The sequence below is a fragment of the Pinus tabuliformis genome, chromosome 2_2 (genome assembly GCF_031772625.1).
Source record: "Pinus tabuliformis cultivar Carrire ecotype Pingquan chromosome 2_2, CPIR1, whole genome shotgun sequence".
In the NCBI taxonomy this organism is placed as follows: Eukaryota; Viridiplantae; Streptophyta; class Pinopsida; order Pinales; family Pinaceae; genus Pinus; species Pinus tabuliformis.
Window position 1 is genome coordinate 906,818,993 of NC_142300.1, and position 144,179 is coordinate 906,963,171.

The window sequence follows — 144,179 nt, forward strand, 5'->3', positions numbered from 1 at the left end:
AAGCCTTTGCCTAGTTATGGTAACTTGTCAAATCCAAGGTTCAAATCCCTCTAATTATGTCCTGGTTTACGAAGAGGAGGATAGGTCGTAGACCCCCATAGGTTTACTAGTAGCTATGTGTCATGCGAGCTATTTAGTTCCTTTGGGATAGTAATAAAAGGAATTATGTAAACATTTTGACTCACGATTTTCATGAACCATGGATTTTTTCCATCATATTCTTCTCTGATGTATCATACATAAAGGCATAAAATCCTAATAAATTTTCCTTTGATAAAAATAACCAATGGTCAATTTTTTGTTCCAAAATTGATTCTTTTTGTGCGAGAGTTATATATCGACACAAAAAATTCACTGAGTGATTCACGAATACCACTTGTACTATCCCTCATAAAATTCCTTTTTTCTTTATAATAGACCATAAGGACATGTAACTTTTTTTAAATTGTTGCAAACAAGGAGTCTTATAAGGACATCCAATTTTGTCTCAAGGAAAACTAAGGAATGGAAAGCTCTTAATTTTTTGATATTTGCATTCAAAATAAATCACAAGGCCATAATTTTCCTTGCCATAAAATTTCCACCAGATGTCATATAGATCTATATATCTTATTTCAAAGTTCGACTTTTGTCATGACTATATATATATATATATATATCCTTCTTTTTGTTAATATAGATATATACCTTCTCAACAGATTCAATAACATAGATCTATTTTTTTGTATTTAAAAGATTGGCCTTATAAACCTCTTAAAAAATATATGTTACAAGGGAACTCACTTTTAACACTTCATACATTTCTCTTGTCGTTGGTTTAACATTGTCACTTCCTCATGATCTCCTCGTATTACCATGGTTGCACTCATAGTTTCATTGACCTATCATATGGTCTACCAGAAGGTATTAAGGGTTCACACAAAAAAATATATAAGGTTTGATATGATATATTATACATCACCCTAGTTTCATTGACACGTTGGCTTTCAGCCCATGTGAAGGCCACATAATTGAAGGGTTGGTCATCTGTCACTATACCTTATGACATGTCTTAGCATCAACAGTCCATGATTTTTAGGTTTTTGATCAATAGCAGAGGGGATTTGGGGTTAATTTGGATTCACTGCCTACACCCTCTTTGTCACTCCAATTCCATTTTCTCGCTCTTGTGTTCCAAACTGATTCTTTCAACCCCATTTCCTCTGGTATGCTCTTATATGATTCTATACCTTGATGAGAGTTGACTTTGTATTTTTTAGTACATTGGGATTCCATGGCTTTGTTAGGAAAATATGGTAGCGACCACATGATTTTGGACTTCTATAGGTTAGGCTATTTTCTTACTTTCTGCAACAACTTGCATGGTTTAATTCTTTATCAACTCATTGAAGTTATATGTCTATTTCAATTTCCCTTCATGTAAATACAATGATTTACACTCTTGTTTTAGATTTAATTTCTCGATTAATCTTTTGGGAATGGGTACAACAATAGGAGGTAGCTCCTGGCACTAGGTTTTCCCATGTTCAATTAACTCATGCAAGATTGTTTCCATTCCACATAACAAGTAAAAAATTCCTCTCGAATAAAACCTAGCTCAATTTTTATCTCTTTCCATTTAATTTGCAAGTTTTCCTTTTTTCTTTAATCAGAAATACATTGTGGCTTCAGGAGTAGGATGTCGCATATTGTACCCTTTGTGATAAGGTAATGTTCTCATTTGGACTCCTCTTACTCATTATATCTATTTTATGGGTTTCTCATTAAACCCCTTTTTTCACATTTCTTTTTTCTAAGGGTTCTAATAATATTCCTTTGCCTTTGCAGGTTTTTCCCGCCCACACAGAGAACCCTAGGTGTGGTTGTCTTTTTTATGGGTTTTTTTATGGCACATGCTCTACTTTTCAATATACCAAGTTCTTATCTAGACTTTATTCATGTCCAGGGTACTCGATCGTGATGGCCATGACCATTTTCTAGGCTTATTTAATACCTAGGTTTTATATCAACAATGAAGATTTATCCAACGATCTCTCCTTTTGGCCCAAACTCATACAAAATTTAGAGAAATATATGTACTTTTCAGTCTTTTTTTTTTAATGTATAAGTTCAATCAGCCCTGGTATCGACAATTTCTAAGTGAATATTTTTAAAAGAAGGCTTCAAAAATTTTCACTTAGTTTCCTTTCTATTGTGGTTACAATATTTCCATGTAACTTTTGTTAAATTGATACTTGGCCTTAAACACCAACCACAATTGTTATTTACATAAAAAATTTCTTGAGGACTAATATAAATGGGTCTTTCTTTTCAAAGATACTATTGTTAAGAAGTGTTGAAACTCTTTGATATGTATCTATATGTTTATATATAGATATAATTCATTATTCCTTATTTTCAATATGCATATAATTGATGTCATCGATAATAAAATAAATGGATACAATCTATAGTATTTCTACTAATGCTTACCTTGATGAATGTTTGTGTATTTCCCTTTTTGTTTGAATACTCATATTTCTCTCTGAAAAGGGTTTTGTCTATAAAGATAATAGAACTGTAGTTGAAATTTCTAGAAGTAATTGTATTGTTCACTATTCTCAAGTATGTATATGCATGCATTTATGTATGTATGTATATATGTGTGTGTGTGTGTATAAGGAAACCATTCTTCTTAGTGATTCTCACATAAGTATGAGACCCCTATGCTCAGATATGTTGTTATAACTTGTAGAATGCATATTTGTTACATATTTGACAAAATGCCTATAATTGCTAGTAGGGGTCATGTTAAGCATTTATTCAAGTATTTGCATTAGCATCATTGTTTTGATGTTAATTTTCATTGCAAAAGTCTCATGAAGTTCTGGGCAGTGGCTTGAGACTTAGCCCTTAAAAAGTGGCACAAAATCTGGGGTCGCAGGCTCAGAACTAGCTGAAAAGGTCCCCAGTCGCTGACATGCCCATGTTGTGGGAGCGACTGAAGAGTCCCAAATGCATGCATGCTCATGTCATCAGAGCAGTTGATGCTATAGGTCAGTAAAAATTCATGTTACCTCAGGGGTTAGTCACTAAGAAAGGTTGGTTGGCTCCTAAAGTCTCTGTAACATGTGCATAAGGTCAGATTGGTTGTGTTTTATTAATTCCACTTCCTTAACTGTACATGGGGAGTTGAATCAACTCATAGTAGCATCCTATCACATGTTTACCCTAATGGACCAGTTAACTTTGGTAAATATGGGAGGAAGGTGTTACATTATTAACTGAACACTTACAAAATAACAAATTAGTAAGAGAAATAAAAATATCGATCCCTTTGTAAGAATGTTTGAAGGTGCAAAAATGGGAAGTGAGAATAAAAATGATAGAAGCAAAATAGAAGAAGCCATAACAAGGAATTTTCCAAGGTTTGGGTTTCTTGTAGCATTCAAAAGTCGAGGCACAAAATGAGGCTTTTGACAAATGTGGTACATATGTATAAATTATACAGTATATTTTTTCAAAATTTGGAGATCTATATATATATATATATTTTATATGCAACATTTTTAATTATTTTGACATATGTGTATTTAGATTTATATGCACATCCTTGTATGTCATTTTGGTGGAGATACTTGATGCACCCACTTGCATTTATGAATTAGTATTCAAGAATCCCAAATTTACCAAAGCTAAGAATTTTTAACGCAATATAAAAGCTAACTTGAAAAAATATAAATATTTTTAAATTTTGAATCATTAATTAGAAATAATTTAAAATCATGTTATTATTTAAAATACATATGACTCAGTGAATTTCAATAATTTTAAATATATATTAATTTCATTGTTTTTTTAAATATAGATGAATTTTCATTTTTTAATATATTTTTCTATAATAATTATATAAATTATAAATAACTTAAAATTAAATTAGTATGTTAAATAATTTCTATAACTTAATTATATTTTAATATAAATCAAACATGATAAATAATATTATTTTGTTTCTTTAAAGAAAAGAACAAAATGTGAAACTAACTTTGACTTTATGAAAAATACATATTGAAAATCCAAAATTTGCTAAAATGATATTTTTAAATAAAAATGTAAAATTTGTATGGTCTTATCAGTTAATTTTTCTTAAAAACATATTAAAGATTGTATCTCTACTACCTTCCTTTTACTACATTTGTTGTATAATACATAGAATCACCTTCTATTTGCTAGGCTTATATACAAAGGTGAGAAAAACAAACTTATTCATTGCAGGTAATTTTGTGTGCTAAAAAGCCTTGCTCCAAAGTAGGTCAAAAGCTAATGATTTAAGAGGAATACATGGAAAATAATATTCAAACCCAAGATTAAGGTATAATTCAATACCATTACATGGCTCATCTATTTCATTTTGACTGTGTTAATCATCTTATATGTCCCATAAGATCTCCTTAGTCATATCTCATATATACAAATGCTATGGTTTCTCTTGGTCAAGGACATTTGATTTCAGAGTTATGGAAATTTTATTGTGAGTGTTCCACTCAATCCCAAATCAAGATTTAGGATTCAATCAAGTAACTTGTGTGTTATAGTAAATTTATTTTTATTTTCCTTGTGATAAATATGTGAAATTTTTTAACATACCCATGGTATTAAAAGGTAATGTTTTAATCAAACCTTTATTGCTGAAGGGTAAATTTATTATGAAAACATCACTTATTCAATCCCAAATTAAGATTTAGGATTCAATTAAGTAATTTGTGTGTTATAGTCATTTTATTTTTATTTTCCTTGTGATAAATATGTGAAAATGTTTAACATACCCATGGTATTAAAAGGTAAGGTTTTAATCAAGCCTTTATTGCCGAACGGTTAATTTATTATGAAACATCACTTTGGAAGGACAAAATGTTAAACATAAAGTTGATGGGAAGCATACAAACTTGAAATGCCAAAGTAAATTGTCTCATGGGTAAAGAAGAATCCAAATTCCAACCCTAGGCGCACTACCCACAAGCCTATTACCACCATCTCTATTTTGTTTTTCAATTATTTGTGGAATTTGTATAATTTGAGTGTTTTACATGTGCTTTATAGGTGTTTTAGGGTGCTAAAACTTTCTATATATTTTACCAAAAATTGTATATCACATTCTCAAAAATAGAAAAAAACTTCTGCATGCCCAGTGTAAATATTTTATATATTTATTTTACTTATACATATTTGTTTATTTATTAAATTTAGATAGACAATAAAAAAATTAAATTATTAAATATATATATATATATATATATATATATATATATATATATATATATATATATATATATATATATATATATTGTTAAGTTGTGTGAGTGACATGATGCTTAATCTTTCGCTGAGAAATCACAATAAATGATCAATAGCAGCCTAGATCAATCTTAACTCAAGATCTGTCAAGTGTCGAGAGGGATAAAATCTCTCAATGTACAAACCTCTTCTTTGAGTGCAAAACTTGAGGAAAGGTTTGCACCTCGAGAGATCTGATCCCTTTCGGCACTTGATAGCTCCAAAGTTAAGATGGAAGGGATCGACGCTTGATAGATCCGAAGTAAAGAAGGATCCACCCTGGTTTTAGTCGTGTGCAGCTAAAGAAAATCAAACAAACATATGATTAATTGTATAAATAATATGTAAATTCATCTCATTAATATAATCATTTTAAATATGCTAAATATGTTTGAGATTAATCTTGACATTTTAATTTTAAATTTTCTTAGTTACCTCAGTTTGTTAAGATGATAACTATTGATAATAACTTTAATGATGGAATAAAAAATTTGAATGTAAAGTGACAATGCAAGAGTGTTGAATGATAGAAAATTTGAACAGTAAGAATATAGTCAGTTACAAATAGCCTTCATTGTCACTAATCTCAAAATATTTTCTTCTACTATTCTTATTGTCACCCTTGTTACTTTTGTCATATTTTCATATTGATTATATGAAAAGGACAGGTTAAATCGTAAACCATTTAAATATTTAGCTCATTCTATTGTAGTAAACATCATACTTTATCTCTCTTTCTCTCCAATATTAATGGTTGAAATACTATAAAACAAAAGTCAATGTACATTGTCAATAATTTTTTGTGCTTACACTGAAATCAATGCACAATGTTAATCCCATCACTTTAAAATTAACATACCATCATACATCCACTTACATCAAATAATAAATCAACATCTACACTGAAATCAATGCATCTAACGCAAGCAATCAAATAAGATTAGAAAACAACATTTACACTAAAATCAATGCATCTAATGCAAGCAATCACATAGGATTAGTAATCAACATTTACATTCAAATCAGTGCATCTAGTGCAAGTAAGCAAATAGGATTATAAACCAACATCTATACTAAAATCAATGCATCTAAAGTAAGCAATCATATAGTATTAGAATTCACCATCTACACTGAAATCAATGCATTTAGTGCAAGCTATCAAATAGGCTTAGAAATCGTCTACATTGAAATCAATGGATCTAGTGCAAACAATCAAATATTATTAGAAATCAACATCTACATTGAAATCAATGCATCTAGTGCAAGCAATCAAATAGGATTAAAATCACCATCTACACTAAAATCAATGCATTTAATGCAAGCAATCAAATAGGATTAAAATTCATCTACATTGGAATCAATGCATCTAGTGCAAGAAATATTCTTCCTTCTCTCCCCCCTCTCTCTCTCTCGATCGATATATATATATATATATATATATATATATATATATATATATATATATATATATATATATATATATATATATATATATATATATATCTATATCTATATATATATATATATATATATATATATATATATATATATATATATATATATCCCTCCATCTCTCATTCCACTAGTACAAAATGACTAATTAGTTACTAAAAAACAACTAAAATTTGCATATAAATGACCATTTTTCAGTTGGTGTCCAATAGTAGATAATTTACAGTATTTTATAACATGACCAACTTTTAGTCATTAATTGGTTTCCCCAATTTTACCACGTAGTAGTATATTTACTCATAAATTTGGTCATTAATTTTTCATTGGTTTAGTCATTAATTGTCGCGATTAATGACCAAATATATAACAAAATATATTACTATATGAATCCTCGAGAAAACCAATTAATTACCAAAGAAACTTGACCAAAACGTTGGTCGTGTTGCAAGATACTGTAAATTAGCTACTAATAGTCATATATATGCAAATTTTAGCCATCGTTTAAAACCAATTAATGACCAAAGAAATATGACTAAATTTTAGTCGCGTTATAAGATGTTGTAAATTATCTACTAATAGTTGTATATGTGTACAATTTAGTCATCATTTAATAATATTTTTTTTATCATTTATAGCAGTCATTTATCTTTTTTTGGCATTTCCATATTCATTATATAAACAGCTGATTTAGTAGTTACTATTCAATTCATTTAATTTAATTCATAATCATTATAGACGACTAATTTAGTCATATATTCATTTTATTTGTGTTCGTCATTAATTAATGTAAACTACTAATTTAGAATTTTTAGATTGATTTTATGTGTTTATTTTTAATCACCATAAATTAAATTAGTATGATTTTGTGACTAAATTGTAAGAAAATGTCATACAATGTGCATGTTTACCTAATATGATAACTCAAGGTTACATATGTTAATTACAAGACTAAATAATATCAGGTGAAAATAAAAATAATTTCAACCATATAAATTTTATTATATAAAATATCAAGTATTACAATATGAGCTTCCAACTTAATATGGGTTGGGCTACAATTTACACATGAAATATTGTTTCATCATTTCAAAACATGATCACTGTATTGCCAAAGCATTGCAAGTGAATTCACCAACTCTAAAGGCTTGACCATCAGTATCTATGAATGTGTCTTATGAAAGATATTGGCTCTAAGGGTATCACTAGACACATTCTCTTCTCTCTCTCATTTTACATTTGTTGCTCTAGTGTTATTGTTCTCCTCTTCCTTCAATTGTTTCTTCTTACCATCAATATTGAGTTCCTCTCCTGAAAATGAAAGAAGATACAATGAAGAGTAGAAGACATGAAAGACAATGAATACTTGAATATAAAATAAAGTAGACTATAAAATATTTATATGACATATACCTCAACATTCAATACTGGCCACTATGTGTCTAGATGACCTGTATAAACAAAGAAAATAAAATGTCACCATAAAAAATGGAATTAGAGGGGGATTCATCATGCATGCTAGGATTTTTTGTGTGTGCACACATCATATTGCTTACTTCTAATTGTATCATAAACAAAGAGTATGCACAATGACATGTAGTGACATGTGGTTGTCTATTTGACTCAATGATATTCTTGATTTTTTTAACCCATTCCAATCCTACCATAAGTAAATTAAGAAAGACAAGGACACAAAAAGGACTATCAAAAGATGAAATTAGAGACTTTAGAATGCAACTCAATTGTACTTGAATGTAATGATAAGTATTTGCAGCTTGCTCGTCACCGATGAGCATCAAATCACATTTTGAAAAATTCCTTTCATTATGATAATTTGGTTGCACCTACACTAATCCTCTGTAGTAGTCCCTTAACTTGCCTATAGATATAATTCTAGAAACAATCCTACTCCTGCAATTCTTCCCTATATAGATCATCTTTGTCCCCCCCTATTGATAGTTATTTTTCAATGCAACAGAATAGAACTCTCTAATTGCATCATCGCCTTTCAAAACAATGCTTGAGTATTTCCATGTGATTGTTGAACTAGCCTCTACTCAGGTCCATGAAATCCTTGATTGCCTCGATCACACAAACCTCTTTTTGTAATAAAATTATAAATCCCACTTTTGCATTCCTCGTTGTTGACATACCAATTCTTTACAGTGGAATACTTTATCATTACTCCCTCGGTGCAATAGATATCCACTACCTGTGGCATGGAGATGATTGGTGTCATAATATGGTACAATTCATCCTTCAATAGATGTGATAGAACTCCTCTGACCTCACATAACTCCTCTCATCTACAAAAATAAGAGTCCTATCAAATTCCTGGTCTCCATGTCATTCATCCTGATATTTCCATGGGTGACAAAGTGTGCTTAGAGAATTAATAGAAGGAGATATGACTAAAAAAATAAAAATATGATGCAGCATAATAGTTATCAATGGGAACAACAACCCTGCCAAGCTACTTCCTAACTAGATAAAGATACTCCTGAATTACCTCTTATAATGAACAAAAGATAACATCAACTACCCATAGAGTCTACCTATGCATGGTAGCAATGAAAACACTGTCAAAAACAACATCTATAATAACATTGGTCAACATCTTCTTCTAGTCAAGGGCATGGCCAATTTTTGAAAAGTATCAAGCAGGTCAAGGTCCACCTCATCCAAGCTCCTCTTCTTCTTCTTCTACTCTTTATGTTAATTAGGTTCAGAATAATACCGAAGGTATTCAAAATAGATGGTTGGCTAAAAGTTATCAAACCATTGATTTCTTCCATTTGTAATCGTTGTTTGCAAGAATGAATCTAAATTGAAAAAATCATTCAGGATCCTTCTTTTTTGCTGAAATTAACCTAAGATTTGGAGAGTTGTAAGGTTTAATGGATCTAATTATATTCTAGTTAAGATATAGTAACATGGTTTAAAAATGTAGCCATTGAGATCATAATCTAAGGATGAAATAGAAAAGATTTTATGTTCATGATTACAAGACATTTTAATTTCATGTAACAAAGTTTGAGGAAGGTCCAAAATTTTTTCTTGCATCACTTGAGCACTTTTAATTGTGCATGATAGAGTCCATTACACAAAATATCAACCACTAAAGAAAGGTGAAAAGAAAACAAATATTCATGCATTCTAACCCTAAAAAAGTTAGGGAGGATCGAACTAATCTGTATAATAAGGACATGCAAAATGCTTACTTGTCCAATGTCTTTTGATGAATTGTTGGCCTCAATCAAGATCTACATTATAATAATCATTAAAACCTTTATACAATAAGGACTGAAAAAATCTTACTTTTGGACGATCTTTTGATGAATTGTTGGCCGCAATCAAGATCTGCATCATAAGCATTAAACTCTCAACTCTAGATAAAATTTATGATTTGATCACATAAACCCTCAAAATTATTTACCCATAAGAACAAAAATCCTCTTTAGTAAAAAGGAAGAATAGAGTCCAAATTCATACCCATGTACAAATCACCAAAATATCATAATCATTAAACTCTCAACTCTAGATAAAATTTATGCTTTGATCATATAAACCCTCGAAATTATTCACCCATAAGAACGAAATCCTCTTTAGTAAAAAGGAATAATAGATTCCAAATTCATACCAATGTACAAATTACCAAAATATCCACACCCAATGACCTTCCCCTTATCAAAATAATTAAACCCTCAACTCTAGATAAATTTATGCTTTGATCATATAAACCCTTGAAATTATTTACCCATACAAACAAAAAATCCTCTTTAGTAAAAGGGAATAATAGAGTCCAAATTCAAACCCATGTGCAAATTACCAAAATATCCATGCCCAATGACCTTGCCCTTATCAAAATAATTAAACCCTCAACTCTAGATAAAATTTATGCTTTGATCATATAAACCCTCTAAATTATTTACCCATGCAAACAAAAATCCTCTTTAGTAAAAAGGAAGAACATAGTCCAAATTCATACCCATGTACAAATTACCAAAATATCCATGCCCAATGACCTTTCCCTTATCAAAATCATTAAACCATCAACTCTAGATATAATTTATGATTTGATCATATAAACCTTTGAAATTATTTACCCATACAAACAAAAATCCTCTTTAGTAAAAAGGAAGAACAGAGTCCAAATTCATACCCATGTACAAATTATCAAAATATCATAATCATTAAACCCTCACTCTAGATAAAATTATGCTTTGATCATATGAACTCTCGAAATTATTTACCCATAAGAACAAAAATCCTCATTAGGAAAAAGGAAGAACAAAGTCCAAATTCATACCCATTTACAGATTACCAAAATATCCACACCCAATGACCTTGCCCTTATCAAAATCATTAAACCCTCTACTCTAGATAAAATTTATGCTTTGATTATATAAACCCTTGAAATTATTTACCCATACAAACAAAAATCCTCTTTAATAAAAAGGAAGAACACAGTCCAAATTCATACCCATGTACAAATTACCAAAATATCCACGCCTAGTGACCTTGCCCTTCCTCCATCTAATCGTTGATGCTCTCCTAAGGTGTTTCAGTCCAAATTCATACCCATGTACAAATTACCAAACTATCCATGCCTAGTGACCTTGCCCTTCCTCCATCTAGTCGTTGATGCTCTCCTAAGGTGTTTCCCATGCAAACTCCATCTGGGTTTCGAATCCCATGAAATCTATAGATCGCATTGATGGTCTTCCTTCTTCTCGAATTTCCATGCAGATATAGACAAGGTAGAGAAAAATACATTGCTACAACGTGATGTTGTAATCTATGAATATTTTATTTGAACCCGAAAAGAAAATATTTATAATAGAAAAAATAAAAATAAAAATACTTATAATATAAAATAAAATATATAAATTGCAATTGGGTTAAATGATTTATTTTTAATAAGAATTTGTTATTTTTGCCTAAGATTCCAATTTAAAAAGAAGAACAGGAAATTAAAAATGATATTGGGATGAGTGTAAACATTTAAATATGACCTAAATTAATAATAAAAAGTTAAATTAATAAAAATAATAAAATTTGATTTGTTATATTTTGATTTTGTTATTAACTTGTAAATAGGCTTTGTTACAATATCATGAGCCAATACCATGGCTTATCAATACTACAAGTCCAAAAGCATAACTTATTTCACAACCAAAATATTTTACAACAATATGACACGATTCTTAACCTTGGATATTCACCCCCACATTATGGTAGATATTATTAAGCTAAAAATAGCTTTTGTTACAATACCATGGGTCAATACCATGGATTATCAATACCACATGTCTAAGAAACATAAATTATTTCACAATCAAATGTTTTATAATAATATGACAAGATTGTTAACCATGATACTCACCTTCACTTTACCATGGATATTAACTTGTAAATCCGCTTTGTTACAATACCATGTGTCACGCCCCCAATTCTTTTTTCCTTAAATTGGTCGGGTGTGGCACCGCCTAAGTTAATAACTTGTTCTGTCGTTAATTAACTTTACGAACTACGCCTTAACAATTCATAATAAACATGAATTACATATTATTAATGGGCGGAATCCATTAACAATATAAGAATAATAATACAACTCGGAAATAATAATAATAATAAGCGATCTTTTATTATGTATGCGGAATTTTACATGACCGGGAGCCGCGGTCAACCGACGTTCAATAAACAGGAGGGTGCCTGCCCGTGCTAGAGCGCACGGCGGTCTGCCAAGACTCCACCAAGAAATACAATAATACAATGTTAAGTTTACACCGTTCGGCGTTGGGCGGGTGGGCGCACCCGTGCACGGCCCTTACCCGAACCACGACTCAAACCTGATGCTAACTCCGTGCGGTAGGCGCCCGTGCACACTACCCTACCGTGCCCAATACATTCGCCTGTCCCGGCGGGCTCATACCCGAGCTGCGGTAACGCCAACCTGCGCCTTCACTTAAGTGTGCACACCTTGTGCGATGAAGAGGGAAGATTGTTCGATGTCCCAATGAACCGCAATCCATCCTTGTTTATATGCAAGTGAGGCCGCTCGTCCATCCTTGGCTGACCTCCAAAATACTAACATGAACGCCCACTCATTTCTTGCCTCCAACGTTGGCTCGCCCAAGTGTGTGTGCATTCAGATATGCTGCCCACCCATCGTATATACTTCACAAACGTTCCAACACGTGCGCGCGCATACACGACGACGGACCTTCGCACGCATACTTAGTCGATTTTCTGCGATGGAGGGAGCGCGCGCCCGTGCCCAAGAACGCAGGGCGTTACATTCTCCCCCACTGGAAATCGTTGTCGTCCTCGACAACATACCATCTCGGTAGCCATCCACCAAGATCATCAATGCCCATGATGTCAACTCCTCCACATACTGCAATCATCATCGCAACATATGTAGAGCCACCGTCTCCACCATGTCTCGCCTTGGCAACCATCTGTCACCAAGATCACCATACCAATGTATGTCATATATCAGATGTCCATGATCATCGACCACCCTGTCACAATCTCCTCATGCTGCTCTCCACCACGGAAGGTTGATCCCTCCAACTCAAGCTACATGTCCACCGCAACAATGTGTCAAACTCCATCATGTCATCACCACCATGTGCAAAACTGCCCATGATATGTCAACAAGTGCTAACACACCTCAACCATGTGCCAACATCTCATCTCAACAATATGTCATATATCGGAAGTCATCTCAATCCATGATCATCAACCACCATGTCACAATCTCCACATGCTGCTCCATTGTGGAAGGTTGGTCCCTCCATCTCAAGTTACATGCCCACTGCAACATATCGTGTCGATCTCATCATGTGTCGTCCTCATGTGAACTGCTGCCATGATACTCCAACACAATGCTAACATATCTCTGCACATTGTTAACCCCCATGTTTGAACTAGTTGGGTAGCTAATCCAACCGTCACGCCCAAACCATGAGAATGCACATCCTCATGCCACCATCAGTCGTTCCTCAAAGCATCCTGTCACATCCTGAACTCGATCAAGAATCCATCCATATAAGTAAACCATGCTCAGGTCCATGAAGTAGTCCTCATCTCAACTGCAACATGTCATCCATGATGTTTGGTGTCAATGTGCTACATGAAGTCAGCCACATCTACTCCAACATCATCCATATGTGTGCCTCCTCCATATGAAGAGACCTTCTCATCAAACTCCAACTCTCGGTATGCCACATTCAAGTCCATGAAGCTACCTCCATCACATTTGCAATGTGTCAACCCTCAAGTCTCCATAGAAACAAGTATACACCTACCTCATCTATCCATGTGCTGCCCATGATCATAGATCAATCAGCTCCCATGTGTCAAAAGGTAGTTGAGTCTCGGCTCAACTCATGCCCCAAGTGTAGCCACCAAGGCATCATCATCATCGTAACTCCATCACTTCAAAGTGCCTCATATCGATCCTCCACATCAAGTCACTCTTTCAAGTCACACCCATGCATGTACTTGAAAGTATGCACCTGCATCAAAGTCCTTGACCTCAGCTCCTCAATGCATCAAATCCTCTAAGTCCACCATATATGAAGTCCCCAAAGGTCACAACAATCTCATGTCATCATGAGCTCCATAAGTCATCTCCAACCAACATCTCCATGTAGTAGGAATGCTCCATAATCTGCTCACAAATCCATCCAAGTCCATGGCCTTGTTGTACAAGAGTGTACAACCTCTCCATAGGCTCATAAGTAATAAGTCTCCATGTCACATCAGCAAATCCATCTGCACAACATCCCTACCTTGGCACTCCTCATTGGATGCCCATAAGTGACACCTCTACAAGTGCTCCACATAATGTCCCTGCATAAGACTGCCATGCTTCATGTCTCCAACTTGATGTCCATGACTAAGTTGCCCATGTAGTCCAACCAAGTAGACTCATCACAACCATCGGCCACCCTCATCCAAGTCTGTAATCTTCGGTCTAGTGAACTCGGTCACCTAAACATATCATCATCATAAGTCCCTTCCATCATAGCTCCCCCACTGAAGGTTCCACCAAGACTATCTCTTGGTCTCGGCCATAAGAAGTCCACCCAAGCATCATGAAATCTGTGCCCTCCTCAACCTGTCCATGAGTCATGCCGGGCACTTAGCCAAAGTGGCTAAAGCATGACCCAATCCTCCACAACGATCATCATGTTCCTCCCCAGTCACGGGTCTTTGTACCTTCTACCATAAGGTCACAAACAACCCCAACAAGTCCCGCAACAATCAACAATCCTTGCTTCTCCATACAAGGTCTCATCATAGACATCCATGGTAAGATGCTCCCTAGCATCGGCAAACTGGCTTTGCCCTTCCCTGCATATGGTCCATCTACCAAATGCCCAAATGAAACACAAGTATCAACACTTACTTCATCATCATGAGGCTCCTCCTCATTCATCCATGTCTGCAAACTGCACGATCCTGGTCCAACTTGATCAATCTCAAGTTCATCCTTCATCATGGTCATGTCTGCAACATCTTCAATCATCATCACTTCCTCTTCCTTGATAGCACAATCTGCAACTTCACCTTGCTCCATTGTCCAACCAAGTTGAAGAAGCTCTCCTTCAACATTCTTCTCCAAGACTTCAAGTTCTTTTCAGATCCGGGGCTTCTCTTCCTTCAACCTTTTCAACCTGTATAAGGTAAGCAAGAGCTTCCCTTCACCTTCTCCCAAACTTGCCATGCCTTGTACTTCGTCTTCCCCGGTTCGTACTTCGTTTGGTCCACAGACGCCCAAACCGTGTATACCTGCCCACACGCAGTCCCACTTGCCCACCTGACAAGTGCCCAAATCGTATGACCAGCACGTAATACTGCCTGCCCAACTCAACGATACCCGGTTACAACCTTTACCAGCTTCACCAAGTTCCCTGCAACCATGAACCGGCCCTTGTTCCACTTGTATGTGAAACTAGCTTGCTTCACCTGCAAGTACCTGCTTCCACTGTCACGAGCAACCTTGCTCAAATATCAACTGTTAAGTTTCCAAGTGTACCCACACCTGCACTTCGTCATGAGCAACCCTGCTCACCAGCTCGAAACCGAGCTCTGATACCAACTTCACTTCGGTGAAGTTGTGTAGCAGCTTCAATACCTGGATCAGCTGCTCTGAACCAACTGTCACGCCCCCAATTATTTTTTCCTTAAATTGACCGGGTGCGGCACTACCTAAGTTAATAACTTGTTCTGTTGTTAATTAACTTTACGAAATACGCCTTAACAATTCATAATAAACATGAATTACATATTATTAATGTGCGGAATCCATTAACAATATAAGAATAATAATACAACTCGGCAATAATAATAATAAACGATCTTTTATTATGTATGCGGAATTTTACATGACCGAGAGTCGCGCTCAACCGGCGTTCAATAAACAGGAGGGCGCCTGCCCGTGCTAGAGTGCACGGCGGTCTGCCAAGACTCCACCAAGAAATACAATAATACATTTGTTATGTTCACACTTTTCGGCGTTGGGCGGGTGGGCCCACCCATGCACAGCCCTTACCCGAACCACGACCCAAACCTGATGCTAACTCCGTGCGGTAGGAGCCTGTGCACACTACCCTACCGTGCCCAATACCTTCGCCCATCTCGGCGCGCTCATACTCGAGCTATGGTAACGCCAACCTGCCCCTTCACTTAAGTGCGCACACCTTGTGCGATGAAGAGTGAAGATTGTTCGATGTCCCAATGAACCGCAGTCCATCCTTGTTTATATGCAAGTGAGGCCGCTCGTCGATCCTTGGCCGACGTCCAAAATACTAACATGAACGCCCACTCATTTCTTGCCTCCAACGCCAGCTCGCCCAAGTGTGGGTGCATTCAGATATGCTGCCCGCCCATCGTATATACTTCGCAAACTTTCCAACACTTGCGCGCGCATACACGACGACGGACCTTCGCACCATACTTAGTTGATTTTCTGCGATGGAGGGAGCAAGCGCCCGTGCCCAAGAACGCAGGGTGTTACACCATGGGTCAATACCATGGCTTATCAATACCACATGTCAAAATACCATAACTTATTTCATAGTAAAAATAATTTATTTTAATTTAATTTTACATGATTTTTTAAATTGAATCTAAAAGGGAGAATGCTACAATTTGAGATATATCTAGATCCTCTAACCTCACTACTATTAAAAAGTATTCCCATAGAAATTAAATTAAGGTTTTAATAAAGTTAAGCTAAGATGTATCTATGCCGGTTATATATATATATATATATATATATATATATATATATATATAAAAAGAATCAACATAGATCCATCTTAAGTAAGGATCCAAGGTATCAGAGCAAGCAAATTGACTAATTATAATATATTAATTATTTTATTTTCTTTGACATGACTCATCCAAAATATACCAATAACATGGCATATCAATACTACAAGTCCAAAAGCCATAACTTATTTCACAACAAAAATATTTTACAACAATATGACAAGATTCTTAACCGTGGATATTCACCCCCACATTACGGTAGATATTATTAAATTGTAAAAAATAGCCTTTGTTACAATACTATGGGTCAATACCATGGATTATCAATACCACATCCCTGAAAAACATAAATTATTTCACAATCAAAATATTTTATAACAATACCACATGGCCAAAAAAATAAATTATTTCACAATCAAATAGTTTATAACAATATGACAAGATTGTCAACCATAGATATTCACCCTCACTTTACCATGGATATTAACTTATAAATCCACTTTGTTAGAATACCATGGGCCAATACCATGGCTTATCAATACCACATGCCAAAAAACCATAACTTATTTCATAGTAAAACTTATTCCATAATAAACTATTTTATTTTAATTTAATTTTACAACATTTATTTAATTGAATCTAAAAGGGAAGATGTTACAATTTGAGATATATCTAAACCCTCTATCCTCACGACTACTAAAAATATTCCCATAGAAATTAAAATAAGGTTTTAATAAAATTAAGCTAAGATGGATCTATGTTGGTTATTTATACCGACAATAAAGAACTGTCGATACATCATAGCTAAGGATCCAAGGGAGGAGAGCAAGAAAATTGAATAATTATGATAGATTAAATATAGTGCATGATTTTTTTAAAGTTTTTCATTATTTTATTTTCTTTTACATGATTGATCCAAAATATAGGTTTAATATTTTACAAGCAGTTAATTTTTTCTAATTTAGATAATTTCTTAAACACAATACAATGTGATCAAATTTAAGAGAGAGTTATATATATATATATATATATATATATATATATATATATATATATATATATATATATATATATATATATATATATATATATATATATATATATCTAAGGAACCGAGAATAAAGAACTGTCCATCCATCATAGCTAAGGATCCAAGGGACGAGAGCAAGCAAATTGAATAATTATAATAGATTAAATATAGTTCATGATTTTTTTAAAGTTTTTCATTATTTTATTTTCTTTTACGTGATTGATCCAAAATATAGGTTTAATATTTTACAAGCAGTTAATTTTTTCTAATTTAGATAATTTCTTAAACACAATACAATGTGATCAAATTTAAGTGAGAGTTGGGGAGGGGTGGAGAGAGGAGCGAGACGGTGAAAAAGTTGGAGGATAGAGAGAGAGAGAGAAAGAGAGAATGATGGGGGGACAAAGAGTGAGGTGGGAGAGAGGGAGCGAGAGGAAGGATGTGTGTGTGTGTGTGTGTGTGTGTGTGAGAGAGAGAGAGAGATGGAGTTGGAGTGGGAGAGAAAGGGAGGAAAGAATAAAGACATAGAGAGATAGAGGTGGAGAGAGAGAGGAGTGAGAAGGGAGAGATGGAGAGAGAGTGAGGGAGAGAAGAGAGGATGGAAGAGAAAGAAGAGGAGAGGATAGAGATAGGTTGAGAAGGGGAAGGGAGAGAGATGGAGACATAGAGATGGAGAAGAACAGGGAGGGGGGTAGATAGTGATAGAGTTATACGGAAGAGAGAGAGGGAGAGGGAGAGTGATTTGGGGTGGAGAGATAGAGGGAGGCAGGAGATAAGGGATAGAGAGGAAGGAAGATAGAGATGAGGAGAGAGAGATGGAATTGAAGGGGGTAGGAGAGGGAGGGGACAAGAAAAACATAGAGGGAGAAAGGTGGAGAGAGAGAGGGGGTGACAAGGGAGTCATGGAGTGAGAGTGAGAAAGAGAGGAGAGTGGGAGGGAATCAAGAGAAGGATATAGATAGAGAGGGTGAGAAGTGGAAGAGAGAGATAGAAAGAGAAGGGGAAGAGAGGGAGAGAGTGTGTGTGTATGTTTCAGGGGTGATATAGAGAGAGGGAATAACAAAGAGACACAAATAAAAATACAGATATTATATAGTATTACATGACAAACCTAGATCCATGTTAACCCTATAACTATCAAGTGCCTAGAGGGATCCAATCACTCGAGGTGAAAATATTTCCTCAAGTTTTGCACTAGAAAGAAAAAAGTTTGCACCTCGAGAGATTGGACCTCTCTTAACGCTCAATAGATCCCGGGTTAAGATGGATGTAGGTTGGTTAATATGAAATTAAAGTAGTTTTTGTTTGATATTATAGTCTTAAAAATTAAAATTTCCCTTTAAATTAATTTCAAATTAGAACTAAACCCAATTAGGTTAAATGAATAGATTTTTTAAAAATACATAAAATAATCTTTTTTATTAAAAAATATATTTTTAAAATTAAATTATTAGAGATATATAGTACAAATTTGGCTGACTTATACACCATGTGAGGAAGGATAACCTTTCAACCAATCTTTAACAACCTTTCAATCCCCTGTCACTTGTAAGTTTAGATTGCTTGAAACAATTAAGATGACTAACATAAAAAACTGATTCATATTATTGTAGTACTTGTTAGGTAGTTGTATTTTTGTTCTTAAGCTAAATTAGTCATTCATGTTAGTCATTTTTAGTTGTATTACTTATTAGCTAGTCACATATTTTGACCCGCAACTAAATTAGTGATTTATGTTAGTCATTTTTAGTTCAGTGACTTAATATTGCTCATTTTTGGTAGTATTTCACTTGAAAAAGCTGTGGTGACTAACGTTTTTAGTCACCTAGTCACTAATTTCTCATTTTCTACTAGTGTTCTATGTCTCTCTATCTCACCCCCCCAAACACACACACTCTCTCACTCTATATCTATCAATCTCTTTGTGCCTCCCTCCCTCTCTCCATCTCTCTCTTCTTCCCTCTCTTCACTTTCCATCTATATCTCTATCTCCCTTTGTCTCTTTATATCACCCCCAAAACATACACACTCTCTCTCTCTCTCATGCTTCTATCTCTCTTCCTTCCTGTTGTCCTCTCTCCCTCTCTCTCCATCTTCCTTATCACTCCCTCTCTCTCTCTCTCCACCTTTCTCTCTCTATTTCTTTCTTATTGCCTCCATCTCTCGCCCCCTCCAACTCCATCCATCTTTCCCTCCCTCTCTCCACTCCCACACATCCTCCCTCTCTCTCTCTCTCTCTCTCTCTCCCCTCCCAGCTTTGTTACTATATCCCTCCCTCTTTTTTCTCTCGTTCTCTCCATATCTCCTTCTTTATCTCTTTATCTCACCCCCAAACATACACTCTCTCTCTCCATCTCTCCCTTGTCACTCCCTCTCTCTCTCCACTTCTCACTCTCTATGTACTTCCTCTTCCCTCTCTCTCTCCCCCTACAAATCCATCTCCCTATCCCTCCCCCTCTCCTCCTCTGTCCCTCCCGATCTCCTCCTCTGTCCCTCCCTCTCTCCTCCTCTCTCTCAAGTTTTCTTTCTTATACTTCCTATGTCTCCCTTCCTCTCATACCTCCATCTCTCTTACCCCATCAAACACACACACACACTCTCTCTCTCTTTTCCCTCCAATCCTCTCTCTTCCCCCATTTCTCTCTCTCTCTCTCACTCTCCCCCCAAGTATGTTACTATATCCCTCCCCCTCTCCTTCTTTCCCCCCTTCTTTCCATCTCTCCTTCTTTGTCTCTTTATCTCACCCCTAAAATTACACACTATCACTGCCTCTCTCTCTCTCCACTTCTTACTCTCTATTTCTTTCTTCTTCCATCCCTCTCTCCCCCGCCAACTCCATATCTCCATCACTCCCTATCTCCTTTCTCTCTGTTTCTCTCCTACCTCCCTCTCTCTTTTCTCCTCTCTCTCTCTCTCATCCAATCCTCTCACTATCTCCCTCCCTCTCTCCTTCTCTCCCTCCCCCTCCCCCTCCATCTTTGTGTCTCCTTCTCCCTCTCTTACCCTTCTATACCTCTCTCACTCCTCTCCCCCCCCCTCTCTCTCTTCATTCCTCCTCTCCCCTCTCCTTCATATTATCTTCATCTCTCCCTTGTCACCCCCCCTACGTCTGCACCTCTATCACTCTATGTCTTTGTTCTTCCCTCCCATATATATATATACAGTTAGTATATATCATGATATATTAATATATATTATAATATAACAAATTTAATATTGTGTTAATGCAAAGCTATTAAATTTAATAATATTAATACTATAATATATTTATATGAATATTAAATTTAATAATAATATTAATATTAATATTTTAATATTAATACTAGGGTTAATAATGTTTTTTTGCATGGTATTAATAATAATTTGGCCCATGGTATTAATAAATAAATAATAAGTAAAACCTCTTTTTTTAGTATTTGTAAGTATAAAGAGGTTTATGGAAGAAATATAAAAAAAGGTTTTATTTATTTACCATACCTCTCTAGTAAATATAAAAAAAGTTATATTTATTTACCCTACCTCTATTTTATTTATATTTTTATTTAATTACCATACCTCTTTATAATTTAAAGAGGTTTACAAGCCTCTTTAGATTGATAGTGCTGACATTAGATTAAAAATGTTAAATTTTAAATTTTAAATATTAACTCTTGTAGGTGAGATCTACCCCATACTAGGTTGTAGGGAGCCTCTACACACCAACCCTTAACATGGCTAGATTTTTGGCCCATAAATTTTGAGCAAATGACCTTCACATCAGGAAGTGTCTTAACTGTGCACCCAATCACCAACTATTCTACACCAAATTAACTTATATTAAAAATACTAAATATATTTATTTATTTAAAAAATTATTTGAAACACAACAATAATAATTTGACTAAAAAATATTAACATGCAAAGCTGGATCTCGTTCTTCAACTTGTCCTGACCATGAACCACACTAGTTTGTTCGAAATGCTTGACAAATGATAAATCTTGTGATTTACCCCAAAAAATCTCTCATAAACCTAAGAAATATTCTATTTTTTAAATTAAAGAATTAAATTTCACACCTCTCGGCATATCTTAACATACCCCTCTTCACCACTTTACAATGGCGAAGCAAAGTGACAACCATGTAAAATTTTATTTGTAAATATATTACACATAGTTTTTAATTTATATATAAAAATATTTATTTACTCTCTTATAAAAATATTTATTTATAATTTTATGTTTAAAAAACTTTTTATTTATTTATAATTTTATTTTCATATGTGCTTTTCATTCACATATTTATAAATAGGTGATATTTTTTAAAGTTATATAATTTATTAATTTATAACAAAAATAATTATAATTAATTGTTTTATATATATATATATATATATATATATTTTATTAATTTATAGTAAAAATAGTTATAAAAATTATATTGATTTATAAGTAGATATTTATTTTTTGTTGTGTTTCTAGAGTAATAAGTTATTTATTCACATTTTGAAAATCCAAATTTTTAATTAATTAAAAGTAGATAGATAGATAGATAGATAGATAGATAGATAGATAGATAGATAGATAGATAGATAGATAGATAGATAGATAGATAGATAGATAGATAGATAGATAGATAGATAGATAGATAGATAGATAGATAGATATCTTAATTTATTTATTTGCATTTCAGAAAGTCAAATTTTTAATTAAAATGTAAATAAATCTTACTCCAAAACCAACAATTAATTTTATCTTGATTTAAAGTAATGGAACCATGTGTCTTTAAATGACATTCAACTTTATCCCACACATAACCCCCAAGTACTAAGTCCATCTTATTGTGAAAATATAATTTTATGTTACCATGACATATTAAATCATTTACTTTTAAAATAATATTTAACCTCATGGTCAATAATGAATTGAAAAAATTGATTTCCCTTTTCTATTAATTTTGTTTAAAATAATGGTCAATAATGAATTGAAAAAATTGATTTCCTTTTTCTATTAGTTTTGTTTATAAGTTTACCTTTCTTTTTAAACATCAAAATAATATATAATAAAAATAAATAAATGAAAATAAAAATTATATATATATGAATTTAATATTTTATAAAAGTAATGACTTTTTAAAATTTGAAAATGAAAAATACTTTTAATAACAAATTATTAAAAAATATTATATACTCTATGTTAATGGAGAAAATGAAAATAATAAATTTTATAAAACAATATATTATGATATTTTATAGGGAAAACATGAAAATAATAGATTTTATAAAATAATATAATATTATATTTTATAATATTGATGTAATTTCAAAAACATTTTTAAATATTTAGAAAATGAAAAGTAATAAGTTTTTCATAAAATTTCAATAATTTCAATATTAATTTATGAAATTTTTTTCTCAGATTTTATGCTTCCATGATTCATGATATGATGATCATTTTTTTTTGGAGAAATCACATAGAGAACAAAGGGTTGACACGTTTCGAACTTAGATCTAAGGATGAAGAGCAAGATCAACTCACTAAAATATATAAAAATTTGGGAGATACAACAATAAAGTCCCAATGGTTAAATATTTCATTTTATTTTTTTATTTTTATGAATGTTAAAGGACCAAAGTCAAATTTGTTAATTTTGAATTTTAATTTAATTTGATTTTGTAAAAAAAAAAAGAAAAGGAAAAGAGAATAATATATATATATATATATAATTTGAATTTGGATTTGAATTTTTGTTTTTGTAAGATTCTAATATTTTGTTATTAAGAAATTTTATATTATAATTTATTATTATTAGGGTGACCTCTAATGTCCAGCTTCCCTTTATCCAAGGGACAACTCACAACATTGCTAGAATCCTTAAGAAGCAAAAGATTGGCTCCACCTTTAGACCTTTTAAAACCATTCATAGTTCTTTAAGATCTGTAAGACCATATTGATCCTAAATACATGAAAGATGTTTATTTAATTATGTGTTCTTGTGGAACCCCCCACATGGGTGAGACTGGTCGTTTCATTTCACGAAGGATTCAGGAGCACTTAGTGGACCTTAGGAATTATAGGCCCTGCTCCTCTGTTCTAGCTGAACATGTTGAATTAATGAAACACCATATTTGCTTAGAGGATTTTAAGGTCCTCACAAGAGGTGATAATTCCATCACCCACGATTAAGAGAAGCCAATAAAATTGAAAAGAGGAGTAAAGCTCTTCATATGGATTATGGATGGAAGTCAAGTAGCCAAGTAGCCCATGAATCCCTTATTTTTGTTCTTTCCCTCATTAGTTTCATTCTTCTATCTTGAAGTTTTTTTTTTTAAACATAATAAATAAACTATAATATAAAATTTCTTAATAACGAAATATTAGAATCTTAGAAAAAAAAAAGAAAATCAAATTATATATATATATATTTATATATATATATATTTATATATATATATATATATATAATTCTCTTTTCCTATTTTTTTTTTTTTACAAAATTAAATTAAATTAAAATTCAAAATTAACAAATTTGACTTTGGCCCTTTAACGTTTATAAAAATGAAAAAATAAAATAAAAATAAAATGAAATGAAATATTTAATTGTTTGGAATTCACTCTTGTATCTCTGATATTTTTATATATTTTGGTTATTTGATCTTGCTCTTCATCGTGGTCTTAACGGTGGCATCGACCCTTTGTTCTCTATGTGGTTTCTTTGGAAAATATGAACATTATGAAAATTTTGATAAAATTTCAATAACATTAATATTAATTTATGAAAATTTTGAAAAAACAATAAACATAATAAAATTTCTATAACTACAAGATTAAATGGAAATAAAAGACAAGTAATAAAGTTATTTATACTTAACGCTACAATACACGGTAACATTATTTATAGTTAATGCCACAATGCACAATAACACTATTTATAGTCTAATGTTTCTAACATTATATCGACCTACTACCCAAGTAACTTGCCGACGACTACACCTCACAAAACTTTCTAGAGTCTTAACTAAGGCAATTACATGAAGCAGTTCGAATGTCCCTCCGTTCAGAAGATTTCTCGAAGAACCTTAGAATCTTCATTCCCATATATCTACATGCATATCACAATTTGTAACAATAAAAATAAAACATTAGGGTTAACCTTGCTATATATAAAAAAATATTAAGAAAATTATAAATGCAAGCATCATCATGGTGGCGTGTGTTGGTTCGAGGCTTTAAGTGTTGAGCTATCCACGATCCTAAGACTATCAATTCCACATAGTTCTGGTTAACCATAGCCCCAACCTGACATCCTCTATGGAAATGCCTCATCGTATTCACAGTATCACGATAGAAATAAGCCACGGCTGCATTGTTCCGTGTGTTTTGTTGCAACTCTCAGATCCATTACCAGTCGCGCCATGGGAGGATTCACTTCTGGTTGTATATGAAAATTTCCTTGGAGACTTTTTATTGAGTACTTTCCTTGCATGCATCTTTGCAGGTCCACATGGTGAGGATAATAGTTATATCAAACATACGAACTGTCCGGAGTATTCCTACTACATAGCCAGAGTTCTCTCCTCAACAATGGAAACGTCGAGTTCTCAAATATGTTTCCACCATATACATGTTTTGGTGTGGTGAAGCGCTTTCGTTTTCACTGGAAGCCTGCTGGATGAAATGGAAACCCTTATTCGGATTATTTATGCCACACGTTGTATTTGTAATTGTTGGCAATAATGAAAGAGCTTGCCCAAGATTCTGCAATAAAACCCAAAATATTTTTATACTATGGTTACAGGCTAGCTCAAAAAAAGAGCGATAGAAGGCCATCCTGCCATTAATTCATGTGGCATGCGGGGTCTTAAAATTTCAAATGAGAGGTATTACGTGCTTTAATAGCCAGGCTACCAGGTATTCATGTCCCGCAGGGTGCTCAAATTTAAAATGAGAGGTACTGCATGCTTTAATTGTGTCAGAAGGAATTTGGCGAAAATCTCGAACCGTGGTTGAATGGATACAGGCTGTGCAGTACACTGAAAAGACACAAGGCAGACCGCGCTCCTGATTGCAACCCACCAGTTTTCTGACTTCGGCAGCCTGATGGGTTTATCCGTTTATGCGAACGGGCGTCAACTGAGATGGAGAGGGCCTTCTTGCCGCGTCAACAATCCCAAACAATGTGAAATCGAGATAAATTCAGCGTAATTTATATACTAATAAGATCCACTATATTAATGAACATTATTTCTCACCTTCATAGAAGTCGCTTATACTAAGGGTACCATTAGAATAACGTGGCGAAATAGAAAAATAATGAGACAAATAAAGATGGTTAGGCTATCTAAATATAATTTAGCGTATTTTGAACTTGTCGAGGATTTATACATTGAATTCATGGTTTATTCGTTGAATTAGGAAAATGGATAGCAAAAAGACATATAAAGAATTTGTGGCTAAATAGAATTAGGAAACCCTCGGAGAGTGGGTCTATTCGTTGAAGTAGGAAAATGGAACGCAAAAATACATATAAGGAATTCGTGCTGAAATGGAATTAGGAAAACCCCGGGAGAGTGGGTGCAGTTGCGATGAAGTGAGGATGATCATAATTGATGGCTTGGATATGAGAATATGCAACATTATAACGGATTATAAAAGAATATTAAAAAAAACTATTTAAATTTCCACCGGACCATAAAAATCTATTAATATCTATAACACTAATTTTGATGTCATAACTTCATTGAAAATTTGAGAATCGAAAAACATGACTGAACTTCTGCCTCATATCTTCCAGAAATTCAACCCAAGTTTTTCTTTTAGGTTGCTGGTTTTTGTCTATATACAAAATACGAATTACTCAAAGTCACTGAAACTTTATTAATATTCAAAACTGTGATAGAAATACATGTATAAATACAATAACCAAGTCAAATATGTATCAATCTGTTGTAGCGGCTACAATCAACATCCAAAATTTGCCTTAGCTTGTTTTGGAGCCTCCCTACCAACCTTCATAGAAGTTTGTCGTGCTTTGTCAAGTCCTCAAGCTTCAGTATCTTTTTTGCTCAAAGGAAACCTTTCGATCACAATTTGATCTTTTCCCTTCACAGGATGTTCACCCAGACTTGGTTCACGTTGAACAACTTCCTACTGAAATTTGCACATTTCTCTCCAGTAGTCAAGCAGTCTCTTGCATGTGAAGCTGAGTTGACGGGTTCCCTCCAAGACTGAGCAAAATAGGCTTGCATGCATGAGTTATCTCTCCCAAGGTAACATGCAAAGGCATCCCTTGCTTCAAGGATCTATGCTTAGTAATTAGAGGTTACATGCAAGGAACAATTCAGAAACCTCCCTCCAAGTGTCGCTTCCCGTAGATTTGTGGCATGCTAGTCACTTACCTCAATGTTATCAAAACTCATCCACTGGATGTTGCAGAGCTCATTCCTCATATCAACCTTGTAGCTCTAACATCCCACATCACATCTATGACCAGTCAACACATTCAACTCAGCTATTTTGGGGTAAGCTCGTTTCTCATCCCTGTGCTACATTTATGTCGTTTTTTGTGTATTCTCTTATGTGAGTGTTTTTTGCTTGATTTCTTTGAACACTTGCTATCATTTACATGTATATTATATTGTCCTATCTCTGTTTCATTTTTTGTTGCTATCTCACTTTTGTTGCATGCATGAAACTATTTTGCGCGGACATTCGCCCAACTAACGAAATGCTTCACCCACATGCATGTTGATCTATTTGATGAATCTTTCGTTCATGTTTTGCATGCACTATTAATCACTTCTACTATCACTTAGTGTCACCATGCATTTCATTGACTTACTTGCTTTGAGTTTCCCGTTAGCGACTTGAGCCAACCTTGGCCTGGTCCTTGCCTTCACCAAGGTTGCATTGCGCAATCTCGAGAAGGAAGTTTCACCTTCCTCTCTAGATTTGCACATTATGTCCTGGAACTGACCTCCTCGAATGAATTACACATTTTTGGAGGTCAGTGGTTCCTGGCCCAAACATTTGTGCAAATTTGTCCCTGGGGTAGTAGTGTTTCCTAGTTGGAATCACGTATTACACAATCGAGCAGCCAACTCCCCAACTGGATTGTGCATTTTGCAATTCTAGAATTCAGTCAATCTCCGAGCAGCTCGAACTGTGCCTTGTGTAGTTTTGGCAGTGGGTCTCCCAACCTCCCAACCGAAATTGTGCAACCTTCATGATGATTCACCCATGTATGTTGCAATTCAATTCTCATGTTCATTTTGGTTTGCAATTGACAAATTTCTTTGTATGAGTGTTTCCATGTCTCTATGTATCACAAGTGGTGTTCTTAACAATGTAAACTTCGAAACGGGTACTGATACTGTTACCCGTTTTGTAGAGAACCGATTTTGAAAATGGGTGATGCAAAACACACATGTTTTTTTTAGAGGATAGTTTTTGGCACTATAAATTTTTTTATGTACATTGTGTTTTAGAATGGTAGTGCTTTTGATGTTGATTTAAAAAAGTGGTAATTGTACAACATGCCCCTTTTTTTAAGAGGCTTTTCTTTTTTACTTTTAATTTTATAATGTATGAAATGTAAATAATTATTTTTTAAATTTAATAACTTTGGAAGTGGTCTTCTTCTTCATATTTTCTTGTTTTTATTTTTATTTTTACTTTTCCTTTTGTAGTGAGGTTTTTATTGTTTTTCATATTTATAGAAGGTCGATATTTTGCATTTTTGATATTCTACATATTTATATATTGTTAATTAAATTTTCAATCCATATGAAATAATTGTCTCTAAAAAACATATATAAAAAAGACGAAAATGAAAAATAAAAAATGTAAAAAAAAATTTATCTCATAAACCATAAAAGAATTTGGAATATATATATATATATATATATATATATATATATAAGCAAGTAAAAAATAGAGAAATAAAAAAAAAAAAAACATTAGCAAAAATTAGGAAAAAAAAAGAAAAAAGAAAATAGATAACGAAAAAAAATTAAACAATAGTAAAATTAATATTAAAAAAACAAAAATTAACTCAAATTATTTAAAAAAAAAACCAAAAAAATATGAAAATTAATTTAAAAAATATATATTAAAATATAAAAAACCAAAAAAATTCTAACATTAAATTTTTTTTAATTAAAAAAAATATTATTATTAACCTTTTAAAAAAAAAAAATTCTTATTTAAAAAAAATTCATTAAAATTTTTTAAAATTTTTTTAAACTAATTAAAATTTTTAATCTAAATTTAAAAATTTTTAAAAAATTATTTAAAAAAAAAAAAAAAATTATGGGTTTTTTTTAAAACATTTTATTTTTAACTATAAATTTTAAAATATATAATTTTTTAAAAGTTAAAACATTTAAAATTTTTTAATGTAAAATCTTAAAATATATAATTATTATTTAAAAAAATTAAACATATGAATTTTTTTAATTTTCAATTTTAAAATTTATATTTATTATTAAATTTTTTTATTTTTATTTTTTAAGTGTGTTTTTCCCGCCCCCCGGCCACCCGTGGTGGCATGGCGGTGGGCAGACGGTCCTGCTTCGCCCACCGCTGCGCCACCATTGGCGGCCGAGTGGCGGGCAGACCCTCTGCTCACCGTCGCGCCACCACAGGCTGCCGGGGGGCGGGAATCAGACACCCGCCCCCTGGCCGTGCCGCCACACGCTGCCGGGGGGCGGGAATCAGAGGCCCGCCCCTCGGCTGCCCGTGGTGGCTCTGTGGTGGGCAGTGGGCGATGGGCAGGCCCTCTGCCCACCGCAGCGCCATCGCTGGTGGTCAGGGGTGGGCATCTTATTCCAGGAATCAGACGCCCGCCCCCCGGTCACCCGTGGAGGCGCTGTGGTGGGCGGAGGATCCTGCATGCAGGCCCTCCTCCCACTGTCGCGCTACCACGGGCGGCCGGGGGGCAGGTGTCCAATTCCCGGAATCGGACACCCGCCCGCCGGACGCCCATTGTCACGCCCCCAATCCTTTTTTCTTTTTTATTGGGCGGGTGCGGCACCGCCTAGGTTATCAAGATGTTTGAACCTTACGGACTACGCCTTCTCAATTCATAACCATTATGAATTTACAATATTAACATATGAAAACCATTAACAATATGCGATAATATAACAATAATATCAACACATCAATAAGAACCAACACGGCAATATGATAATAAACTTCTTTTATTATATTGTAAAGTTTTACAAATCGGGAGGGCGACTGCCCGTGCACAACCGCACGGCGGTCCGCCGAGACTCCACCAGAAACCAATATACAATATATAATGTTAACCCGTGTGCCGTCGGGCGGCACTCCCACCACCAATATACACCACAGGTTGATGCACGAATCCGGCGTTAGGCGGGCGGCCGCACCTCGTGCACGACCTCGCCTCCGCCTTAACCCGAGACTAAGTGCAAACCAAAACACACAGCCGTGTTATATCATTGTGCGAGCCCCACGTTGGGCGGGCGAGCGCACCTCGACCCACCGCCAATATACTCGGAGTTCGCCGCTGCGTTTACACTGACCCGGCGTTGGGCGGGCGGGCACACCGTGCATGACCCGGACCCGACTCCAACCCGGTTACCAATGCCACGGCCCGCGGCACCGAGCGCACCATCGGTAACCAACACCCGAACCTGCCTTGCCTTCGCCTGGCTCGGCGGGCTCATCCAACAACTCCTCGATCGACTGCACCTTTCCCCGAATGCGCATTGTTCCCTTATGCGTTGAGAGTGATGTATGATCGATTGAGCGATGGCCCAAATGAATCGCAGGTCACCGAAGCTTATACGCTTCCAAGGTGAGCGTATTTCCTCCTGGTTGACGCTGTAAAATATGACAATTCGCCACCATTCATCCTAATTCATCGTCGGCCCATCCAACAATGATTTATTCCAATGGTCGGCTCGAATCATAAGGCAAGTTGCCTTATAAGATGGACGAGCTCCCCACTACTTGCGCATTTTCACCATCACTTTTCATGGTTCGCTCGTCCTTATGTTTTGCTGTTTTCAAGTGCTGGAGGGGCGCGCGCCCGGACAGAGCCGCAGGTCGCCACACCGCACGCCCGTGCAGAGCCGCAGGTCGTCACATTCTCCCCCACCAGAAGTCATTGTCGTCCCGACAATTCCTGCTCTCCTCCTCAATTTCCTGTCATACCTTGCAATCTTGTCCCTCCATCTCCAAAGTGAATCCTCCGTCTCCCAGCTCTCCTCCTCCGGTGCATCCTTCCATCTGCAAAGAAATTCCCGTCGTCGGTGGCAACCAACACCAGTAGTCCTGAGACTCACAATCTTCTCCAACTCTAGTCCTGGTCTGTCCACAATCCCAGCTGGTCCTCTTGTCGGTTCAACTCTCTCTGGATGGTCTGAATCAAGTCGACACCTCTTCAACTGGCTCACATGAAAAACTGGGTGTTTCATGTTCATATGGTGTGGAAGCTCCAGCTCGTAAGCAACTTCCCCCACTTTCTTCTTTACTCGGAATGGTCCCTCATACTTCTGTGTCAGTTTGCTCGTTGTTCCTTTGGCTGGTTGAAACTGCTCCCCAATAATTCTGAGAAACACCATGTCCCCCTCACCAAAGTGTGCTTCCCGTCTCCCACGGTCAGCATACTTTTTCATCCTCCTTGCAGCATCGTGCAAGCGCAACCGTGCTAACTCCAAGGTCTCCTCCCAAGCCTTCATGAATCTCTTCGCATGAGGACTCCTCAAGAAACCTCCCGTCACTACGGTATGCGGTGCAGCCGGCATCTATCCATTTACCAACTCAAATGGACTATACCCCGTCGCAGAACTTTTTTGAATATTGCAGCTAAACTGAGCAATATCTAAGAGTTCAGGCCAATTCTTCTGATCAGCTGTCACATAGTGTCGCAAGTAGTCCTCCAGCAATGCGTTGATCCTCTCGGTCTATCCATCTGTCTGTGGATGGTAACTCGAACTCATCAACAACTCTGTCCCGACCAACTTGAACAATGTTGTCCAAAATCTCCCTGTAAATCGTGGATCTCTATCCGACACAATACTCAACGGCATCCCCCAATACTTCACTATGTTCTTAAAGAACAACTCCGCTGTCCGCTCGGCTCCACAAGGTATCTTTGTAGGAACAAAGACGGCATACTTGGAAAAACGGTCAACCACAACCATGATCCCATTATACCCCTGAACGTGTGGTAACTGAGTGATGAAGTCCATTGAGACACTCATCCATGGCCTCTCTGGAATCGGCAAAGGCTGCAACAGTCCCCCTGATCTCTGATTATCCGATTTGTCCTGCTAACAAATGATGCACGTGTGTACATACTCCTCCACATCCTCTCTCATCTTCTCCCAAAAGAACCCTCTCTCCAGTAATGCCAAAGAACGACGCTGCCCTGGGTGTCCAGCCCACGGAGAATCGTGGCACTCCCTCAAAAGGTGTCTCCTGAGTCCAGATGACTTTGGAACATAGAGTCGGTTTCCAAAGAACAAGAACCCATCTCGTAGGAAGAATTTCCGTGTCTTCCCCTCCTTTACCTGCTTCACTATATTCTGCGCCAAAGTATCGGTTTCGATGCTTCCCTTGATCTTATCCCACATCTCCTCTGACATTTGAACTCGACTTCTACCCCTAGTTGCGCGGTCCTCTTCTCCCTCCAATGCTGCCAGTTGTCCTTTCCTGCTAAGGGCATCTGCTACCGCATTGTGTCTCCCCGGTCTATACTCGATAGTCATGTCGAATTCTGCCAAGAAGTCTTGCCACCGAGCTTGCTTTGCAGAAAGCTTCGGTTGTGATGCAAAATAACTCGCTGCAACGTTGTCAGTCTTGACAACAAACGACTTCCCAATCAGGTAATGCCTCCACACATGAAGACAATGGATGATGGCAGTCATCTCCTTCTCATGGACCGGATACCTCTGCTCTCTATCCTGCAACTTCCGACTCTCATATGCCACCGGGTGCCCATCCTGCATAAGAACCCCTCCTATAGCAAAATCCGAAGCATCGGTGTGCACCTCAAATGGTCTCTCGAAGTCAGGCAACTTCAGTATCGGTGCCGTAACCATCCTCTTCTTCAAGTCATCAAATGCCTCTTGGCATTTGTCCATCCAATTCCACCTCTTGTCTTTTTTCAATAAGTCTGTCAGTGCCGATGTCACCTTGGAGTACCCCTCTACGAACTTCCATTGGTAGTTGGTCATGCCCAAGAACACCCTCATCTCATGGACATTCTTTGGTTCAACCTAGTCCTCAATCGCCTTCACCCTGCTTGGCTCCATCCGTATGTACCCTTGGCCAACAATATGTCCAAGGAACGGAATCTCGGTCTGAGCGAACACACACTTAGACTTCTTCAAGAACAACTGATTCACCCTCAGTGCCTCGAATACCATCGCCAAGTGTTTTTTATGATCCTCCATGTTGTCACTGAACACCACTATATTGTCCAAGTATACTACTACGAACGAATCCAGGTATGGTCGTAGGACATCATTCATCAAAGTGCAAAATGTAGCAGGAGCATTGCATAACCCGAATGGCATAACAAGGAACTCAAAGATACCATACCTTGTTACTATCGCGGTCTTCTTCTCATCTCCCTTAGCTATCCACACCTGATAATACCCATGCCTCAAGTCCAGCTTGGAAAACACTCGGGCTTTCGCAAGCTTGTCAAAACAATCAGCAGCCAATGGCAAAGGATACCTGTTTCTTACCGTCTGCTTATTCAGTGCACGGTAGTCACAACACATCCGTAGTTCATTCGAATCCTTCTTTCGCTGGAATAATACCGGAGCTCCATAAGGGGACCTTGAAGGTCTAATGAAACCTGCCTCAGTTAACTCTTTTAACTGGCACTTCAATTCCTCCAATTCAGGTCCTGACAATCGATAAGGTGCTTTAGCCGGGGGTTGCTTCCCTGGCTCAAGCTCAATGCTGTGGTCCACTGCCCGCCTTGGTGGAAGTTTCTTCGGAAGCTCATCAGGCATCAAATCTGCATATTTGGTAAGCACCTCAGATATTTCGGCTGGAACAGGCGACCCTACTCCATCACCTTCAACATCCTTGAACATCACCGCATATGTCTCCATATTTGAGTCCTTCATAGCCTTCTCCAAACTTAGTGCCGAAACATGCTGCACCTTGACTTCCTTCCTTTGCCCATGAGTGGGCAAAGTCCAAGTTTGTGACTGTCCAACCAGCACCACCTCATCACAGAAAGGGACAACAATAGCCTTGTTTCCTTTCAAGAAATCCTGCCTGAGTATCATGTCAAAGTCATTCATCTCCATCACCGTGAAGTCCAACTGACCCTTCCAATCTTTTATCTGCACAGGTACATCGTGTACCAAACCCGCCACCTTAGCTCTAGAGTTCACTGCCTTGACCTCCATATTTGATGGGGTGATTGTCAGCCCAGCCTCTTTTTCTAACCGTGTCGTCATAAAGTTATGTGTGGCACCTGTGTCCACCAGGGCTTGAATGGTCTTGTCATGAATCATCAAGTCCACGAACCCTAGATGGTTCATCTATGATTTCTCCATAGTCTTATCAGCTTCACCTGTCATGAGCAACCTTTGCTTTGATACCACCTATCACGCCCCAAATCCTTTTTTTTTTTTTTATTGGGCGGGTGCGGCACCGCCTAGGTTATCAAGATGTTTGAACCTTACGGACTATGCCTTCTCAATCCATAACTATTATGAATTTACAATATTAAGATATGAAAACCATTAACAATATGCGATAATATAACAATAATATCAACACATCAATAAGAACCAACACGGCAACATGATAATAAACTTCTTTTATTATATTGTAAAGTTTTACAAATCGGGAGGGCGACCGCCCGTGCACAACCGCACGGTGGTCTGCCGAGACTCCACCAGAAACCAATATACAATATACAATGTTAACCCGTGTGCCGTCGGGCGGCACTCCCACCACCAATATACACCACAGGTTGATGCATGAATCCGGCGTTAGGCAGGCGGGCGCACCTCGTGCACGACCTCGCCTCCGCCTTAACCCGAGACTAAGTGCAAACCAAAACACACAGCCGTGTTATATCATCGTGCGAGCCCCACGTTGGGCGGGCAACTGCACCTCGACCCACCGCCAATATACTCGGAGTTCGCCGCTGCGTTTACACTGACCCGACGTTGGGCGGGCGGGCACACCGTGCACGACCCGGACCCGACTCCAACCCGGTTACCAATGCCACAGCCCGCGGCACCGAGCGCACCGTCGGTAACCAACACCCGAACCTGTCTCGCCTTCGCCCGGCTCGGCGGGCTCATCCAACAACTCCTCGATCGACTGCACCTTTCCCCGAATGCGCACTGTTCCTTGTGCGTTGAGAGCGATGTATGATCGATTGAGCGATGGCCCAAATGAATCGCAGGTCGCCTGAACTTATACGCCTCCAAGGTGAGCGTATCTCCTCCTGGCCGACGCTGTAAAATATGACAACTCGCCACCATTCATCCTAATCCATCGTCGGCCCATCCAACAATGATTTATTCCAATGGTCGGCCCGAATCATAAGGCAAGTTGCCTTATAAGATGGGCGAGCTCCCCACTACTTGCGCATTTTCACCATCGCTTTTCATGGTTCGCTCGTCCTTATGTTTTGCTGTTTTCAAGTGCTGGAGGGGCGCGCGCCCGGACAGAGCCGCAGGTCGCCACACCGCACGCCCGTGCAGAGCCGCAGGTCGTCACACCCGTGGTGGCGCTGCGTGCGCAGGCCCTCCGCCCACTACCGCGCCACCACGGGCGGCTGGGGGTGGGAAAAACACAATTGTTTTTTAATTTTTTTTTACAATAAACATAAATTGTAAAATTGAAAATTAAAAAATTTCATAAGTTTAATTTTTTTTAAATAATAATTATATATTTTAAGATATTAAAGAAAAGATTTTAAACGTATAATTTTTTTTTAAATAATAATTATATATTTTAAAATTTATAATTAAAAAAATGGTTAAAAAAAAATTGTTTTTAAAAAAACCCATAAAAAAAATAAAAATTAATTTTTAATTTTTTCTAAAGAATTTTTTTAAAATTTTTAAATTTTGAATTAAAAATTTTAATTCATTTGAAAATTTTTTTAATGAATATTTATTTAAATAAGAAAAAGAATTTGTTTTAAAAAAATTAATAATAATATTTTTTTTTAATTAAAAAACAATGGTTTTACAAAAAAAATTTAAATGTTAAAATTTTTTTGGGTTTTTATATTTTCATATTGTTTTGGTTTTTTTATTTTTAATAATTTTCATATTTTTTTGGGTTTTTTTTAAATAATTTCAGTTAATTTTTGTTTTTTTTTAAATATTAATTTTACTAGTTTTTTTAATTTTTTTCATTAATTTTTTTTTTTTACTAATTTGATTTTATTTATTTTTCTAGTTTTTGCTAAATTATTTTTTCAATTTTTCAATGTTTTAACTTATATATATATATATATATATATATATATATATATATATATATATTTTTTTTTTTTTTTTTTTTTTCAAATTCTTTTATGGTCTATGACATAAATTTTTTTTACATTTTTTATTTTCCATTTTTGTCATTTTTATATATATTTTTATATTTGTTTTTTTTGAAGTAATCAACATTTTAATCTTAATTTTAGTAGTTTTTAATTTTTTTATGTTAATTTTCTATTTTATTTTTTTTTTTAAATCTAGTTTGTTTTTAATTTATTTTTTTTTATTCTTTCTTAATTTTTTTTTTTTCTATTTTTACGTACTTAATTTTTAGTTTATTTTAAATGTTATTTTTTCTTTTCTATATTTTTGTTTTTTTTTATGATTTTTTTTTAGTGTATATTTTAATTTATGTTTTGTTATTTTTTTTTAACTTTTTTTTGTGGTTTTCATTGTTTTAGTTATTTTATTTTATGTTTTCATTATTTCTTTTAAATTTTAATGTTTTTCGAGGTCATGATAAAATACTTTACTTCATTATTTCGAAATATTGAATTTTTACTTTTGAAAAAAAAATGTGTTTTCCCAACATTAACACTTTTCGTTTTGAGGGTGTTTTTTGGACAATTTTTGCGCAAAAAATTGGTTTTCATCGCCATTTTTAAAACATGTTGAAAATTTACCCAAGAAAAAAAAAGGTGTTATTCCAGTATCAACACTTTTCGTTTCTAACACTGTTTTTGATGTTTTTTCGAGGTTTTTTTGCCAGAGTTCCTGTTTTGAGTTTATAGTTCCCATTTCAAAGTTTACATTGTTTCTTCTGCCTCTCAGTAGTAGAGGTACAATGGTCTCCAAGAGAGTAGAGATGAAGACACCATTTAGAGCACGTTTAGGGATGCAGTGGATCAAGTGTCCATGGGATTACCTACTCACAAAGACATCAAGTTGTTCGTGGACAAGGACATCAAGTAGCAGCATCACAATGAGCAACATCATGAACAACAATTGAAGATAACATACTAAATGTAGAGAATGCAAGAGGAAGGTTGTTGATAACATAGAGGCAAGCAAAGTTGCAAGATCAAGCAGATCCACTGATAATGAAAGAAACTTTGGAGACTCAGGCTATGAAGTGATGGCGCATCATGAAGATGACACGAAGGTAGAAGATGGAACAAAGAAGGAGTTGTATGTGCTGAAGCAGCAACTAAGGAAGAACATGAAGTTATACAGATAATCCAATGAGTTGTACAGGAATAGCAGTGGGCGTAACATGCACTCATGGATGAAATTGTGCTAGTACAAGTTAAGGATCAATCCAACAACTGACACAAAGCAAACATGGTGAGCAGTGTTGTTGATCTCATGTAAAGGATCCAACAACATGCATGTCGTTGAGTGCATGTATGCAATCCAACCCATTCAACACACTCACCAAGGTGAAGACAAGAAGAAAGTCTAACTAGGGTTGAACATGCACTTCGGAAAGTTGATGCGCATGACCACCAACACACACTTGAAGATTAGCATAGATACTATGCATCCATGTGTTTCCAGTTCAACTGTACCCAAGAATACCATGCATATGCACCGGTTGTAAGAGAGGCAAGAGTTCATTTCATCAAGATTTCACCATGAGGTGCATGCACACCATCACGGACAACCAAGCTTTACATCATCTCACCAGCTTCACCATCACAAGCATGTCAGAGAGTTGGCCTCACCACACCGGACCGAGTGTCAATGATGTCTTGCAAGGCTTGCTCAAGCCATGTTGTCTCACATGAGTACATGTACATTGTAATGTTGAGTCATGTCAAGTGTAAGTCAAGTGTTAACAGTTGGATGTAATAGTCATAGAGTAGGTGAAGAGTCGCGAGGGTAGTTGAAGTTCTGTCACAAAGGGGAATGTCAAGGGTCACCCAACCCTTTGCTATAAATAGTCCCTGATAAAGTCTCATTGTATGGGGCTTTTGGTCATCCAATCTTCTACTAATAATATCTTGAAAAAGACCTCGACAGTATTGTAATTCGCCTTGGCTTCTCCATTGCACGAAGCTAGTACATATCTTTGGAGGAGCAGGCAGACGTGGCTATAACGTTCCATAGAAGGGGCTAGCAGGCTTACATGGTGTATTGTATGATTGTGACTTACACTTCCTTATATAATAAAAGCCAGCACATTTTAATGCATATGTTGTTATTGTAGTTGGACTACTCCGGTTTCCTTAATGATATATGTTGTTTAACTTACGTACTTATATATGCACTAATCTATATGAAATTATATGAATATTGTTGTTAATGTGTTGCAGATGTTGTTAATGTTGTCACCATCCATGTCAACTGCTTTTCCATACATCAGACAAACCTTTCTTTGAACCTTGTTATATCAACCATCACACTCGTCTCAGACTGATCCGTGAGTGTTGTTCGTGTTATATTCCCTTGTATGTTGTGATTTCCGCATGCGTGTCGATTGTTCTGTCAGAAGCTATGTATGTCCTTTGTGTTGTGTGTTCCTACCGAGTTGGGATTGATCCCTTTCAACTTGGAACTCACCTTCACCTTCCTCTCCTTTGAAGTGTGGGAACCTCTCATACTCATTCCTTGACTAAATTCATCAATCACACCCTAGCTACCGATAGAGTTATCTTACTTGCCTTTGTGCAATGTCGCAGTCAATGCATTACCGTACGACCCACTGCTGGGACTCCTACACCAAAAGGTCTATGGTCTAATTGGAAAATTTTACTGGAGAGATCCCCTTGACATGTTGGTGGGTCTAGGACCGTCAACATTTCTAATGCTAGAAGGAGGGTTTGATGACAAGCAATGTCCTCTCATCTAGTTTTGAACCTTTGCATATCTTTCATGGAGGCTTGCATTCTTCTTCCCCCGAGGTGTTTTTCGAATCATGAAGATGTCTCCATCTTGGGGAAGCTTTTCAATATCTTGTCCACTCACACATATGATTGTGAAGGAAAAGTGGCCTGGCCCGAGCACTTACATAACTTTCTTTCCATGCTTTATGAAGAAGATGAGTTTATTGATGAATAGGTCAGGTTGCTGCTCGCATACACACTTCAAAAATCTCAATTTCATTGGGTGCTCAGCCTACCGGCTAACACCGTGCACTCATGCGAGAACTTCTATGATCTTATTGAAGATACATTCCATCATTTTGATTCATACCATCTTGACCGTAAACTGTTAAAGCAATGGAGGGCTTCGCTTGAATCCATTATTGATTTTTGGCAACGCTTCCGTGACTTACAGTTTGAAGCTCTGAGGAACCAGATGAAGTTCACTTATCTCTGGGACTGGTTCAAGTATTGTCTTAAGAAATCACCCCGTCCCAAGAGGAAGCTTGATATCAAGCCTCGCTCATCATTATTCATTGATGGAACTGTGAAATCTCATGTGGGAGCAGGCACTGTCTCAACAGACTGTCTTCCTCCCTCTCATTCAACAGTACCACCATCGCCTAGTGATGTTGAGGATCATGTTCGCACACCTGTTCAACCTTCACACCCTCCCAACCACACAATTTTCACGCAGATTTGGTTGTGTGTCCTTCGAGTTCTCATATGAATTCCTTTTTTTGACCTCCGTCTTTGCACCTCGGTGTTCCTTCGGATGGTGTTGTCTTGTGTTCATCCATTATGAACTCTCCACTTGTTGTGAGTGAGGAACAACCCACTGACAGAGTTGCTGTTGGAAAACCAACATGTGTTGTCATTCATGAAGACTATGAGTGGGAGCTTGAGCATCAACACTAATCCAGGTGGATATTGGTGGCCACCTGCTAATTCCAATTGGATCCCCTCTAGTGCTTCTTACAGTTTTTTCAGTTTCCTTAATTATAGCACAGTTTACTATTTTTAGCAGTTTTTCGGGTCCTAAACTTCCGGAGCCGTTTTGAGGCCCTAAACGACGTTTTTTTGGAAATCTACCGCCAACAATTTTTCTATCTAAAAATCGTCTTTTCCGTCGTAGTCCTCGGAGAGATCTTTCCAATAGGATATCATGCACGTCAAACGGAGATAGTACGACCAATTCGTGACCCCAGGAAGTTGATGTACCAACTTACCCAAAAATGGGGCCCACAATTTGGCGTTTCATCTTCTAGGGTTAGGTTTTGGAATGTGAAGGGTTTTCCATTGTTCCTCAACAATAAATAGGCCTTCAAGCCTCATTGTAAGACAATTCAGAGGCATGTAGCCACCACATCTCTTCTCAGAGATAAGCTACCATCGCCCTAGCTGGTTTATTTCCATTTCTATTTGTATGCATATTTCAGTATTTTACAGTAATGAAATGAGGTATTATTTCCACTGCATATCGGTCTTTATGGTTATCTCTGTATTTTATTGCGTTCCTGTTTAAATCCGAATCAGTGGTATCAGAGCGGTCTGCTTTTCTTCTTTGTTTTTCTTTGCATGTCCCCAACGAGGTCGGGATATAAGGAGTTAGGGTTTGAACTGGTCGAACCTTTGCAAGACCAGCCTCGCAAATCCAGACGACCTCCCATGGTGGATGAAAATAAAGACGAGAGGGCAGGAGATCCTATTAAAATCTTGCTCGAAGAAGCCCTCGAGTGACAAAAGAACGCGATGATGGACAACTTTGCCCAAATCCTTCAGCGGCTACCCAGGGGTGACGCATCAGCTTCCAACAGCAACTTTGGAAATGCCACACCATTTAAGGTACAAGTTAATTTTGAAATCCCCATATTCCAGGGTCAGATAGACGCAAATGCCGTCGATAAATGGTTAAATGTGCTAGAGGGTTATTTTTCTGTTCATGATTTTTCCAGTCGGGAAAAGATTATTTTCACTCTTCTCAAAGCAGCCCCCCACATCAAGGATTGGTGGGAAACCTACTCCGAGCAGAAGGATGAAAGTAGAGGCTCATTATTTTCAGTCGCACCGACTTGGGATTCATTTCGAGATGCCATCAAGGAGCAATACTACCCTATCGGAAGCTATGAGGATCAATACATAAAGTGGACCATGCTACGGTAGGGAAGGGACCAAGACGTACCAAAGTTTACCAATATTTTCCATACCCTTTGCACAAAGTTGGGTATCAAGGATACATAGCAGCATTTGGAACTCAAATACTGTGGCTGCCTGCACAAGTACATCCAAGAAGAAATAGAATTCCTGAACATCTCCTCGCTCAGCACGGCATACCGATATGCCGTCAAGGTCGAGCAAAAGTTTAAACAGAAGAAGCAAGACTTTGGGTCTACGAATCCGAAACAAGGGAAAGGTGCCCCCAAACCGCAGAACAAAGGACAAAGCCAAGGCGGGGTGGCCCAAGACAACCCACCAAAGCTGCAAGCAAAGAACAGCACCGCGAAGCCGAAAAAGGACACGAGAAAGTGGTGTGAGTTCCATAAGAGCTCCACTCACAACACAAGTGAGTGTTGGGCCAAGCAGTCACTGGTGGCTGAGATAAAGGTTTCAGAATCAGATGCATGTTCTAACTCTGAGTCAGAACCCGATAAGGGGAATGAAAAATGGAAGCAGATTATCGATGCGGAGCCCAACGCCACCATTGCCACCACGAAGATCCAAAAGGAGGAACCTGAAGATCCAGAGGAGGAGGAGCGTCTCTTCCACTCCCAGATGTGGGTAAAGGGCTCCCCGCTACAGTTCATTGTCGACAGCGGGAGCCGAAAGAACCTCATTTCAGCAGAGGTTGTGAAACGGCTGGGCTTAACGACCACAGCACATCCACAACCATACACCATTAGGTGGCTGCACCAAGGACAAGATCTTCGCGTGAGCAAACAGTGTCGCCTTCCATACAACATCAAGCCCTTCATGGATGAGATATTGTGTGACATTGCTCCCCTTGAAGTTTGTGATGTGTTATTAGGACAACCATACTTGTGGAAGCGACATGTTGTGTATGAGTCAAGGCCCCGTGTTGTTATTGTTACTTTGGGAAATAAGTTGTACCAGATACCAGAGGTAGCGCCACCTACCACCATCTCTTTGGTTACTGCAAAACAATGCAGTAAGCTCATTTCCAAAATCGGGAAGTTTGTTTTCCTGATGATACGACCTCAAGAAAATAAGAAGATGGTGGCCACGACCTCTAGACAGGGCCCCTCCGCACGACAACTATAGATGGACAAGGTCATGGAGGAGTATGAGGACATCTTCACCTCCCCCGCAGGGGTTCCTCTGCACTGTCAGGTCAAGCACTCCATTGATCTGACCCCAGGTTCACCGTTGCCCAATGGACCAATCTATCTGCGCTCTGTTCTCGAGAACGATGAAATCAAGAGGTAGATTCAGGAGTTGCTGCAAAAAGGTCACATCCGTCCGAGTTCATCGCCATGTGGGAGCCCGATCTTGCTGGTACAAAAGAAGGATGGGACTTGGAGACTCTGTATTGACTATCAGGTGCTGAACAAGATCACTATCCGTAATAGGTACCCAATCCCACGGATTGATGACCTCCTGGACCAACTAAAGGGGGCAAAATATTTCAGCAAGATCGATTTGAAGTCAGGATATCACCAAGTACCAATCGAACCCTCCGATGTGTGGAAGACTGCCTTCAAAGCCAAGGAGGGCCTTTTTGAATGGTGGTTATGCCTTTCGGATTGATGAATGCTCCTGCAACCTTCATGAGGCTAATGGATGACATCTTGCGGCCATTCACCAACTCATTTGTAGTGGTATACTTGGATGACATCTTGATCTTTAGCAAGACTTGGGAAGAGCACCTCCACCACATCCGACAGGTTCTCCAAACACTGCAACAACACAAGTTATGTGCCAATTTGGAGAAATGCACTTTTGGCATGACCCAGGTTTAGTATCTGGGATACATTATTGATGAACGGGGGGTGCATGTGGATCCATCGAAGATCCAAGTCATTCGGGATTGGCCATCTCCAACCACTCTGACAGAGCTTCGCAGCTTTCTAGGCCTTGCCAACTTCTACCGCAGGTTCGTGTTGGGATTTTCTCATACCACTTGGCCCTTGAGTCAGGTCACCAAGGGAGGAGCGAAAGCAATTTTTTTTGGTCTGAATCTCAACAGAAGGCATTCACAAAGTCAAAAGATCGACTCTGCACAGCACCATTTCTTGCATTACCAGACTTGCAACAACCATTTGAGGTCGAGACAGACGCCTCTGACTATGCTATTGGGGAATTCCTTACTCAACACGGGCATCCAGTGGCATATCACAGTGAGACACTTTCAGACACAGTCCTGAAGTATCCCACTTATGACAAAGAGATGTATTCCATTATGCAGGCCTGCCGACAATGGAAGCATTAAATTTTGGGGAAGGAAACGGTCATCCACATAGACCACTGACCCCTGCAGTTCATACAGACCCAAGGGAAATTGCAGAATGATCGCCATCAAAAGTGGTCCACATACCTGAAACAGTTCCATTTGAATATCAAGTATAAGAAGGGCAACACCAATAATGTTGCAGATTGCCTCAGTCGACCACCGATCATGGCGTTAACCACCGTGCTAAACTCTTGTGGGCACGAGACTTCTGATTGGACACTGCTCTATAAAAGCGACCCGGAATTTAGCCACACATACCAGACACTCTTGGAGGGTCAGCATGTTCCAGATTTTCACCTCCAGGATGACCTGGCATAAGGATGACCTGTTATGCCACCTGGGTCACCTTTGTGTTCCTTCAAGCGAGCGTGCCAAGATGATCTGGGAAGCACACTACAGTCGGGCCCTTGGGCATTTTGGGGTCGAAAAAACGGTGGCAGTACTGCAGAAATATTTCTATTGGCCGAATCTTCGACATGATGTCGGGAAGTACATCAGATCATGCACTGCATGCGCCATTGCCAAACCGACCATCAAGAAGCAAGGCCTCTATACCCCGCTGCCTACCCCTAGTCGACCTTGGGAATCCATCTCCATGGATTACATGTTAGGCCTCCCTTCCACAGGCATGGAAATGACTGTGTTTTTGTGGTCGTCGACAGGTTCTCGAAGATGGCCATTATGACGGCCTGTAAGAAGAATATCACAGCATAAGCCACTGCTAAACTCTTCTTTGAACGAGTATGGGTACACTTTGGGATCCCACAGTCTATCATTTCAGATTGGGACAATAGGTTCCTCAGTACATTTTGGTCTAGCCTCTGGTCGATGCTGGACACCAAAATCACTAAGTCCACAGCCTTCCATCCTCAAACTGATGGCCAGACTGAGGTCGTCAACAGGATGATCGTACACATTCTGCGCATGTACAACTCAAAGCATCCACGCACATGGGACGAGAGCCTCCCCTATGTTAAGCACAGCTACAACCGGGCTCTCCACAGCTCGACTGGCCACAACCCTTTTCAGGTGGGATTGGGATTCCAGCCACTATGTCCCATCGATGTGGCCATGCCATTTGCAGCTACTCACACAGATTCTGCTCATTTCCAGTCCGAAAAAGATAAAGCAAACAACTTCATTGAGCACATCCAATATATTGGCCAGCAGGTCCATGAAATTCACACCTTATGTTATCCCATCATCCAACAAAGGAGAGGACCAATCATCCATTGGAAATCCACTTGATCTTTCATTTTCTCTTTCCAGAAATGCAGAGGGTGAACATCCTTCATTCTCATCTACCCCTCTATGTGATTTGTCAAATCATGAGGATGCCGACCAACATCCTGAATTTTCTAATCTTGGTTGTTGTGATCTCTTCACCTCATCATCCGATCACGATGTTGATTCACTCATTGTTAATTTGTCTAAGCCACTAGTCTACAAAGATCCATCTGTGAACGAAGTAGAAACCCCATAGGTTGTCGAGGCACTTCAGCCCAAGCTGATGGTTATGTTAGGCCCTTGTTGTCCTGAGGTTGGTTTTGCCTCTGATCATGAAAATTTTCAAACACTTAAGGCTCCTCATCACTCATCTTTATGCACTCATGATCAATCTAACACTCGAATCACACTTCCTCCACTCAAAATGCATGGTGCCATCGCTCATGCATTGGAGGAGTCTTCTATTGCAAGAAATCATGCATGATGAAAGTTATATTTGTTTCTTTCGTTTTCTTAGATGTCACAGACAAGAGTATGCTTGTGCTTCAAAGTTTCACGTAGTGTCACACAACACCGTGATAATTCCACATAATATCCGCCATGCACATGCACTCACTTATGTCCCATGGGCACATTGAAACATGAAGTGTGGCTGTCTTCACTATTATATCTATATTGTATGCTGGTCCAAACAAATGTGTTACTCATGGATCAAGCCTTCACCCACATGGGTGTACCAATGCGTTGGTGGCTGCATTGGAGGTATCACTTCAGGTGATCAGGCCCTTGCATAGTTAGTGTAGGAGTAGGAGTAGTGTTTTCTTTCAATTGTTTTCTTGCATGCTTGTTTACTTACATGCTTTGTTAGCTTGTTAGCTTGTTTTCTTGTTTGTTTACTTGTTTCCCTTTCATTTTCTCTTCTGCTCTTGCTTTGCTTTGTTGATTCTTAGTTAGTTCACTTGTTTCGTTCATAGGATAGTTTGCATGAAACCATGTGTGATCATGAAATGAGCTGGGTAAAGTACAAGAGGGTTTGTACAACTATCACTACCTGGATATCTTTCATCTTGTTAGTGTCCAACCCTAACCCCCTTATTTATGTAATAGGGTCGAGTCATAGTTATAGTTAATTAAAGAGTCAATAAAGCCCATATTAATAATTGTAAGTGGTTTACCAACATTTAAAGAAGCAACCACAGTTAGTTGCAAATGGGCCATGGTATTAGATAGATGGTATTGACCCATGGCATTGCATGTATGAATCTTATATAAAGGATAGAGACTCCCCATTGAGGAGAATCATGTCTTATTTTGTAATCAAGCCTTGCTCTATTGGAGGTTGCCCCCTCGAAGAGGCAAGTGAAAATTGCTTTCCTTTTTGAATAATAAAATACATGTTGTTATTTCTCATTGTTCAGTGTTATAGGTTATATTTCTTCACATATTTGGTATTCTAGTATCTTCTCGCAGGTCAAGAGCATAACAAGTGGTATCAAAGCACTTTCTAGGGCCAGTGGGATCTCTATTTTTAGCAGATTTGTTTTGGCTAGAGACGTGTTCCAGCATCTTTAAACCATGGGATTTGTCATTGAGCACATAAACCTGTGGGTACCCCTTCGAGTAGTAGTGCATTAGACAGAACTGCACATGAACTGTCTTCCAAGTACCCTCTGGGTATATTAGAAGCCCCCTAGGCTCACCTGAAACCTCACCATAGAAAAATCAGCGGTCATCTTATTGCTACAATACACCAAGAATAGCGCTCAGGGAGATTACTCACACATACAATAGGGTAGTTGGATAGTACGGCTAAGGGTACGGTTAATCCCCCTTAGTTAGTGCCCTGAAAGATTGGGCCGAGTACTACTATTGGACCCTTATGTATATTGTGATCTATAGCACTTGACACTCCTTCAAACCATAGTTCCCTTGTCTCTCTATAGATTGCCCATAATCTTTGCTAGATTAGATCTAGCAGGTTGGGTTTTATCACAGCCACAACAATCAGATCCACCATTCAGATCTAGCAGCGGGGGTTTGATCACTGCCACATTCCTACTCATACTCTACAGTTGAGGGTTTCGCCAATAGATCTGACTAATTGTGCAGGGAGGTTTGTGGCTCCTATACCTTGGCATGATTCTCGCAGGACATTGGGCAGAATTAACTTTTATGGGAATCAGCTACTAAGGTATTCCTAAGCGAGGAGTAAAACTCCTTTCGGAATAAAAAAAAAGTCTAAGACCCTCCCGAGATGCTTATAGGAGACTTAGCCCATAAGAATCAGGTCAATAGGCTGAGCAAGGTGGTACCATTCACTTGTCAACGTCAAAATTTTGGGTGGTCCCAGTTTCTTTTTCATAGTAACGACAAGTGCACCGAATCTGTGCATGGTACAAACCAGAGCTCAAGCTATGGCTAATGAGAAGATAGACACCCTTGAACAAAATTTGGAGGACTTAACGAAGTAGCTCTAGTCCTTAAATGATGCACTCGCAAAGGGCAAGTCAGCATTACAATAGGAGGCATATGCTTTTAATGAAAACCATGAGGGCAAATCTAGCCATTCTCTTCACTTCTATGTAAACCACCAACAGTCCCATCCTTGACCACCCAAGATAGACATGTATAAATTTGATGGCTCCCATCTGGCCATATGGCTATCACAAATGGAGCAATATTTCACATTTAATCACATCAGAGATGATGAGACTAAGCTAAGTGTGGGAAGCCTTTACTTGGACCAAGAAAGATGGCAATGGTGGAAATGGCATAAATGATGCTATGCAAGGCCAATGACTTGGCAGGTATTCTCAAAAGCCGTTTCTGATCGTTTTGAACATGAATCTAACTTTTTGGATTGTATTACTAAGCTTAGATAGACAAGCACAATGAAAGAATATATTAAAGCCTTTGGATCATTAGCCTCCATCACACGAGGTCTAGCAGATGAATTCTACTTGGAATGTTTTATTAGTGGTCTCAAAGATGCCATACAAGCCCATGTCTGGATGCACCAACCAGTCACATGGCTAGCAGCTTTCATGATAGCTCGTGAAGTAGAACATGTGTTAGTGGCCTAGTCGACTCATCCAAATTTCATAGCTAAGGGATGCCCCACCCAGGCTCTAAGCACTACCCAATCACTTAAGGTTCGAAAGGTGTCACCAACGGAAATGGAAGAAAGAAGAAAGCAAGGATTATGTTACTACTGTGATGGGAAATACTCCCCAGGGCATAAATGCAAGGAACCCAAATTCTTTCAAATTGATGCTATTGATCATAGTTCATCTGAGGAAGCCCCACCATTTGAGGGACTAGAGGAGGAATATGAGGACAACCAACAAGAGAATGAGCTCCCAGCTACACCAGAAGAACCAATTATCTTGCTCCATGCTTTGGTAGGCATTTCTTCTTCCCAAACTCTCAAAATTAGAGGTTTTATTAAACATCGCCTTGTAGTAGTCTTGATTGATAGTGGCAGTATGCATAACTTTATCCATCAAAGAGTCACTGAAGTAGTGCATTGTTTTTTCAGAGAAGTCTCTAATTTCTAGGTCCAAATTGTTGATGGGGTGACAATGAAATGGATGGCCACTGTGAAAATGCCAAACTTATGATGGGGGACTATCACCTAAAGACCCACATGTTTGCCATCAACATGGGTGGGTGTGACATTGTCTTGGGTGCTGAATGGCTCCACACACTCGGCCCAATCAAAATGGATTTCCACGAGTTATATATGAGATTTAAGTAGAATGACCACACACATACCCTCCGCGGACTCCATGCCTGTGCTCCTTCTATCATCAACTTGCATAGGATGGAAAAGTTGTTAAAAAAAGGCGACCATGGAGTTATAGCCCAATTTAATGCCATCTAGGCCTTCAAGCCCACTTCTCTTCATATTCATCCTGAGATGCAACGGGTCTTAAACAACCATCTGCAGGTCTTTGACAAGCCTCATGAGCTTCCAACCTCGAGAGGGGAACATGATCATAACACTACTTTGGTCCCAGGGGCACAACCACCAAATGTGCACCCATATAGATATCCTTTCACCCAAAAGAATGAAATTGAAAAAAACATCAAGGAACTCCTAGAAGTCGGTGTCATTTTCCCTAGAATTATTCCTTATTCATCGCTTGTGGTCATGGTGCTCAAGAAAGATGGGGAATGGCATATGTGTCCCAACTTCAGGGCCCTCAACAAGATGATGGTCAAAGATAAATTTCCCATCCTGGTTATTGATGATTTGCTGGATGAACTAAATGAGGCTTAATTCTTTACTAAGCTCGACCTTCGCTCAAGCTATCACCAAATTCGCATGAATGATGTAGACATTCCAAAGACTACTTTTCAAACTCATGAAGTCCATTATGAATTCTTGGTCATGCCATTTGGTCTTTGTAATGCCTCATCCACTTTTCAGAGCCCCATGAATCGCTTTCTCAAACCATATCTCAAAAAATTTGTCCTTGTTTTCTTTGATGACATCCTCATCTACAACCTCACTTGGGAAAAACATCTTGAACATGTAGACCTGCTCTTGCAACTGCTCCAGAAGCATAAATTATTTGTCAAATTGTCCAAGTTCTCTTTTGGCATGAAAGAAGTTGAGTATTTGGGCCACATTGTGGGGCGTGAATGTGTCAGGGTGGATCCCAAAAAGATCCAGGCAATGCATGAGTGGCCTCAACCAAATATCTTGAAGAGTTTGAGAGGAATTTTGGGTCTCACCAGCTAATATTGAAAATTTTTCCGTAATTATGGTCGCATTGCTAGACCCCTCACTCACCTTCTTAACAAAAATTCATTCCTTTGGAATGATGAAGCGCAACAGACATTTATAGCTCTCAAACATGCCATGTGTTCCACTCCCATATTGGCACTACCCGACTTCACAAAATCTTTTGTGATTGAATGTGATGCTTCAGGTATGGGTATTGGGGCTGTCTTAATGCAGGAAGGTCAACCCTTGGCCTTCACTAGCCAATAACTAAGTGGGACAAATTTGGGACAATCTACCTATGAGAAGGCGATGATGGCCATCTTACATGCAGTGGATACCTGACGACCATTCTTATTGGGGCAACATTTCCAAATCCGCACAAACCATCAAAGCCTTAAATACCTTTTGGAGCAATGCCTATCCTCACCACAAAAAAATAAATGGCTAGCCAAAATGTTGTAGCAGATGCTTTATCACACCAATTTGAGGAGGAAAGAACCCTGCCAACAATCTCTCTTTCCATTCTAGAGTGGATTGCAGAGGCTCACAAGGAATGGTTTTCACATCCTTCAGTCTCCCAACTCATTAATAAATTGTAGGTAGATCCAAATTCCACAGCGGGCTACTCTTGGCAAGATGATATTCTTCACTACAAGGACAAAGTAGTGATATCACCAACATCCACCCTCAAAAGTCGCATTTTTGTAGAGTTTCACTCATCTTCCACTGCAGGCTATTCAGGCTTTTAGAAGACTTATGCTCGCACTCGACATTCATTCTTTTGGACAGGCATGAAAAGGAAATTCTTACTTTTGTAGATGAATGTGATGTGTGTTAGCACCATAGAGGAGAAATAGTCAAATCCCCAGGCACTTTACAACCATTGCCCATCCATGCCTCAATCTGGATGGAGGTTTCTAAGGATTTCATTACTGGTCTTCCAAAGTTAGGCAACAAGTCAGTCATCATGGTGGTTGTGGACAAACTTTCTAAGTATGCTCATTTTTGCACCCTACCCCACCCTTTTACACCCGCTTTGGTGGCTCAATCTTTCATGGACCATATCTTCAAATTGCATGGCATGCCCACTTCCATTGTGTCTGATCGTGACCCAATCTTCACCAGCAACTTTTTGCAGGAACTCTTCAGGCTACAAGGTACCCAACTACAACTCAGTACTTCCTATCATCCCCAAACTGATGGTCAAACTGAAGTAGTCAACAAATGTCTGGAGACCTACCTCAGGTGTTTCACTTTAGAAACATCTATGGGTACAGTGGTTACCTCTAGTTGAATGGTGGTATAATACTATCTTTCCACCACCAAGATGACTCCATATGAAGCAGTTTATGGTCAACTCCCCCCTTCACCTACTTCTTATATCCCGGGATGCTCTAAGGTACAAGCAATGGATCAACTCCTACAGTACCATGCAACCATGCTTGCCCACCTCAAAGATAATCTCCATCAAGCTCAAAATTTCATGACGCAACAGGCAGACCAACATCGTTCAAAGCACACATTTCAAGAAGTGGATCAGGTATTCTTGAGGCTGCAACCATATAAGAAAACATCACTCAAATAAAAGGGTTGTCAGAAATTATCTCCAAAATTCTATGGACCATATCAAATACTTCAGTGCACCAGAGAAGTAACCTATAGGCTAGCCTTCCCACCCACTGCAAAAATCCATCCCGTCTTCCATGTCTCATGCCTCAAGAAAGTGGTTGGGAACAATTGTAGAATTAAAACCAATCTACCAGAATTGGATGAAGAAGGTTCAATCTGGCTCCAACTTGAATAGGTTCTTGACACATGAGAATGGCACCTGCGCAGCCACACGATCAAGGAAGTCCTCATCAAGTGGAAAGACACCTCTCTAGAAGATGCAACCTGGGAACTAGCCACTGTTCTTTAGAAATTTCCGCAGCTTCAGCCTTGAGGACAAGGTTGTTTTATGGGGGAGGGCATGTTAGGGTCCAACCGTAACCCCCTTATTTATTGAATAGGGTCGAGTCATAGTCATAGTTAGTTAAAGATTCAATAAAGCCCATATTAATAATTGTAAGTGGTTGACCCGCATTTAAAGAAGGGACCACAGTTAGTTGCAAAGGGGCCATGGTATTAGAGAGATGGTATTAATAAGAACCATGGTACTGACCCATGGTATTGCATGTATGATTCCTATATAAAGGATAGAGACTCCCCATTAAGGAGCTTCATGTCTTATTTGTAATCGAGCCCTACTTTATTAGATGTTTCCCCCTCGAAGAGGCAAGTGAACATTGCTTTACTTTCCAAATAATAAAATACACGCTGTTATTTTTCATTGTTCTGTGTTCTGGGTTATATTTCTTTGCATATTTGGTATTCTAGTATCTTCTCGTAGGTCAACAACATAACACATCTTACCTCTGTATGATGAACTTATTACTCTTAGTCCATGATACGTTGAAGGAAAATGCATACTCTTCGAAGTGAACCTTGGTGTATGTTAACTCTCAGAGTTTTCCTTACAAGTTATCAAAAGAAGGAAGCATCCAAGGTAACACAAACCAATCTTTTAGGCTTAGTCTCTAGCCAACCTAAGTCCAGACGGCTCTCTATATATAATTTAGCTTTGTTTTTATGGGATTCTAGGCTAGTTCTTAATGTTCGTTGGGGTTTTAGTTTTGAATTTAAGGTTGGGTTGTGGAATTCTTGGAGCAGATGGATAGAGTTATGTCTTCAATCAATTGGGCTATGAAGTCAACAAATGGATAGCATAACTAGACTAGATCATTAAAGGGAATGTTCACAGGGAAGGCTAGCAAAGTAACATGCAAATATTTACGCCTAATGGGTGAAGTAATTCTAACCAGGGTGAAAGGGCACTTAAGAATCCTTGGGCCAGGATCAAAATGAAGAACAAAGGATGATCATGAACAAAGGGAAATTAAGAATCGTTTTCTATAGACCATAGGAGAAACTACGAAATCTCAGGAGAAATTAAGAATTAACTAACTAAGATAGTTTAAGAGAAAACATTAAGAATATATAACAGTCAAGTCAGAGTGCATTCAAGCAATTTCTAAAATATTATTCCTTGCTATACATTTACATTTTAGAAATTTACACTAAAGATTATGGAAAAAAACATAAGGAAAAACAACATTGAAAATGGAAGAACAATTATTTGTATTCGCTTTACACAAGGATCCTGTAAAATATCTGATCTTTATTCCTTGATCTAGCAAGCCAATCTAGTCATTGATACAATAGAATTTTGATTTGAGAGAAAACGTCTATAGAAATGTCTTGGAATCCACCCTAAATACTTCCAAATATGAAGTATATATACAAAATTGTTTACAAAATATCTCAAAACAACCTGACATTTAATTTAGGAAAAAGAAGTATCTTCTTGCATAAAGATAGAGACAGATGTTGAACTGCTTCATGCTGTCCCTTTTATTGTGGTGTTGCTGGATGTTTCAGTTGAGTTGGAGCCCTTTAAGATGGCTGATATTTGTAGTATTTCTATGCTGGAATCTTCTTTACTTTCATTTTTCAAGTGATACTCTTTGACCCTGCTACTCTTTGATCTTGTTGCTCTACTTTTACATGTTTTAATTGGCTGCCTGTATTTATTGTGCAATAAATTTCTGATGTCAATTTATCATAGTAAATTTGTCACATTCTCCCACCATTTTACTTCTGGTAATTTTATCTTCATCATCCTTCTATATATCTCATCAGCTTCAGTATACTTGGCAAAATTTAGCTTGGCAAGGAATAAATGTTTGACCTCATGCTCTAGAAAAAACAAATTTTCAAATGTATCATATAATACTTTGCCTGTTGGCAATGCTTTTATTGATGAAGAGTTGGCTTGTTGCTTGGCCAACTTGTTGAGTCTATCGCTATAGTGCAACTGTGTCATGGGTTGGTCGTTGATAACCACAGGAATGGGCAGACCTTTTCCTCTCAAAATCTGGAATTTAGCCATGAACCTATCAATGACTACTTGCATATTGTGGCATTTTTCTTCTCGATTAAGCATAAGGTTCCTCTTGGAAAGGAACTTCCTTATCTCAAAAATGGTCTGAGTCCTATCTTCAATGTTTAGCTCATGAAGCTCATATTTATTTTTGTTGTTGAGGAAGTGGATGAGCCTATTTGCATCCTCCACTTTATCTCCCAATTCTTACTTCACTTTCTAGATAGCTTCAGTGGCTATCTTCACTAATTCTATCTGCTCAAATATAACTTCAATTGATGGTGAAATATCATTAACAAAGTCAATGATATTGGCATTGAGCATTTCTTTGGCTTGTTCCAGTGGTCCTTGTAGTGTTAAATCCTTCTCCAGGATTTTGATTCTCTCACCCATTCTCTTGACCTTCTGTCTTTCTTCTTTCTGCTAGAGTTGGGCATTTTTGCAATCAGTTTCCAGACTTGCCACTTTTTCATTTAGTCTCTTCATCTTTGTAGCATGGATAAACATCTCTTCCATGTCTTTGACTAATTCTACTGCTTTCTCTCCCTGTGTGCCTATTGTTGTTGTAGATTTTTTTGTTACTCGAAATGTTGTGGTAGGTGGAGCTATGGGTGCTAGTGATGCTGCCAATGTGGAAGGAACTGATGTAGATACTATGGGGATGACATTTCTAGAAATTGTGGCCAAGTTACTTTGCTTCAACTCAATTAAAGTGTCCAACTCCCTCTCTGTCTCCTTGAGTTGATCGTTTAGCTTCATGACCAAGTCCATCAATTCCTCATGTTTGTTTTGATTCTCTAAGACTTCTAGAGTTTGAGGATGATGTAGCTGGGGTATTTTTAATTGCCTCTTAAGTGTAGTAATATCATCATTTTTCTTCTTAATCAACCATTATGTAGCTTTTATATCCTTGGGATCATGTCCAAATTCAATCACTAAGTCCTCTAAGGACTTGATCCTTGTATCCTTGGCCTATGTGGAGGCCCTCTCCAACTGAAATTTTGTTGATATATTGTTTAGGGAGTTCTGTAATTGGTGGGCAGCAATGGCCTTCCCTGTTAATGTGGAGTATATCATCTCCCCTGTTTTCTTATGTGTTCAATCTAGTTAATGGGATGAATATCCCTTGCTAGTACTTCAAAATCCACATTTTTGAAATCTAATGCTGCCCTTGGTTGCTGAGTGGTTGGATTAATGAAAGTCATCTGCATTTTCCTCTCTTTGATATCAAAGTCTGACATTAGCCTTGTTTGATTAGTCATGGTCATCTTCAAATATTGGGCATATGTTTGGGCCTTAAGCCTCTCATTTGTGGCTTTGATCTCTTTGTATCTTTCCTTAATATCTTGGTCCTTATCTGCAGGCATTCTGAAGGAAGATACCTCAACACTTTGCTTCCTTTCCAACATCTGAGTTTGTGATGTGGAAGGCTCTAGCATGCCTCGAGATGGGGTGGCAGGCTTGCTCCTATTTCCTTCTGTACTAGTGAACTATATTGTCTCCTCTGGGTATTCCTATTCAGAGACAGGATTCGCTCTTTGTCTTTTGTCTTGGCTTGTTTCTACATAAGCTTGTGAAGTTGCTCTGGCTAACGTGGTGGACCCTTCCCTATTTCTCTTTAGAATTTTCTCCTCATTTAGAGGACTTTGTACGACTAGAGGGGTGCTCATGGTTGTCTCTGGTATGTTTGATTTCTCTAGTATGTTTGATTGATCTCGCATGTTTTATTTCCCTGGCACCTTTGATTCCTCTAGCACCTGCAGGAAAGAACCCTCATCAAGTTGTTTTTCCAAATCAATGAGAGCATTTTCTATGTCTATCTTACTGCTGTCCTAATTAGTTAGGGTTCCTTCCACCCATTTTGATTGGTTGGAATAGGCTTCAATTTCAAGTATGGGATGGTGGATGAAAGGTCCTAGTTTGATATTTCGTCTCTTCTTAGTAATGAATTCCAAAGAGTCATATTTCCAAAAAATATTCTTTGGAATTTCATGCTTTGCAATATCAAATCTACTTCACGGCCTGCTTCCCTAGAGTTGTATATGAAGGAGCCTACTTGGTCTTTTATTTTGAAGTTGGCCTTCTTCTTGGAATTTACAAAGTTTATTTCATCTACACTGATAATCTTCTTGTAGTACTCTAAAGCAAATAACCTTATTGGGAGGTATTTTGGGAGCTTGTATGGAGCCAACATGCAACCATAGATTTTGATCTTGGTATGGTTTTGGTACAAGTACCAATCACATACCTTGGACTGTTTTGACAATTTTAGGACCCTTTTCATGTTTGAATTGATTCTTGGAGGAGGGCTTTCTATCAACATTGTCACAATTGGATGCACAAATAGGTAAATGAATCCAACATATGAATATGGGGATCGACATTTGTGGATTAATGGGGTCCAAAAAATGACTGATCTGGGATGATCTTTTGTCCCAAGCTTCTGAAGAGTGAATGGGAACTTATTTGATTGATAATATAGGAAAAGATGGTACAAAATAGAGGAGTATTTGAGGACTCTCTCATTGTTCATTCTAAGAAACTGGTCATGCATCCTATCAGCTATAAACTGGGTATAGTCATAGATAACAGCAGGAGGCTACCCTAGAGTGTAGATGGACATGAAAGTTAGGATAATTTTATCAATATATTCATTGGTGGTGTAACCCGGGACACTGGATATCATGGCTACAATGTTTGGACCAAATGGGGAAAAAATAGTAGCTATATATGGAGGAGGATCCTATGGGATATGTTTTTCTTTTCTGATGAATGTTTGGAACATCTCAACCAATTTTGTAGTGGTATGCTTGGGGAACTGATCTAACAAGGCTCCAATTGAAAAAGGAGTCGAGTTTTGCCCTAGTTGGAGTTGTAGAATTTCATTTATAGACTCAACAATGATGGTGAAAAGTATATCTTGGTTAGGGGGCATGACTACTCTTTGACTGGGAACATAGTTGGCATGGCAATAATGTACAATTTATGGGAAGATGTGGACTCTGGGGAACTGGTACTTAGGTAAATTGGAATCCCAAAAAGCAATTTCTTCAGCATGGTTCAAGTATCTATCCCTACTTCGACAGTATATTTTGAGAGGGGATTCTTGGACAGATGTGTCCTTTATCTAAAAATCTTTGTCGGCTATAGGGATGTGGTATAGGTCTAGATGGAGAATAAAGATGGGTCTCACATCCATGGAAATTGGGGCAGCCATTCTCAGTTCTTGTGGATTTGAGTATGGGGGGTAATTTGTATTTTTAGGGCAATGGTGTTCAACATGGAGTAGGTTTAATTCCTTGAGTTTTTTTGATTAATTTTTAGCTTAACTAAGAAAACACAATAACTGGTTTCTTTGAATTTGATAGGGTAGTGGGTGAATAGTGGCTTAAATACCTGGAACTGAGGTGAAATGGTTCTGAGCAGGGCGGCTAGAGACTGTAAATGGTTGAAGGGGATTTGTATATGCTACAAGGTTGTCTGGGTGGTTTGCGGCATCTTTGGAGTGCAATTGGATGTGGGTTGACAGCTTCAACGTTCCTAGGTGGCGTGCATGCATACAGAGATTTACAGTTGAAATTTCAGTGAAAACAAATTATTTGGGGCGGAAAGTTATTTTTGGCAGGTACGAGGTGAACAGTGGTCATTTTGTCGTGTATCAGGCAGGTGGTAAATAGTTTCTATCGCACTGCTTTTGGGCACTCGGTTGTACTTGGGAGAGGCTACCTAATTCTATTCATCGGTGGACACGTAGCATCGGGGGCTGGTGGAAAAACCACTTTTTCAGGCAGGTATGGGATGGATGTCGAGTTGGCCTGATATGGATGAGGGCGGTTAGATGAGGAGGGAGACAATCACATGGTGATTGGGTAGGGAAGCTGCATGGAGGCTAGTGGGGGGCCCAACGGGTGCTTAAGTGTAGCGGTATCAGGGTTAATGATGGATTAACGCAAGATTAAGTCCTCGAGGTAATTAGTGGAGGATTTTATCGGGGATATATTATAGTTTATATTTAAGCTAAGGTGTAGGTTTAATTAATATGTAGGAGCTATATATATACAGGGAAATGGGTTTTTCATCAAGATTTAATATAATAAAATTAGTAATTAATATGAATAGATGAGTGGAAAAGGGAAAAATCACTAAGTAAATGCTCTTTTTTTGAATTTTATGCTTTCACATATTAACATTAATACTTAGGGTAATGTGTTTTGATGGGTTTTTTATATGAAAATGTTTTATGTGAGGGGGAAAAATTCTTTTCCTAGGCAAAAGTGTTTTATCCTGAGGAAAAGAACACTATTTAGGAAAATTAATGGATTGGAGGGAGGAGATGAATTTTTGATGAGGGGGAATCTAGTACTTGTTGTCCTTAAGTCATTAAGTTGAGGGTCCAGTCCCTCCAAAAGTCAGAGAAATGCTCTGAGCCTCTTTGACTTAAAGGTTTTAAGTACATTGAACTTTATTATGGGAAATTAGTTAAGTAAAAGGTGAAATGAATGGAGGAACTGAATTAATTGATTTTGAAATCAATTTGCATGCTTAATTTCCCATTCACATTTGAAATACATGTTGAAAGATGATAAATGTGCTTTTGTCTAATCAATCATCATACTTCTACAACCTTTCTTCTACTTACCCATCTACTCATCCTAATATTTTTTCTTCACTTTATTAGGCTGCATTTGGGGTAGCAAACCCTTATCAAATACTTTTCTTTTTCTTTACAATATTAAACTAACTAAATCTAACCTTATTACATCCAAGGGTTCAGATTAAACAATTGAGCTCCTTTTATTTACTCTACCCATCTAATTATCTGCGAAGGTTACACCGTTTGGATATATTTTTATTTTCTATCTATAGACATGAAATAGAAAAGTTTAAACATTTTGACTATCATGGATTGTGGCAAGGATCACAAGCTGCACACAATATTTTATTATGCATAAAAATATATAGGAGTGGCATTTTGTCTTGCTCACTTTCATGGTCTTTTTTCTTTTCTTGGGGTTCATATTTTTTCATATTTTTTGACCATTTTTATTCTTTTTTTCCTTTGATTATTCTTTTAGGACATACCCTCTTTACATTTTTTAATTTTTCAATATGGAAAACATTTGAAGAAATCAAAGGTATGTACATATTACAAGGTCTAATCTCAGTCATTCAAAATTATGACTCCTATTAGTATAGGAACCTAACAATGGCTCCACTTGGGGATGGAATTTCCTGGTGAAATGTTAAGAACTTTGTAGATCAATGGCCTTCTGGATTGTTGTGATATTACCCTGCAACATTTCCCTTTTATTCTTCTACATTATTATTTATGACAGCAAAAATTTTAAAGCTTAGGGCCTTCTCTCCGAGCTTCAACTTCAAAATCCACCATCCAATCAACTCTAGACTTTTGAAAGTAAAGTATGTACAAATGATAAGTGAAATTAGTAACTAGGTTCAATATAGTGTTTGAGCATTCGACCATTCATTGACCCTCCTTCTGCTTCTGTGCCATCTATTTCTCTTAGGAAAAAGGCATTGATACCTCTGAAAGCATAAATGATATATGGGCCTTTCCACAGGAAATCAAATTTCCCATGTTTACCTTTATCTTCACTCCTTCAATCCCATTTTAGAACTTTTTCCCCTAGGTAAAAATCTTCAACCTTGGTCCTTTTATCAAAATTATTCTTGATCTTTTCCTGAACAACCTAATATTGGATGTACACTTCTTTCGTGGTTTGTTGCAAATGAATTTTTTGGTTGATTCTTCTTTGGATTTCATTTGATTCATCCTGCAATTCTTGGAGCAACTTCATCACTGGTGTTCCCAAGGAAGATGGGAAAACAACTTTCATTCCATAAACTAATTGATAGGGAGAAGTACCAATTGATTTCTTTATGGTTTGCTTGTCTGCCCACAAGGCATTTACTAGATTTTTGTTCCATGATTTCTTGTTATCCTCTAACAACATTTTGATGATATTTACAAAAATTTTGTTTGAGGATTCTGCTAGTCCATTTCCTTGAGGGTAATAAGTTGTGGAGTGGCCTAGCATTATATGATACTTACTACAAAAATCTATCATTTTTCTGGATTTGAAAGCTACTGCATTATCAGTGATGATCTTACTTTGGCATCCAAATCTTGATAGGATGTTGGCCTCAAGGAAGGTTATTATAATAGAGTCACTGGCTTGTCTTGAAGGTATGGCCTATATCCATTTCATGAAATAGTCTGTAGCAGTGAGGATCCATTTGTGTTGGGAAAAGGAAGGTGGGTGGATTTCACCAATGAAGTCTAGACCCCATTGTTGAAAAGGTGCTTCAGCAAATATTGGTTTTAGGGGCAGAGGTAGAAGCTTTTTCTTCCCTTCAAAAATTTGACTTATGACAGGATGTTACATATTTCTTTACATTAGAAAAAAAAGTTGGCTAGTAGAAACTGGCTCTAAGAATTTTGTCAGTAATGGTTTTCCAGTAAATATGTCCTCAACAGTTACCTGCATGAAACTCTTGTAACACTTTGTTAGATTCTTCTTTTAATAAACAGTTGAGAATAATACCTTCATGATTCCTCCGAAACAAAGCATTATTTACTATACAAAATTTTAAGGATTTCATTTTTAAAAACCTGCTTTTGGTCCTGGATAATTCAGGAGGATCTTGTAGATTTAGTAACACATATATGATATGAGCATACCATGGTGATTCAATAAAGGCCTAGATGATTGGTGGAGTCACCATCTCCTCTCCATTATCCATTTTTGTAATAAAATTTATATCTAAGGCTTGATAGTTCGACTCAGCCATGAGCTTGGCTAAACCTTGGCCTTTGATCAACTTTGTTGGTTTGATTTCTAGGTCATATTCCAATATAGTAGCAATCCATTTCCCTCTCTTTCCCTTTGGACCTTCCTGAGTTAGGATGTCCTTGACTACTAAATTCGGGACATAGGCTACTATATGAGAATATAAAATGTAAACTCTGAAATCTTTGATAGCTTTGACCAAAGCAAAGGCTTATTTTTCCATTATGTTGTATTTTAAGGGGGCATCCCTTAGGGTTTTGCTAAAAGAGGCAATAGGTTGTTCATAACCCTAACCATTTTTCTGCAGTAGAATTGAAACAATTGTATGTTCTGAAGCAAAAGAAAATAGAATGAAATCTCTATCAAATTTTGGACTGATCAAAATTGGTGTTTTAGTTAAGGCTAACTTAATGTATTCAAAGGATTTCTTAGCCTTAACGGTCCATTTTATGGTTGAATCCTTTTTCAACATATTGTTCAATGATCTAGTTAATTCTACTAGGTTAAAAATAAATCTCCTAAGAAAGTTAATCTTCCCTAAAAAGGCTTGTAATTCCCTAATGTTCCTAGGATGTTGTATCTGTAATATGGCTTCTATTCTTGCAGGATCTTTTCATATACCATCTTTTGAGATTATATGCCCTAATAAATTTTCCTCTTCTAACCCAAACAAAGATTTCTTGGGATTTAAAGAAATTCCATACTTCCTACATTTGATGAAAACCTGCCTTAGATGATCTAAGTGTTGATTATCAGATTTTGAGAATATAGTGATGTCATCTAAATATATTACTAGGAAGTCATGAATTTCCTTGGAAAAAGATATGTCCATGGATCTTTGGAAAGTGGCCCCTACATTCATTAATCCAAAAGGAATATTCACATACATGAATGTGCCCCAAGGAGTTGTAAATGCAGTTTTGGTTTAGTTACTGGGGTGAACTAAAATCTGATTGTAACGAGAAAACCCATCCAATAATGAAATTCTAGTTGTCCCAACTACCCTTTGTAAGATATGATCCATTTTAGGGAGAGGGTAATTATCTTTGAGTGAAACTTTATTAAGATTTCTGAGATCAACACAAATTCTGATCTCACCAGTTTTCTTCCTTGTTGGTAGCAAATTTGAAACCCAATAAGAGAATTTGATTGGTGCTATTATCTTGGCCTCATACATCCTTTAAATTTCCTTTTCAATAGAAGGTAATAGGATGGGATTAATCCTCCTAAGATTTTGTCTGAAAGGTTTCTGGTTTTCTTTTATGGGGATGGTGTGTTGTATGATGTTGGTGTCATAGGACTTGAGGTCCTCATAACTCCAAGAAAAGACATCTTGGAATTCTTTTAATAATTCAAGGTATTTCACTTTTTCGGTGGGAGGTAATGACTGTGAAAGTTTGATTAATTTTGGATTTTCCTTAGTGCCTATATTACACTCCTCTATATCAGATTTTAAGGGTTCCATCTTTGGTTTTCTAGGGACATCATTTGAGTCAAACAAGTCTTCCAAAGGGGTTAATCCTTTCGGAAAAAAGTTGTCTTTGATATTAATGACTTCAGAATCTTCATCAATTATTTCATTAGTTTCAACTTGCTTAGGTTTCCTACACCTAATTTTGCAAATTTAGTGTGATGAAATCTATCTATCTTTTCATCTTCTATTTCGTTAATTTATATTCCATTTTTAAAATCAAGATCTAATGTTATGTCGGTATCTATATTAATATTTACAAATTCTTCTTCTAAGGTTAAAAATTATTTATCTGTTTGTCATTAGCAAATACTTTCCAGTTTTTCAAGTTATCTGGGACAACAGGTTTGTGCTTGATCTCAACAGTGTACTGATGGTTAGGTTGAAATGGTAACTTACAAGTGCTGGCAAACATTTCTAAACTATGAGCCTGCATATTATGTTTCCTTGGGATGACTACAAGCTTAGTTTCTAGGAAAGTATTCATTATTTCTACAATTGTCCCTCTATAAAAACTTCATCTAGGGTATTTGGTTATATATACAACATTAATTTGTTTTATAACTAACTCAAAGTCTCCCATGACAGAAACTCTTTTGGCTCCTAAATTCCTAACTAGTTTGAGACCTAAAATTAGGGCTTCATACTCAGCCATGTTGTTAGTGCATTTAAAATTCAATATGTAAGCATGGCTCTCTGAGCGATCATTCTCCATATTGTATATCCATACTCCTGCTCCTACTCCTAACTTATTCACTGATCCATCAAATTCAATATGCGATAATATCTCATGTTCATAATTTTCATTGTTTGGGGGAACAAAATTTTCATTGTTTGAGGTATTTTTATTATCTTGTTTATTGGAAAGCTCTTGAGTTTACATAGTTTCATTTTTAGCTATAACTGCAATTTCTTTTCATTCTGAAACAATATTGTTTGAAGTAGTTTGTTGTGTTTGTTCAGCATTATACAAAATAAAAGAATCAATGTCCGAGTGCATGGAGCAAATAGGAAATTTTTGAGGCCTATCCTGGCTACTCACCACATATTTCATTAGGGTCTCTCTGTACAGCTTTTTAGGTTGTCCAAAAACAGAAATTGTGGCATATGACATGTCAAGTTGTAAAGATTCCTAGAGTTTAGCTCTCGATTATCAAGACAATAGCATACCATATTTGGGTGGGATGTCAACGGCTACTATATCCATGAGAATTCTTTTCGTAGGATATTGTACTAAGGTAACACACAGGTCTATGATTTACCTTGGACACTTTACTTGACTTGACTCAAATGAAAATAAGTCCTTGTAAGGTCTTGTAATGTCTAAGTTTAATTTTTCCATAACTGATTTGGGCTTTAGATTGTGTGAGGCCCCAGAGTCTAACATTGCGTTATGTAAGATTTTATCATGAATGATAAGGCTAATATAAAAGGGTGGTATCAATGCTTGTGTGGAGCGATAAAAAGGTGTCTTGTGAACTCCTAATTACCTCACATTAATTATCAACCCAGGGACGACCTTTTATTTCAAGAGTGTACTTTGTCTGAGGCGGCTATTTTCTTAAGAGTAATGTTTCGCAGTATAGTGCTTAAAACCCAAAAGTAAATGAAAGCTGGAAACAAAATCTAAAGCAAGAAACTGAAATGTTCTAAACTAAATCATTCATTCAAATAACCATCAATCGAGGATATAGTAGCAATAACTCTTTCCTCTAGAAGTTGATGGAATAGAGTATGGACCATGGATCTGGGAGCATGGTAGCGTCTGCTGAGGCTCACGACAGCCTTGGACCTTCTCTCACACCAAAGCAATAAATGCAAGGAAATGGAATGGCAGCAAGTAAAAATGAAATAACAAAAGGAAATAGAACAACAGTAAATGAAACATCAATCAAAAGAACTACATCTCGCGAGTCAAAACCAACTTACTCACATTCTGCAATAAAATAACAATCTTCAAAAGCAATTCCAATGAACTTTACTTTATGAGACGATATTCACAAATGAATTATGGAACAACATTTATCATATTTACACAACACACTTATTATAGCAATCTGATGTTTCCAAAGAACATGACTTCCGTTTCCAAATGAAATAATATTACTTTCGGGTTCCCACAAATAAGAGTTCAAAATGAATCCAATAGCAATATTTAATATGAAAGCTCTGTAACAGAAACAATCGGTTTAAATAGTGAACATATAATCAACTCCGAAAAGATTCATTACGCAACATAGAGTCACTTACATAAACTTGCTGAATGAAACCATTAATGGATTAGTCGTAACAGAGCGTGGAACAACATATAACAAATACATCAGATTACTTAAATAATGGAAATAAACAAACCACACACAATTTACCGTATAACAATACAACGGCAAGTGTCCGTTGGAGCTGGGCCCGTAGCTTCCAATGGCACCGCCGTAACTTACTTCAGATGCAGGGAAGAATTGAACACCAAGTCCTTTATATAGATTGCATTAACAAAAGTATACAAAATCAGGTCTCAACAAGACTCCATGATCAAAGTTGTTCTGAAACTTATAATTACAACAACAATCGTCCTCCCCCCCCCCCCCCCCCCCCCCCCGCTCTCTGATCTTGGGTTTCATTTAAATAGAAAAAGATCAGAGCATGGATAATTACAAAATGATTTGTTTTACAAAATTGGATGGATTCTAACCAATTGATCAACAAGAACTAGGCGGATTTGGCTTTGCAGCTAAGATTTGGAGGACAGCCGCAACTGCAAATCTGAGAAAATCGTGCTCAAAGAACCCTACGTTTCTCCCTGTACAAGCCGAATTTGGGCAAACTGTTCTTTAAGAAGATAACTGGGCCCGTTCTGGACAAAACCCATGTTCTGGATTTTCCAAATTCGTCTTCATTTGCTCAGAATCTCAACCGCAAAATTGTCACTCCTTAAACCAACGAATTTCTGAGTTGGCAGATTTAAAAATCAAATCTTCAATCTGGAAGTTACTTTGGAGGCTAAAAATGGTGAATAATGTTATAACCAACTTATTAGAACTATCATTGGTAAAATAGTGCATAATAATCAATTTATTAGAAATAAAGGAGAATAAATAATATTTATCCATGAGAGCATAAATTATTTATAAAATGGATTTAAATGATAAATTATAATAAATAACATGATGAAGAATGGTAGAAATGGGTGGAATAAACGTTCACAAGTGACAATAATAATGGCATATTAACGACCCCACATACCCCCACACTCAATATGTTGCATGTCCTCATGCAACGAAAACTGAATATATTGCATGTCTTGATGCAACCCAAAGACAAAAACCCATGTGTTAACCAAGCGATAAAAAATATGTTCATCTCAGCTCATGAAATGGATAGAACAAATGAATTCTTCCTTAATTAATGAATATTCACGTTTAGTAATCTTGATGAAGGCATACCAATTTTTACATTGACATTCAACTATATGTATGAAGTTGCAGCAAAATATGATATAGATAACAACAAACTTCATTAAGCATTTTCTCAAAACTACAAACCAGATTTTGTTGAAATGTTGCAAGTAGATTTGTAATATATGAAGGCTTCTATGATCCAAAAATCAGATCGTTTTGATGCACGGATCATGAGATATAAACAAAATGGCTGTAGGTGAGAGTGCATGATTTCCGAAATTTTATGAACCAATTTATCTTGAATTTATCTAGGTATGTGTATTTTAATAGTATGTCTGTGTTTCCTAGAGATCACAAGAATTGAGTTCATAGGTTTTGAAAATATCAGGGAAATCAATTTCTATACTGAAATTGTATGCCTTAAAAGAAAATAGAAAACATCCATCATGCATAGCAATTCCTCCCCCTCTCTGAAAAATTAGCATGTCCTCATGCGATGCTAGAAAACAAAGAGAGGTGGTTGCTACCAGCTGTTGAATTGTACGCTTGGTGTAAAACAACATGAAATAAGGGAGGTGTTGAGAATGAATAAGAAGAGCAATGGATGATAAAGAATATGAATGACATGGTCATAAGAAAAAATGAAGGAACACTCCCCCATACTCGGAAATGATATGCTGCTGAAAAAGGGAAAGTGGTAAAGATGTGGAATGAAGGATGACAAATAATGCTCAAAATGGATTTTCAGTAGATTCTCCTAGATTTATAATAAATTAGAAAACTATGCAATTTTACCTCAAGTTTTACCTCCAAAAACTGTGGAATGACATATAAATACTGGTAGTTGTTGAAGCTGATGTAGGCAGAGTTGGTGCTGAAAGTGATGCAAAAGGTGGAATCCAGGTAAACACATAATGTCTGAAGAGTTGTTCATGTTCGCAAGTCTCTACTGTGAAGTGCAATAGTGTGGTCATCCTACGAATAGAATTCTGCCCATACTTGTTGTTCTCCTGTAAATAAAGCACTATTTTGCATACAATGTTCTTGAATCCATAGTGTTAGCTTTGAATAGCAACAGAGAAAATGCATGCAAAATTGCAATTAGAAAAACTTATGTATACATGCAATACTACTATGTTGTCAAATCAACAAGGTATGGCAAAGTGTAGTAATCATATCGCATGCAATCCCATAATGCATACATTCCCCCCCTCCAATTGGAAAATGGGTTCCATAACCATAAAGCATATGAGAGGGGTGGTGCGGACGGCAAGGCAATGGAATGAACAATATATCAGTAAGTAAAGCAGAGTACACTTATCAATGATAGGACGGTGAAAATTATGGTTATATTGAGAGCAAAGTGTGTAAAGATAGTTATGAATAAGAGATAGGACGCTTTGGATTGATGATAGTTTATACAAAACGAAAAAGGACAACAATATGCTAAAAAGATGCTTTGCTGACGGTATTCTAGCTGAAAATGATGTGATTGATCATAAAACAATTTCTCATGCATAAAGGTTCAAACATGGAAAAAGTTAAGGAAATAACTTCTCTGATAAAAAGAAAATAAGAAAAGGGTATTATAATAATAATTGACGAAAAGATATAACTTCAATACCATAAGCAGAGCCGCTGCTGCCAGCAGGCGTCCATAGCCTCGGCAGGGTTGCTTTTTAACCCATATGAGCCAGGATCCTCAATTTATAAATGGAGAGTTTTAGTGTTGTTCTACAGAAGAGATCAGTGTGCTGGCGTGGTAACCAGATAACCACACTGCCATTCACTAGGAGGTAGCAAAAGTGATCAGGCCGGCTCGTGATGAGACCTCCTGTTCCAAGGATAATTTGGCTATCCAATGGATCATAACCCTGGTGTGGGGGCCATAATGGGAATGTCACTTTGTTACAACCTTATGAATATGGTAGGCTGGCTCGTAATGAGACCCCCTATCCTCCATCTGCGAACAAAATTTTGTTATTATTACACATTTTTATGATAAAAAGAGGGAGGCTCAGTACTCCTTAAGAGCAGGGATGGCGGAAGAAGTTGAACATGTCAATATAAAAAAAATATACCCATAATCTCATTTATTACAGACAGAGAAGATTATAACCAGGAATGATGGAACCAACATGGTATTAAGATGATCAATCAATATCATGTTCAACAGAAAACAATGCAGTAAAGTAGTATATAAATAATTGTGTCTCTTTTGAAAAAAAAATCTGTCATCAAGGAGCTGTCCTGTTAAAGATCATAACGTAAATGATAATACTTGCTTCAAAAGAATCCATAATTCTTGTCCTCATAAAAATAGTGTACTTCATGCCATGAAAGAGAATCAAGAGAATGTGGTTGAGCTGACTATGAATAATCCCACAAGAGAAAGGAAAGGGTTGCCCTCAAAAATATTCCCAAAGTGTTGCTCTTTTGAATGAACAGCAAAAACACTCACAAAGCGGTGTTTTGTGTAAGGAACATCAAAGAAAATGCACACCAAAAAAAACAAAAATACTTACAAAAACGTGAAAATGCAAATGTCGTTCGAAAAATCACAAATGTTGTTTCTTCTGAGAAAGGAACAGCAGAGACACTCAAATGTTGTTCCTTTTCGAAAAGGAATAGCAAAAAACACGCAAGTGCTGTTCCTTTTTGAAAAGGAACAGCAAAGTCACACAAGTGCTGTTCCATTTCGAAAAGGAACAGCAAAATCACACAAATGTTGTTCCATTTCGAAAAGGAATAGCAAAAACACACAAATGTTGTTCCATTTCGAAAAGGAACAGCAAAAACACACGATTGCTGTTCCATTTTGAAAAGGAACAACAAAAACACACAAGTGTTGTTCCTTTTTCGCAAAGGAACAGCAAAAACACGCAAGTGCTGTTCCTTTTGAAAAAGAACAAAAAAATCACACAAATGTTGTTCCATTTCGAAAAGGAACAGCAAAAACACACAAATGTTGTTCCATTTCGAAAAGGAACAGTAAAAACACACAAGTGTTGTTCCTTTTTCGCAAAGGAACAACAAAATCACACAAATGCTGTTCCATTTCGAAAAGGAACAGCAAAAACACACAAATGTTGTTCCATTTCGAAAAGGAACAGCAAAAACACACAAATGCTGTTCCATTTCGAAAAGGAACAACAAAAACACGCAAGTGCTGTTTCTTTTTGAAAAGGAACAGCAAAATCACACAAATGCTGTTCTATTTCGAAAAGGAACAGCAAAAACACACAAATGTTGTTCCATTTCGAAAAGGAACAACAAAAACACACAAATGTTGTTCCATTTCGAAAAGGAACAGCAAAAACACGCAAGTGCTGTTCCTTTTTGAAAAGGAACAGCAAAATCACACAAATGCTGTTCCATTTCGAAAAGGAACAACAAAAACACACAAATGCTGTTCCATTTCGAAAAGGAACAACAAAAACACGCAAGTGCTGTTCCTTTTTGAAAAGGAACAACAAAAACACACAAATGTTGTTCCATTTCGAAAAGGAACAGCAAAAACACACAAATGTTGTTCCATTTCGAAAAGGAACAGCAAAAACACACAAATGCTGTTCCATTTCGAAAAGGAACAGCAAAAACACGCAAGTGTTGTTCCTTTTTGAAAAGGAACAGCAAAATCACGCAAGTGCTGTTCCTTTTTGAAAAGGAACAGCAAAATCACACAAATGCTGTTCCATTTCGAAAAGGAACTGCAAAAACACGCAAGTGCTGTTCCATTTCGAAAAGGAACAGCAAAATCACACAAATGCTGTTTCATTTCGAAAGGAACAACAAAAATAGCTAAACCACACAAAGAATGAATTAGCTGTTCACTGCATTGATGCTGAGGATGTGTTGCACTTTGAATGAAGCAACACCTGAAACACAAAATATAAAATAAATTAGAAAAAAAACAACATTTTATTTAAAAACAATATGTAAAATAAATTGAGTTGCAACAACTATGATGTTATGTCAAAAAAATGATCTATTCGAAAAATGTTTTGGCAGCAATGGCAAGACATGAATCTTGAAATTGAAATCAATTCTTCATTTGTTCTATTATGAATCCGTTGGGTAATGATTTGGATAAAATTCCTTTGTTTTATAAAAATTTCTTTGAAAAATCACTCGTCCATAAAGTGACCTTCTTTATTTTCCCAGGACCTGCAAAAAACGAGTGTCTACCTGCAATAAAACATTCAATCATGGAGAAAGAGAGGTGATCGGGCTCCCCTAATCCAAGAATTATGCAAAAAACAACAAGTAGTTACTCTGTTATAACAAATCCATAGAGAAAATAACAAAGTAAAATTTATTTGTTACCTGCGGGAGAGCAGTGGTCGACCATACTAACCAGCAGTGTTTTAATCACAACTTCTTTGTTTTTCGTCCAAATTGAGTGATTCTAAAGCCAAATGAGAGCTAAATCAAAGGTTTATCTCCAGTAGAAACAAGTTTTAAAAATTCAATCATATGATATGTCAAATTTGTTTAGAACAACCTGCATAATAGAGTCATTTTCGATTACCCGGCTTAGACCAACAGTTGATATTTCAAGCATAACTTTTTCGTTTGATGTCAGATTCGAATGATTAAAATTGAAAATGAAAATAGATTCATTTATTGATCTCCAATAGAAACAGGTTTTGAAGACATGAAGAATTGATAGGTCAAATACTTTAAGGAACAGCTGGAAAGACATAGTTTTAAGGGTGCTGATTTACGATAGACAGTCAGTATTTTGATAATAACTTCCCCATACGATATCCAAAATGAGTGATTCCAATTGCATTGTAAACTAGATTCATAGGGGAATCTACCATAGAAATAGGTTTTAAAAATTCATTCATTTAGGCCTCCAAAAACGGACTGTCCCAACTCTGTTCCTGAGCTGCCCGCTAGACATCCGGTCAATGTTTTGGCTCTAACTTTTTCGTTTCAAATCCAAATTGAGTGATTCAAATTGGATTGGAAAGTAGACATCAAGGGCTACTTAGGATTGAAACAGGTTTTAAAAATATTCATTTTTGGTCCCTCAAAACATGATTGTCCCGACTGTTTTTCCAGAAAGTTCATCAAGCCCGCAAGCCAAAAAAAATGAAATTCAAGCATTTTTTCAAATTGGTGATAAAAATGAAAATGAGTTTTTGTAGAACTTATTATTTCAATTATGATTCATCCACATACACAAATTATAAAAAAAATTATCACCGATGTTGATTTGCATAGCATGTTGCAACAAAAACCCTAGTTTTTTACAAAAAATAAAAAAAATGTGCTTGTTTTATTTCGTTATTTATTTTATTTTCTCCACTATCCTACTCTTCTTTGAGAATTGATTATGTTTATGTATAAGAGTATTTCCAGTGGAACCATGTTAGAAATAAGGCCTCTAGTATGCACATACCCAAATTTGAAAAATACATGTTGATAAAAATTAGGGTATGAGAAGCCAACTTCCCTTGAAAAGATGGAGTCAAAAATTGTTGAAGTGTGGAGCAATGTTGCAAACAAGTGATGGAGTGAAACCAATCTTCAATGTATGTGTTACTTTGTTGATTTCTCATATCCATCAGATCATGAAGTCCTTGGTCTTTTAAAATAACTTGTTGATGCATCCTACAAGAAACCTCATTTCCTTCCATAGCTTCTACAATTTTTGCATTTGAAACATTCTGAATCTCATTGTAGGTTTTCTCTAATAACACATGCGAGATAGAATGGGTGGGAAGGGTGGGTAAATTTGCCAGCTCAACATTGTAAGCATGTTGTACTGGTTTATTATGGTGAGGGTGTGGAATTAGTTGAGCAGGAAAATGTGTATGGAATGGAGCATTTTGATGATGTGGCTGATTGGGTTGTGTGAATGATGGGCAAGCAAGGCGTTGTGAAAGAGCTGGTGGAGAATATGGAGAATGTGCTTGTGCTACAAGATTAGGGAGAGTAGTCATGCCATCATAAGATGAACCATGCCCAACTTGTAAACAAGATAGGTGGTTATATTGAAATTGACATGGCTGCCCTAACACATTAGTATTCCATAATGGATTATGCAAGTAAGAAAGTGGAGAGGAAGTGTTTTGAACCATACCTGTAGGCCATGATTTCCGTGGTTTTGAACTTGTTGCAGCTTCCTCATCTCTTTGATATGCCACTTCCAAATTAGATAAGGAAGAACAACCATCTATGGTATGCTCCTTTCGGTCATGAGGGCAAAACACTTCATCAAATTCTTGATTTTTATGAACCTGCAAAACATCCAATTTTGCATTTAGAGAGCTAATAAAATCAACTTTAAAATGTTCAAGTAAATCATTGATTTCAGCTCTTATGTCTCCTATTCTTGTAGCAGATTTGGAAAACAAAGAAAAAACATCTCTAGGATTCTTACCAGCCTTGGAGATTCCTCTTGAATACCTTATGCACAATTCACAAACATCATCATATGATATCTGAAAAACATCACCTTTTCCTATCAGATTTAAAAGTTCTAAAAATTCATCTTTGATTCCTTTAAGAAGGAGTGTTTTTAAGATCTCTTTTTCCAAATGCTTATATTTTGATTTCTGAAGGTTGTATCGAAATCGATCTACATAGTCCTCCAAACTTTCATCTTCCCCTTGTATCATATAGAAAATATCTTCATTCGCTTTGCAATAGTCTTGGTACTTCTTCAAGAATATGTTCTTCATGTCCTCCCATGATTGGATGCAATTCCCACCTAGGCTCATGAACCATCGGAGAGCTGCTCCTTTTAGAGTAAGATGAAACACTTTCAATCTTTGATCATTAGTACAATAATCATATCCTCTACAAAGTATTTCAAACTCAAACATAAATGTATGTGGATCTTCATTTGCTAAACCATGAAAATTTGGTAAAGATGGGGGAATTATGTGCATTTGTGTCACTCCTAGATCTTTGATAGGAAATTCAAAAGTAGAAACGTGAGCCATTTCTTACCATAGTTTAAGATGTTCTTCATGTGTTTCTTCAAGGCTCCTTCTTCAAATGTTCCTGTCAATTAGTTAGTGAAATGGGTGGTGCTTACATCACCACTTGCGTGAGATCATGTGATTCATTTTTTAAAAATTTCTATTTTTCCTAATAATTCACACAAAAATTCAAACATCTATTTCTACTCTAGGTTCTTTAACAGTCCTGCTGGAAAGCGGACGGGGGAGCAGGGCTTTTACATGCTCCGTACGCAGGTTCTTACCTTCCGTTTTTAAGATCCAACTCTTCCCTAGCAGGCAGTCATCAAATTCACACTACTCTTTAGAAATGGCTACACTCTCCCCGGCAACGGCGCCAAAATGTGGAGCGATAAAAAGGTGTCTTGTGAACTCCTAATTACCTCACATTAATTATCAACCCAGGGACGACTTTTTATTTCAAGAGTGTACTCTGTCTGAGGCGGCTATTTTCTTAAGAGTAATGTTTCGCAGTATAGTGCTTAATACCCAAAAGTAAATGAAAGCTGGAAACAAAATCTAAAGCAAGAAACTGAAATGTTCTAAACTAAATCATTCATTCAAATAACCATCAATCGAGGATATAGTAGCAATAACTCTTTCCTCTAGAAATTGATGGAATAGAGTATGGACCATGGATCTGGGAGCATGGTAGCGTCTGCTGAGGCTCACGACAGCCTTGGACCTTCTCTCACACCAAAGCAATAAATGCAAGGAAATGGAATGGCAGCAAGTAAAAATGAAATAACAAAAGGAAATAGAACAACAGTAAATGAAACATCAATCAAAAGAACTACATCTCGCGAGTCAAAACCAACTTACTCACATTCTGCAATAAAATAACAATCTTCAAAAGCAATTCCAATGAACTTTACTTTATGAGACGATATTCACAAATGAATTATGGAACAGCATTTATCATATTTACACAACACACTTATTATAGCAATCTGATGTTTCCAAAGAACATGGCTTCCATTTCCAAATGAAATAATATTACTTTCGGGTTCCCACGAATAAGAGTTCAAAATGAATCCAATAGCAATATTTAATATGAAAGCTCTGTAACAGAAACAATCGGTTTAAATAGTGAACATGTAATCAACTCCGAAAAGATTCATTAGGCAACATAGAGTCACTTACATAAACTTGCTGAATGAAACCATTAATGGATTAGTTGTAACAGAGCGTGGAACAGCATATAACAAATACATCAGATTACTTAAATAATGGAAATAAACAAACCACACACAATTTACCGTATAACAATACAACGACAAGTGTCCATTGGAGCTGGGCCCGTAGTTTCCAATGGCACCGCCGTAACTTACTTCAGATGCAGGGACGAATTGAACACCAAGTCCTTTATATTGATTGCATTAACAAAAGTATACAAAATCAGGTCTCAACAAGACTCCATGATCAAAGTTGTTCTGAAACTTATAATTACAACAACAATCATCCTCTTCCCCCCCCGCTCTCTGATCTTGGGTTTCATTTAAATAGAAAAAGATCAGAGCATGGATAATTACAAAATTGGATGGATTCTAACCAATTGATCAACAAGAATAAGGCGGATTTGGCTTTGCAGCTAAGATTTGGAGGACGACCGCAACTGCAAATATGAGAAAATCGTGCTCAAAGAACCCTGCGTTTCTCCCTGTACAAGCCGAATTTGGGCAAACTATTCTTTATGAAGATAATTCTGGACAAAACCCATGTTCTGGATTTTCCAATTTCGTCTTCATTTGCTCAGAATCGCAACCGCAAAATTGTCACTCCTTAAACCAGCGAATTTCTGAGTTGGCAGATTTAAAAATCAAATCTTCAATCTGGAAGTTACTTTGGAGGCTAAAAATGGTGAATAATGTTATAACCAACTTATTAGAACTATCATTGGTAAAATAGTGCATAATAATCAATTTATTAGAAATAAAGGAGAATAAATAATATTTATTCATGAGAGCATAAATTATTTATAAAATGGATTTAAATGATAAATTATAATAAATAACATGATGAAGAATGGTAGAAATGGGTGGAATAAACGTTCACAAGTGACAATAATAATGGCATATTAACGACCCCACAGCTTGTAGTGTTTTTCTGTTAACATCGGGACCAAATATAAGTTATGGCTGATCATCAAACAAGTTGACAGAATCTTCATTCCCAACAATGTTTAAGGTTTGGTTTATTTGAGACTTATAGGTTTCACTTTTAATCAGATCTGTTAAGGGAACTGAAATTTTTAGTTTAGCTACCTCTCCTCCCAAACTAAAATGAAAAGGGGTTTTTCTGTTTGAGCGCTTGGAATTTTCATAGCAGGAATTGGACTAGGATGCTTCTTTTTCTATATTTGTGGTCTTTTATGTGGATTTTATAATATGGTGTTTGGATATTTTTCCACTGTTTCCTTGGAGGGGATTGAAGTGAATGGTTGATCATTAGGGTGTTGATTAGGGGATATATCTACAATGATGTGACCAGGAGGGTTCTGGTTTGGTCTAGGGAGGATTTGGAGAGTTTTAGTAACTGGAGCTTCTTTTCTTTTCTTGGGTTGATTTGGCATTGTTTTCCTGGTCTCGTCAAGAGTATCAGTATTCCTTTTACTCCTTAAGTTATATTGTTTGTGTACTTCAAAGATGGAAGAATCATATCCTTGTTTATAATCAAATTATTCTCCAGATTGGATCTACAATTGCTGCAGCATATGCAGTTCCTGCTCATCTTGGGTCAAGAAGACAGTATCCTCATCATCCAATCCCATCAAGTTAATCTATGTGTCTAGTTCAGGGTCTTCTGAATGAGATGTTTCAGCATAGTTTTCTTGAAAGGGAGGCCTAATATTCTGATCAGGTCCATTCTTTCCAGTATTTTGATTTTGATTCTTTCTAAAGTTTGGGTTTCTAAGTAGAGGTGCATGTTGATTATCCCATTGAGGCTTCCTCTCCATATTATCTATCCTATCAATAAGCCTTTCCTTTCATTCCTAACTCTAGCTCCTTTTGCTAGCAAATTGGCTTCTACACTAACTGCTACACTCTGCATGTCTTCTAAAGTTGGGAGATTTCTTTCTCTGAGTTGGAATGCCATATCAGTATCAAACTATTAGGAAATTTTATTAATGCTAAGTCAGGTGGGGGTCTATGATTAACTAGTATTATATTGTATATATTGTTAAATCTGGTGTAATTATCCTGCTTGCTTCATTTGGTCCTATTTTAATATTTTTGTACTCTGAAAAGATCTGCAAAGGGTTCTTTTTCTTTTCCCATCTATTTCAAAATTGTTGATAAAATATATCTAGACTATCTATGCTATTAGTAGGTAACTCTCTGAATCATTTCCTAACATCAATGGCTAGAGTCTGAGAAAAAAAATATCATTTGAACATCTCCAATACCAATTTCGTGCAATTCAAAGTAGTCAGCCATTTTGTTTACATGATGTTGTGTTGTATAAGGTCTTATGCCATTAAATTGGACAATTTTGTTTTGGTAGTCTTGTGGCATGGCACCAAGTGCGGTAGTTAACACAAGAGAAGCATATCTATTTGCCATGGCTCTAAGCTAGGTAGGGCTAAAACGTGGGGTTGAGGTACTTGGAGATGATACAGTAGTCGATGGAGAACTAGGAGTAATAGGTGATTGATGGGTAACGGTAGGTTGGTAGGGAAGTGAAGGTATAAATGGAGGTGGGGAATGGACTTCAGAGGTTGAAGGGAATAATGGTGAACTAAGAGTAGTGGACACTGCTTCAGAAAGCTAAAGGATGTTAGCAGTAGTAAGGGATGACTGAGGGGAATTCGGAATATATTCATCAATTGACTAGTTTTCCTTTTGGACTTTGAGGTCTGCAATAAACTCTGGATATAAAACTATGTCATCAACTACAATTTCAGACTTGGTTCTAAATAAGGAAAGGTCAAATGACACATCAAAGGGAAGGTCTTCTAAAAACAACCACTCATCAAGGCATGAATCTGCTTTGATTGAAGGTGTTGGACTGACTGAACTTTCTTGTCTTTTAGGTCTTCTCAAAATTAGGTTGGGATTATCCACTACTGGGGCAGGGTTTAGATCTCGATTAGCCCTAGTATAGTGAGTTCTCCTTGAAGCCAGAATTTCAAGCTTTTTTAATTACTTCCTTTCTTGTGAAATTTTGTAAATAAATTCTAATAAACCCTTCAAGAGGCTTGAAATAAATATTTGAAATTTTCTCAAAGGTTTATTAAGACCGAGGATTTGATTCTCTAGTGGAGTTGCCACTATTTTATCTCACAGAATTTTCCTTAGAAGTTATCAGAAGAAGGAAGCATCCGAGGTAACCACAAACCAATATTTTAGGCTTAGGATCTAGCCAATCTATGTCCAGAGAAGGCTCTTTATATATAATTTATCTTTGTTTTTATGGGATTTTAGGCTAGTTCTTAATGTTCGTTGGGGTTTTGGTTTTGAATTTAAGGTTGGGTGGTGGAATTCTTGGAGTAGATGGATAGAGCTAGGTCTTCAATCCATTGGGCTATGGAGTCAACAAATGGATAGCATAATTGGATGAGATCATTAAAGGGAATGTTCATAGGGTAGGCTAGCAAAGCAACATGCAAGTATTTAGACCTAATGGGTGATGTAATTCTAAATAGGGTGAAAGGGCACTTAACAATCCTTGGGCCGGGATCAGAATGAAGAACAGAGGATGATCATGAACAAAGGGCAATTAGGAATCATTTTCCATATACAAGAGGAGAAACTACAGAAGCTGAGGAGAAGTTAAGAATTCCATAGCTAAGATAGTTTAATAGAAAACATTAAGAATATATACCAATCAAGATAGAGTGCATTTAAGCAATTTATGAAATGTCATTCCTTGCTATACATTTAGATATTAGAAATTTACACTAAAGATTATGGGAAAAACATATGGGAAAACAAAATTGAACATGGGAGAATACTTATTTGTATTTCACTCTACCCAAGAATCATATAAAATATCTACTCTTTATTCCTTGATCCAAAAATCCAATCTAGTCATTGATACAATAGAATTTTGATTTGAGAGAAAAAGTCTATAGTAATGTCTTAGAATCCACCCTACATACTTCGAAATATGAACTATATATAGAAAATTGTTTATAAAATATCTCAAAACAACTGGAGATTTAATTTAGGAAAAATAAATATCTTCTTGCATAAAGATAGAGACAGATGTTGAAGTGCTTCATGCTGTCCCTTTTATTGTGGTGTTGTTGGCTATTTCAGTTGAGTTGGAGCCCTTTAATATGTTGATATTTTTAGTATTTCTATGTTGGAATCTTCTTTACTTTCATATTTCAACTGATACTCTTTGACCTTGCTACTATTTGACCCTGCTGCTCTGCTTTTACCTGTTTTAATTGGCTACCTGTATTTATTGTGTAGTAACTTTCTTTCTTCTAGTAATTTTATCTTCATCATCCTTCTATAGATCTCATCATCTTCAGTATACTTGGCAAAATTGGGCTTGCTGAGGAATAAATGTTTGACCTCATGCTCTAAAAAAAACAAATTTTCAAATGTATCATATAACACTTTGCCTGATGGCAATGCTTTATGGATGAAGAGTTGGCTTGTTCCTTAGCCAACTTCTTGAGTCTATAACTATAATCCAACTATGTCATGAGTTGGTCGTTGATAACCATAAGATAGGGCAGACCTTTTCCTCTCAAAATATGGAATTTAGCCATGAACCTATTAATGGCTATTTGGATATTGTGGCATTTTTCTTCTAAATTAAGCATAAGGCTCCTCTTGGAAAGGACCTTCCTTATCTCCACAATGGTCTCAGTCCTATCTTTGATGTTTATCTCATGAAGCTCGTATTTATTTTTGTTGTTGAGGAAGTGAATGAGTCTATTTTCATCCTCTGGTTTATCTCCCAATTCTTCCTTCACTTTCTAGATAACATCAGTGGCTATCTTCACTAATTCTGTCTGCTCAAATATAACTTGAACTAATGGGAAAATATCATTGACAAAGTCAATGATATTGGCGAAGATCATTTCTTTGGTTTGTCCCAGTGGTTCCTAGAGTGTTAAATCCTTCTCCAGGATTTTGATTCTCTCACCCATTCTTTGGGCCTTCTGTGTTTCTTCTTTCTGCTGTAGTTGGGTAAGTTTGCAATCAGTTTCCAGAATTACCACTTTTTCCTTAAGTCTCTTCATCTCTGTAGCCTGGATAGACATATTTTCCATGGATTTGACTAATTTTTCTTCTTTCTCACCATGTGTAGTTGTTGTTGTAGATTCTGCTATTACTAGTGTTATGCTTCTACACCAATAGGTGTCATATTTCATGATTGACTGGTAAAATTCCAAATATGTTCATCCTTTCCATGCTGCAAAGGTTCTATATTTTGAAAAATCAAAAAAATGAAAAAATGGAAAGAGGGTATGCCCTAAAAGAAAGATCAAAGGGCAAAAAGAATGAATTGGTCAAAAAATAAAGAAAATGAACCCCAAAGAAAAAGAAAGATCAGAAAAGTGTGCTAGCTCAAAATGCCACTACTATTCACTGTTTACAAAGAAGTTCTTTATGTGCAATCAGTTGGCTCTTCCCACACTTGATGGATGGCCAAGCAGTTTAATCTTCGCCAGTCCATGTTTAAATTTCTTGTTTTAGAACTAGAGAATAAGATCTATCCAAACAGTTCAAGCTTGGCAGATAAGTAGTAAGGTAGAGAAGCAAAGGAGCTCAATAGCTAAATCCGGGCCCTTGGAAGAAATAAGGGCAGACTTAGATAGGATGGCAGTTAAAAGAAAAGAAGAGAGTAAGGGTTTTCTAGTTCAAATGCACCCAAAAAAAAAGGAAGAAAAAATGTTAGGTGTAATAGGCTGGGTAGGCAGTTTTGATGTTGCAGAAGTAGGTTTATGAGCAATTTTGTCTTTTGAAGATGATCCATCTCATGGATATCATGAGTGTCATGGCAACTATGTGGTCACAAAACAGATGAAACATGACTAACTTCCCTCCTCATTTCTCCAGAAAACACTTACTAACCTCCCCTCCAAGGACATTGAGATCTGCTCAATACTCCTAGTTCACTTCATTTCATGAAAAGGACTAAGTAAAACTCTGATTTTACTTAGGACAATAAAGCCACATTTCCCGTGTAAAAATTCTTTTCTTCCATTATGCTAAGCTATCCAAATTCATAGCTTGGATCCTTTTCATTTCCCTAAGCCTAAGTTTCACTTTTACAACTTAGTGCTTTTATTTGAATATGTCTCTCATACTAACATATTAACCTTATACTATAATTCCTACATAACCTTTTCCCCATGCCCGTATTATATATAATTACATGAAAAACCCAAAAACATTATAAATATCCCAACCCCAGGCTAATTATAGCCATATGATAATGTTACGGGAGTTAGTGGTTCATTCAGGGCCATTAACAACCCTCCACGCATAAAAACATTGGAATTTATTTAACATTTGGTTAAATAAATAACCAGACCCGCAAACCCCGATAACCAAAGGTTATACCCACCCACATTAGAAAAACGTTGATTTATATCGTGGGTCCCCGCGCCATAGCCCTCCACCATATCCTGTACACCGCCAATAGTTGGATCGGGACCTGCCCATCCACCGGCTCAAATCCATATCGCAGCCATCTTTGCATCCGATGATTAGCGCCTGGGGGATGGTGGTTTTGCCGCCGTACCCTGGGATAGGTGGCAGTCTCCCGCGGTGCTCGCTGCCCCCCCCCTTCAATACCACCTCTGTCCAAAAGCAGTGTGGGGGCCAAACCGCTTACCGCCTCACTGCCTCCCTGCTGAAATCACCCTCACGTCATCATCTGACGTCACAACCACACCAGCGCTACGTCAGTACCATGTCATCCCGCTACACGACAAATTGCTCCGTCATGTTGACGTCACCCGACCGAAACACGCCGAAAGCCCGCCAAAATCAATTTTTTGTTAAAAAGACCGTGAATGTGTTACTTTCACTCATTTTCGTTCATTTCCTCTGTGCGACCTCTGCATGCTGTTTTACGTCCAAAGTAGTGTTTAACCATATAGTCCACCAGCAGGCCAAATCAAGCCCACAATCCGGTCTTCCAGCTCGTCCCGCGACCCACAGTTTGCACTGTCCACTGTTAAAACAGGTATTTACCTCCATTGTTATTTCCAAACCCTATTTTTTAGCTCTCCTCTGCAATTTTCCAAAATATACCCAAATTTAAGTTCAAATTCACCATACCACCTTCAACAAGTGCACCAGAACCACTGTTTTTTCCCATTTTTTTACCAAAGAACCCTGCGGACTTCATTTTCCTCTGCAATTTTCACCCACTAAGCTAAATACAAATCGGCTTCGGTCTGAAACTCTCGGAGAAGAGCCACAGAGTTGTCATTTTACCCATTTGGCTACAAAAACCTAAATTTCAATTGAAAACTCACAGAGAAGTGAGCATTGGAAGCTCCAGCGGCCCTGAATATTGCTCCCCTTAATGCTCCTCATAAGAACTTGGAGTGGTTGCCTTTAGCTGATAGGGATTTTCAAATACAGGACTTAATTGGTGACAAAAACCACCTCCAAGCATTCTGTGAAATCAGGAACAATCACCTAAACAAAACTGATCTCTATGGGATATGGGAATCTAATCTTCCCAGATACTAGCTCCCCTCAGTAAATGTATTCCTAGATATCATCTGCCTGTGCTGTGCCAATTATGAACCTACTCAAAGAGCAGTCATGTCTCCAAATGGAACTGTCCTTTTCCATATAACTCCTGACTCAATCAATGAGATGTTGCACTTCAAACCTACTCAGCCTCTAACTCCTCTTTCCATCGGAGATTTGCTAGATCAAGGCTCTAAACTATCCACTGTAGAAATAGGCTGGTTTGCCAAGTTATTTATGAGATCAGATTGCCAGCCCAGAGAGCCACCTCCTTTTCATCATGTCTCGTTCAATTAAGCTGGAAAATTTATTATTGATATGATATCCTATGTCGTGGGATTTAAGACAAGTGAATTTGTTGATGAGACCATTTTAGCTCTGATATCCATGTTTATTCCAGGACATCTTCCTGCTGTCAAGTTTGACTTTGCTACCTTCATCATTAACAAAATCCATGAAAAATTCATGAGTTTAGAAAGAGAGGGAGTCTTCAAGTAAACATCATATATATATATATCATCTGTTTTTGTACTATCAAACAGACAGTTTTCAGTTTCCTATTAGAAAGTTGGATACTAAAGGAGAAAGAAGGTCTGTGATATTTTGGACCTCAGTCTTCCATCAAGTCCATAGCTCTCCTTACACTTACTATGAATTCATTGATCTATTTCTATATCCAGTCTCCTCTCTGCAGATGAGAACTCCTCCTCCCAGAATCTCTGGTGACATGCAGAAAATTTTACAGCTCTCCAAAAGCTACAAAATAGGTGACTGGTATTTCTACCAGAATCACACTAAGATTAGGATATATGGCTGTGAGCTGTGCCCCTACAAACTACCAAAATATGTGCCTATGAGACTGTTTGCTCTTGAATACTTCAGGCAATTTATCAGCTCAGATTTGACTCATTTTTATGGTGCCAAGAAAAAAGCTCAGCTGAAATTAAGAAACCAATTAGGCCCTTTCATCATTAACAAAAAGGAAGGATGGCAAGATGCTGAAAAGATATTGGGTGAACAACTCAAATTAAAAAGGAGCTTTTGGTGGGTACCCTATGACCCAAATGGATTCATCTGTGATAGAAAGGTAAAAAATAGGCTATCAGCCTATAATCATTGTAGGATCCCTGAAATAGAGCAGTATGCTAATCAAGATGAGTGGGTAGAAGGCACATTGATAGAAGAGCTTACTGAGGAAGAAAAAATGGAACAAGCAATGAAAAATCTTGAAAAGACTCTTGACCTGGACTCTTTTGGACAGGTGTCTTTCAAATTGCCTCAGCAAACCGGAGTGGGCACATCAACTACTGCAACTTCACAACAACCTACCCAAGAAAGCACTACACCAGTGGCAAGGACATCTAAGGGCAAAGAAGTGCTGGATTCAGAGCATCACATAATGACAGATCAGCCAGCATCATCAAAACAGCAAGGCCAAGTCAAATTCGTCCTGCCCAGACCAAAGCACCAGAGGTGCCAACATTGTAGACCCCTCTAAATGAGGAAAAGGGCAGAAAAAGGGACCGAGAAGAGACCACACCTATAAGTGGGCCAGCAGAACAACCAAGGGAAAAAAGGAAAAGAATAGATCCTATACCTGAAGAGGAAATTATAGAGGAGATCACAGAAAGTCCAAGAAGTGAGAGGGCAACCAGTCCACAGACATCTCTAGTAGTAGAAACATCCACCAGTTCTCATAGGCATCAAATGGAGAAACAACATAGTGTAGAAATTTCCTCAGCAAGGCCACAAAGCAAACAAGGTTCTAATATCAAAAGAACATTCACGGACATCAAGGCCCAGAATGAGCCAATAAGACTACAACTTTATGATTAGTTTCTCAAGATGACCCTCGCTAAATAGCAAAGGTTAATGTCTGCATATGACATTAAAGAAGGAAAGATGATCTTGAGTCACTTTAAGCCTAAAGTACAGCAGCCACAGTCAGCAGCTAATTATATTAGAACAAATCTGGAGGCTCTTGCCAAAGACATTCACCCTATGGACCAAATTGAGTTGCACAAGCAAACTAGAGAGATGGTCTACTCCACATTGGCAGACAAAGCAATGCTAGCTCAACAATTGGAGAATTCATTGAACAACACATCTGCCCAATTGGATTTGGAAAAGGAATCTTCTTTGGCCAAGGACAACAAGAAAAATTCCTTGGAAGAAATTATCATTGAGCTGAGACATGATCCCAACGATGCCAAGGGAATAAAAGCATTAATGAAGAAAAAGGAGGATGACATAGCTGCCCTCAAGAAACACTTGAAGCTGCCAATTACTATGCATCCACAAACCATAGAGGTTGTGAAAGAAAAAGTAAAAGAAGACATGATGGATTTGCTAATGAAAATGAATCAAAGATTAAATGAGACAAAGCAGGAGTTGGAGAAGACATTATAGGAAAAGCAGGGAGTGTCGACCTCCCAACCATCTCAAATAGCTCCAACAGTTACAACTGCTCCTCCTACAGCCACAACAACAGTCCCTCCCACTGGCCTAGCATCAGCAACAGGTACTTCAGCAACAACAACACCGGGTAGATGCACTACCATGACCACTGAGGAATTGATAAAGGCTATGGAAGATTTAAAGCTCCAAGTATCAGAATTAAAAGAGGCGAAAGAAAAATTGGCGAAGCTAGAAATAAGCTATGACAAATATAAGATGACTCTAGAAGAAAAGACAAGAGAGGTAAAGGCATTAGAGAATAAAGTGAAAGCATTGAAAAAAGATCTCTCTTTAGATAAGCCTCTGGAAGAAATCGTAAGCATTTTATGGGCTAATATCAGTGAATCAATCAGCTATGTGTGGAGATCCATTCAAATTATATATGAACAGATTGACTTAATAGCAGTAGCCTAGGTGGAAATTCAAAGGGCCAGAAATTTATTGGGACATAAGCCCGAACAAGCCAACAGGCTGATCCATTTTTTGAACAAAAAAACCAAGGAAGAACTAGCACCATTGGACATCAGAGACAGGATAGACACCATCCTAACAGTAAAAAGAGTTTTGACCATGAGAACCCTGATGCAGAATTTGGAGAGGAAGAGCCAAGACATGCAAGTGGAGGTAAATTCGTTTTTAGAAAAATTTGCAGTTTTGCAGGAAAAGGGCTTGCCCAGTCTGGTGGGAAACAATGAATGCCTGTTGAGACAAGCTGAGTACCAGATCACATTGAATAAATATGTTGTTGATCAACAAAATGTATCATCATCAGGTACTCCAGCAGAGAAAACCCTTCCATGTGGCCAAAATCTTTACAGCAATTTGGAAAATCTATTTTTTATAGAGCATGAAGTACAACATCATTTTACAGTCCAGCCCAACTTCTACAGGTACACAGACGTAGATGAGAATTTAATAAAGCTGCAAAGACATTAGTTACCAGAAGATCAGTGGTGGCAAAGCATGTTGGAAATCTTGTAGGCAGGTTTCAAATTTTTGTTTTTCCCAGAAAACAATAGATATCATAAAGCAGATAAAAGGAACGGAGGAGAGTCTCGTAGGGCTGCAGTCTATTAAATCAAAGTTAAATGCCCCGAAAAAGCTAAGCCAGCTATACGGAATATCAGTGGAGTATCAACCTGCCGACTCACTGAGCAAATAGTCAACGCACCTTACCAACTGAATGTCCAGCACAGCACCATTTGCCTCTGCATTTATTTCTTCTTGTTCCCAAGATCATTTACTTCCCCTGTAGAGTAGGTAGAAGAAGTTATTGCTAGATATTATCTCATTGAGATATTTTGTAAACATTTTTGTACAAATAACTCCCCAAGTGAAGTATTAGGGGTTGGTGATACATTTCTAGAACTGCGCTGTAACTCTGAAAAGTCTTCTGAATAAAAGGTTGTTGGAATGTGTTGTTAGAAAATTATATATTACGGAGCAATGGAACACATAAAATATTGAAGAAATATAAACATAGAAAACGTAAAAAACAAGAGAGACATAGATATACGTGGTTCACCCAGTTTGGGCTACGTCCACCCCGAACAGCCAGTCCTTCCTTTATATTATCCAGCAAAATAAAGAGACACAACCTACAACAGATCCGCTGTAATATCCTCTATTTTCTCTCACTGTCTCACCTCTCTGTTTCTCGCTCAAAGAATACACATCTATTACACAGCCTCAAATACAATGCCCTCATACAAAGAGAGGGGTTGCCTTCTAGGGCAAAAAACCCTAAACTAAACATAAGTTCTACCGTCAAATCATCCGCCTAATGATCGGCCCAGATTGACTATAAATTACTATACTTTTACAAGGCAATTTTACAGCTGTTTTTAGCTTCGGGGGCAGCGCCCCCGAAACCCCCCGCGAGGGGGGGCCTCCCAAAGGTCATAGCCGTCCCCCCTTGGACCCCCCCTGTAGCGAATATTTTACGAGCGGCGTTGCCGCCCCCATTTCGCCACTGGGGTCCAATGTGGCAATACCTTTGAATATAGAAGATAATCAAGCTCCACACACAACATGCATTGTTGATGAACACTCTGATTATGGAATTAATGGCAGAGGACTATGTTGCAGAATTCTCGAATTATTTCATGAATCAATGTCTTTTTTAACTCATATTTTACAGTTTCTGTGTTTTATATATCATCTATGTTCATAATCTTAACAACAGGGAAAAAGAATAACCCAGAACTTGCTTAACTGTACTCTATGTTCAATCTCTGTTGTTGTTTCTGTTTTCTTCAGAATTAGCATAAGAAAGAATTCTTAACTGCTCCTGTTTCCCCTGGTTCTTACATCTTGAATATAGCTAAGGAATTCTTAACTACTCCCTGGCAATATTCATCCACTTTCCCTCTATCAGCATGATGAAGGATTCTTAATTTCCCTTCATCCCCTGACCCCATTTCACCTTATTCCAGCTTAAAATTTGTTTCATGGTTGATTACCTTGCTCTGTAGTACCTCCCTCTATCAAAGAAACCACACTCAACAGTTCATATTCATAAACTCCATTAACCCAATGGACTGAACTTCTCATATTTGCACCTGCGTTCTATTGAATGTCACCATCCAAAAATCAAACAAACCCCTGTACTTCATAACTAGCCTAATATACCTTAAAAACAAAGCTAAATTATAAAGAGAGCCCTCTCTGGATGCAGATTGGCTAGAATCTGCATCTAAAAGATTGGTCTATGGTTACCTCGGTCGTATTCCCTTTTCTTACAACTTTTGGGGAACAACCTGAGTGTTAACATCATTGGTGACTCCGCTGGGGAACTGAATGACTGTTTGTTACTGTTGTATATTTGCTAAAGCTACAGATGGAGCCTGAAGTTAGCCAGGTAGCCTTTGAAACTATTTTGGGCATGCAATTACAGCAGTAAATAAATGCTGCTTCAGTCTATCTCCAGTTTAGTTTTAGGCTTTGAACAGCTCTCTCAAAATTTTTATTAGTTTCCTTTTTGTTTTTAAAAGATCTTTAGGAAAATTTAAGACTTTCACAATTCAAAATTTCCTAGAAAGATATTGTCAAAAGCTGTGTTCTTCAAATATTTCAAGAAAAATCAGAAAATATAGTTAGAAGCTGGCTCCAAAGAAGAAAATCCATTACACTAGATCAAATCCAGATCCAAATCCTCTAGCTATCTTTGAAAATCCTAATTTGATTCCTAAGAACCTCAGAAGCCGAGACAATTAAGAAAATTCTGCTAATTTAAAATTTGACACACCTCAGCAGAACCTTACCCAATCTGAGCTTACTCCCGAAAAAGCAACAGTCCTTTCTACCATTGCTGCAGCTTCTTCTAGTTCACCATCATCACTTCAAAACATCTTTTCCACTCCCCCATCCACAACACATATTTCTACTGTTGTCCCCGTTCTTCTAGCTGTCACATTTATCCGTGTTAATATGGCAAATCGATATGCTCCCCTGTAGTTACTTGCAAATCCAGTGGCTATGCCTCAGGATTATCAAAGAAAAATCACCTATTTTGATGGTACTAGCACCTACAAAGCTCAACAACATACTAAAAAATGACAGATTATTTTGAGAACTATGAAATTGATGTTGATGATGTCAGGATGAAAATCTTTGTTCATAGTTTAACTGGTGATGTTAGGACCTAGTTTAGGGAACTTCCTGTAAACACTATTGATGACCCAGATGCCCTTTATCAAACTGTTTTGAACAGATGGGAAAAGAAGAAGGACCCATTACACATCTTATCAAAATATGAAAGCTTGAAAAGAGGCCCACAAGAAACTGTTCAAGATTACTGTGCCAGATTTAATAATGTGTACAATGCTATCCCTCAGAATCTTAGACCACCACCAGACTTGGCTTTGATCAAATTCCATAATGAATTTGATTTTGACATGGCTTACCAGCTCAGGGAAAGATCTCCTCCAAGCTTATAAGACATGCAGAGCATAGCTGTTAGTTTAGAGGCCAATCTGATTTCTAAATGAGCCTGAGCTAGAGCTGAAAGAAGGACTCCCTTCAAAGAGGAACCTTCTGCGTTTGAGCGAAAACGAGATGCAATTATCAAAGGAATGGATATATTGGGTGATAGAGTAGAAACAATTGAGAGGAAATCCTCTTGGGATGGTCAACCAAGTAACACCGAAAGAAATCCAAACTTCAAGAAAAATCAAAATCCTAATACTGGAAAGGTTGGTCCTGACCAAAACATTAGACCTCCATTCCAGGAAAACTATGCTGAAGCTTCAACCTCTAGTGAGCCAATAGAGGACACTCAAATTAACTTAATGGGTCTAAACACTGAACAACAAATCTTTTTGACCCAGGATGACCAGGAAGCTCACACCTTTAATCAATTTCAAACCAAATCCAGAGAATCATTCGATTTTAGAGAGGGATATGATGCAGCTGTCTATGAGTTTCAAAAGTAATACAAATTAAGGAGTAGAGAGATAGATGTCCTTGAACCCAACAAGCAGAAAGATACCAAGCAGCCTAAAAAAGATAAGGTTAATACTTCCCCTATAGAACTCCTGGCTAGAATTATAGACTTCAACCCAAAAGAACCAATGGTTGAGGACATATATGACTTACAACCATCAAGAAATCAGCCTTCCACTTCATTTCCTCCCAAAGAAAATGCAAAGAACTCGCCTGAAATTAATTTTGAAGCAGATTCATTTCATAACAACACTCCTGATAGAGAAAAAACCATTGAAAACACAACAGAAAAAGAAAATCTTGCTGCCCAAAATGGAAAAGTTCAAACAGAAAAACCTTTCAATATTGAAACCGAAATAGGAAAGTTAAAAATAGCCATTCCATTGTCCGAATTGGCTAAATATTATGTCTATAGAGAACAAATCAGTGGGTCACTTCAAATTTCAGAAAACCGAGATGCACTAAATGTCCTTGATGACTAGCTAGAATTAATTTTTGGCCCTGAAGTAAATGGAAAATCAGTAGATGGAGGAGTTCCTCCATTCTATGTAAGTCTAAACATTCATGACAAAGCACTTCACAATGAAATGTTTGATTCGGGAGCCTCCCATAATCTAATGCCTAAATCTGTGATGGAAAAGTTGGACCTAGATATCAAAAGGCCATATAAAGACCTATTCTCTTTCGATTCTAGCCAGGTCAGGTGTCTAGGCTTAATCAAATATTTATGTGTATCTCTAGTGCAATACCCTGCCAAGACAATTTTAATGGATGTAGTGGTCGCTGATATCCCACCAAAATATGGAATGCTTTTGTCCAGATCTTGGGGTGCAAAGCTTTAGGGATCTTTACAGTTGGACATGTCCTATGCAACCATCTCAGTGTTTGGCCAGCCAAAGAGATTGTACCGTGAAATGTTGATGAAATATATGGTCAGTAGCCAAGAGAAACCCCAAAATTTTCCTATCTATTCCATGCATTCTGATATAGACTCTTTTATCCTATACAATGCTGAAATTTTCCCTCCATCTAATGACAAGATTATAGCATCAGTGTTATGAAACCAGCTCAAGAAAAGATAGAAAAGAGAGATCAACGTCTTAGAATTCAGCCTCTTCGAGGGGGCAACCTCCTTTACATTACATAAATGAACAATTCTTGGATGATACAAATGAAAATACCTCCTTTCTATATATAGGAGTCTAAGTGGTCCCAATACAATCAAAGCCTACATAACAACAATATTGTAGGGCACAACAATAACAATAGTGGGCTTCTATGTGGCACAATAGTAACGATATGGGAACTACATGGGTACATCAATATAATAAGTGGGTTGTACTAATAACAATAAGGGGTTACACTAGTAGTATAGGGGCCTAACATGCCCCTCTCCTTCAAAAAGCGTTGTCCTCAACGCTTGAGTAGTTCTTGATGCTTCTGTATAAAATTCTTGTCCTCCCATGTGGAAGCTTCAGTGGGTAAGTTCTTCCACTTGATGAGATACTCTGAAATTGATCGATTTCGTAGCTGTTGGGTTCTTGTTTCTATGACTTCTCCAAGTTCCAATATGATTTTTCCTTCTTCTTCAATTTCTGGCAATATTGTTTGAATTGGGATCTTTTGCAACTTTTGAATAAATGGCCATACTTCTTCGTCCTTCTTCCATTCATCCCTTGCTTTGTTTATCCAATCTGGTTGGATAATATAAATAGCACAAAACAATGCTTCCACATCCTCATCCTTGAAGCGTCTTCCCATTCAGTAAGGTCGCCATTTTTTAAGTGCATGTAGTATTGCCAACATTTCCTTCTCATAAATAGCTTGCTTGAGATGTAGCAGTAAAAATACCCAATCACTTACATCAAAACATTTTTCACTACGATGTTGATCTACCTGTTGTTTCATTTGATTTTTCACCGAAATGGCATTATCCTTTAAAAGTTGGAGAACTTGTTGTTGATGCTCGATATGATCTTTCTCTGCTTGAACCTTTTTCTTCTTCATATGTCCTTCTATCTTTTGAGGAGTGGTAATTTCTTCCAGTCCTTTACAAGATATGGTCGGATTCATTTCTTGATGCTCGATGTGATCTTTCACTTCTTGAACATTTTTCTTCTTGATGTGTCCTTCTATCTTGATAGTTTGAGGAGTGGTAATTTCATCCATTGAATTACAAGATATGGTTGGATTCATTTCTTCTTTCACGATTTGATCTTTCACTTCTTGCACCTTTTTCTTCTTGATATGTCCTTCTATCTTGAGAGTTTGAGGAGTGGTAATTCTTGCCAATGCTTTACAAGATATGGTCTGATTCATTTCTTCTTTCTCTGGGGTGGTGTCCTGACATATATCCTCTTCTTTTGATGTTTCTTGATCCTTTTCTTCCTCCTTTTCATATTCTATGTAAAATAATTTCTTCTCGGCACACCTATGACCTTTAGTGCATTTGCTATCACAATTGTAACAAAGCCCTTTTTCTCTTTTTTCTTCCAATTGTTGTGGTGTAATCCTTGTAGGTTGTGGAAGGCTAGGAGAAACAACACTTCCATCTTTATAGTTGTGAGGGGTATGCTTCCTGGTTTCCATAATTTTACTTTCCATTATGTCACAAAGCCCTTTTACTCTTTCCAATTGTTGTGGTGTTGCTCTAAAGAAGGTGTTGCTCTTTGTATCCTCATAATGTGCTATCATTTCCTCCGTGAAAATTGACCACGTAACAAGTTTTTTACGAGAACAAAGCCCTTTGTACCATAAAAATTGATCTGGTTCTAAATATGAAGATGCAATACATACCTTTTGTAACAGTTGAACACCATGTATATCAAAATATTGCTCCATCTGATGTATCCAATTTACCGGATCCTTGCCATCAAACTTCCTCATCTTGCTTTTTTCTTGATTTTAGGAGCTCTACTTTGAAACGACTTTAATTTTGTACTTTCAGATCTTTAAGTTCTAAAATTGTGACCTGTAGTAGCCCTCTGTGTCCTCTTTCCAATGCCACAAGTCTGATCCAAATTGGATTCTCCAAGTAAGAGTTATGTGAAATCTCCCACAGTGACTTGCTTTTAGACTGGTTCAGTAGAGCGAACTTGTACGACGTGCCACGAGTCACTGTTTCAACCTTTGAATCTGAAACAAACACACAAGAAACTACAGTCCGTCCTATTTCTGTACCTTTTTACGAAATTTCAATCCGATTTTCAGAGAGAGAGTTATGACGATTTTGCCCAGGTCACCTGTTTTGAATGTAATTCCGGAGTCTACAGAAAGGCCAACTTCCTCAGATCATATCTCCGAAAATGTCGCTCGAAAAGCTCTGAAATTTGGACCCAAGGTTCAGCGCCAATTCTTCTCAAATGGGTTTTGTTTGAGACTTCTGAAACATCACAGAAAAAAAGTTATAGCGAAAATTCCACGATGACCTGTTTGGAGCAGCGAAACCCTAGAATCCCAAAGCTCTGATACCAAATGTTATGAAACCAGCTCAAGAAAAGATAGAAAAGAGAGATCAACGTCTTAGAATTCAGCCTCTTCGAGGGGGCAACCTCCTTTACATTACATAAATGAACAATTCTTGGATGATACAAATGAAAATACCTCCTTTCTATATATAGGAGTCTAAGTGGTCCCAATACAATCAAAGCCTACATAACAACAATATTGTAGGGCACAACAATAACAATAGTGGGCTTCTATGTGGCACAATAGTAACAATATGGGCACTACATGGGTACATCAATATAATAAGTGGGTTGTACTAATAACAATAAGGGGTTACACTAGTAGTATAGGGGCCTAACAATCAGCACAAGGAAGAAGCATAAATGAAGAATCTATTGCCCAAACTCTAGAAATTACTGAGAAAATCGATATAACAAGCACACAAGGGAGGCCACATAAAACTGAGAATCCAAATCTACCCACTAAGAAAGTTTCTAAAACTCCCGATGCCAGCTGCAATCAAGAAATCCTATGGTACCTAGAGTTTGATGGATCAGTTAATAAACTAGGAGCAAGGACAGGGATTTAGATATATAACATGCAAAGTGATCATGCTAAAGGACATGCATACAGGCTAAATTTTAAATGTACAAATAACATGGCTGAATATGAAGCCCTCCTGCTAACACTCAAATTGGTCAAAAGTCTAGGGGCAGTTAGGATATCAATTTTGGGAGACCCTGATTTGGTTATTCAACAAATGAAAGGAAACTTTGTCACAAATGATCTTAGGTTAAGAGCTTATAGAGGGGCAGCAATTGAAATACTCAATACCTTTCTAGAATCACAGCTTGCCAAAATTCCAAGGAAATATAATTTGCATGCTCACAGTTTGGCAACATTTGCCAGCACTTGTAAACTGCCATTTGAGCCTAATCGTCTTTTCACTGTTGAAATTAAACATAGACCTGTTGTTCCAGACAATGTAAAATTGGCAGGTGTTTGACAATGACACTCAAATTTAATAATTTCCTCACTTTAAAAGAAGAAATTTCCAGTACAAATATCGACACACGCACCATTTGTAAAGATTATCAAATGGATAGAATTAAAACTCCTATTTAAGATAAAACAGTAAATCAGATTTTACATCCAACAAAATTTACCAGCAAAGAGTTGAAAGAGCTGAAAGAAATAAACCTTGATGAAACTGCTGAAGGAGATTATGAAGTGATTCATTTAAAGGATAATTTTTTATCCACGGGCTTGACTCCTCTGGAGGATATTTTTGACTCTAATGATATTCCAAGAAAACCCAAAATGCAGCCATTAAACGTAGAAATTGAGGACTGTAATATAGGAACTACAGAAAATCCTAAGATGATAAAATTGTCTAAAACATTGCCACCTGAACAAACGCTGAAATATATTGAACTATTTAAAGAATTTCAAGATGTTTTTGCATGGAGTTATGAAGATCTTAAATCGTATGATACTTCTGTGATCCAGCATACAATACCCCTAAAGAAAATCAGAAACCATTCAAGCAAAAACTTAGAAGGGTCAACCCTGTACTCCTTCCTCTTAGTGAAAAAGAATTCAAAAGAATGTACGAAGCTGGAATAATAGCACCCATCAGATTTTCTGAATGGATCTCAAATCTAGTGCCCACTAGAAAGAAAACAGGAGAAATAAGTGTTGATTTGAGAAATCTGAATAAAGTTTCTCTAAAGGACCACTACCCCTTACCTAAGATGGACCACATTTTGCAAAGGGTAGTGGGAGCCTCTAGAATTTCACTACTGGATGGATTCTTAGGCTTTAATTAGATCTTAGTTCACCTTGATGATCAAGATAAGACTGCTTTTACAACACCTTGGGGAACTTTCAAATATGTAAAAATGCCTTTTGGACTTAAGAACGCAGGGGAAACTTTTCAACGAGCCATGGACATAGCTTTTGCTAAAGAAATTCATGATTTTCTGGTCATATATCTTGATGACCTTAATGCATTTTCTAAGTCAGATCAACAGCATTTGGAACACCTCAGACAAGTGTTTTTAATTTGCAGAAAATATGGTATATCATTAAACCCAAATAAATCATTATTTGGCCTAGAAGATGGCAAACTGTTAGGTCACATAATCTCAAAATATGGCATTAGAATTGACCCAGATAGGATACAAGCCATTCTACAAGTTCCACACCCTAGAAATATCAAAGAACTGCAAGCTTTCCTAGGGAAAATCAATTTTCTAAGAAGATTTATACCCAACTTGGCTGAACTAATAAGATTGCTGAACAATATGTTAAAGAAAGACTCCAAAGTCAAGTGGACAGTACAAGCTAAGCAAGCCATTGAAGAAATCAAAATAGCTTTAACTAAATCATCAGTCCTCACAAGCCCAAAATTTGACAGAGACTTTATAATCTTTTCCTTTGCATCTGAACATACTATTGATGTTGTTTTACTACAGAAAGATGATCAAGGATGTGAAAAGCCCATAGATTTTTTCAGCAAAGCGCTTAGAGATGCACCACTTAAATATCAAATCATGGAAAAACAGGCCTATGCTCTTGTAAAAGCTATCAAGGATTTCAGAGTTTATATCTTATACTCTCATGTAATAGCTTATGTACCAAATAATGTGGTCAAGGATATTCTAACTCAAGAAGGAATAGAAGGCAAAAGAGGCAAATGGATAGCTAACATCTTGGAATATGACATTGAAATTAAACCAACAAAGCTGATAAAAGGACAAGGATTAGCTAAATTGATGACTAAAACCAACTTTCAAGCCCTTGATATCAATGAACTGGATAACGAACAGGAGATGGCGACTCCACAGATCAATCAAGCCTTTTTACAATCACCTTGGTATGCTGATATAATTTATGTATTGTTAAACCTGCAAGCTCCTCTAGGGTTATCCAGAACTAAAAAGAGATTTCTCAAAATGAAAGCTTCAAAATTCTGTATTGTAGATAATGTTTTATTTTGGAAAAATCATGAAGGCATTTTACTAAGCTGCTTAACAAAGGATGAAACTGACAAAGTGCCTAAAGAATTTCATGTAGGGGACTGTGGCGAACATTTGTATTGGAAATCAGCTGCTGATAAAATCCTAAGAGCTAGATTTTATTGGCCTTCCCTGTTTGCTGATGTAAAGAAATTTGTAGTTTCTTGCCATAAATGTCAAATCTTTGAAGGCAAGAGAAAGCTTTTACCTCTACCCCTAAAGCCAATTTCCACTGAGAAACCATTTCAACAATGGGGTTTAGATTTCATTGGGGAAATTCATCCTCCCTCTTCTGGCCAGCATAAATGGATTTTGATTGCCACAGACTACTTCACCAAGTGGATAGAAGCCATCCCTTGTAGACAAGCCAATGATTCAGTAATCATGCAATTCTTAGAAACCAATATCCTGTCTAGATTTGGCTATCCGGAAAAGATTATAACTGACAATGCTGCTGCTTTTAAATCCAAAAAAATGATCAATTTTTGTCACAAATACCATATTACCTTAGGCCACTCAATAGCCTATTACCCTCAAGGTAATGGTTTAGCTGAATCATCCAATAAAAGCTTGATCAATATCATTAAGAAAATATTGGAGGAAAACAAGAAAAACTGGCATAAGAAGCTTATCAATGCACTTTGGGTAGACAGATTGACTACAAAAAGATCCATTGGAACAAGCCCCTATGAATTGGTTTATGGCATGGAGGCTGTATTCTCTTCATCTTTAGGAAGCCCTGTGATAAAATTGCTACAAGAAGTACAGGCAGAACCCAATGATATTCAGAGAAGAATCAATCAGACTATTCATTTACAATAGACTAGAGAAGAAGTGTATCAAAGATCTCAAAATCTACATGAAAAACTTAAGAAGATATTTGACAAGAGGACAAAGGAAGAGGATTTTTTCATAGGAGACAAAGTACTAAAATGGGATTCTAGAAGAGAAGATAAAGGAAAGCATGGGAAGTTTGACTTCCTATGGAAAGGACCTTTTGCTATTCAGGCTTCACAAGGAAACAACACCTACTTTTTGAAAAGCCTGGATGGTACAGAAGCAGAAGATGGGCCAATCAATGGTCGGATGCTCAAGCATTATTTTGATTCACTTTGTTGAAGATGTCTGCACTCTAACTTGTACATAACAATATTTACTTTTTGCAGTTTACTACAACAATAAGATAGGAATGGATATGTAGCAAATTTTGGGAAAAGGTCAAGGAACTGTGCCACCTTTTTGTATTACCTATTAGTTTATCAGAAGAATTGAAGAAGAAGACTTGGGAGTTGAAAATATGATGGCAAACATTCAGAGAAACTACCAAAACAAGGCTGCAATTGTTTGAATGAGCTTATGAAAAATGTATATATGTTGCAGAGGTATAGTTGTATTTATTTACAACAAAGGGAAAATTTTAGGTTGTAGCAAGCATTGAATGTAAGGCCATTTGACCTGCTGTTCTTGGTTTTTCACCAGGAAAAGCCATCCCCAAGTGGAGCTAGTGTTATGCTCCTATACCAATAGGTGTCATATTTCATGATTGACTGGTAAAATGCCAAATATGTTCATCCTTTCCATGCTGCAAAGGTTCCATATTTTGAAAAAAATAAAAGAATTAAAAAATGAAAAGAGGGTATGCCCGAAAAGAAAGATCAAAGGGAAAAAAGAATGAATTGGTCAAAAAAGAAAGAAAATGAATCGCAAAGAAAAAGAAAGACCAAGAAAGTGTGTTAGCTCAAAATGCCCTACTATTCTCTGTTTACAAAGAAGTTCATTATGTGCAATCAGTTGGCTCTTCCCACACTTGATGGATGGCGAAGCAGTTTAATCTTGGCCAGTCCATGTTTAAATTTCTTGTTTTAAAACTAGAGAATAAGATCTGTCCAAACAGTTCAAGCTTGGCAGATAAGTAGTTAGGTAGAGAAGCAAAGGAGCTCAACAGCTAAATCTGGGCCCTTGGAAGAAATAAGGGCATACTTAGATAGGATGGCAGTTAAAAGAAAAGAAGAGAGTAAGGGTTTTCTAGTTCAAATGCACCCAAGCAAAAAGGAATAAAAAATGTTAGGTGTAATAGGCTAGGTAAGCAGTTTTGATGTTGCAGAAGCAATTTCATGAGAAATTTTGTCTTTTGAAGATGATCCATCTCATGGATATAATGAGTATCATGGCAACTATGTGGTCACAAAACAGATGAAGCATGACTAAGTTCCCTCCTCATTTCTCCAAAAAACACTTACTAACCTCCCCTCCAAGGACATTGAGATCTGCTCAATACTCCTACTTCACTTCATTTCATGAAAAGGACTAAGTAAAACTCTAATTTTACTTAGGACAATAAAGCCACATTTCTTGTGTAAAAATGCTTTTCTTCCATTATGCTAAGCTGTCCAAATTCATAGATTCGATCCTTTTCATTTCCCTAAGCCTAAGTTTCACTTTTACGACTTAGTGCTTTTATTTGAATATGTCTCTCATATTAACATATTAACCTTATACTATAATTCCTACATAACCTTTTCCCCATGCCTGTATTATATATAACTATATGAAAACCCCAAAAACATTATAAATATCCTGAACCCCTGCTAATTATAGCCATATGATAATGTTACGAGAGTTAGTGGTTCATTCGGGGCCATTAACAACCCTCCATGCGTAAAAACATTAGAATTTATTTAACATTTGGTTAAATAAATAATTGGACCCACAAACCCCGATAACCAAAGGTTATACCTGCCCACATTAGAAAAACATTGATTTATATGGTGGGTCCCCACACCATAGCCCTCCGCCATATCCTGTACACCGCCAACCGTTGGATTGGGACCCGCCCATCCAACGGCTCAAATCCATATCGCATCCCTCTCTGCATCCGATGATTAGTGCCCAGGGGATGGTGGTTTTTCTGCCATACCTTGGGATAGGTGGCAGTCTCCCGTGGTGCTCGCTGCCCCCCCCCCTTCAATACCACCTCTGTCCAAAAGCGGTGCGAGGGCCAAACCGCTTACCGCCTCGCTGCCTCCCTACTGACACCACCCTCGTGTCATCATATGACGTCAAAACCACGCCAGCGCTACATCAACACCATGTTATCCCGCTACATGACATATTGCTCCGTCATGCTGACATCACCCAACCGAAACACGCCAAAAGCCTGCCAAAATCATTTTTTTGTTAAAAATAGCGTGAATGTGTTATTTTCACTCATTTTCATTCATTTCCTCTATGTGACCTCTGCATGTTGTTTTACGTCTAAAGCAGTGTTTAACCACATAGTCCGCCACCAGGCAAAATCAAGCCCGTAATTCGGTCTTCTAGCTCGTCCCACGACCCACTGTTTGCACAGCCCACTGTTAAAACAGGTATTTACCTCCAATTTTACTTCCAAACCTTGTTTTTTAGCTTTCCTCTACAATTTTTGAAAAAATACCCAAATTTAAGTTCAAATTCACCATACCACCTTCAACAAGTGCACCAGAACCACTGGTTTTTGCCCATTTTTTGCCAAAGAAACCCATGGACTTGGTTTTCCTCTGCAATTTTCACCCACTAAGATAAATACAAATCGGCTTCGGTCTGAAACTCCCAGAAAAGAGCCCCAGAGTTGTCATTTTACCCATTTGGCTAAAAAAACCCAAATTTCAATTGAAAACTCACAGAGAAGTGAGCAATGGAAGCTCCAATGGCCCTAAATATTACTCCCCTTAATGCTCCTCATAAGGACTTGGAGTGGTTTCCTTTAGCTAATAGGGATTTTCAAATACAGGACTTAATTGGTGAAAAAAACCACCTCCAAGCATTCTGTGAAATCAGGAACAGTCACCTAAACAAAACTGATCTCTATGGGATATGGGAATCCAATCTTCCCAGATACTATCTCCTCTCAGTAAATGTATTCCCAAATATCATCCACCTGTGCTGTGCCAATTATGAACCTCCTCAAAGAGCAGTCATGTCTCCAACTGGAACTGTCCTTTTCCATATAACTCCTAACTCAATCAATGAGATGTTGCACTTCAAACCTACTCAGCCTCTAACTCCTCTTTCCATGGGAGATTTTCCGGATCAAGGCTCTAAACTATCCACTGTAGAAATAGGCTGGATTGCCAAGTTATTTATGAGATCAAATTGACAGTCCAGAGAGCCACCTCCTTTTCATCATGTCTAGTTCAATGAAGCTGGAAAATTTATTATTGATATGATATCCTATGTCCTGGGATTTAAGACAAGTAAATTTGTTGATGAGACCATTTTAGGTCTGATGTCCATGTTTATTCCAGGACATCTTCTTGTTGTCAAATTTGACTTTTATACCTTCATTACCAACAAAATGCATGAACAATTCATGAGTTTAGAAAGAGAGGGAGTCTTCAAGTACACATCATATATATATCATCTGTTTTTCTACTATCAAACAGACAGTTCTCAGTTTCCTATCAGAAAGTTGGATACTAAAGGAGAAAGGTCTATGATATTTTGGACCTCAATCTTCCATCAAGTCCATATCTCTCCTTACATTTACTGTGAATTCATTGATCTATTTATACATCTATTCTCCTCTCTACTGATGAGAACTCCTCCTCCCAGACTCTCTGGTGACATGTAGAAAATTTTACAGCTCTCCAAAAGCTACAAAATAGGTGACTGGTATTTCCACCAGAATCACACTGAGATCAGGATATATGGCTATGAGTCATGCCCCTACAAACTACCAAAATATGTGCCTATGAGACTCTTTGCTCTAGAATACTTTAGGTAATTTATCAGCTCAGATTTGACTCAATTTTATGGTGCCAAGAAAAAAGCTCAGCTGAAATTAAGAAACCAATTAGGCCCTTTCATCATTAACAAAAAGGAAGGATGGTAAGATGCTGAAAAGATATTGGGTGAAAAACTCAAATTAAAAAATAGCTTTTGGTGGGTACCCTATGACCCAATTGGATTCATCTGTGATAGAAAGGTAAAAAATAGGCTATCAGCCTATAATCATTGTAGGATCCCTGAAATAGAGAAGTATGCTAATCAAGATGAGTGGGTAGAGGGCACATTAATAGAAGAGCTTACTGAGGAAGAAGGAATGGAACAAGCAATGAAAAATCTTGAAAAGACTCTTGACCTGGACTCTTTTGGACAGGTGTCTTTCAAATTGCCTCAGCAAACCGGAGTGGGCACATCAACTGCTACAACTTCACAACAACCTAACTGACAAAGCACTACACCAGCAGCAAGGACATCTAAGGGCAAAGAAGTGTTGGATTCAAAGTAGCACATAATGACAGATCAGCCAGCATCATCAAAACATCAAGGCTAAGGGCAAATTCCTCCTACCCATACCAAAGCACCAGAGGTGCCAACATTGCATACCCCTCTAAATGAGGAAAGGGAAGAAAAAGGGACCGAGAAGAGACCACGCCTGTAAGTGGGCTAGCAAAAAAACCAGGGGTAAAAAGGAAAAGAATAGATCCTATACCTGAAGAGGAAATTATAGAGGAGATCATAGAAAGTCCAAGAAGTGAGAGGGCAACCAGCTCACAGACATCTCCAGTAGTAGAAACATCCACCAGTTCTCATAGGGAGAAGATGGAGAAACAACATAGTGTGGAAATTTCCTCCACAAGGCCACAAAACAAGCAAGGTTCTGATATCAAAAGAACATTCACGGACATCAAGGCCCAGAATGAGCCAATAAGACTGCAAATTCATGATAAGCTTCTCAAGATGACCCCCGCCAAACAACAAAGTTTAATGTCTGCATATGACATTAAAGAAGGAAAGATGATATTGAGTCACTTTAAGCCTAAAGTGCAGCAGCCACAGTCAGCAGCTGATTAGATTAGAATAAATCTAGAGGCTCTTGCCAAAGACATTCACCCTATGGACCAAATTGAGTTGGACAAGCAAACTGGAGAGATGGTCTACTCGACATTGGCAGACAAAGCAATGCTATCTCAACAATTGGAGAATTCATTGAACAACACATCTGCCCAACTAGATTTGGAAAAGGCATCTTCTTTGGCCAAGGACAATAGGATAAAGTCCTTGGAAGAAATTATCATTGAGCTGGGACGTGATCCCAAGGATGCCAAGGGAACAAAAGCATTAATGAAGAAAAAGGAGGATGACATAGCTGCCCTCAAGAAACAATTGAAGCTGCTAATTACTATGCATCTACAAACCACAGAGGTTGTGCAAGAAAAAGCAGAAGAAGACATGATGGATTTGATAATGAAAATGAATCAAAGATTAAATGAGATAGAGCAAGAGTTGGAGAAGGCATTATAGGAAAAGCAGGGAGTGTCGACCTGCCAGCCATCTCAAATAGCTCCAATAGTTACAACTGCTCCTCCTATAGCCACAACAACAGTCCCTCCCACTGGCCCAGCGTCAACAACAGGTACTTCAGCAACAACAATAGCAGGCAGCAGAACTACCATGACCACTGAGGAATTGATAAAGGCTATGGAAGATTTGAAGCTCCAAGTATCAGAATTAAAAGATGCTAAAGAAAAATTGGCAAAGCTAGAAATAAGCTATGACAAATCTAAGATGACTGTGGCAGAAAAGACAAGAGAGGTAAAGGCATTAGAGAATAAAGTGAAAGCATTGGAAAAGGATCTCTCTTTAGATAAGCCTCTGGAAAAAATCAGAAGCATTTTACGGGCTAATATCAGTGAATCAATAAGAAATGTGTGGAGATCCATTCAAATTATATGTGAACAAATTGACTTAATAGCAGCAGCCCAGGTGGAAATCCAAAGGGCCAGAAATTTATTGGGACATAAGCCTGAACAGGCCAATAAGCTGATCCATTTTTTGAACAACAAAACTAAGGAAGAACTAGCAGCATTGGACATCAGAGACAGGACAGGCACCATCCTAACAGTCAAAATAGTTTTCACCATGAGAACCCTGATGCATAATTTGGAGAGGAAGAGCCAAGACATGTAAGTGGAGGTAAATTCTTTTTTAGAAAACTTTGCAGTTTTGCAGGAAAAGGGCTTGCCCAGTCTGGTGGGAAACAATGAACGCCTGTTGCGACAAGCTAAGTACCAGATCACATTGAATAAATATGCTGCTGATCAACAAAATGTATCATCATCAAGTACTCCAGCAGAGAAAACCCTTCCATCTGGCCAAACTCTTTACAACAATTTGGAAAATCTATTTTATATAGAGCATGAAGTACAACATCTTTTTACAGTCCAGCCAACTTCTACAGGTACACAGACGCAGATGAGAATTTAATAAAGCTGCAAAGAAATCAGTTACTAGAAGAACAGTGGTGGCAAAGCATGTTGGAAATCTTGTAGGCAAGTTTCAAATTTTTGTTTTTCCCTGAAAACAACATATATCATAAAGCAAATAAAAGGAATGGGTGAGAGTCTCGCAGGGCTATAGTCTATTAAATCAAAGTTAAACGCCGCGAAAAATCTAAGCCAGCCACATGGAATATTAGTGGAGCATCCACCTGCCGAATCACTGAGAAAACAGTCAACACACCTTACCAACTGAATAGCCAACACAACACCATTCACCTCTGCATTTATTTCTTCATGTTCCCAAGATCATTTACTTCCCCTGTAGAGTAGGTAGAAGAAGTTATTGCTAGATATTATCTCATTGAGATATTTTGTAAATTTTTTTGTACAAATACCTCCCCAAGTGAAGTATTAGGGGTTGGTGATACATTTCTGGAACTGCGCTGTAACTCTGAAAAATCTTCTGAATAAAAGGTTTTTGAAATGCGTTGTTGCTGAACTCTCTGGTTATGGAATTGATCGCAGAGGACTATGTTGCAAAATTCTCGAATTATTTCATGGATCAATAAGTCTTTTTTAACTCATGTTTTACAGTTTCTGTGTTTTATATATCATCTATGTTCATAAACTTAACAACAGGGAAAATGAATAACCCAGAACTCGCTTAACTGTACTTTGTATTCAATCTCTGTTATTGTTTATGTTTTCTTCAGAATTAGCATAAGCGGGAATTCTTAACTGCTTCTGTTTCCCCTGGTTCTTACACCATGAATATAGCTAAGGAATTCTTAACTGCTCGCTGGCAATATTCATCCACTTTCCCTCTGTCAGCATGATGAAGGATTCTTAGTTTCCCTTCACCCCCTGACCCCATTTCACCTGGTTCCAGCTTAAAATTTGTTTCATGGTTGATTACCTTGCTCTGTAGTACCTCACTCTGTCAAAGAAACCACATTCAGCAGTTCATCTTCATAGACTCCATCAACCCAATGGACTAAACTTCTCATATTTGCACCCCTGTTCTATTGAATGTCACCATCCAAAAATCAAACAAACCCCTATACTTCATAACTAGCCTAATATACCTTAAAAACAAAGCTAAATCATAAAGAGAGAGTCCTCTTTGGATGCATATTGGCTAGAATCTGCATCTAAAAGATTGGTCTGTGGTTACCTCGGCCGTATTCCCTTTTCTTACAAATTTTTGGGAACAACCTAAGTGTTAACGATTGGAAATGTTGTGGCAGGTGGAGCTATGGGTGTCAGTGATGCTGCCAGTGTGGAAGGAACTACTGTAGATACTGTGGGGATGATAGTTCTAGAAGTTGTGGCCAAGTCATTTTGCTTCGAGTGAATTAAAGTGTTCAACTCCTTCTCTGTCTCCTTGAGTTGATCATTTAGCTTTAGGACCAAGTCCACCAATTCCTCATGTCTGGTTTGATTCCCTAAGACTTCTAGAGCTTGAGGATGGTGTAGCTAGGGTATTTTCAATTGCCTCTTAAGTAGAGAAATATCATCATTTTTCTTCGTAATCAACTGTTCGATAGCTTTTATATCCTTGGAATCGTGTCCCAATTCAATCTCTAAGTCCTCTAAGGACTTGATCCTTGTATCCTTGGCCAGTGAGGAGGCTTTCTCCAACTGAAATTGTGCTGATATACTATTTAGGGAGTTCTATAATTGGTGGGAGGCAATGGCCTTCCCTGTTAATGTGGAGTATATCATCTCCCGTATTTGCCTGTGTAGTTCAATCTGGTCAATGGGATGAATATTCCTTGCTAATACTTCAAAATCCACCTTTTTGAAATCTGATGCTACTCTTGGCTACTGAGTGGTTGGCTTGATGAAATTCATCTGCATTTTCCCCTCTTTGATATCAAAGGATGAAATTAGCCTTGTTTGATTAATGGGGGTCATCTTCAGGTATTGGGCATATGTTTGGGCCTTAAGTCTCTCATTTTTGGCTTTGATCTCTTTGTTTCTTTCCTTAATATCTTGGTACTTATCTACAGGCATTCTAGAGGAAGATACCTCAACACTTTGATGCCTTTCCAACATATGAGTTTGTGATGTGGAAGGCTCTGACATGCCTCTAGATGGGGTGGAAGGCTTGGTCCTATTTCCTTCTATACTAGTGACCTCTATTGTCTCCTCTATGTATTCCTGTTCAAACACAGGATTCACTCTCTATATTTTGGCTTGGCTTATTTCTGCATAAGATTGTGAAGTTTCTCTGGCTGAAGTGGTGGCCCCTTCCCTATTTCTCTTTAAGATTTTCTCCTCATTTAGAGGAGTCTATACAACTAGAGCGGTGCTCATGGTTGTCTCTGGACTGTTTGATTTCTCTGGTATGTATAATTGGTCTAGCATGTTTGATTTTCCTGGCACCTCTGATTCCTTTAGAACCTATAGGAAAGAACCCTCATCAAGTTGTTTTTCCATATCAATGAGAGCATTCTCTATGTCTATCTTGGTGTTGTCGAGATGAATTAAGGTTCCTTCCACCATTCTGATTGGTTGGCATATGCTTCAATTTTAGGTATGCGATGGTGGATGAAAGGTCCTACTTTGACCTTTTGTCTCTTCTTGGTAATGAATTCCAAAGGGTTATATTTCCAAACAAAACTTCTTTGGAATTTCATGCTCTGAAATATCAAATCTGCTTCATGGCTTGCTTCCATAGAGTTTCATATGAAGGTGCCTAGTTAGTCTTTTATTTTGAAGTTGGCCTTCTTCTTGGCATTTACAAAGTTTATTTCATTTGCACTGATAATCTTCCTATAGTACTCTAAAGCAAATAACTTCATTGGGAGGTACTTTGCGAGCTTGTATGGAGCCAGCATGCAACCACAGATTCTGATCTCAGTATGGTTTTGGTACAAGTACCAATCACCTATCTTGGACTATTTTGACAATTGAAAGACCCTTTTTATGTCTGAACTGATTCTTGGAGGAGGGCTTCCTGTCAACATTGTCACAATTGGATGCACAAATAGGTCAATGAAGTCAGCATATGAATATGGGGACTGATATTTGTGGATCAATGGTGTCCAAAAAATGACTGATCTGGGCTGAACTTTGTCAAGTAGTAAAAAGAGTCTTTTTCACCTCTATTTACCCTACATTGATTGTCAATCTAGGAATGATTTGTTATCTCAAAGAGTGTACTCAATTTGAGGCGATCATTTGTCAGAGTAATGCTAGTAGTATAGTGCTTTAAATACAAAAGTAAACGGATGCTTGGAATAAAATCTATTCAAAAACAAACCTAAGACTCAAATCATGCATTCAAAAAGCTACAACAATTTATTATTCAAGGGTACAGTAATGGTAACTCTTCCCTCTGTAAACTAATGCAATTAAAAAGCACTCAAGGAAAATACCATCAATCTCGGAACTAGACAACATATGTTGATGTTCACTATTGTCTCAGATTGTTTTCCACACCAAAGCGATGGTAACTCAAATGACAGGAAATGGAACAACAACTAATTTTATAACTATGATTTGAACAGCAAAACAGAAATGGAACAACAAACTACAGGAATAATGTATAGAACAACAACTTAGATCAAATATGAATGTGCAGCAAACCAGCTTAAGCACACGACACTCTTAATATTGAAAGGAATAGTAATCTGAGCTTCGCTACAACAAGTATGAATCACAGCTATAAAGTAACAACAATTGTGATCACAACGGAACAACAATCCCGACTGAACAACAATCACGTTTCAAGAATAAGACATACAGTAGTACCGATTTAGGAATATACAGCACTGTTAATCTATAATCGAACAACAATGGCGATCTGTAAGGAACAACAATTTTATATCAATTGTTAAAAGGAACAACAATGCGATATAAAGTTAGAATGAATAAGATAGCATTCTTGTTAAATGGAATAACATTACTTAGTCAAGTATATAATAGAACCAATATGTAAAACAATAAGGCACATCAGATTACTAAACAGAGCAAATAGAAGAGATGAAACCACACATGAATTGGAAATAATGGTACAGGAGCAAGTGATCCACCAGGGCCGAGCCCTTAGCCTCCAGGGACTCACTACTTAAGGTTACTCTAGAATCAAAGATAGAATGGCAACAAGGTTTATATTTTAAAACATCAAAACAGAGTTATAGTGAATCGCTCTTCATAGAGAGTCAACGATCAGAGTTTTAAGTGCAAAGGAGAATTTCATAAAAATAACAATAATTTGTCCCCCAAGCTAACAATGCTACCCCTTGTTATAACACTCGAGCAGAGATATCAACAGTACAAACAATCGTTAAGGTAGTGATCCCTCAAGATCAATGGATCCTAAGGGATTGACCAAACTGTTAGTTCTCAGTTATCCTCTTGTTCTCTTGCGCCAATTTGGTATCTCCTTTTCCTTTTCCTAGCTGATACGCTCCAATTTGGATCGCCTTGCTTGAATGCGATTCCTTGTCAAAGGGACAACAGTTAACTTTGTCTTGTCTTTTCCTTTGGGATGGCAATCTTCTGTTTTCTCCTCTTTCTTCATAGAAAAGGGTAATTATTAGTTATTTCACGTTACATATAAATCTTCTAGATTCTATCATAATCTCTTGTCATATACCTAGCTCATGACGTAAAGAGGTTATGAGTTTTAAAGAAAAGATGAAAAAGTAAATGAAAATAAAATACCTTCTCCAGTGCTCAACACACCCCCTGCTTACCCTTTTTCATTCCCTCATGAAAACATTGTAGTTGACATGCAAGGCGGTGAGGGAGTAGGCTGGAGATGGGATTTCATGAGGAGGTCTACAACCATGATGCCTAGCTAGGTGCTCAAAAATATGTCCTATCTGACCCTCAGGAATTTCATCTAAGGCTTGGTATCTTGGTGTAGGATGCCAAATGATAGGACTTCGAAACCTATAGCCTAACCAAGATGGCCCTTCCCTCAAAATAAGGTCACCATAGAGGCCCAAGTGATCAGCAGCTAACTTAAAGTTCTCATAGTTAAACGGTTCCCTGTGTTGGATGTTCGGATTAGAAGTCTGATATCGGAATTTGGTGGCTGCAATGGCAAGGTCTTTGATGGTAAAGAAGTATTCTATCCCTTGTCGATTGATTACTGTATGAATAGGTCCTAATGCTTCAATCACGCCTGGAGTCCTCATTAGGTTCCTATGTTTATTCCATAACTGCAATGGGTCTCTAGTCTCAGCTCTCACCCATAAGTCTAATCCGTTTTCTTGTCTTTGAAAGGAATTGTAGGCTTTAAGCCATTTTATTTGATTAACTCCAAAAGAAATGAATGCCTGCAATTGGACATCCCCAATGAAAGCGCTGGGATTTTTCTCTGTTTCTCGATCTAACACAAGGTTGTGCAAATAGAATTCACATAGCAATCTCTAAACCTTCACCCCATAATGCTTACAATAGTTTATGAAGTCATCAATAGTATTTATTTCTATAGGGGCTCCTGCATTGACAGCTTTAATTTTCAATTGCAAATATCTTTCCATTAAAAACAAAGCATAGTTCCTAGCAGGTGCTCTACATGCTAGAACGTCGGTATACAAAGAGCATATGGTATCCATTTGTTTGATGACTAAATCTAGTCTATGAGTTACCTTTTCGAATCTTTCTTCTTCCTTTCTCCATCCTTCAAAGGCCTGACTTTCAGATAAGTTGACATCCCTTAGCTTTTGTTGTAATTCCTCATACTTTTCTTGAGAGACAGTCTGTTCTGTAAGTTTCTCCACTATTTGTTGGGCTTGCACCAAACCCTCTCATAGAGTTACTGTCCTCGGGTCACTATCCCACATAATAGTTGTAAGCGGGAGGTTGACTTGAATCTTCTTATTGTGTCGTTCTGTATTTATGGTTTGAATTTCCTCAGAGGACTGTGCCTCTGTTTGAATTTCTTTGTCACAGACCATTATATTATCTGTTCGTATTTCAACATGGGAAACAGCCGAATGTTGTTCCTTTGGGTTTTGAATGGCAGGCTGGACTTGAGTCCTCTTAATCCTTTTCCTAAGGGGTTTCAATGGAGTGGTTGCATTCTTTACCACCAAGGTCCTTTTTGCTTTCTTCCCCATCTTCAAAACCCTGATTTGTTGTCGAAGTCGTGCTATTACGTTAAGTAGTCTTTGTTGTTCCTTTCATAATATTTTGATTTCTTCTATTTTATTAGAAAGAACAAATGTTCACTTACTTGGGCCTGGACTTTCTCCTTGACCAATTTCCTATTTTTCTTCTTGGGGTGCTTCCTCATTATTCTACTGATCGGGTTGTTCAGGGGTAGAAACCCTAGCTTGTTCTGCTATCTCCTGGCTAACTTCCTTTTCCCCCTCTTCTTCTTCATAAACTTCTTCCGGTGTATTCTGACTTGGAACAAATTGTTCCTCTTCTTTATCTTCATCATTTTCCTCTCCAGATACACTTTCATCATGGACAGAGTGATTCTATTCTTCTTCTTCCTCATCACACAATTCTTCGGATGCACTCTTATCATGAACAGAGTGATCCTTTGGTTCTTCTTTGGTGTGGAGGTTTAGCAGCCTGAGAGATTGAGCATATTCGCCTATATTGGCCAGAATCTGGGCGAATTCATCTTCTCGCAACGGATTTTGCAATGGGCTTTCCTCACGTTGCTTTGTTTCTTCTTCTGCCTAACTAGATTGCTCGCTCTCTTCCTCTGTTTCTCCCTCATCGTTTTCCTTCAATTCTCTTTCATTCTCTTCTCCTTCCAATTGTAGGGGCTGGCAAAGCTAGTCCCCCGTCTATTGTAAAAATTAGTTCTTCCCAACTGCTCTGTTGTTGAGAAAAACTGTAGCTAACTATCAGTCATATCAATCCATGGTGATTTACTACCGATTCTATGTGGCGATATTTCTTCATGCTTCGAGCAACATCATTTAATAAAGAATTTTAAAACGTAGGCAAATTCACAGTGCATTTTTGTTTTAACATGGCTAAAAGTTTAAGGTGGTGTGGTCTTACCACGTCTTTCCTGCCTTCACATATGATGTAACTCTAGATGATTCTCGCCAATTCTACCCACAACTCTCCCAAGGTTGTTGGTAGAACTCCCTTTCCTCTTACAGTCAGGTTCTGGCCTTCATCTTGGAAGATTTTTATGGCGTCTCATAGTCTTAGATCTTCTTCATAGTCCATATAGATCTAGTGGCTGGCAGTCCTGAAACCTCTACAATTATGTCATGGGTGACTGTTATCTATCTCTCTCTTACCATGGAGTGATATTCTTGCAAATTCTACAAAAATTCAATTGCTACAGTCTCATTGGAATGTTGTAGACGATTGAGATAAACTATCCATCCTACCCTTCTTAGGATTTTGCGTGTAGCATCAGAGATTGTCAACACTTGTGGTTCTCTACGAATTGATCTTCCTGCCATGCTTAGCAAACTATAACAACACAAAGACAACAATGGAATAGTAGGTTGTTCAAGCTGTCAGCAACCACAGAGAAAATGAAACAACAAGCTTGTTCAAATTTCAAATTACTGCTAATTGTTGTAGAGCATAACACATAAATAGCTTTGGAACTGTAAGCCATGCAAATTGGAAAACAATATACCCTTAAGCCTTGCTATTCTTGAGTGATAATTCTTCGAATGATAGACTGACACGTATGCCAGCGAATTATGAGGTCACCTACTCCCCCCCCGCAATGCAATAGGCCGTCCTCAGCCGTCAAATGAGGGAGCGACGTGCTGGACTACCATGGTACAAAGTCAGAAAGGAATAGCATATACCGAGATGCCATGTTTACAAGAATGAGTAGATTGCCAAAATCGAGGTATATAATAGAATCGCTTAATAAAGAAGAGAATGTCGTGATATGATGTGAGATTTGGAGGATAAGACAACTGACGTGCACAAAAGGTCTAATGCGGTCATTATCAACATTTTCCGTCATGATTGATTGTAATAGATTTTCATGTATTAAAGGTTTGGAGGAATTATGTACATAATCTTATTTGACCCATTACAAGGATAGAAGAAGGGTGTTTTATAATTGCTATTGGTGTATAAAAATTGTGACTTAAATACCATCAACAGAGCTCTGTTGCCCATAGGTGTCCATAACCTTGACAGAGTTGTTTATTTCACCCATGGAACCATGATCCTTTGTGTATGCTTAGGAAAGTGTTGTGCAATTTCAGAATAGAGGCCATTATGCTGGCTTGGTAACCAGATAAATCATAATGCCATTCACTAGGAAGGATTGAAAGGTAGGCATGCCGACTCGTGATGAAACCTCCTATTCCAAGGACTCTTTATTTTTTTTGATGTGCCTCTTGGATCATATCCCTGGTGTGGTGGCCATAGCGGGAATGCCACTTCACTTTCTTTCTTATGATCATGGTAGGTTGGCTCTTGATGAGACCCCCTATCCTTCATCTGACAAACCATGTTAGCAAATTATATAACCATTTTTCTCTTATTTTTGCTTTTATAAAGTACTTTTCCTATCTATACACAAAGTGTGGTTCAACACTCCTTAAGAGTAGGGATGGTGGAAGAAGTCTTAACATCTCAATAGAAAAATATGCCCTTTGTTCTTATTCCTTAATAATGCTCAAAGAGGACTATGGGAATTTAGAAAGAACCATCATGATAAAGATAACCAATCATATCGGTATTAGTAGAATAGTGACAACAAGGTGATCAATAGTTGTCTCCTTTCCTCTTTTCTCTTATCAATTCAGAGCAATTTCTTGTAAAGATAGTGACTCTTATGTAATTTGTTGATTTCAGTATCCTCTTGTTTTTGTATTCATTGCATAGGTGTATAGTTGTGTTTCAAAAATGATCTAAATGATAAAACACATAAAGAAGAAATAGATAAAACAAGTATTGTGCACAAAATCACAAGAAATACTCGAAACTACTGTGCATTATGAAGAATAGCAGCAAATAAACAAGCGCAAGCAAAATAATGTGAAAATGTTGTCCTTTCGAAAAGGAACAGTAGAAAAATACAAGTTTTGTTCCTTTAAAAAAAGGAACAACAAAAACCTCGAGTGTTGTTCCTTCGGAAAAAGGAACAGCAAGAAAATGCAAGTGTTGTTCCTTCAAAAAAAGAAACAACAGAAAACAGAAGTGTTGTTCCTTCGAAAAATGAACGATAGACAACGAAAATGTTGTTCCTTTGGAAAAATGAATAGTAGAAAATGAAAATGTTGTTCCTTCTAAAAAGGGTACAACAGAGAATGAAAATGTTGTTCCTTCAGAAAAAGGAACAACAGAGAACAAAAATTTCGTTCCTTCGGAAAAAGGAATAGCAGAAAACAAAAATGTTATCCTTCGGGAAAACAAACAACAGAAAAATGAAAGTTACGTTCCTTTAGGAAATGAACAACAAAAAAAATGCAAGTGTTGTTCCCTCTGAAGAGGAACAATGAAACGATGGAAATGTTGTTCTTTTGGAAAGAAACAATAGAACAGAGGAAGTGTTGTTCCTTCCGAAAGGAATAGCAAAGTGTAGAAGTGTTGTTCCTTGAAAAAGGAACATCAAAGTGGTGAAAATGTTGTTGCTTTTGAAAGGAACAACAAAGTGCAAACGTTACATAACTGCAAAAATGTATACAAAGCAACATAATTATGTACAGTGTGTAAGAGTAGTCCTATTACTTAATGAACCAAAGGTGAGGAAGATTTCTCTTCCTCAACTATAATTTGCATGTCGGAGTCTTCACGGAGTTGCTGGTACAAGGATTCCTGAGTAAGTGGTTTTCAGTATAATAGAACTCGGTGGCCATTTGCCTTAAAGGTATGTCTGGATGCATTAATGGTGGTTAGAGTAATGGTGCCATTATCATGTACCTTCTAGATTTCGTATGGTCCCAGCGAGCAAGTCTGAAGTTTCCCTGAAAGATCTTGAAACCTGGAATCGTATAGGAGTGCCTAATATCCTTCGCAGAAGACTTTATTTTTAATGAGGGCATCATGCCATTTGGCTTGTTGTTGTTGGATAAACATAGTATGTTGAAGGGCAAAGAGCCTGATTTCATCTAGCTCATTGATCTGGTGTAATCTATTAATCTGGGCCTCATTTAAATCTAGATCAACTTCTTGTGCTGTTCACAGTGTCTATATTTCGAATTCTATTGGAAAGATGGATTCCTTTCCAAATACTAGCTCGTATGGTGAATAACGGGTAATACTTCTCCATGTTGTTTATATGCCCACAAGGCTTCCGGCAATCTTATAGCCTAATCTCATCTGTGTGATGCAATGGTTTTTGTCAGTATTTCTTCTATTATTTTGTTCATGCTTTCTACTTAACCATTCGCCTATGGGTGTTATGGAGTAGTAATTTTATGCTGAATATGATAGTTTTTAAGTGTTTCAGAAATTTTATTACCAGCAAACTATGGTCCTCCATTCGTAATTATATCTCTTGGGAGGCCATATTGCACAAATATGTGGAATAGGAACTGTATGATGGAATCCTCTGTAGCTCTCAGCAATGCCTCTGCTTCAACCCATTTGGTGACATATTCTGTTGCTACCAAAATATATGTTTTCTGATTTGATGATGGGTTAATTAGACCAACAAAATCAAGCACCCATCGTTTGAATGGTTCAATAACTAGCTATGGGCTTAGGGGCATTTCGTCAGACTGTCAAAGGCATCCTGCTCTTTGGCAGGACCACAATCTTGAACGAACTTCTTTGCATCTTTGAAGATCGTGGGCCAATAATACCCTGTTTGTAGCACCTTATGACCAGTTCTCCAATCTACAAAATGTCCGCCACATGGTCCATCATGATAAGATTTCAAGATGTCAAAAATTTCATCTTCACGGATGCATCTCCTAATGTGCATATCTACCCCTGTATGAAACAGGTAGCCCCCAATCCAAGAAAATCGAGTACTACGCTAGAAAATCTACTTTTGTTCATTGGGGGTCAGATGTTTCGATAATTTGCCTATTGCTAAATAATTCACAACATCAGCATACCAAGGTGTTTTAACAGTAATAGCGAACAAATGTTCATCTACAAATTTATCTTTGACCGTTGTTGTGTCCATTGATTTTGGCATTCGTGAGAGAAAATCAGCTACAGGATTTTCTTTTCCAGGTCAGTCCTTTATTGTGATATTGAATTCCTACAATAAAATCAGCCATATGGTTACTCTACAATTTGTGATTGGTTTATTCGCTAAATATTTTATGGCAGAGTGATCTGTATATAAGATAAAAGGATATTTAGTGATATAATGCCTAAATTTATTGACAACATGTATTACTGCTAAAAATTCCTTTTTAGTCACAGTATAGTTCAATTTAGCAGGAGACAAATTCTTGCTAATATAATAAATCTCATATGGTTTTTTATCTTCTTCTTGCCCAAGGGCTGCTCCAATAGCTATGTCTGAAGCATCTGATGAAACTTGAAATGACAGGTCCCAATTTGGTCCTCTGAGCACTGGGGTTGTTGACATATGCTTTTTTAGATCCTCAAAAGTGCGATCACATTTTCTGTCCAAATAAAGTCAACATTCCCCGTCAGTGCATATAAAGGTGCAACAATATGAGAAAAATGTTCTATAAATCTTCTATAATAACAAGAAAATCCAAGAAATCTACATACCTCTGTCTGAGTGTTACGAGTAGGTATTAACAAAATTATTTGAATTTTGGCTAGATCTACCTATATTCCAACTGTTGAGATATAATGGCCTAGAATAAGTCCTTCAGTCATCATCATATAACATTTTTCATGGCTCAAACAGAGCCTGGTGGCAATGCATCACTGCAACACTTTTATAGTGTGTCCAATGTTGGGTCGAAATCATCTCCGTATGGTGTAAAATCATCCATGTATACTTCGAGCCCTTCATTTATTAAATCTGAAAAGATGCTGAGGATAGCCCTTTGAAATGTGGCAGGGGCATTGCATAGGCCAAAAGGTAAAACCTTGTAGACAAATGTTCCCCAAGGATAGGTAAAAGTAGTTTTGTCTTGGTCTTCAGGGGCAATCTGAATCTGATTGTATCCATTGAAGCCATCCAAGAAAGAAAAGAATTTCTTTCCTGCTAAAGTATCTAATACCTGGTTAATGAATGGAAGGGGAAGTAGTCTTTTTGTGTTTCTTTATTTAGCTCCCTATAATCTACACAAATCCTCCACTTTCCATTCTTCTTTGGCACCACTACAAGTAGAAAGACCCATTTGCTATCGGAGATAGGGTAAATAAAGTTTACATTTAAAAGTTTTTGAAGTTCAATTTTTACAATGTCTTTCAGATGAGGGTTAAGTCTCCTTTATGGTTGGAAAACAAGTCTTGCATCCTTTTCTATATAAATGTGGTGTGCACATAACTGGGGATCGATTCCTTTCATGTCAGGATAATCCCATGCAAATGCTTCTTTGTATTTTCTCAGTAGTTGGATTAGCTTCTCTTCTTGTTCTAGAGTCAGGTTGCCATTAATGTTTAAAGTTTTTCCTGGCTCAATTTCTACAGTTTTGCTATTTGATACAGAGGTAGTAGGTATTGTTTGGTTGTAAGTGTCCATGAGAGGATCTTCTTCTAATTAATTATCAAATGTTGCTTCTATCATATGACATTGTATGTGGGATCTAGATTTAGTCTGGCTAAGAAAGTTGTTAATGACATCATCCTCTGTTTGATCTTTGAAATCGAGGGAATCCTCTATGGTTAATGGGGATCTAATATTTTCAGTGAGGTATGATACATGATGTTTGTTAGTTCTTATTATTGTGACACTCGGCTGGGCTGGAGGGTATAAGGCTCGATTCTTGGTATTAGCTCCTCTAATTATGGTCATACTACCTTATCGGCAACCAATATAAGCGTCAGCGGTTGCAAGCCAATATTTGCCTAAAATCAATGGATGTCCATCAAGTCGGTTTTTAGGGTTTATTATTAGAAAGTCGACAGGATATTCCCAGGAATCAATGGATACCATAACATCATGTAGTGTGCCTTCTAACCTCACCACAGATTAGTCAGCTAGTTCTAATAAAGTGGAAGTTGGTTCTACTGATGTAATGCCCAGTTTTTGACAAGTGGTGGTTGTTAGGATATTGATTACAGCCCCTAAATCAACCAAGGCATTTGCAAAAGTTTGTCCATTGATTTGTACTATAACTATTGGATTTCCTGGGTCTTCATATTTAACGGGTGTTTCTTTTCTTGATAATAGGTCGTATAAGGTGCCAACTCCTTGGACTGTTGGGTTATTTTTTATTCTCCTCCTTGGTTTTTTTATACATAGCTCTTTGATGGTTTTTCCATATATTGGGATGTCTTGGATGGATTGGAGGAGTGGGATTTTTATGTATAGATTTTTAAGTTCTCCCAGAATGTCGAAATCAACATGTTGTATAGGTTGAGGTACAATTAATCGTTCTGGGAATGGAGGAGAAGATGTGAATACTTGATCATGAGTTTGTTGTCTGATCCCATCCTATTCTTGTAGTGGTTGTTCTATAGTTAACTGATTTTCAACTTGAGCAGTTTTATCTCCCTCAGTTTCTATAATGCACCCAGATCTTAATTGAAGGTCATTACACTCCCTTAGATCGGTTTCAATCTCTGGTGTTTCAATTATTTGAATGGATTGGACCGGTCCATTATTCAGATTAGAGTTGGGTTGGGCTGGGAGTTGCGGTCTTAAGTTAGACTGGGGATTTTGTTGTAATGCTAGCAGTGTAGGTCGAGGGAGCAGAATGGTTCCTACAGGTTGATTTATTATTCTTTGCCAATTTTTCTGCCAGGCTTGACTCTCTGAAGTAGGAGGGGACTATTGTGGTAGATATACATTGTTTTGCTAATATGGTGGGGCATAGGGAAAATTTGGTCAATTGGGTTGACTTGCTTGATTCGGCCATGGTGATGATGAAGAAAATGGTTGTTGTGACCAATTTGAGAATGGAGGTTGATTTTGCCACATAGTATTATATTGTTGAGCATGATATTATGGAGGATGAAAATAAGAAGTTGGATCGGGGAACATACCTTATTGTCGCGGCTGCCTTTGACGACACTGATTATGTAGGTACACCGGTTCTGGCTCTTCTTCTGCTTCCTTGTATACTGCTTTCAATCCAGGAAGTGAGGGACAAATCTCTAGAGAATAGTCTTTTGTACAAATGGTGCAAACTTGAACTGCATCTAATGGGCATTCTTTGTGGCCGTGTTTCTTTCTGCATCTAGGATAGAAGATTGCCAAATTTTATTCTACCTCTGCTTGTTTCTATTTGGCCTACATAATATCAAGTTGCGTTGTAAGAGTCCCCAATATGTCAATTTTGAAATTTTCTAATAAATTTCCAATTTCTTCGCGAGTTACTTCTTCTGCAGAGATATTATTGTCTCTTGCAAACCATCATGTTCTGTTGGTTTTAGTCTTGTGCTACCTCTTGAACTCCTAATACATAAATGAATAATGTTAGCAAAATTTTCCTGATAAATATCTCCTTTTCCCATAATATTTAGTGTTTCAATCCATTGTTCCTTCATTCCTCTAATTAATGTTGTTTTTAATAAATTATCAAGTAACGGTAATGATGCATAAGGAGATCTTTGAAGATTTTGCCGAAAACATTCAACATACTCTTCTAATGTTTCATTTGGTCTAGCTACCATCTAAAATATTTCATCTTTTAACTCTCTAGACCTGCAATAGTCCTAGTATTTTTTTAGAAAAGCCTCTTTCATTTGATCCCAGTTATTTATAACACCTCCACCAAACCCCATAAACCATCTTAAGGCAACCCCTTTTAATGTAGAGGGAAATAATTTCAGTTTCTTGGGATCGATGGTATAATCATATCCTCTACACAACATATCAAATTCAAACAAGAATGCATCTGAATATTCTGATGTAAGGCCATGAAATGCAGGGATATGATGCAGAGGAATTGCTTTCATATTTGCATTAGCTACAGTATTCACAATGGGATATTGCAGTGTAGAAGTTTGGGTGTTTGGCTGGTTTTGGGCCATTTGGTCAAATATGTGCTAATAATCTTCTGGGATGTCTAGGAGGGTATTCCTAGGCTGACGAGGGGGAATGGCTTCAACAGGAATGGCCTTAACAACACTTCCTTTATCTGGGATGATGAGAGTTCCTAATGTCTGAGGGGATTTTGATTCTTGAGGTTCTTCAACTTCATTATGGATGATTTTTGCAGCACTTCCCTTATCTAGGCTATTTAATGGTTGAATTATCCCAAGAGGAGACCTTGGTTCTTTAGTTTCCCTGGTTTCTCCTCTCCCTTCATAGAGATTGCTAAGGTTCCCTTCTTGCAATGATTTTGGGCTAGAATTCTCAATTTCTTGAAAATCTTGCTCTTCGGTTTGACTATGCACCTCAGCAAAGGCTACAGATGGTGATCCTGTGGCATGAAGGGAACTAGTAGGTTGTCTAGAAGCAACTTTCTAGGTCCTACTGAAGGCTGAGATTCTGCTTTCTTAAGGATTTCGTCTAGAAAGGTTGATTGGCCAAGGGTCACCAACCCATTAGTTTTATCAGACTTGGGTAGTGGTTTAGGATTCGTTTCAAGATTTTTCTGCTTAGTCATGCACACAAATAAAATGATAATTTCTACCCAAAAAATAGCAACAAATCTGTAGGAAAGCAGGCAGGGGAGCAGGGCTATTACATGCTCTCTATGCAGGTTCTTACCTTCCATTTTTAAAACCCAATTTTCTCCTAGCAGGTTCTTACACTACTCTGGGAAAGAAACAAATGGCTACCCTCTTCCTCAGCAATGGCATCAACATGTCGAGCAGTAAAAAGGGTTGTTTTCACCTCTATTTACACTACATTAATTGTCAATCTAGGAACGATTTTTTATCTCAAAGAGTGTACTCAATTTGAGGCGGTCATTTGTCAGAGTAATGCTAGTAGTATAGTGCTCTAGATACAAGAGTAAACGGATGCTTGGAATAAAATATATTCAAAAAGAAACCTAAGACTCAAATCATGTGTTCAGAAAGCTACAAAAATTTATTAGTCAAGGGTATAGTAATGGTAACTCTTCCCTCTGTAAGCTGATGCAATTAAAAAGCACTCAAGGAAAAGATCATCAATCTGGGAACTAGACAACATATGTCGATGTTCACTAGAGCCTTAGATTATTCTGCAGACCAAAGCAATGGTAACTCAAATGACAGGAAATGGAACAACAACTAATTTTATAACCAAGATTTGAACAACAAAATATAAATGGAACAAAACACTACAAAAATAAAGTATAGAACAACAACTTAGATCAAATATGAATGTGCAGCAAACCAGATTAAACACACGACACTCTTAATATTGAAAGGAACAGTAATCTGAGCTTCGCTACAACAAGTATGAATCACATCTATAAAGTAACAGCAATTGTGATCACAACAGAATAGCAATCCCGACTAAACAGCAATCACGTTTCGAGAATAAACCATACAGTAGTGCTGATTTAGGAATATACAACACTATTAATCTGTAATCAAACAACAATGGCAATTTGTAAGGAATAGCAATGTTATATCAATTGTTAAAAGGAACAAAAATGTGATATAAAGTTAGAATGAATAACATAGCATTCCTGTTGCATGGAATAACATTACTTAGTCAAGTATATAACAGAACCAATATGTAAAACAACAAGGCACATCAGATTACTGAACAGAGCAAATGGAAGAGATGAAACCACACATGTATCGGAAATAATGGTACAAGAGCAACTGATCCACCAGGGCTGAGCCCTTAGCCTCCAATGACTCACTGCTTGAGGTTACTCCAGAATCAAATATAGAATGGCAGCAAGGTTTACATATTAAAACATCAAAATAGAGTTATAGTGAATTGCTCTTCATAGAGAATCGATGATCAAAGTTTTAAGTACAAAGGAGAATTTCATAAAAATAACAATAGTTTGTCTCCCAAGCTAACAGTGTTGCCCCTTCTTATAACAGCCAAGCGGAGATATCAATGATATAGACAACCGTTAAGGTAGCGATCCCTCAGGATCAAAGAATCTTGAAGGATTCACCAAACTGTTAGTTCTCAGTTATCCTCTTGTTCTCTTGTGTCGATTTGGTATCTCCTTTTCATTTTCCTGGCTGATACGCTCCAATTTGGATCACCTTGTTTAAATGTGGTTCCCTGTCAAAGGGACAATAGTTAACTTTGTCTTGTCTTTTCCTTTGGGATGGAAGTCTTCCGTTTTCTCCTCTTTTTGCATAGAAAACGGGTAATTATTAGTTATTTCACGTTACATATAAATCTTCTAGGTTTTATCATAATCTTTTGTCATATACCTAGCTCATGATGTAAAGAGGTTATGAGTTTTAAAGAAAAGATGACAAAGTAAATGAAAATAACATACCTTCTCCAGTGCTCAACAACCTTTTGTGTCAAACTTCTGAAGAGTGAATGGGAACTTATCTGATTGATAATATAGGAAAATTTGGTACAAAACAGAGGAGTATTTGAAGACTCTCTAATTGTTCATTCTAAGAAACTGGTCATGCATCCTATCATCTATAAACTAGGCATAGTCATAGATAAAAGTAGGAGGCTGCCCTCGAGTGTAGATGGACATGAAACATAGGATAATTTCATCAATATATTCACCGATGGTGTAGCCCAAGACACTAGATATCATGGCTACAATGTTCTGACCAAATGGCGAAAAAATAGTAGCTACATATGGAGGAGGATCCCCTGGGGTATGTTTTTCTTCTTTGATGAAGGTTTAGAACATCTCAGCCAATTTTGCAGTGGTAAGCTTGGGGAATTGATCTAACAAGGCTTCAATTGAAAGAGGAGTCAATTTTTTCCTTGGTTGGAGTTGTAGCATTTCATTTATAGACTCAACAGTGATGGTGAAAAGTATAGCCCGGTTAGGGGACATGACTGCTCTTTGACTGGGGACATAGTTGGCATGGCAATAATGTACAATTTGTTGGAAAATGTGGACTCTAGAGAACTAGTACTTAGGTAAATTTGACTCCCACAAACCAATTTCATCACCTTGGTTCAAGTATCTATCCCTATTTTGATAGTATTCTTTGACTGGGGATTCTTGGATAGAGGTGTCCTTTATCTGAAAATCTTTGTCGGCTAGGGGGAGGTGGTCCAGGTCTAGATGGATAGTAGAGATGGGTCTCACATCTATGGAAATTGGGGCAACCATTCTCAGTTCTTATGGATTTGAGTATGGGGGGCAATTTGCATTTTTAGGGCAATGGTGTTCAAAACAGAGTAGGTTTAAGTCCTTGAGCTTTTTTGATTAATTTTTAGCTTAACTAAGAAAGCTCAGTAACTGGTTTCTTTGAATTTGATAGGGTAGTGGGTGAATAACAGCTTCAACATTTCTAGGTGGCGTGCATGCGCACAGAGGTTTACAGTTGAAATTCCAACGAAAACAAATGATTTTTGGTTTTTTGGCCATTATGCGCGGAAATTGAGTTTTGGTGGGTACGGGGTGAACAATGGTCATTTTGTCGTGTAGCGGGTGGGCAGTAAACAGTTTCTATCGCAACACTTTTGGGCACTTGGTGGTATTTGGGAGAGGCCGCTCGATTCCATTCATCAATGGAAACGTAGCATCAGGGACTGGTGGAAAAACCACTTTTTTAGGTGGGTATGGGACCGACATTGGGTTGCCCTGATATGGATGAGGAAGGAGACAATCGCGCTGTGATCAGGCGGGGAAGTTGCACGGAGGCTAGTGGGGGGCCTGGAAAGTGCTGAAGTGCGGCAGTATCGAGGTTAATGATGGATTAAGGTGGGATTAAGCCCTCAAAGTAATTAGCGAAGGATTTAATCGGGGATATATTATAGTTTATATTTAAACTAAGGTGTAGGGTTAATTAATGTGTAGGAGCTATATATATGGGGAAATGGGATTTTCATCGGGATTTAATATAATAAAATTAGTAATTAATATGAAAAGATGAGCGGAAAAGGGAAAAATCACTAAGTGAATGCTCTTTTTGTGAATTTGATGTTTTTCGCATATTAACATTAATACTTAGGGAAATGTTATTTGACGTGTTTTCTATATGAAAATACTTTATGTGAGGGGGAAAAATGCTTTTTCTAGGCAAAAGTGTTTTATCCTTAGGAAAAGAAAATTATTTAGGAAAACGAATGAATTGGAGGGGGAGGATGAATTTTTGATGAGGGGGAATCTAGTACTTGTTGTCCTTAAGCCATTAAGCTGAGGGTCTGGTCCCTCCAAAAGTCAGAGAAATGCTTTGAGCCTCTTTGACTTAAAGGTTTTAAGTACTTTGAACTTTATTATGGGAAATTAGTTAAGTAAAATGTGAGATGAATAGAGGAAGTTGAATTTGAAATCCATTTGCATGCTTAATTTCCCATTCACATTTGAAATACATGTTGAAATATGATAAATGTGCTTTTTTCTAATCAATCATCATGCTTCTGCAACCTTTCTTCTACTTACCCATCTACTCATCCTACCATTTTTTCTTCACTTTATTAGGGTGCATTTGAGCTAGTGAACCTTATCAAATAATTTTCTTTTTATTTACAATAGTAAACTAACTAAATATAACATTATTACATCCAAGGGCTCAGACTAAATAGTTGAGCTCCTTTTATTTACTCTACCTATCTAATTATCTACCAATGTTACTCTGTTTGGCCAGATTTTTATTTTCTATCTATAGCCATGAAATTGAAAACATAAAATAGCTAAGCTTAAACTTTTTGACTATCATGGATTATGGCAAGGATCAAGAGCTGCACACAATCTTTTATTATGCATAAAAATAAATAGGAGTGGCATTTTGCCTTGCTCACTTTCATGGCCTTTTTCTTTTCTTGGGGTTCATATTTTTTCATGTTTTTTTACCTTTTTTATTCTTTTTGTCCTTTGATTATTATTTTAGCACATACCCTCTTTACATTTTTTAATTTTTCAATATGGAAAACATTTGCAGAAAGCAAAGGTATGTACATATTACAAGGTTTAATCTCAATCATTAAAAATTATGACTCCTATTGGTATAGGAACCTATCAGTGTAAACACAACACTTGTGCGCTAACTAGTTTCACCTTCTCTAGTCAAGTAGAGTAAGGTGATGGGAAAATTAAGATAAAGGCTTCCTATGCAGGGAGGTGATGCAAGTAACTCCGCCAGTGTAGTGACCAGACTTGCTCATAGCAGAGCCATGCCTGTGTTCCTATGTGACTCCACTGGGTTACTGTCGAGGCCTACCAGTAGTGGAGCAACAATAGAGATGAAACTTAGACTTGGATGACTATATTGCTTGTGCACTTATATACCCCTCAACCCCAATTGAAAAAATTGTGTTTCCTTGCCTTGTAATGTTTGTCAATCAACCAAGAGTCTGGAAAATGTTACATCTTACAATCAAGCTAGTGTTAAGCCAAGATGAGCTGAGAGCTAAACAATACTTCTAGAGGTGTTAGACTTGCTTTTCACGCGCAAGGTCCATTTAGAGAGATGGGTTTCTACCAGTGTATCACCAAGTGTTGTAGCGGCTACAACCACCCTCCAAAATTTTTCCTTAACCTATTTTGGAGCCTCCCTACCAACCTTCATAGCAGCTTTCCTTGCTTCGTTAAGTCCTCAAGCTTCAGTATCTTTCTTGCTTAAAGGTAACTTGTTGATCACAATTTGATCTTTCCCCTTCACAAGCTGCTCACGCGGACTTGGTCCAGTATGAGGCTAAGTAGCTTCACAATTAAATTTGCACATTTTTGGAGGGAAACCAGCCTTTCCTCTAAGAATTGCACAATTCCATCTGACAGCCTGCTGGGCTTCAGGATTACACAATCCTCTTAGCCAACCCTCCCAGTAGGATTTGCACAATTTTTCTCGTCAACAGGCAGTTCATCCTAGGATTTGCACAAATATGGGAATCAATCAACTCTTGGGCCAAGAAATTGCACAATCCACTTGGGCAATTAGCCCATCTTACAGTCAGGAATGCACATTTTTCTCCAGCAGTCAAGCACTCTCTTGCATGTGCAACTGAGTTGATGGTTCCTTCCGGGACTGAGAAAAAAAGGCTTACATGCATGGGTTGTATCTCCCAAGGCAACATGCAAAGGCATCCCTTTTTTTAGTGATCTAAGTTTAGCAAGTGGAGGTTACATGCAACGAACTATTCGGAAACCTCCCTCTAAGTGTCACTTCCCCTACATTTGTGGCATGCATGTTACAACCTCAATGTTATCAAAACTCATTAGCCAGACACTACAAATTTCATTCCTCACATCGTCCTTGTAGCTTTGACATCCCACATCACATCTACGAGTAGTTGGCACATTTAGCTCAGTTGTTTTGGGGTAAGCTTGCTTCCCATGCCTTGTGCTGCATTTCTGTCTCATTTTGTGTATTCACTTGTGTGAGTGTTGTTTGCTTGATTTCTTTGAATGCTTGCTATCGTTTACATGTATACTAGCTTTTCCTAGCTTTGTTTCAGATTTCATTTCTATCTCAATGTTGTTGCACGCATGAAACTGTTTTTCATGGACATTCACCCAACCAACAAATTTCCTCACCCACATGCATGTTGATCTATTTGTTGAATCTTTCGTTCGTGTTTTCTATGCACTATTAATCACTTCTGCTATCACTTAGTGTCACCATGCATTTCATCGACTTTCTTTCAGTTTCCCGTCGGTGAGTTGGGCCAACCTTGGTGTGGTCTCTGCCTTCACCAAGGCTACATTGCGCAATATGGAGAAGGAAGGCTCACCTTTCTCTCTAGATTTGCGGATTCTAGCCTGAAACTGGCCTCCTCGGCTAAATTATGCATTTCTTGAGGTTAGTGGCTTCTTGGCCCAAACATTTGTGCAAATCTGTCCCTGGGCTAACAATATTTCCCAATTGGAACTATCGAACTAGACAGTACAATTTGTAGTTCTAATAGTTAGTCAGTCAGACAGTAGCCCAAACTATGCCTTATGCTATCTTGCCAGCTGGTCTCCCAACCTCCTGGTCAAAATTGAATAACCTTCATGATCATTCACCCAGGTATGTTGCAAGTGAGTTCTCATGTTCATTTTGGTTTTCGATTGATAGATTGCTTGCTATGAGTGTTTCCATGTCTCTAGGTATCAGAGGTGTTCATCTGCCTCCCAATAGTATAGGTACAATGGTCTCCAAGAGAGCAAAGATGAAGACACCATTCAAAGCATTCTTGGGGATGCAGTCGATCGAGTGTCGATGGGCTTACCTACTCACGAAGACATCAAGTTGTTCATGGACAAGGACATCAAGTAGCAACATCACAACGAGAAGCATCATGAACAGAAGATGAAGGCATGATACTGAATGTAGTGAACGTAGTGAATGCAAGAAGAAGGTTGTTGACAACATAGAGGTGGAGCAAAGTTACAAGATCAAGCAGATCCACTGATAATGAAAGCAACTTTGGAGACTCAAGCTATGAAGTGACGGAAAATCAGAAGATCACACGAAGGCAGAGGATGGAAGAAAGAAGGAGTTGCATGTGCTGAAGCAGCAACTCAGGAAGAACATGAAGTTGTATAGATAGTCCAATGAGTTGTAGCAGGAACAAGAACAATAGTGGGAACAACATGCACTCATGGATGAAACTCCACCAATACAAGTTAAGGATCCATCCCAACAACTAACACAAAGAAAACATGTTGAGTAGTGTTGTTGATATCATGCAAAGGATTCAATAGCACACATATCATTGAGCACATGCATGCAATCCAACCCACTCATCACACTCACTACAGCGAAGACAAGAAGGAATTCCAACTAGGGCTGAACATGCAATTCGTCAAGTTGATGCACATGACCAACAACACACACTTGAGGATCAGCACAAACATTATGCATCAGTGTGTTGTCGATTCAAAAGTACCCAATAAGACAATGCACATGTTAGCACACGAGTTGGATGAAGGGGTCAAACCAATACACCATTTGCAATGAAGGCAAGAGTTCACTTCAGTAAGATGTGACCATGAGGTACATGCACACCATCATGGATGATAGTGGTGTGCCATCACAGTCATAAGTGAGTTTAAATTCAACAATGAATAGATGGAGAAAAATCATGCACTAAATGAAAAGGAGGAGTTGTAGACACGACGTCAGAGCTTGGAGACAGCGATAGAACATGCCTCCAAAATAGTACTTGATTGAACATACTAGAGGATGCTAAGCATCAACAAAAGTAAGGAAATTGGTTGCTACAATACGTGCATCAAAGGAGGAAGTTGGCATGGTGACTTTTGACTTACATATGAAGATATCAAATCTACATTGAAGTTGCATTCAGTGACTCCACGAGAGGTTCGGGATAAATGTAGAGCAGCAATCAAGGATGGTATGAAAAAATTGGATACCACAATCACAGACTATGAAACGATGTTCAACACAGCTATGGAATTATGGACAAATCTGCAGGAGGATCCAAAACTGCAAAAGATGCACACCAATGTCCGAGAGACATAGTGGCAGTATGATGAGGTCCAAGCAACTACATGCACTTTGGCGCTAGTGCAACGCCTCGTGAAGCTATATGAGGGAAAGCAGCTGCAAGCATATGTGGAAGAATTAGAGAGGTAGGAGGCCCTAGTAAATGTCAGGTTATAGCCATGGCTACAGGAAGCTTGTCATCTTACTCTGTCAACTTAGGAAAAGCTAAATTTGTTATAGAAGACATAGAGGAAAATGCGCCTAGTAGTGGAGGGCCTAACAACAAAGAAATTGGTCAAAGAAGTACAACATGCTACGACACAGAGTGTTGTCAAAGTTTCAGTGCTATAGGTTGAGCTTAGTGGCTTGCGTAGTAAGATCGTGGTGCTAAGTGAGTGACTCGAGGGTGAGTCACGATATTTGTGTTGGGGGCTTGTTGGGATAAGGTCCCTAGGGTAAGTTTTGGGGTTAGTTAGCCCAAGTTTTGTAGAAATTTTTGTAAAATATGTAATGTCTCTGCGAAATGTGGATGCAAAGTGCGCGGGTAGATAGGAGTCAAAGGGGTCTTAGCACCTTCTTTGGATAAGTAAATAGGTCAGTTTTGAGACTCACCCATGGTCCACGAACTATGGTATTGTATTGATAATGTTATATATTTGAGTCATAGTGAGTCTAGAAGGAGAAAACTAAGTAAGATAAGAAAAGACCGAGACTATTTTTGGTGAGCGCTAAGGCAGGAAGGCTCTGCTTCTTGTACTTAGGCAATAAGGGGAAGGCTCCGGCAGATGGGTGTGCAAGACGCCTTGGTAAGTCCACAGTTGAGTGCGCAGACCCCTGCAACTAAGTGTCCACGGTAGAAGAGTCTGTAGTCTAAACATTAAAGATCAATAAAGATTGATTTTGAGGAATTACTGTGCGTTTCTGTTAATTCTCTTTATGTTATTTTTGTTTCTCAATGACATGCTTTCAAGAAATAATATATAAATACTACGCAAAACGGTTGAATCTATCTTATTTTGGCATGCTTTAAGTAATTACCTGTGTTCGCGAAGTTAAGTGTTAATTCTGCTATGTTTTCAAATGAAAATAAATAGATCTTCCCGAAATCAAATCTAGGGTTATTTATTGATGCGTGAATGTAGGTAATTTTCCTATTTAAGGTCCACAAAGACTAATTGCAGACCATCGTGAAGGTCTTGAAGTTGGTTTGACCAAGTTGTAGTAACAAACCCTAGAAGGATACAGCTACGCGCAAAGGCAATCCTGAGCTATAGGAGCCTAAGAACCACTTATCACATGTTCCTAGATGTAGAAACTTGGTTCCAGCATCCTCCAATACTTCTTCAGGTGAGACTGCAGTCTACACTACATAGGTTGTTACCGAAAGAGCTAGAAGTTATGGTTTTGTTGGTAGGTGCAAACAACTCTGAAATTGGGTCAGACCCCCTTAAGCCAACATGCATCTATGAAGTCACTCATTCACACACTTAGTCATTTTTCTAAAGCTATGTCGATCGAACCAACAGCAATAGTTGGACCTTCGCAAAGCTGTACTATGCAGTTTCAACCCTCAATGAACATGTACTACTACCTAGAATTTCATAGAGCTCGAGGCTACCTCCCATGAAGTCTGCACTATGCAATATTGAGTCTACCAGAATGAATGTAACCCATACCAACATAGAAGCTTGTCAATAAGTCATCTTAATCTATGCTTCCCGCAAGCAAAACTACTAAGCCTCCAACTAGTCAACTGGAGAGTTGATCGGGCAGTGACCCCAGGCCTCTCTCCAAAAAATTGTGTAGAAGCTACCAAGAATTCCCACTTTTGCTGACTGAAGAAATTGTATAGACATGCTGGATGGACACCCACTGCCTCTCACTACACTTGCCTAAAAAATTATGCAGGTTTTCCAGCAAGTCACCCTATTAGCCAACCTACTGCTCCTCCTTAAAACTGTGCAATTTTCATGGGTTGTCTCCTAGCTGCCTAACATCTTGCTCAGCCCAAAAACAGTGCAAATATGTCTTACAGGTTAGCCTCCCAACCCTGAGCAGTTTTTGTGAGCAGCATCCCGCAGCTTGCTGCCAGATTCCCTGGAGAAATTGTGCAGTTTTAACTGCCAGTGTCCCTTGTTGTCTACATTGTGTCCCTGAAAAAATTACGTAGATATGCCCTCCAGTTAAGCTAGATCCCACAAAAAGTCACTACTGATCTAGATTTCCCATCTCAGCCTCGTAGTGACCTCTGCACAAATTTCATGGACAATTCCCGGAGCCCGCATCACAGCTTGAAATGTGGCTTGTGCAATTTTAGAGCCTTGTCCTCTCTCTTGGTTACCTGTATCCGAATGTGAAAAACTATACATCATGGTAGACTAGGAAATTTATGAATTTTATTTCATCTCATTATGATTGATTTCAAATACAGGTACATGGTTGAGACATGGTACAACAACGAATGAGATGAAAAAGGAGCGCATCTAAGGATAATTGTTCGTGAATGAATGAACACATGTAGCATGCCAAGTACAAGTGAAGGAGAGACTTGCACATTCAACATCAAGAAAACACCAAGACCATCAAAGACTCTACACATCTCTCCATTCGAAGGTGAAGCTATGATACACCAAGATCACATCCATCACTCAGTAGCAATGCAACTCTACATGCACACCAGCAACAGGATGAACATACTAGCTCTGCCAAGTCGAGTCATCTCAGCCACATCACTACTGTGGGCCTTACTGTTGTAACAAATGTAATGTAACATTGGAGTCTAAGAGACCCACATCTAAATCTGAAGAGTGATGTAAAGTTGAAGATTCATGTAAGTCAAACAGTTATGAGGGAAGTTGAACAGTTAGAAGGACCAGTTTACTCTTGGCTATAAATACCCCTCATTTGCACATGCAAAGGAATTTTTCACCTTGGCTCCTCCCACATAGCCTTGAGATTATGTAGTCTTTTCTTTGAGGAGTGAGCAATGGCTCCAACGCCTTGCTATCGGGGTTAGTGATATATGGTGTACCGATGTGTCTTGGAAACTTCGCTTAATTTAGAAGCTTGATGACAGGCCAACATGTTTTTCACACATGTATTTTATTTATTTTTAAGACTATTCTTTAGACACTTGTAATGCATGTTGCTTTAACCTGTATCAAGACAGTTGAACTATTTTGGTTGTTCTAATACACATGCTTACAAAAATGGGTTGTATAAGTTGTTATCTTTGTCTCACCCATGGCGGCTATCCCGCTGGACACTCGACATAATCATTCTCATAAACTTTTTATAATGGTTGTCATACTCGTGTGGATTATTCTAGTGGGTGTTGTATGTGCTATCCGTTCACTATGTGTTTGTGACTGCCACATCCGTGTAAACTACTTCACCAGAAGTTGAGCATGTCCTTATGTGTTGTGTGTCTCTGACAGAGTTGGGACTATTCCCTTTCAACTTGAGACTCATTTTCACCCTCTCCCTTTGTAGTGAAAGAACATTGACACAAGTAACACTAAGCACTCACCAAGCACATGAACCTCAATGTTCGAAGACAAAGCAAGCCACTCTCATGTGTTGACAAGCAAAAGCTAAGGCAAACCTTTAAGGCAATGGCAACTAGGCCATCATAGCAGATGGGAGTCCTACACCAAACAATATGAGGTCTAGTTTTGACTTCATACTTGGGAGATACCCTGAATGTTGGCGGGTCCAACACCATCAACATGTCCCTAATATACTGAAGGGTTTCTGATGCATCATTAACATTATACTGAAGAAGTAAGGTTCAGGTATAGCCATGAGGGTTTCATTTTTAAATAATACATTAATGAGGGTTTCCAAAGGACTGTAATACAGTGGCATCAATATTAATCAATTATGTCAAACGTCATCCTCTGTATCAAAATAAGGGTATATGTTGGGAATATATGGATTCTTCCTATGTGAATTCAAACTTATACATCATTTGAATTCTCTTCTATGATTAAATAAGGATAAGAGGTCTGCAAGGTCAAGGATCCATATTCAACAATTTAGGTAGAAGTACCATTTCTTAAATTGAAGGAAAAATATCTTATGCAATATTAGAAGCATAAAATATTCACCTAGACAAGCTACAAAGGAAGATATCTCCAGGAATTTCTAATTACAACAGTGGAACTCTTACTTCAGCGCACATGAGGTATGATTTTTACATGAGGTAGGTATTATTGCGATGGAATCATATTTGTAGGAAAACCAAATTAGCATCAACAGGCAGCAATAGAAGAACTATTGGTATATCTATGGCTTCCTTGTTGTCCAAAGACAATTATGGTATTTTGGAAAGTTATTGATGTATGGAAATTCTTGTCAAAGTTGTGATCAAGTCGCAACCTTTGATGATATATTTGCATCTTGTATCTATATGTCAATATTTCTAGCTTCTCTTGGATATTTTTATAGTACAAATAGAGTATATAAAAAAAGAAGCATAGGTCTACTATTGTTCTACGAAAAATTTCATTTCAAAATAAACTCAACTCAAGACCCTATCATAAATAAAAGGGTTCAACGCTCCTATGGGTAAAGGAGACATAGGAAATGGATCATTAGTAAAGGCTCATCACCTTGCCCTTCAGGTTCGGAAAGTAACATAAAAGGATTAATGCATATGTACCTGCTACAATGATAAATGTTGGGAGGATACATCTCTATAAGAGGTCCATGACTTGCATTAGTTCAACCAATTTGTGGAGATATTCTAACTTACAATAGCTACAGGCATCAAGTAGTGAAAACATTTTATTTTTGTAACATAATTAATCCTCTTTCAGCTTTGAGAAGAAATATTTTAATAAGAAGCTTCAAGTAGCAAAGCATAAACTTTTCTAAAGGCATGTCTCTAGGACAAGATCTTGAATCTGTCAAGGAGGAATAGCCTTCCTTGAAGTATGAATACCTAAAGCTACAAGTCAATGGTAGAGCCATGTGCAATAAATATTCTTGTTTATTTCATCATTATATGTGGCATCCATTTTGTTATGTGTGGTTCTACCCTATGTGTGGCATCTTAGCATATACATGTCAGCATAATGTATGGCCTCTTTTAAGTCCTACATTATGTATAATATCATTATAGTTTAGTAGCAATGACGATATGCTATAACCCCAATAGATTGATAACCTTGTTCACAAATGAAGTTGTGAACAAGATATATGTAAATTTTGTATAGCTTATATTTTGAAAGGTTATTTACTATGAAGAAGTTATAGGGATCTTCCAATGAAAGAAATTGCAGCACCTTTGGCTTTGATAAGTGGTGAAACTCACCTAAATATTTCATTCTTGAAGAAAAATCACGAGAACAAGTGTATGGAACTCTGGAACATTTCTTTGTATCAATCCTTCTCAACATGAAAAACAGAGGTGCCTGGAATAAAGTGCATGAAAAATTCTATGCCTTGACAAGCACGATAAGTAGAAGACCCCAAGTTTGATATCTTAGTATCCTTAAGCCAAGATCTTATGAAGAATGGTTCTATAGAAATGGATTCCTAAACGAGAAAGACTCCTCCTCATCATGGATTTTGTAATTTGATGCATTGGTAGTTGTCATCTAGCAATGAAGGATAATACAGCTATTTGAAGAAGGACTATGATGATTATTTGAAATTTCCTCTTTGACTTGAAGTTATTGCCTTGTGAAAAGGCTCATCTCTCATATGGGAAGCTCATGATTAAAGGATACATGATCACCTAAACCAATACTTTAGAGGGATCTATAAAATCCCTCATGAATTTTCCTATTCGATGATTTTTTATGGAGGCAAGTCATGATAACTGAGTTTGATGACTCTGATGAACTACAGAGAAGCTGCATGATTATTATAGGATAATTCTAGCACATGGACAAGAGTATTAATAGCAGGTCACAAATAAGTCAATGGTTATGTTTTGAGAAAGGTTACTTTCCCAATATTCAAAGGGAGATATGATTTTTATTGATAATGTATGTCCAATAGGTAATGATCCTATAATTTATAAATATACGATGAAGCTCATTTTTGAATTCAAATTTATCTTCCTTCAAAGAGAGGTTGGGATTCATGGAAATCACTACTATCATGGATTTGGTTGAACATTGAGCTCTGGTAGGTCCTAGGGACTTGGGGTACTTCTTGGAGCTATGAGAACCCATAGGGTGAGTGGTTCACCTTTCCTTATAGGTACACTATGAACAAGGTGAGTGTTTCACCTTTCCCTATAGGTACACTATGAACAGGGTGAGTGGTCACCTTCCCCTATGATACCCCATGATGGTTGACATGTGTGTAGGGTGAGTGGTTCAACTTCCTCTATGATTGATGACACATGTGTGTAGGGTAAGTGGTTCACCTTCCCCTATGATTGATTATATATGCATAGATGAGTGGTTGTCCTTATCTTATGGTATATGAGCAGGATGATTGGTTCACCTTATCCTATGGAATATGAGCAGGATGAGTGGCTTACCTTCTCCTGTGGATACCCAAGTGAGAGATGCATATAGGCATATATAAATTATCACATGTGGACATGTTAGTGGGGCATGGTTCATCCTTCCCCACAGTAGGATTCTCATTCCCTATAATCAATGGTTAACATGTCGATGGGATTTGGTTCATCTTTTTCTCATGTGTAGGATCCTTCCTATAATTTTTGGTTGCGATGCATGTAGGATGGTGTTCATCCTTTCCCTACTATCATTTGTTTGCATGCGAGTAGGATGTGGTTTATCCTTTCCCTATGTCTGGTTTTTAGAAAGATGTGATTTATTCTTTCCCTATTGTTTCTCCAACATCCCACTCATGTAATCTATAAAATGTGGGAAGTACCTTTCATCTGGCCAATGAGTTTGGAAAAGTAGATAGGGACCATAGCACTATATATGGATGCATCATGTACTATTATACTCCCTATGTTTGGGATGCATGATGTCAACCAACTTCATCACTTGGGATCAAGTCTGATTGGGGTTCAACCCCTGGTTATGTGGGTTGAATTTTTCAGTGGAGAGTGTATGGTCTTGTAACTCAATCTCGATCAATTCTTCTTCATTATCTATATTTCTATTCAACAGAGCTGAGACAAGATGAAGAGATGGTTCATGATGACATAATGTCATATATAGATAGGTGTAATTATCCCTAGTTTAGAGGGAGTGTTAAAATTATATACTAGGGAAAAATTCCACTTTTGGGAGCTCCTTTGAAGAATATAATCATGGCATTAAGCTCCTCTCTTAGAGAGGACCAAATCTACCTAAAGATCATCAAAATTCATTAATGAGAAATTTCTTTTGAATTTATTCCCACTCATATGAAAATTTCCAAGGTCTACCTTACCTCCATAAATCCCAAACGTCATGTCTCTTGACCCTCACCAATTTCTATATATTGAGGTGCCTCCAACGTCATTTTATACATCATGAAGGTGAAAAATGCTTCTAAAAGAGGGTGTGGATCTAAGACTAGGATGTCAAAGAGAAAGGAGTCGAGTTTTTGAGAGGATTGTCTTTGTTTGGGTGTAGTTTCATTGTGGGAGAGAAGCTAGAGTTGTTTGAAGCATGTAGTAGCCAACAAGGAGGCTTGGAGGGTTGATTCAAGGATATTTAGGACAGTGGATTCCTTGATGACTCAAGCCGCAGTTCAAAGGAGAGGTAAGAAGGCTTTATGTGCTAGTTTTGTGTATTTTGTCTTTCTTCGGGCTGCACGAAAGGAACTGATACAACAACATATTAGGTCACATGTTTAAGGCTTTCTGAGGCCTAGGGAGGCTCTTAACTTCAAGTCACAATCACAACAAGGTACAACACAATTGAACAGGGGCTTCTTCCTTGGTTTTTGGATTATTTCATATTGTTGTTGATACATGGTTTTTGTAGGGTGCGTTGAGGAACCTCAAGCCGTAGATAAGTATATGGATATCTAGAAGTGGACTTCAAGGGAGAAAAACATTAGGAGGAGGATACACCATCTTTAAAGAATTAGTTTAGGGTTTCTGGTGTCCCCTGACCAGTCTTGTTGATGCACAAAGATTATTATATCTTCAATTGGAAACTCATATTTATCATACTCTCTCTCTCTCTCTCTCTCTCTCTCTCTCTCTCTCTCTCTCTCTACTAAACATTTGATATTAATGAAAGAAGAACTGATAGAGGGTTTTTCCCATCTTGGCGTTTTCCTTAACTTGAGCCAATTCCTATGCTATCTTGTCTTTGATTGTATTATGCATTTATGTTGGATATTCTTTCATCAATTACTATTATAAGAAAATGGTTAATGTGACTAGTAATGATTTAATGGAATTAATGAAGGGATAATGAATTACTTGACTTAAGAAAATAACATGTTAATCCAAAATTTAACACTATATATCTAGTCACCCATTAATTTCCTTATTTTTTGTTTCTTGTAACATAGTGTTTTTGGTATCTGCTATGATAACATGCTGGGTGGATACTTATGAAATGAAAATTTATTTTCCTTCCCTCTATGCATGGATTTTATTAGTCTACAAAATTTGTAATGGAACACGCATGTCATATCATTGTCATTGTTTTTTTTTGCATGTGGTTACATTAGATGTGTTAATTGTTAGGAAATGTTGTCGCCAATTTGACCCCAATTATTTCTTGGCTCCTTTTGTCAATTTTGCCTTGTACTTCCTCTCATATTCTCATGATAAAAAATCACTCCCTTGAATTTTATCATTTTCCCTGCATTAAGTTGGTTGTGATAGTAATTAGTATAACTTATAAAAATTATTGCATTAAATAAAAATTTAAAATTCTAATCTTAAATTGACTTTTTTTTTGCATAAGGCATACTTTAACTGTAAATTATAATTATTATTGTAATAAAATAATTATTAAAATATATAAAAAATTGTAAATGAATTAAATAATAACCAAATTAACAAATATTTAAAAGGCATTAAGCTTACCGAAACCCAACTTACCTCATACACTTAACATTAGAAGGCTTGTTTCGAAACCAACGTATCAAAAATCATTTCTCATGATGGAAATTATTGTATTATAAATAAAAGATTAAAACTTATCTCTGCGTGGTGACCCAACAAACAATAAAAGAAACGAATTATTTCATATGGGTTTGAAATTTATCGAACCCAACAAATATGGAAAAAAGAGCCAGTTATATATAATATGACTCCGGTTCCCCATCGGGCTTGCCAATGAAGTGAACATCTACGAAAGTTTTCACCCAATGTTATCAAAATTATAACAAATGTTAACATTGAGTATACCCGAACAAACTCTTCTTGAGTATATCATATATTTTTATGATTCAAGGCTCTCAACCATTCTTCTAATCATGTTTCTACATGTAATTACATACCTTAACAATGTCTTGTATACACTTCATTCTATGTAATTGCTCCATTTTCCATTAGTTTAATCATGAATAGTAGACCAAATTATTTATAGTGAAGGCTTCCAAACTTTCACAATGTTTATGTTGTGATGGTTATTTCCACTAAGCTCCTGACTATATAATATTGTAATCTTGTAAATCATGCTAGTTTCATAGTTTTTCTCAAACATCTTCCACTTAACTATGCTATCTATTTTTTATTTGTAGAAACATTTTAGGTTTCATAGCATTATTGTAAGATTTTTCCCTTTGTGGATTATTTTATATTGTTCCTTAGTAATGGAAAAATAAGATTATTCTTCAATTGGAAATCAACAATCATTTCTATCACCTTTTTTTTTCTTATTTCTTCCTTCTTTCTAAACCATTCAATCAAATTCCAGCACTTGGGAGGCATTTCCAAGTAGGATTTGCACCAAGAGGTAATTGTAGAATACATGTACTCATAAAATTCTACTCTCCAAGATTATTTAGCATAAAAATTGGGTATCTCACATTTTAATATTAGGATTACTCTCTTAATTTTTTCCTACCTCCCTTCTAGATATATTGTAGTAGGTATCTACTATAATGCATCTATGCATATCAATCCATGCACCAAAAGTAGTTTTGTGTAAGTTAAAAAAATCACACAACATTAAAATTACAATAGAATGTTATCCTTGTAGACTAAACTTCATTTCATACACAAAATCCACCACTCCATCAACATATGCGACCTCTTACAACACTAAAGATAACTAACATATAGGTAATTTCATAGTTTTCATGAATAATTTCATAGGTATTCCAACTTATGTGTTAACATATCGATCTAATGTTAGCAAATATTTAACATAGCAATATAGGTAACTACACAATTTTCATCTTACATATCTATATATGTTTGTAGTGTTTTTCTCAATTCCATAAATTAGTAACTTCTCATTTTTTTCAATATCCAGACAATCATAGATTATAGTCCAATAGATATATTATGTATTTCTTTTCAGTTAATTTTTCATAGACCTATTTTCACTTCAATTGGCCATCATACCTAATATTATAGATGAGGGAAATATGGCTTTAAACCGCCCCCCCCCCCTTTCACCATAGCACATACTAAGAATCGAAGAAGGTATTACTATCCTTGACACAACCTCCAATATCCTGTTATGGAAATGGGATCTAAAAATTTCATCACTTTCCAAATTCCTCAAAGCTTAAAATAATCATTGCCATTGTACCCCAACTCATCAAGAGCTTTCCAATGATATAAATTCCCCCCCAATCAGAATCCCAAATAAAAATATATGATCATTTAAAGGTTTAAGCAACAACCTCTCATCGTATCACTAAGCTTTGTCACGTGTCACCCACAATGTCCACCTTGGATTGCACAACATGCCATGTCATCAACACGTGGGACCATAGTAGCACATAGTATTATAATGGGAAATAGTGGAATATGCCAAATCATCACCTCATGGCCCCCATTGGACTCCCTCCTCCATGGCTTGTAGTTCATCAAATTCCCATTATAATCAAAATTCTAACACTTGGAAAAATATCTTGGCACCCTATGCAACTACAGGCTAAATAGCCCTAAGAGCCTGAGACAAGAAATTACCATTAATGGCTAGAGATATATTTGTCTCTTGGCCCATATGTCTCATCATTTCTCTCCACTATGCTTGCCATAACTAGCCTGAGGTACACTAGTACAAAATGGCTAATTAATTACTAAAACAACAGCTAAAATTTTGTTATAAACAACCATTTTTCAGTCGGTGACCAATTAGCTGATTTCGAGTATCTTTTAAAGTGACCAAATTTTAGTCATTTTTAGCTTACTCATTAATTGGTTGTCTCAATTTTATCATCTAGTAGTATATTTAGTCATAAATTTGATCATTAATTTAGTCATTAATTACCACAATTAATGACCAAATATACAACACAATATATTACTATATGATCATCCGAGAAAACCAATTAGTGAGCAAATAAATGTTGGGCTACTAATTCGTCATTATTATTATCACTTCTTAACATCCATTTCTACTATTATTTTATCACATTATTTTTCATAATTTATTATATAAATCCGCTTCATAATTATTTATGCTCTTGTGGATAAGTAATAAATGTTCTCCTTTATTTTTAATAAATTAATGATTATTATGCATGATTTTTCCAATGATGGTTTTTTGATGAACTTTTTATAACATCACTCATGATTTTAGCGTCCAAGATATCATCCAGATGACAAATTTGATATTCAGCTCATAATCAAATATTCCAACTCGGAAATTTGCTAAAATAAAAAATGATAGTTTTGCGTTGGACGTTTCACACAAAAGAAGAAGAATATTTAAAATGAGACACTGGTTTTGTGCAGAGCAGACCAAATTAGTTTTCCAATGAGGATCTTTCCACAATTTGGTCTGGATTGGGAGAAAACAAAGGTTCTTCAAAGGACATATTCGTAGATTTTATGTTGTGGCCATTTTCCATATTGCCCAATTACAATAAGCAGATTCAACTTGTTCTAGCTAAATCATGATGGAAAGATCTCTCAGATATCATTTTGCTTATGGAGATTTTTTAATCAATCTAAATTGTATGGGAAATCATTTATTAATTAATTTGTTGTAACTTTCCTTTTGTTCTTTGTATATTTAAAAACACAAACCAGAGAGAAAAGGGAGATAATGCATATAGGGAGTAGATCAGATATTGAAGGTTTTCCTTTGAGAATGTAACAACAAAGTTCTGTATTTTCATTTTGATTAATGCAATATTGATCTTTTGAGTATTATCTAGCCTTTGATCTTTTTTCCATAGCCCTGGTTAGAGAGTTGGGCCGACTCTCCTAATCAGGTGTTGTTGGATTAGTGGTGTGTGTAGATTTATTTTTGTTGTGATTATTTCTTTATCATTGAAATGACTCATCAAGTTTGTGTTGCTGTGAATCATAATTTTTTGTTACTCTTATTATTATTATTGTTATTTCTTGTTGTTACACATTTTTATATAGTTGATTGAGTGCTCAATGCTAGGCAGGAAAACTGAGGCCTGCATAGACTTTTCACAGTAGCCTTGAAATCACAAGACGAGCCCCATATTGACAAATAATGTGGGGAAGGGTGAATTATAATTCATATATGAAGACCAAAAATAAATATGACCAAAATGTTGGTCATGTTATAGGATACTGTAAATTAGCTACTAATATTCATATATATGCAAATTTTAGTCATTGTTTGAAACTAATTAATGACCAAAGAAATATGACTCAATTTTGATTGCGGTATAAGATACTATAAATTAGCTACTAATAGTCATATATATGCAAAATTTAACTGTCATTTGCCACAAATTTATCATTTGCAGTAATCATTTATCTTTTTTTGGTAGTTTCATATTCATTATATAAATGACTAATTTATATTGTTTATATCCATTTCATTTATTTTCATTAATAATAATTATAAACGAGTAATTTAGTCATATATTTATTTTATTTGTGTTCGTAATTAATCAATATAAACTACTAATTTAGTAGTTTTATATTGATTTTATGTGTTCATTATTAATCAACATAAATTATTTAGTATGATTTTGCAACTAAATTAAAAAAAATGTCATACAATGTGCACTGGTTCATCTAATATGAAAATGTGAAGTTACATATGTTAATTAAAATACTAAATAATAGCAAGTGCAAATATAAATAATTCCAATCGCATATATTATATTATATGAAATGTCAAGTACTACAATATGAGTTTCCAACTTAATATTGGTTGGAATACAATTTACGCAAGAAATATTGTTTCATCACTACAAAACATTATCATTATGTTTCCAAGGCATTGCAGGTGAATTCACCCACTCTAAAGACTTGACCATCAATCTCTATGTCTTATGTGGAATATGAGCTTTAAGGGTATCACTAGAGGATTCTCTTCTCCCTATTTTTGTATTTGTCCCTCCAACGTTATTGTTCTCCTTTTACTTAAAATCCTACTACTTACCATCAATACCGAGTTCCTTTTTTAACAACAAAATAAGATATAGTGTAGAGTGTAAGACATGAAAGATGATGAACACTAGAATACAAACTAAAGTATACTATAAAATATTTCTATGACATATAACTGAACATCAACAATGTTAAAGCCATTTTTCGCCATAAAAGAAAGAAACTCGAACAAGTTTTCTTCACTTGAGAAATAGTGGCCACTATGTGGCCATATGACCTATATAAACAAAGAAAATAAAATGTTGCCATAGAAAAGAACACCTTAGTAAACTAGTATTCAAATTTTAGGAAAATCTTAGTAGGCACAATCATGCCAACTAAGTTACATGCTAAAAAGCTCAAGTTGTAAATAACTTGTGAAAACAGATAATCTAAGTTGTGATGTCTAATCCTTGTCATTTTATTCGGAAAAACATTTCATTCTCTAATGCATGAACTTGGTCAATTATATAAACAACATGTGCTCAAATAACAACATGAAAGTAAACTTTTATAATAGTCGTGAAAATATCTCAACACAAAAAATTTAAAATGATTTCAATCAATACCATGTAATGCTAATTTCATCTTCAAGCTTTGGTTGTTGCTTAAATGGATTGATACCATGTGTTTTCAATTTCATAGTTAAAATACAAAGAAAAAACAAAAGAAACATTCAAAATACAGTCAAACAATAAAGAGAGAATATCATGAAATGGACATTATAATTATAAACAATTTGTTTAAATGTCTATCGATGTCTTGTCAGACATTCTGAAAATATGTGCTTGCCCAAAATAATCGTGAGGTAAAATAATCATAACAATAAAAACATCGATGGAAAACCTATGCTCAAATCATTTTTAATTTTGTCACTTAAAAATTATTAAAACAAGTTATAACACTGATCTCAAACAACTTATATAAAAAATCCTAGTGTCACAAACTCTCCCAGTATATGTATCGGATATTAGAATAAGTCTGCATACTCCTTTGAAGACTATCTTCTACATGCCACTTGTCTTTGGTAAACTTCAACAACATAATACACTCTTTAAACGGAAAATCAGATACAATTTCAGTAAACATACAAAAAAATTAAGAGTGAAACGCAAATACACATTAATTCCATTGAACAGTTAATATGTTACCAATATGGAGATTGTTTTTAATAACTTAAAGGAGGAAAAATGACCAACCTAACTATGATTTAAGAGCCTTATGAAGATTTACATACTTCTTTCCCGCGGACTCTTTCAACATGCATTCGAAAGATCGAGTAACAAAGTTGTAGCTCCAACCATTAAGTTAAAATAATAAAATGTTATTTTCATCCTCTTTCTCTTAGGAGTTTTGTTTTTACATTGCCCCTATTTCTAAGTGTGTCGTCCCATCATCCAGCCTACACAAGGAAAAGATATATATTTATTTGTTGACTATAGTGGAAATCAAATGTAAAACCCACTTAACTCGATATGTAAATGACATAAGTGAACTATTACAATAGAAGCATGCTAACTCAGAAACAGGAGATGATAAAAAAGAATAATGGAACATTGTTTCCTGCCACGGAATTTTATTTGGCCACAATGGTCGGAAATATGTCATGTATCAACATATGCTCCTCATTAGTACATGCATTTCCTTATTCCACCAAATCTTGCATATCTTCTCCCCTCTCAGTGGACATGGCCCTCAATCCCACAGCTCAAGGGCAGTGAGTATCGAGCTTCTTCATGCATGCATGCAGGTTCATATTCATGGTCAAACTAGTGAGTGTGGAAATGACAATGGGATTTCTCGTTCTTGGCTAATATTGTTTGCCTAGAGATTCGAGAAATTGATTTGTTTCAAGGCTCTTTGGAAATGACATTGGTATTTTTCATTCTTGGCTTACATTGCTTATCTAGAACAATGTTCTTTGTACCCGGGATTTCTCCTTCTCATTCTTGGTACCTGTTTCTTGAATTGGTCATCATAGATAGCTTGATGTCATAAAGTCAAGTAGAGATCAAAACTTAACCTTAATTCCTATAGTCAAATATTAATGTCCATCTTACATAATTCATTTTAAAGAATTTCTCACCATATCCCACAATTAAATAAATATATTACCATGTTTCAATGGTAAATTTCCAATTTAAAATACTAATATCATTTACTATAACCAATATGACTAGCCTCACATCTTGCATCACAAAAATAATTCTCCTTATATAATGGCCCAATTTTAAAATTAAAATCATAACCTTTAGAGTTGTTAATTACAACCATCACTCATTAGCCTCAAATGAGGGTATGTGTATTATGGCTTTGAATGACAACTATAATCTAATTAAAATATACAATTTATGAAGCATGCATAAAAACTTGAAGATGTAATCAATGTGAAGTATGTAATTTATACAACCTATTTTAAAATTTAAAGATAAAATATAAGTAAATATGTAATTTATACCACATGTTTTAAAATTTAAAGATAAAAAATAAGTAAAAATAATACAAATCTAAATTTAAAATTTTTACATAAATACATTACCTTTTTACCCAAAACCTTATACATTTATAAAATCTCGAGCATGAATCAATCACTTTAATATTTCAAACATCATATAAAAAAATTCCTCACTAAGTCACTCACAATTACTTCCTATAAACAGGCATATTAACCATAATTTAAACATTTGTATAATATCCTCTTCCATGAAAGGACCTTTACACAATAGATAGTGTACAATTCCAAACCTTGCCTTCATCTACTCACTTGTTGCTTTATGTAAAGAAATGAAGAACTTTTTAATAGCGTGGGAAGGATAATTCCAAAGCTTGCCTAGCCCCCTCCCTTATCTGATCAAGCAATCAAGACCATGCTAGTTGGAAGTATAATTAGGAAAAATGCCTTAAATGTGATTTGAGACCTATCAAAGGTGTGGTTGGCATGGTTCGGGTATGAATTCCTCAAAGGGTATATGTCGTGCATTTGTCATTAGGAAAGTGGATGAATGATAGCATCTCATTTAATTCTCCTCTATCGTCATATCCATCCCTCCATCCATTCATTTCTCCATCCCATATGTCATCCATCCAAATAATACTTTATCTCTGATGTCCCAACATAAATCGATCTCCCTAAGGCCATAGAAATCTGGCACTGAAATGAACTTTCTATGAAAGGTAAATCCCTAACCCCACCAACTCTCTAGGATATTGGAACATTTGTCCCTCCACCACTCTACCGAGACATGTGTCATGAGTTCTAGCTATTTTTAATCAAATTTATTCGAGGTAGTTCTATGATCTCCACTAAAGAAAGGGAAAACCTATAATTGGTACAATAAAATAATCAGGGATAAGAAAATCGTTAATGGAAAATGCACGGTATCCTATTCAATTTTACGTTAAATTTGATTTGAATCATGGAGTAAGAAAAACTGTTTTTGAAACAAATAAGAAAGAAGTGGATGATGAGTAAGTAAATTAAGCTAGTGAACAAAGAAAAACAAAGATATCTACAAACTAACATGCATAGGAGAAGTGTCAAAATCTAATTTTATGTTCTTATTACGTCCCTTTTTGTAATGGGACATAGAAACAGGCCATGTAACAAATGAATTGTTTCCACTTCAACATAGAAAAGTTCATATTTGTGTAATGGGGAACCACAATGATACATCTAGGGTGGGATAAATTATTCCCACACACAAATGTGAATGATACAATCTCTTCGACAATGAAAGTCGTGGCAAGAACCATAGTGAGATGAATAAAAAAAACATACACTTAAGAATAATAAAATCACTAATTCAATTTCCATTATAAGCACCAATATAATATGAAATCACTCAGGTGGTTGAGATGTCTCACTTTTAGGGGCACCAAACATGCAAATCCACTGAAAATCCAACCCCACCACAAATATCTGGATCAGTGCTATCATCGGAGAAACAATGCCAAGTTTTAAAATGATGCCAATTATTAAGGAAGGTTCTATAATCTATAACCCCTAGGGTTTACCACAAAAGCAACCATAACCCCAAATTTACCGCCAATACAGTTTAATCATTTTTTCCCCTGGTAATCGATCTAATTCTAGTCCACATAGTTATACCATATGTCATCCATCCAAACAATAATTTATCTCTGATGTCCCAACACAGATCGATCTCCCCAAGGCCATAAAAATCTAGCACTGAAACGAACTTTATATGAAAGGGAAATCTCCAACCCCACCAACTCTCTAGGATATTGGAACATTTGTCCCTCCACCACTCTATCGGGCCATGTGTCATGAGTTCTAGATATTTCTAATCAAATTTATTTGAGGTAGTTCCAGGATCTCCGCTAAAAAAAGGGAAAACCTATAATTGGTACAAGAAAATAATCAGGAATACGAAAATTGTTAATGGAAAATGCACGGTATCCTATTCAATTTTATGTGAAATTTAATTTGAACCATGGAGTAAGAAACATTTTTTTTGAAGCAAATAATAAAGAAGTGGATGATGAGTAAGTAAAGTAAAGTAGTGAACAAAGCAAAACAAAGATATGTGCAAACTAACATGCAGAGGAGAAGTGTCGAAATCTAATTTTATGTTCTCATTACATCCTTTTTTGTAATGGGATGTAGAAAATAGGCCATGTAACAAATGAATTGTTTTTACTTCAACATGGAAAAGTTCATATTTGTGTAACAGGGAACCACAATGATACATCTAGGGTGGGAGAAATTATTCCCACACACAAATATGAAAGATACAATCTCTTTGACTACGAAAGTCATGGCAAAGGACCACAATGAGATGAATAAGAAAATAATACACTTAAGAATAATAAAATAACTAGTTCAATTTCGATTATAAGTACCAATATAATATGAAATCACTCAGGTTGTTGAGATGTCTCACTTTTACAGGCACCAAACATGCAAATTAACTGAAAATACAACCCCACCACAAAGATCTGGATCAGTGCTATCATCTGAGAAATAGTGCCAAGTTTTAAAATCATGCCAATTATCAAGGAAGGTTCTATGATCTATAACCCATAAGGTTTACCACCAAAGCAGCTAGAACCCCAAATTTACTGCCTCTATAGTTTAATCATTTTTTCCCTTAGTAATCAATCCAATTCCAGTCCACATAGTTATACCATGGTGGAAAAACCTTCTTAATAAGAGATGAAATTGCGATGAGAAAACAAAAGTAGAGGAATAACTCAAAAATAAAGAAAGAAAATTGAATTGCGAAAAAGAAAAAAAAAGGAGTGAAAAATACCTTCGAATCCCAACAATTTGAAGTGTAGAAATAGTAGATCCGTGAAGGCATGGGAATATGGTTTAAGGATCTATGGAAGAATTATGTAAATGGCAGACACTTGTTGATCTCATTACAATGAAGACAACCTGAACCCTTCATTTGTTTCATATGAACCCTCTGTTCATTGCTTTCCATAATCAAAATTCCAATTTTAAACCATAGGATCCAACTCGTTATGACAATTTAGTGAAATATTTTAAAATAAATTCAAAGGATATTCAACAATTGCATATTCCACTAGGAAAAATTAGGCAGGT